Source organism: Anomaloglossus baeobatrachus, chromosome 5 (genome assembly GCF_048569485.1).
Source record: "Anomaloglossus baeobatrachus isolate aAnoBae1 chromosome 5, aAnoBae1.hap1, whole genome shotgun sequence".
NCBI lineage: Eukaryota > Metazoa > Chordata > Amphibia > Anura > Aromobatidae > Anomaloglossus > Anomaloglossus baeobatrachus.
The window spans coordinates 66,641,542-66,769,750 of NC_134357.1; the positions used below are offsets into that span (position 1 = coordinate 66,641,542).

The 128,209-nt window shown below is 48.0% G+C and overlaps 2 protein-coding genes across 4 annotated transcripts; both read left to right on the forward strand.

The window, feature by feature from the left end:
• The first annotated feature begins 30,749 nt into the window (after positions 1–30,749).
• Positions 30,750–57,659, forward strand: CEP55 (centrosomal protein 55). 3 transcript variants are annotated; one of them, XM_075352293.1, is made up of 8 exons: positions 30,750–30,816; positions 35,441–35,621; positions 38,593–38,817; positions 43,337–43,396; positions 46,551–46,710; positions 47,893–48,200; positions 49,654–49,779; positions 56,889–57,659. In XM_075352293.1, the coding sequence occupies exons 2-8, from the start codon at positions 35,457–35,459 to the stop codon at positions 57,087–57,089; spliced, it is 1,245 nt and encodes a 414-aa protein (XP_075208408.1). In that variant the 5' UTR covers positions 30,750–30,816; positions 35,441–35,456; the 3' UTR covers positions 57,090–57,659. The 3 variants fall into 3 exon arrangements, with proteins under 3 accessions (XP_075208408.1, XP_075208411.1, XP_075208409.1); XM_075352294.1 differs by lacking the exon at positions 30,750–30,816 and adding an exon at positions 30,844–30,916; XM_075352296.1 differs by lacking the exon at positions 38,593–38,817.
• Positions 57,660–73,400: 15,741 nt separating this feature from the next.
• FFAR4 (free fatty acid receptor 4) lies at positions 73,401–109,039 on the forward strand. Its single transcript, XM_075352297.1, has 3 exons — positions 73,401–74,094; positions 106,429–106,557; positions 108,621–109,039. The coding sequence occupies exons 1-3, from the start codon at positions 73,561–73,563 to the stop codon at positions 109,011–109,013; spliced, it is 1,056 nt and encodes a 351-aa protein (XP_075208412.1). The 5' UTR covers positions 73,401–73,560; the 3' UTR covers positions 109,014–109,039.
• Positions 109,040–128,209: the final 19,170 nt, after the last annotated feature.

The following is a 128,209-nucleotide window of genomic DNA, read 5'->3' on the forward strand; positions in this document are numbered from 1 at the left end:
GGAAGAACTATACTACATTTCTAATTGGAGGTATTTGCTAATATTATTATTACGCCTACTATATATTGGGATAGGATCTTGGAAATGGAATACCTCTTTAAGTAAATAAAATTTCCATTTTATGTTCTGCTTGAATATATTTATTACACTATTATGTGGTTATCTGAGAAGGGAAACATGATCATTTTCATATTACAGAGCCATGTGTGGTGTCTCATCTAAATATCTGAGATCATTTGCCTCACACGTTAGAGTTTGGGAGCAGATTGTTCCTTTCTGACGCCGTCATGTGGTCTATTAACAATGGGTGTAGATTGATAGTTTACACACAAAAAACTCCATTACCCATAACAAATATTTGATTTTTTTTTCTTGTACTTAAGTACAGACCATTTGTAAGTTATTACCACACACTCCTTATTAAGGGCCAAGTAATGTATAACTCTCAGAGAATTCTTTTCATTCCCACTTTGATCCTATTTATATTACTTAATGAAGTGGCAAACACAAGGAAGTGGGGCAGGGTACAAGATGGGACAGAATAAGGAGACGCTCAACACAAACCTTTACTGAACATCAATATATATTTCTCCATCTCCACGGGAGGGCTGAAATATTTGAGTATTACGGCAAATTACCTGGGGGCTTATGGCCATAAAGAAGTCATCAGGGGTCATGAGTTGACGTAGTTTATGTTTTTATCTTATTATCACCTCTGTTATGCAGTTGTGTGGCAAGACCCTACAGAAATAGTGACTGAGATCTGGTGAATCCTGGGCTCCCAGGGGCTGAAACACAAGGTAACCTCCAAGCAACTAAAGGCCTGTGTCACATTAGTTAATGTTAAAGGGGTCGTCCACTACTTTTACATTGATGGCCTATCCTTAGGATAGGTTAACAATGTCTCATCAACCGGGGTCCAACTTCCCGCACCCCAACCAATCAGCTGTCCTTGTCCCGGTGGTGGCTGCAGGCAGCCGGAAATGCTCAGTTCCGGCACTGCCCTGTCTTCTGATAGCGGCGGTGGCTGGGTACTGCACATCCGCCTCTTACTGATTAGAATAGAAGGCGGATGTGCAGTACCTGGCTACAGCCGCTATCAGAAGATGGAGCAGTACCGGAACTGAGCATTACTGGCTGCCTGCTGCCGCCGCTGGAACCGAGTACAGTTGATTAGTGGGGGTGCAGGGTGTTGGACCTCAGTCAATCAGACATTAATGACCTACCCTAAGGATAGGCCTTCAATGTCAAGGTAGTGGACAACCCCTTTAAGGCTGTCACAACTGTAACTGTTGACTAGAGATGAGCGAACCAGATGTTTGTGTTCGTATCATACTCAGACTTTATAAAAAAAAACAGAGTTTGAGTTTGGGTGATTTACATATGCAAACCACTCATGCGAGCATCGCTGTTCTCGGGGACGCTCTGAGCTCAGCCCAGTGCGAGCCGCTTGTGGTGTGTCATCAGTTTGCACTCATGCTAACAACAGCGTGATCAGATGTAGAGTGCACCAAACAAAAAAAAAAGGAAAAACCTCTCTCCCACCTGCCCCCGGAAGTATTCTGTTTATGACTGACTGTATGTGGGTGAGGTCCAAACTGCCCAATTAGTGACATCCACTGGGGTTCAGGTCAAGTCCAAGTTTCAAACCGAACTTTATCAAAAGACTGGCTGCACCTGCAGAACCAAACTTCAACGGGTCCGCTCATCTATATTGTTGACCCAAAAACATTGGACATCCCAAGCTCAACATTTTTCCATGTTGGCTGAAAGCTCTCAAAAACCTTTATACACTTCACTGTTTGATTGCGCACTCTGTTACTCCTTTAATTGATGCTATCAGAGAGGAAATTTCCTTTACACCACAAATATGGTTACTATCAAACCTGGACCAAAACCGGGGATGTCAATTTTTCCCACGACTGCTGATTAGTAGAGTTGAGCGGGTTCCTAACTATTTGTACTCGCTCTACTCATAAGGAGTACTGTCTAATGCTCGTGTATTCGTTCCGAATAGTGTGTGCAATGCATGTCAATGGGGAAAACTCGCAAAAAAACGAGTAACCCAAATTCCGCACTATTCATGCGAGTAGCGAATAGTGCAGAATTCCGGTTAGTCGTTACATTACGAGTATTCCCCATTGACTTGCATTGTACACGCTATTCGGAATGTATACGCGAGGCGTAGACAGTACTCGTTTTGAGCAGAGCGAGTACGAATAGTTTAGTACTCGCTCAACTCTACTGATTAGGTCACTTCAACCTGGTTGCTAAGCTTTGATAGTTGGCTTAGTCATTATGGTTCATGTTCAGGAAAGCAATCTACCATACCTCTTCTACTGCCTTTTAGCTGGATGTAATTTCGTTCCAGAAGAATTGGTGCTTGACTGACATGACTCCAATGGTCACAGACACCACATGCTTTTATCCCATGGTGCAGTAACCACTATAGCAGACTCCGCGCCCTACACCTCCAATAGATGTAAGCATGCCCTACCTGGGCATGTGACCTAATTTTCCTATGGCAGGAAGAAACCTCTCTTTATACATACAACTTAAATGGGATGTCACAAAAGAACTCAAGGTAACCTCTAAGCAACTAAAGGCCTGGCTCATATTAGGTAATGTTGAGGTTCATAAGTCAACCATCAGGAGGATATTAATGAACAATGGTTTGGATAGCAGGATTGCAAGGAGAAAGCCATTGCTCTCCAGAAAGAATATTAGGCTATGTGCCCACGTTGCTGTTTTATGGGCTTCTTTTCTGCACATAAAAAATATGTTTTGGCAGAAAAACGCAGCAGAAAAAAAAGCGCATTTTTTATAGTATTTTGTGTTTTTTTCTGCTTCTTTTGTGCTTTTTTTTAGTTATGGCGCTCCCGGGGCTTCAGGCGCTGTACCCCTGCGATCACCTCCGGGTCTCCAGCTGATGTTACAGCCGAGACCCGGCTCTCACTGCCCGGAGCAGTACCCACGCTGCTCCCGGCAGTTTAACCCCCTGAATGCTGTGATCAATGCGATTGCAGCATTCAGGAGGCAGGGAGAGGGATTGCTCACCTCTCCCTGGCAATCGGGTCCCTGTAATGTGATCACAGGGATCTGATCACTTGCATGGTAACCCTGGGTCATCACCATGATGACCCCAGGTTACTGAGCTACGGACAGCCTCTCACACCATGCATGGTGTGTGAGGCAAAGTGCTGCAATATAATCCACTGTATTGATTGCAAAGGATTATAGAAACGAAGGAAATACAGTAAGTGCAGAAACAACTGACTTGCTGCTTCTTTTTTCAGCAACAAAATCCGCAAGGAAAAAAGAAGCAGCGTGTGCACAGCAAGTCACGATGCTCATAGACTTTGCAGGGATGCTTTTTTCCTTGACTTTATTGATTAAAATAAGCAAAGAAAAAACGTTTAAAAAAAACGCAAAATAAAAAAGGCCACGTGTGCACATAGCCTTACTGCTTGTCTGCAGTTTGCTAAAGGTCACTTGTACAAGCCACAAGGCTATTGGAACAATGTTGGTCAGTGTTGGGGTGTGCCACAATTGCTGCTCTCAGTGCTGTGAGCGGTGTACTGTAATTGCTCCGGGCATGCCTGCGTGACTGAACTAGTAGCAACCTGCAGAATAACCCTATATTATCAGACATGACAGCTTCCATTTAAAGGAAAAGGATTAGAATAAAATGAAAAACCTTTGTGAAACACGGTGGTGATACTAACATGTTTTTGGCCTTTTTTGGTGCCTCTGAGCCCAGATGGCTGCCATCATTGATTGAACCATGAATTCCGATTTTTAGCAATGAATTCTAAGACATTTGTCCGTGAGCTGAATTTCAAGACAACGTGTGTAATGCAACAACACACAGTACACAAGTCGCTCTACAAAAGAATCCTTACAGAAGAATACATTTTGAATTTTTGAATGACAAACTCAAAGCCCTGACCATAATCCTTTGGAAATGTTTCAGAAGGACCTGAAGTGAGCAGTGAATGGGAAAAAATCCATCAATATAACAAAGTAAAGATATTTTGTACGGCAGCATGGGTTAAATTTTCCACAAGACGATGTGCAGGACTAATCAACAATTATCAGAAATTATCAGAAAAGTTTACATGCAGTTATTGATGCAAAAGGGATCACACCAGATAATGAAAGCAAAGGTTCACATACTTACCTACACTTACCACTCACAGACATGTGATTGTCACAAGAACATTGGGAACCAGGGCTCCTAAGCTGTCCTTCAAGCTAGAAGACCCTTAGCTATCCCTTTTCTCAGGGATACTCCTAATGGTGGAGAGGCCTGAGTCCCCGTCCTGGCCCTGCTTCTGACCAGACCTGATCTAATTCCCCCTCCCCTTCCCCATAGATGGACGGGACAGGGGTGTGTTGAAACCACAGAAAAAGACAGACAACGATAAAACCAAACCTTTTTCACACATCATGCACATACACAGGATAAGACAATAAGAGATTAACCCTAGAACGCATATGTGCCGCCCCCGTACCAGCAGCCGGTCGCTGCTCAGATCCGGACCTTCAGGGGTGGTGGCTCGAGGGTCTCCGGACCCGGGGGTCTCGCGGACACGCCGAATAAAATGGGGGACGTAGATTTACGGGATAGGCCGTAATAAGCTTGTAACGCCAACCACGGTGTGTGGTGAGGTGGGACACCACCGCTGCTGTTACGGGGCACCCAGGGGAGATGTTGTGCAGCAAGATGTTAACCCCTCTGTGGGCAGGGATGGTGGCCCCAGGACCCGATGGCTCTTGTGCAGGGGGATTGACGACCGCAGGGGGTGTTGGTGTACTCACTTTCAGTAAAACACACGAGCCTCTGGTAAACGAAGGTGGTGGTGGCCGGTGCCGCAGCCGGTTGCGTTTGGGATCCCCCACCTGGCTGATGGTCTCTATCCTTTTCCTGCACCTTATTGTGTTCAATGGACTTCCCCGGTATGAAACTCGGGAGTCCGCTCCCGGCTGGATGTGGCCTAAGGAGCCGTGCCCGCAGATGCTGGCCCATGGGATCTATGGGCCCTGGTGGTGACCTCTTAGTCCTAATCGGTGGGCTGTTGTCTTCTATGAGGGACTTTGGGAGGGACAGGACCTCTAGTCCTGGCCTCAATCGGTTAATTAACCAGTTCCAGTAGGTTCTGGCTCCTGGCTTCAGGGTCCGAGTACCCCCTGTGAGGTAAATCCGGAGATATGACGATAAATCATGATATTCAAGTTATGTCAGGAAGCCCTCTCCTGGTGTCACCCCCCCCCTTTCCTTCACACAACTCCTTCAATCAGAAAATTTACCACAGGGATAAACGGTTTGTTTAGCAGATAGGTGTCAAAGGAACTGGTCTGTGTTCCACTTACACCTCCATGGCCATCTCCTGTGATATGGAGATTAGATGATGTGGGAACAATGGACACAGGATGACTCCCTGCCGTGACCCTGTGCTATCTAATTAGCAAGCTTGGAAGTATCCAGACAGAACGACTCCAGTAAAATATGGTTCATATCTCGCAAGCCATATTTCCGATAAATATGGCAACCATAAAAATGGTGTCTCTGCATGCGGACGATGCTGGCACACCTTTTTTATGGGAGTAGGACATTGGGAAGTACCCCAGGCGTGATATCAGCCAATGGGGAACTAGTAGACAAGTCATGAGTCCTCTCGTTCTGTAGCTAAATTCATAACTGTCACAATGAGAGCGTTGGCGTCCGCCTACGACGCTCCCAGGCAAAGTTATGGCCCATATTCCATGTTGTGGATATTGTCCATAACTCCAGCCAGGGGTGGAGCAGTGCTCCCTCTGAGGTCACTAAGGTAGGAGGGGACCTGGATTTGCCCAGGTTGATAACCCTACTTCGGCCATTTTCCAGTGTTCTTTCGCTGGGGGTCACGTGTAGGAAACATCTGTGGGAAAGATCCTAGAAACCTGGTCTACAGCGCCCCCCTGTGGCCAGACGCACAAGGTAACTGCTGGAACTGTGTATGCCTGTTTGTAAACCATGCTTTATCTGTAACTGTACTCTGACATATGTATATTCTGTAGATTCCCTATTGTATATATTGTAGTTTCTAGTGTGCTTTAGGCTGATTAAATTATATAATTAATCTTGGGCTGTTCTGTTATCTCGATCTTGAATCCCACGTCTGTGTGTTCGGCTAATAGTTACCGTGAAGCGGTTGGTGGCAGCGAGTTGTGCCAAGGATTATTGTGGGGAGGCCAGTGAGATTCGGGGAGGTTTTATATATTCCGCCCGCGGAGGTCGGGGGAATATATACCCTATTCTCACCGGGGACCCTTCAATAATCGGCATAAGTAGTATAGCGGCCTCCTTGCTTATTGTCGGGCAATTCCATAATTGGCCTGACTATAAGAGGGGCGCTAGAGAGCGCGTCACGTGCTCTGTCTGTCGGTCGGGAGGTATAAAGGAGGGGTGACCCCCACTTGTTACCCCCCGATTGTGACGTACTGGTAGCCAGCGCGGGGGATTTCTGAGTGACCCCCCCGGTGGTTCGTGACATATTGGTGGCAAGCGGTGGGATCGAGATAATAGTGTGTGTGAGTGTGAGACCCATACTCCCAGACACTAAAGACTGCCTGCAGCAGCTGTGGCTGCTGGGGTCTTCAGACCAGACCAACACTAGAGTGTCAGAGTGCAGATACTGTAAGGTGTGTGGGTGCATCAGGTGTCAGTTCTGTGTCAGTGACCAAAGTCTGCAACAATGGCTGATGGCACCAGGAGCAAAGCCAAAGGAATGGCCGATGCTCAGGCCAGAGACGATGAGGAGGTTGTCCACGAGCCCTCCAAGAGCCCGACGCCAGAGAACAGCTCTGCAGAGGACATTGCACAACCTGGCACTGCTGGACAAGATGAGGAGGAGCTCGCCCAAGGGTCCTCAACGAGCCAGATGCCAGTCCTCCGCTCTGAAATGGACAGTGAATCACCTGGCTCTGCAGCGGGCCGCAGATCACCACGTGCCATTTCACCGAGCCTGGGAGGCTCGGATAGCCTTCTTCAAATGGCTATGGCCCTACTCCAGGCTGGAGACCGGGAGAGCTACAAGGAACTCATGGCAGAGCGCAGGGCAGAACGTGAAGCTGCGGAGCGCAGGGCAGCGTGTGAGGCTGAGGCTGCGGAGCGGCAGGCAGCGCGTAAAGAGCGAGAGCGCCAGGCAGAGCGTGAGGCTGCGGAGCGACAGCAACATATAGATCTGAAAATAAGGAGCGCTGATAGTGTAACACCAAAGTGATCAGTGGGGTATACCTGGAAAATATACACTCACCTGGATTAGTTGTGACAGTCACAACCACTAGTGCGCATGAGATAATGGCGTCTGCTGCAGCCCCACGTGGATGAGCATACAAGATAAGGCAGAAAAGGGGTTAATGCTGCGCATCAGCCAAATGAAGACGTATAATGTTGATGAAGATGAGTATTCTTTTATTTCATAGGTCTACGCGTTTCAAGGTGACAACCTCTTCCTCAGGACCAATGCATCAACAACAAGTCACTTGTTGTTGATGCATTGGTCCTGAGGAAGAGGTTGTCACCTTGAAACGCGTAGACCTATGAAATAAAAGAATACTCATCTTCATCAACATTATACGTCTTCATTTGGCTGATGCGCAGCATTAACCCCTTTTCTGCCTTATCTTGTATGAGCGACAGCAACAGGCAGAGCGTGACTACCAGCTGCAGCTAGCTCAGCTCCGGCCCTCATCAGCCACATGTGACCTTCAAAACACCAAACTTCCAAAGGTCCGTGTTGAGGACTTTCCCGTGCTGGAGAAGGATGGAGACTTGGACTCTTTCCTGACTGCTTTTGAACGGACTTGCCTGCAGCACCATCTGGACAAGGATCAGTGGGCCAAATACCTGACCCCCCGTCTAAGGGGTAAGGCCCTGGATATCCTTGGGGACTTGCCTGCTGAGGCAGATCAGGGCTACGACACCATCAAGCGGGCCCTGATCCAACAGTACAACCTCACTCCGGAGTCCTACCGCAAGAAGTTCCGGACCCTGCAAAAGGGACCAAAGGACTCCTGGGCTGACCACCGGCGGGCACTTGCCCGAGCTGCCGACCACTGGACCCAAGGCCTGCAGCTTTCCACCGGACCGGAGATCCTGGACTTGTTCATCACGGAGCAACTCTTGTGGAACTGCCCTGAGGATCTCCGCCAGTTCATCCGAGACCAGAAGCCAAAGGGGTCCACGGCTACAGCTGCCCTGGCCGATGACTACACCAACAATCGGGCTCCTGAGGCCAGGAGAGCAGCCACCAGCAGCACCTGGAGAGGGGGTAAGATGAATTCTACGACTGCCCCACCTGCCCCTAGACTGCAGGGGGTGTCCCCCTCAACTCCCCTCTCCAGGCCCGTGGCAGAGCCAAGACGGTGCCACCAGTGCAACCTACCTGGACACTTCAAGGCCATGTGCCCTCAGCGTCCCAAGGCCCCGGCTCCGTCCCCGTCCCAAGGGCCGCCCAAGGTGTATTGTGTGGGTGGGGGTGGTGGTAGGTCCCTGGACAGCTTCCAACCTGTCACCGTCGGCCGGTCTGTGACCATAGGACTGCGAGACAGCGCCTCGGAGGTGACTCTGGTGCGGCCTGAGATGGTGTCCCCCCAAGACTTGATACCTGGAAAAACCCTCGCTGTCTCCGGGATTGGAGGCATTGACCCGGCGCTGCCTGTTGCTGGCATTTATGTGGACTGGGGCGCAGGGCGAGGGGTGAGAGAGGTGGGGGTAACTGATCGGATCCCCGCAAACGTGCTACTTGGGACAGATTTGGGGCAGATAACCTCCCAGTTTGGGCCCCCCCCAAGGGCTGAACCTTCAGCCAGTACTGACGAGCCTCCGGACAATGTTAATGTGTTATCTATGAATGATGTAAGGGAGGGGGGAGTGAACTCTGATATTTCTGCTTGCATAGACACCATAGACACACACTCAGCTGCAGCTGTGACAGGAGGGGAGGGGGTCAGAGAAAGGTGTGACAATGCCTCTACAAGTGATCAGCCAGTGAGCTGGGATCTGTTGCCCTCTGCAGGGATAAGCAGAGAGCAGGGTGCTGCAGGGGGAGGACCAGTGTGTGGGGTGGGGGCTACCACAGCAAATGTGGGGTCCCCAGAGATTTCACAGCGGGGTTCTGTTGCTGCAGGAGGGGAACAGGCAGGTGAGATTGGGGCCGGTCCCGGAGCGGAAGTGCTCCCAGGTAAGATCTCGGTACATGGTTCCCCCACAACCGGGGTGTCAGGAAGCCAGGTAGGTCTGCCTGAACCGGCGACTTGGTCAGGAACGGAGGAGGAGCAGGCACGACCCACGGTCGCAGCGGCTGTGGCCGCTGTCACCCGCAGTGGGAGTGCTGGAAGCCAAGGGGCCTCCCGGAGGTCCGATAGCTCTTCCCCTTCTGACCAAGTGGCAGCCGAGTCAGGTGGAGGCCAGGACACAGGTCCCGGGGTACTGACCGAAGATGTGACAGTCTCGTCGATTCTGGCCACATCTAGTCAGGGGTTTCAGGCAGCGTTAGAAGCTGACGACAGCCTGAAAGCTCTAAAGGAGCAGGCGGCACAGCCTCCCTCGGACTCGGACCCGGAGCGAGTGGTCTGGGACCAAGGACGGCTGTACCGGGTCACGGTCCAGCAGGGTTCACCGGAGGCGTGGCCCAGGGACCGACAGTTAGTGGTACCCTATCCGTTCCGGACGGAGTTGTTGCGGATCGCACATGAGATTCCGATGGCCGGACACCTAGGGATCGCTAAGACCAAGGCCAGGTTAAACCAGCATTTCTACTGGCCAAAAATGGGGGCCGATGTGGTTGCCTACTGCCGTTCGTGTGAAACCTGTCAGAGAGTGGGGAAGGCGGGGCCACACCCCAAAGCCCCACTGGTATCTCTGCCAATCATCGATGAGCCTTTCAGGAGGGTGGCTGTGGATCTGGTCGGCCCGCTGGCCATCCCCAGCAGCTCCGGGAAACGCTTCATACTAACGGTAGTGGACTATGCCACCCGGTACCCAGAAGCAGTGGCCTTGTCGTCCATTCGGGCTGACAAGGTGGCCACCGCCTTGCTGGAGATTTTCTCCCGAGTGGGTTTTCCCCAGGAAATGCTCACTGACCGGGGGACCCAATTCATGTCCCAGCTGATGGAGGCCCTCTGTAAGCAAGTCCAGGTGCGACATCTGGTGGCCAGCCCGTACCATCCACAGACTAATGGCCTGTGCGAGCGGTTCAATGGCACCTTAAAGCAGATGCTTAAGATGTTGGTCGACTCCCATGGGCGTGACTGGGAGCGGTATCTCCCACACCTGTTATTTGCTTACCGGGAGGTTCCACAGGCCTCAACGGGATTCTCACCGTTTGAGCTCCTGTACGGGCGACGTGTGCGGGGCCCCCTGGCTCTGGTGAAAGAGGCTTGGGAAGGGGATTTGGCCACCCCTGGAGTGTCGGTTATCGAGTATGTCATGCGCTTCCGGGACAAAATGCAGGCCGTGACGCAACTGGTACACGACAATATGGCTCAAGCCCAGGCCGATCAGAAGCGTTGGTACGACCAGAACGCTTGTGAGAGGACCTACCAAGTGGGTCAAAAGGTGTGGGTACTGGTCCCCGTACCACAGGACAAGCTTCAGGCAGCCTGGGAAGGCCCACACCTCGTGTACCAGCAGCTCAACCCTGTGACGTACCTGGTCACCCTGGACCCTGCCCGTGGAAGGCGGAAGCCCTTCCATGTGAACATGATGAAGGCACATCATGAGCGGGAGGCATGTGCGCTCCCCGTGTGCAACCTGCCCGAGGAGGGAGAAGCGGAAACCCTCTTGGATATGCTAGCCCAGGTTAGGGCAGGCGGATCCATTGAGGATGTGGAGGTTGGCCACCAGCTCTTGGAGGACCAACGGTCCCAGCTGTGGGCCACCCTACACCCCTTCCGGGGGTTGTTTACCAACCAGCCCGGAAGGACTGACTTGGCTGTCCATCACGTGGACACTGGGGATCATCCCCCGATCCGGCGTTCAGCATATCGGGTTTCCCTGGAGGTGCAGCAACACATGCGCCAGGAGATTGACGAGATGCTGAAGCTGGGGGTGATCCAGGCATCCAACAGCGCTTGGGCCTCGCCTGTAGTCCTCGTCCCTAAGAAGGACCGAACCACTCGGTTCTGCGTGGACTACAGGGGGCTCAATGCTGTCACAGTCGCCGATGCGTACCCAATGCCACGCATCGATGACCTGCTCGATCAGTTGGCCGGGGCTCAGTACCTGACCATCATGGATCTGAGCCGGGGATATTGGCAGATCCCCCTGACTCGCAAGGCCAGGGAACGCTCTGCCTTTATTACCCCATTTGGACTGTACGAGTCCACGGTGATGCCATTCGGGATGAGGAATGCCCCTGCCACTTTCCAGCGGATGGTCAACACTCTGCTCAAGGGACTTGAAGGGTACGCGGCCGCGTACCTGGATGACATTGCCGTCTTCAGTCCCACCTGGAAAGATCACCTAGAGCATCTAGCACAGGTGCTCAGGCGGATCCACCAGGCAGGTTTGACCATCAAGCCGGGAAAGTGTCAGCTGGCCATGAGCGAGGTCCAGTACCTCGGTCACCGGGTAGGCGGGAGAACACTGAAGCCCGAGCCTGAGAAAGTGGAAGCCATCGCATCCTGGCCCACCCCCAGGACCAAGAAGCAGGTGATGTCCTTCTTGGGGACCGCTGGGTACTATAGGAGGTTTGTTCCATGCTATAGTAGCCTGGCAAAGCCCTTGACGGACCTCACCAAGAAGAAGCTGCCCTCTGCATTCGATTGGACAATGGACTGCGAGACAGCCTTCCGGGCCCTAAAGGACGCCCTGTCCAGCCCGCCCGTGCTACAGGCAGCCGACTTCACGCGGCCGTTTGTAGTACAGACCGACGCCAGTGACTTCGGCCTCGGTGCGGTGCTCAGCCAGGTGGACTCTGCGAGCCAAGAGCACCCAGTCTTGTACCTGAGCAGGAAGCTGTTACCAAGGGAAGTTGCCTATTCCACGATGGAAAAGGAGTGCCTGGCCATAGTGTGGGCCCTGCAGCGTCTGCAACCCTATCTATACGGGCGCCACTTCATCGTGGAGACGGACCACAATCCCCTCAGCTGGTTACACACTGTCTCCGGGACGAATGGCAGGTTGTTGCGATGGAGCCTGGCGCTCCAGCAATACAACTTCACCATTCGACACAAAAGGGGCTGTGACCACGGTAACGCAGACGGGCTGTCCTGACAAGGAGAGGTCGCGGACGGGCGCACGGGGGAACACCGGAGTGTGCTGCCCCCTAGCGCCCTCAAAAGGGGGGAGGTGTGAGGTAAATCCGGAGATATGACGATAAATCATGATATTCAAGTTATGTCAGGAAGCCCTCTCCTGGTGTCACCCCCCCTTTCCTTCACACAACTCCTTCAATCAGAAAATTTACCACAGGGATAAACGGTTTGTTTAGCAGATAGGTGTCAAAGGAACTGGTCTGTGTTCCACTTACACCTCCATGGCCATCTCCTGTGATATGGAGATTAGATGATGTGGGAACAATGGACACAGGATGACTCCCTGCCGTGACCCTGTGGTAGGGGCTGCTATCTAATTAGCAAGCTTGGAAGTATCCAGACAGAACGACTCCAGTAAAATATGGTTCATATCTCGCAAGCCATATTTCCGATAAATATGGCAACCATAAAAATGGTGTCTCTGCATGCGGACGATGCTGGCACACCTTTTTATGGGAGTAGGACATTGGGAAGTACCCCAGGCGTGATATCAGCCAATGGGGAACTAGTAGACAAGTCATGAGTCCTCTCGTTCTGTAGCTAAATTCATAACTGTCACAATGAGAGCGTTGGCGTCCGCCTACGACGCTCCCAGGCAAAGTTATGGCCCATATTCCATGTTGTGGATATTGTCCATAACTCCAGCCAGGGGTGGAGCAGTGCTCCCTCTGAGGTCACTAAGGTAGGAGGGGACCTGGATTTGCCCAGGTTGATAACCCTACTTCGGCCATTTTCCAGTGTTCTTTCGCTGGGGGTCACGTGTAGGAAACATCTGTGGGAAAGATCCTAGAAACCTGGTCTACAGCGCCCCCCTGTGGCCAGACGCACAAGGTAACTGCTGGAACTGTGTATGCCTGTTTGTAAACCATGCTTTATCTGTAACTGTACTCTGACATATGTATATTCTGTAGATTCCCTATTGTATATATTGTAGTTTCTAGTGTGCTTTAGGCTGATTAAATTATATAATTAATCTTGGGCTGTTCTGTTATCTCGATCTTGAATCCCACGTCTGTGTGTTCGGCTAATAGTTACCGTGAAGCGGTTGGTGGCAGCGAGTTGTGCCAAGGATTATTGTGGGGAGGCCAGTGAGATTCGGGGAGGTTTTATATATTCCGCCCGCGGAGGTCGGGGGAATATATACCCTACTCTCACCGGGGACCCTTCAATAATCGGCATAAGTAGTATAGCGGCCTCCTTGCTTATTGTCGGGCAATTCCATAATTGGCCTGACTATAAGAGGGGCGCTAGAGAGCGCGTCACGTGCTCTGTCTGTCGGTCGGGAGGTATAAAGGAGGGGTGACCCCCACTTGTTACCCCCCGATTGTGACGTACTGGTAGCCAGCGCGGGGGATTTCTGAGTGACCCCCCCGGTGGTTCGTGACACCCCCCTTTGTGCACGGTTTCCGGTCGGGTCCCCGGTGTCGGTACCGGCGGGCTACAACCCTGTCCAGGTCCACCTCGGTTCTGCCGAGCCGTCTTCCCGTCTCCTGCTGATGGAGACCACCGTCTGCCTCCTAGCCAGTGGCACCTGAGCTTCTACCCTGGTATCTGTCAGTTTGCTTCAGGCCTGACACACAGGCCTGACCTCCACTCTCACTGAACCCTGAAACAAGACTCCGCTTTTCCCGCCACGGGCAGTCTAAACCCCTGGGTAGGCATGCACCAACCTCCTGGCCACGCCCACTGGTGTGTCTATCTGTCCCTAAGGGGGGTGACTAGGGTTTAATGGTTGGCTGTGTGTTTCCTTGTGTGGGAACGGTCTAATGCGGGGGCCTGTCTGTGACTACCTGGTTTTGGCCAGGGCGTCACACATACCTGGGGCCTCGCAGGTCTGCTAGGTTACTTGTTTTCTATGGTAGATTTCTATGGTTGTGCGTTCTAGGGTTAATGAGGAAAACAAGACCAGGAAGGATGTACAAAACTCCACAACTACACCAAGCAAAAAGCACCTCTAAACAAAACTTTCACCAAAGAGTCTGGGACACCAAACCTCACAGACGAACACAGAATAAACTATAGCTGGCATGGGTAGAAGGATTCCAACATTATAAATAGGAGGGGAGCAGATGTGATAGGTCTCCCTACAACATGTGATTAAAGCAGCAAGCAGACCAGCAGAGATTAATTCTTGCTAGCCTGCGTAGGAATCAGCACACAGCAGGTCGGTGCCCGTGTCTGCCTGTGTTGATCCCAGACTCCAGAGAAACCATCAGGCAGAGTGTTAGAATGTGCAATCTGAGTCCAATACCGCCATGACAGTCGGCGAAGTTTGTGCAAAACTTCTTTTGACATTGATATTGGATAATTTTCCTCAATAAAATGATAAAGTCTAATACTTTTTGCTTGATCCTCTATCTTCTTTTAGAGATTGTGTGAAAATCTGAATTAGTTTTAGGTCAAATTTATGCAGAAATATGGCAAATTCTGAAGGGTTTACAAACTTTCAAACACCACTGTAAATGAGGCCTTTCTACATTCAGATTATTTTGTTGCTGATTTGTAAACAATTTTTAAGCGTCCCATCAAACAATCCAAAAAGTTTGGAAGTATTTTAACCTTTTTCTATTGTGTTTTTAACTATTTTGGCAAGAATTATTGTTCACGTGGATCAGAAATACTCGTATATCATTTTGTATCATGACGAATTTGAAACTGTCTTCGAAAATTCTATTTTGCTGTTGCACCTCTCCGACATAAGTAACATAGAAGGGAATAGGATCCGGCACAAATTCCTTGTTTAAGATAAAATCATCATATTCTTTATTCCAAAAGTTTTAAAATCGCATGAAGACCGAAAAACAGTATTATAACATGGAGATGCTTAAGATGCTTTAAGCATCTCCATGTTATAATACTGTTTTTCGGTCTTCATGCGATTTTAAAACTTTTGGAATAAAGAATATGATGATTTTATCTTAAACAAGGAATTTGTGCCGGATCCTATTCCCTTCTATGTTACTTATCTGCAGCTGGTTGGAACTTACCAGCGGATGCCGAGCACCCAGGATATCCAGCAGTCCGGGCAGCAGGTGAGCTGAAAAATCCTTTTTACCTCTCCGACATACTTGAAGTCAAGTCAAGACTAAAGAGATAGCTCAGCACAATTTCAGACTGGTCTCTGTCCAACAGGTAATCCTGAGAGGCAGGGCTGATAGTCTCTAGTAGAATCCACAAGGAATGAATATAACAACAATGAAATGCTGGAAAAGGAGAGTATATATAGCAACCCCCAAAATGTGATTGGGCAGAGGCAATGAGCAATAGAACACAGGGGATCTCGGCACACCATAAGAAAAGAAGCAAGTGTGGAGATAAATAAGAATTTGGCACTTGGCCAGGAACTGACCAAGGTGTGGCTGACAGTGAATCAGACTGCGAAGCAAAAGGTCAACTGATCAATCCCCAAGTCATAACAGTACCACCCTTTCTACAAGTCGCTACTGGACCCTCAGCAGACCCCACCAGCTGACGCAGGGTGAGTGCAATGAAAATCTAAACATACCCAGGAGTCATAATCTTTTTATTTAACAAGATACTAAAAATGGCGCCTGACCCGCGTGGAACTCACAACTTGCTCCACCGCGCACTGTGGACAGGAGTTCTCGTATGCTTGTGGTCGATGCACTTTTTGTACCAGCCACTAGTCAAGTGAGTAGCTGGTGGCAACGGAGATTCAGGAGCACGTCACCTGAGAATTGTCCCCAGAGCATTTCTTCACCTGGAATCTTGACAGGTTCATTAATGCTAGGAGACAATACCTCAGTTTTAATATTCTTAGATCTGGGCATCTGTAATAAAGGCAATCTAAGACTCCTGAAATATGCATTACAAGCCATAGTCTCCTCTTTTTTTTCCTCCAAAAATGTTTTAGATACAGTGGAACCTTGGATTACGAGCATAATTCATTCTGTGAGTGTGCTTGTAATCCATGTTACTCATAAAGCAAGACAACTTTTCCTATAGGAAACAATTGAAACTCAGACAATTCGTTCCACAACTTCCTTATTGTGCCATTTCACACACACACACACACACACACACACACACACACACACACACACACACACACACACACACACACATTGTTCTAACCTGTCCTCCGTTCCATCGGCGGCCTCTTCCCTGGTTCTTGCAGTCCACAGGCATGTGGACCCAGTAACGATTGCGGCCGATGCAGGAGCTGCCGCTGTCAGTGCTTCAGCAGCAGACGTCATACGCATGAGCCGATTGCTTCTGATTGGCCAGCGTGCTGACTTCATACGCATGAGCCGCTTGCCTCTGATTGGTCAGCGCGCTGCCTTTTGGAGTTGTGCAGAGAGAGCTCAGCGCCGGCAGACATGAAGCACAGCAGCAGCAGACCACAAGAAGCAGCCAAAGTGGGTCAGAGTGCGGTGAAAGTACAGAACCGGAAGTGTGTGCAGTGAATATTTGCTTGTACAGCAAAGCATTGCTCGCAAACCAAGTTACAAATTTGCAGCAAGCTTTGCTTGCATAGTGAAATGCTCCCACACCAAGTTACTCGTAAACCGAGGTTCCACTGTATTTGAAACAGTGATTTATGACATGGCAAGAATAACAAAACCGAGAGCTTGCTCCAGATTTAGTTACCCCATTGGTGTCTTTGCAAGCACCAATTTGCATCAGTTCATCAGTGTGAACTGGCAGCGAAGAGTCTGTCACCGGGATGCCTTTGAACATGTCTCTCTAAGGGGTACTTTGCACGCTGCGACATCGCAAGCCGATGCTGCGATGCCGAGCGCGATAGTACCTGCCCCCGTCGCAGCTGCGATATCATTGTGATAGCTGCCATAGCGAATATTATCACTACGGCTGCTTCACATGCACTCACCTGCCGTGCGACGTCGCTCTGGCCGGCGAACCGCCTCCTTATTAAGGGGGCGGGTCGTGTGGCGTCACTGCGACGTCACACGGCAGGCGGCCAATAGGAGCGGAGGGGCGGAGATGAGTGGGATGTAAACACCCTGCCCACCTCCTTCCTTCCGCATAGCCGACGGGAGCCGCGGTGACGCAGGTAGGAGATGTTCCTCGCTCCTGCGACTTCACACACAGCGATGTGTGCTGCCGCAGGAACGAGGAACAACATCGGACCGTCGCGTCAGCGTAATTATGGAATTCGTCAACGCTACACCGATGATACGATTACGACGCTTTTGCGCTCGTTAATCATATCATCTAGGATTTACACACTACGATGTCGAGAGTGACGCAGGAAGTGCGTCACTTTCGACATGACCCCACCGACATCGCACCTGCGATGTCGTAGTGTGCAAAGCCCGCCTAAGAGTCTATAAAGATAAACAGACAGTAACCTAGCTTCCTCGAGGAGCATATCCAGTGGCAGGCAATAACAGGATACATTGGCATTGCATTACTGCCATAAGAATATTGGAAAAAAAGAAAAAAATACATAGCTAATGTGAAAAATGAGTAAAAAGACATAAGCATTGCATTACTGCTTTGCAAATATTGACAAAAAGAGATTCTTAGCTTATGTATTGACCAATCCATGTGACCCCGATAACGTTAACAAGTTGCCCTCATTATACCAGGAACCTAACTATAAATGCAAATAAGGAATTTAGTTCAGCTCACCACTCCAAAGCAGGTATCTCCAACTTCTGGTCCGGTGCACGGAACAAGTGGTTTGGCTTCCACAGCTGAATAATCAGTCACATCAAGAGGAGGAGGGGAGGAGAGAAGTTCCTGCACCGACGTAATAAAAAAATTGTTTATTCAAAATTCATAAAAAAGGTAATTCCAACCCAGTGCAGAATATATTTATGCTTGACGCGTTTCGGAGAAAGTAGACTCCTTATTCATAAGCAACATGCTTGGATGTTTGAGGTAATATATTGGCTGTGACTTATGAATAAGGAGTCTACTTTCTCCGAAACGCGTCAAGCGTAAATATATTCTGCACTTGGTTGGAATTACCTTTTTTATGAATTTTGAATAAAGAATTTTTTATTACATCAGTGCTGGAACTTCCACCCTCCCCTCCTCCTCTTGATGTGACTAATTATAAATGCCTCTATGTGCGATTAAAAAGCTGCAAAGGAATATTAGTGAAAAAGTAATGTGACTTGTGACCCCTGTGCGCTGACTCCATAAATCTCTGAAAATTCCGAAAATTATGAAAATGCATCAGAAAGTGGATTTTGATTGTCCTTTTTTTTAAAACGTTCTTGAATTCCCCCAAGTGTCTGCATTGTCACATGTAGCACAATAACAAATAGTAAAGGTGCCACCTAGTGGCAGAAATAGATTAAGGTCATTCAGTTTGTCTCTAAGCTTGATGTGTTAATTAAAGGGAACCAGTGAGTGCACTATATAAAAAAATCCAGAACATTGACTGACACATACATTACATGCACACGCTGGCTGTCAATAAAAGTACCGGAAACTGATTACAGCCGCACTCAAAGTATACTGAGTGGGGACTTTAAAGGGCATCTGTCACTTGAAAAAATGCTATTAATCTGAAGATATGGGGTAATCTGCAGGTTAATAGCATTCTGAACATGTCCAGTGCCTGCACATTAAACCCTGCTGCCCGGAGGAAATGAACTTTAATCCTCCCGGCAGCGTTCCGGTTTCAGTCTCGGGGGCAGCGCTAGTTCAGTTACCGCTCTGTGTATGGAGAGTGTCAGCTGTAACCGTGCTCCGTGCAATGACTGACAGTCGCTCAGCATTAGAGGAAGCTGTCAGTTACAACCACAGCTCTCTATACAGTGACTGAACCCGCTCCAGCGCCGCCCCCATGCCTGAAACCAGAGCGCTGCTCAGTACAGGGACACTGAAGATGGTTGGATCCAGCCAGCTTCACAGCAGCTCTTGCACGCTCTTGCCTAGGAGAATGCCGCCTCTGATAGGCTGCAGCGGTAGCCAATATTTTAGGCAACCAGCAGAATGCTATAAAATGCAAAATATCTTTGTTTTTCAAAACAGAAAAGATTTTTAATATGTAAGCTGCAAAGCTGATTGTTTTTTAAGCACTTTGCAAGTTTAATCTAATATATATAGCTGAGTGTATGTATGTATGTATGTGCATATATATGTTTGGGTGTGTGTGTGTGTGTATGTCCGCTAAAGGAATCCGCACTGTTGCATTTACAATCATGAAATTTTGCACAGACACTCCATTTCACTCAGGGAACGTTGTGGACTATGTTTTAAGGGGAAAATTAACCCTGCACTTTACAGTTATTCGCTAAAAACCTGCTTACATTAAAGTCAATGGAGCTGGGAATGGATCTGTTGTTATAGACTCCTATTATGGACAGAGAAAGAGATATACGGAGTGTTGTCGCCATTGAGCATAGTTGCAAACAAGACTTTGTGTGTGCTCCAAATTAAAATGCTAGAGATCACGTATGTAGGTATAGGAGAAGCCGCCCCTGATATAAAGTACCAGAAGAAGCTCTCTTTGTCTCCAAAAAAGAAGTGTTTATTAAATCAGTCAGTTATATAGACAATTCTTTGGCTATATATTGCAGTCTCCTAATTGGCTTAGCTTATCTCTTACACAGTGCCTCTATTAACATAGACTGTATGTTAATATACTGATGTATATCCTATTGGCTAAATGTTAGTGCTATTTGCACACAGAGTACATTCAATAGTTTCTTACAAAGGGGCTATTGGCCCTTATCTAAAATAAACAGTTCCCGTCTCCAAAGACAGACAAGACACACTTTTACACAAAGACAAGATGGAGTCTCATACTTAGGGGTGCTTCACACACAGGGAGCTCGCTGTCGAGATCGCTGCTGAGTCACGCTTTTTGTGACGCAGCAGTGACCTCATTAGCGATCTCGCTGTGTGTGACAATGAGCAGCGATCTGGCCCCTGCTGCGAGATCGCTGCTCGTTACACACAGCCCTGGTTCGTTTTCTTCAAAGGCGCTCTCCCGCTGTGACACACAGATCGCTGTGTGTGACAGCGAGAGAGCGACAAATGAAGCGAGCAGGGAGCAGGAGCCGGCGTCTGACAGCTGAGGTAAGCTTGTAACCAAGATAAACATCGGGTAACCAAGGTGGTTACCCGATATTTACCTTAGTTACCAGCCTCCGCAGCTCTCACGCTGCCAGTGCTGCCGGCTCCGGCTCTCTGCACATGTAGCTGCTGTACACATCGGGTTAATTAAGCCGATGTGTACAGCAGCTAGGAGAGCAAGGAGCCAGCGCTAAGCAGTGTGCGCGGCTCCTGCTCCCTGCACATGTAGCTGCATTACACATCGGGTTAATTAACCCGATGTGTACTGTAGCTAGGAGAGCAAGGAGCCAGCGCTCAGTGTGCGCGGCTCCCTGCACACACAGCTAAGCGGTGTGCGCTGGTAACTAATGTAAACATCGGGTAACCATACCCGATGTTTACCTTAGTTACCAGTCTCCGCAGCTTCCAGACGGCGGCTCCGTGCAAGCGCAGCGTCGCTTGCACGTCGCTGCTGGCTGGGGGCTGGTCACTGGTCGCTGGTGAGATCTGCCTGTTTGACAGCTCACCAGCGACCATGTAGCGATGCAGCAGCGATCCTGACCAGGTCAGATCGCTGGTGGGATCGATGCTGCATCGCTAAAGTGTGAAGGTACCCTTAGTAGAATAGATCCTGCTCTCACAGAGAGACACACACACACACAAATAAGGAGACACACACCGAAAGAGACACATAGAAAGAGACACATACAGAAACAGACACACTCACAAACACACAGATTGAGACACACAGACAAAAAGAGACACATACACAGAAAGATACACACGCAAAAAGACACAATGAAAGAGATATACACAGAAAGAGACACACAGATACAGAGACACACACATAAAGAGACACACACAGAAAGAGACATACAGTGCCTACAAGTAGTATTCAACCCCCTGCAGATTTAGCAGGTTTGATAAGATGCAAATAAGTTAGAGCCTGCAAACTTCAAACAAGAGCAGGATTTATTAACAGATGCATAAATCTTACAAACCAACAAGTTATGTTGCTCAGTTGAATTTTAATACATTTTCAACATAAAAGTGTGGGTCAATTATTATTCAACCCCTAGGTTTAATATTTTGTGGAATAACCCTTGTTTGCAATTACAGCTAATAATCGTCTTTTATAAGACCTGATCAGGCCGGCACAGGTCTCTGGAGTTATCTTGGCCCACTCCTCCATGCAGATCTTCTCCAAGTTATCTAGGTTCTTTGGGTGTCTCATGTGGACTTTAATCTTGAACTCCTTCCACAAGTTTTTAATTGGGTTAAGGTCAGGAGACTGACTAGGCCACTGCAACACCTTGATTTTTTCCCTCTTGAACCAGGCCTTGGTTTTCTTGGCTGTGTGCTTTGCGTCGTTGTCTTGTTGGAAGATGAAATGAAGACCCATCTTAAGATCCTTGATGGAGGAGCGGAGGTTCTTGGCCAAAATCTCCAGGTAGGCCGTGCTATCCATCTTCCCATGGATGCGGACCAGATGGCCAGGCCTCTTGGCTGAGAAACAGCCCCACAGCATGATGCTGCCACCACCATGCTTGACTGTAGGGATGGTATTCTTGGGGTCGTATGCAGTGCCATCCAGTCTCCAAACGTCACGTGTGTGGTTGGCACCAAAGATCTCGATCTTGGTCTCATCAGACCAGAGAACCTTGAACCAGTCTGTCTCAGAGTCCTCCAAGTGATCATGAGCAAACTGTAGACGAACCTTGACATGACGCTTTGAAAGTAAAGGTACCTTACGGGCTCGTCTGGAACGGAGACCATTGCGGTGGAGTACGTTACTTATGGTATTGACTGAAACCAATGTCTGTCCCCACTGACATGAGATCTTCCCGGAGCTCCTTCCTTGTTGTCCTTGGGTTAGCCTTGACTCTTCGGACAAGCCTGGCCTCAGCATGGGTGGAAACTTTCAAAGGCTGTCCAGGCCGTGGAAGGCTAACAGTAGTTCCATAAGCCTTCCACTTCCGGATGATGCTCCCAACAGTGGAGACAGGTAGGCCCAACTCCTTGGAAAGGGTTTTGTACCCCTTGCCAGCCTTGTGACCCTCCACGATCTTGTCTCTGATGGCCTTGGAATGCTCCTTTGTCTTTCCCATGTTGACCAAGTATGAGTGCTGTTCACAAGTTTGGGGAGGGTCTTAATTAGTCAGAAAAGGTTGGAAAAAGAGATAATCCAAACATGTGAAGCTCATTGTTCTTTGTGCCTGAAATACTTCTTAATACTTTAGGGGAACCAAACAGAATTCTTGTGGTTTGAGGGGTTGAATAATAAATGACCCTCTGAATAAACTTTTCACAATTTAAAAAAAAAAAAAAATAATAAAAAAAGAAATAACATTCTTTTTTGCTGCAGTGCATTTCACACTTCCAGGCTGATCTACAGTCCAAATGTCACAATGCCAAGTTAATTCCAAATGTGTAAACCTGCTAAATCTGCAGGGGGTTGAATACTACTTGTAGGCACTGTACACAAATAAGGAGACACACACCGAAAAAGAGACACATGTGCCGCCCCTAAAAACAAAAAAGTGAGCCGGAGTATGAGATGGTATACATGGAACTTGTGAGACCATGTTCACACTGGCCATAAGACAAAGAGAAACCAAGGAAAAAAATTGTGAAAACATACCCTGCTGTAACTAAATAAAAGCATAGTGCATATAAACATAAGGTACTTAGTAAACACTGTTTTTGATCAAAAAACAGTGTTTACTAAGTACCTTATGTTTATATGCACTATGCTTTTATTTAGTTACAGCAGGGTATGTTTTCACAATTTTTTTCCTTGGTTTTTACATGTGCCGCCCCTGCAGCGGATTGAACCACTCGGATCTGTGTGATGACTTGTGGCTTGAGGGTCTCCGGACCCAGGGGCTTGGGGCCTCTTCTAAACATAAAAGGTGGGAAGTTATTTACAGGGGAGGTATAGTTCGTGATGCCACCCGTGGTGTACGGTAATGAAGGGATACCGCCGCTACCGATGGGAGTACCTGGGGTGATGGAGTGGGGCAGCAAGGTGTCGATACCCTCCACGAGTAGGGGAAGGCCCCGGGACTCAGTGGAATGCCGTAGGGTGCAGGGATCACTCAGGTACTTACTCAGTCAATAAGCAAATGCTGACAACCGGGTAAACCAAATCTCGGGGTATCGCTGCCGCTTGAGGGGAGCTCGTCCGGGTCCCGTCCCCTACAGTGTTGCCTGGTGATCCGTGAGCTGCCTCCTGGCACTAAGTTTAACTTCAATGTAGTGGCCCAGTAGTCTGAAACTTGCCGGGCCCCGCTCCCCACTGTGACTAAGTGTGGGAGCCTGCTCTCAGGGCTCACGATTGGGATTTTTTTGGACCGTTTGTTTGGAAGGTCCTATCCCCCTCGATGCGCTAGTGCCCCGATTCTGGAGCAGGTGGGAACAGATCATAAAGGCTCCGTTCTCCTCAGGTTAATTGCCGGGTTGCCTGAAGCTTCTCTCCGACCTAGGGTCCGTGTACCCAGCCGTGCCTTCGGTCCAAGACCGGTGACAGTGCCAGGCTGCTGACCATCCTCCTTGACAGGTCCAGGCACTTAGCCTCAATCCCCTGCGACCGGGGGTCCGACTGCTCTAGGTCCAGACCACCGTCTACAACCTTGACAGCTTCTCATGGGAGCCACCACTCCCAACCTCCTCTCACTCACTCTCTCACTCCTGACTACACTACTCACCTCCCCTCCCTGACCCTCCAGGTGGGCGACTCTATTCCACTCAAGCTGTCCACTGGTGTGCCTGGTGGGTATGGTGCAGTGTGTATCTAGAATTTGATTTGCTGTTGAAGGCAACACCATAAGATAGGAACCCAGAACCATGAGGGACTCGGAATACTGCACAGAAGGGCAGCTTGTGCAGTACCCTGTGACGACCTGATAGTCCAGGGGCGTCACACACACAGACAAATAGAGGCACACAGAAAGAGACACACACAGAAAGAGACACACACACACAGATTGAGACACAGACAGAAAGAGACACATACACAGCAAGAGACACAGAGAACGAGACACATACACAGAAAGATACACACACACATACAAACACATACAAAAAGACACAACAAAAGAGATATACACAGAAAGAGACACATACACAGAAAGAGACACACACATAAAGAAACACAGAAAGAGACACACACAGACACACAGAAAGACACACAGAAAGACACACAGAAAGAGACACACATAAAGAGGCATACAGAAAGAGACATACACAGAGAAAGAGAGAACACACATAGAGAGGCACACACACACACACACACACACACACACACACACACACACACCGCAAGACGCACACTCAGAGACACACATAGGAACTGTTTGGATGTTTGAGGTAATATATTGGCTGTTTTGACAGTTACCCTGTATATTTATCAGGTGGCCTATAGCAACTAATCACACATGCATCTATTTTGTTACAGGTCAAGGAGCTCTTATTGGTTGCTATAGACAACGAATAACATTCTTATTATAAGAAGCTTATGTGTCAGTTAATATGTTTTAGTGGTGAGAGGGCGAGTGGGAGATTGGGAGAGAGGAAGAATAAGGGGTACTTTACACGCTGCGACATCGCTACCGATATATCGTCGGGGTCACGTCGTTAGTGACGCACATCCGGCGCCGTTAGCGACATCGCAACGTGTGACACCAAGGAGCAACAATCGCAAAATCGTTCCAAAACGGTGATCGTTGACACGTTGTTCATTTCCTTATTATCGCTGCTGCCACCAGTACGATGTTGTTCGTCGTTCCTGCGGCACCACACATCGCTATATGTGACACCGCGGGAGCGATGAACATCTCCTTACCTGCGTCCACCAGCAATGCGGAAGGAAGGAGGTGGGTGGCATGTTCCGGCCGCCAATCTCCGCCCCTCCGCTTCTATTGGCCGGCCTCTTAGTGATGCGGCAGTGACGTCGCTATGACTCTGAACGCCCCTCCCCCTTGAGGGAGGGTTTGTTCGGCGGTCACAGAGACGTCGCTGTCAAAGTATGTGTGTGTGACGCTAGCATAGCGATAATGTTCGCTACGGCAGCGATCACCAAATGTCGCACGAACAACGGGGGCGGGTGCTATCACGCGTAACATCGCTAGCAATTGCTAGCGATGTCGCAGCGTGTAAAGTACCCCTAAGGCCTAAGACACACGGCATGAAAATCGGAGCGAGTGGAGTGCGATAAAACATCGCATTCCACTCGGACCAATATTACTCTATGGTGCAGCGCACATGAGCAATTATTTTCTCAGCCCTAATCGGACCGCGAAAACAATTGCAGCATGCTGCGGGTGCAATGCGATCATTGTTTCTCTTGCACCCATTCAAGTCTATGGGGCAAGAGAAAAATCACAAAACCACGAGTTTTAAAGGACACCATTCATTTTCCCATATACTGTAATAAAAAATATGAAAAAAAAATACACCATATTTTTTAGAGGTTTGTTTGTACATAGTTTACTTACAGTAAAAACGACATTAACTTTGTCCTACCGGTCACTGTGGATTTGATGGCAGCAAATCTATGGGTTTTTTTTTTATATTGTACTATTTAAAGTACAGGATCAGTTTTCTAGTTTTAGATTTTATTTACAGTTTGGGAAAAGGAGGAGGGGATTTACATATATATTTAAAAATATTAAATTATAAATGATATATTTCATTATATATAATGAATATTTTTTAAATTGTAAAATTACTAATATGGTATGGAAGGCCCATGGCCATCAACAATCACATTGTGACAGGCCCCCCCAATTTACAAACTCTGTCGCAATTGAGAATCAGCATCTACAGGGTTAAACTACTGCAATCTGAGCTAGTCAGACTCTTGCACCAGTTCCATACATGCAGTGTGAACAGATGTCACCAACTGAAATCTGGGCTGATTGGACCCCCAGACCCAATGATTCCCAGAAACGGGATCCCAGGCAGAGTAGACCCCCACACACTGAGGATCAGGGACAGAGCAGACCCCCCCAGACACAGCAGACCCTGGAAAGAGAAGAAACCCAAACAGAGGACCCTGGACACAGCAGACTACCACACACTGCAGACCCTGGACAGAGTAGACCCCCCCAGACACAGAGGACCCCGGACAGAGTAGACCCCCAGACACAGAGGACCCCGGACAGAGCAGACCCCCAGACACAGAGGACCCCGGACAGAGCAGACTCCCAGACACAGAGGACCCCGGACAGAGTAGACCCCCGGACACAGAGGACCCCGGACAAAGAAGACCCCCAGATACAGAGGATTCTGGACAGAGCAGACCCCCAGACACAGAGGACCCCGGACAGAGTAGATCTCCAGACACAGAGGATCCCGGACAGAGTAGATCTCCAGACACAGAGGATCCCGGACAGAGTAGATCTCCAGACACTTAGGATCCCGGACAGAGTAGATCTCCAGACACAGAAGATCCCGGAGAGAGCAGACTCCCCAGACACAGAGGATCCCGAAGAGTAGATCCCCAGACACAGAGGACCCCGGACAGAGTAGACCCCAGACACAGAGGACCCCGGACAAAGCAGGCCCCCAGACACAGAGGACCCCGGACAGAGTAGACCCCCAGACACAGAGGACCCCGGACAGAGCAGACCCCCACACACAGAGGACCCCGGACAGAGTAGATCTCCAGACACACAGGATCCCGAAGAGTAGATCCCCAGACACAGAGGACCCCGGACAGAGTAGACCCCAGACACAGAGGACCCCGGACAGAGCAGACCCCCAGACACAGAGGACCCCGGACAGAGTAGACCCCCAGACACAGAGGACCCCGGACAGAGCAGACCCCCAGACACAGAGGACTCTGCACAGAGCAGACCCCCAGACACAGAGGACCCCGGACAGAGTAGACCCCCAGATACAGAGGATTCTGGAGAGAGCAGACTCCCCAGACACAGAGGATCCCGAAGAGTAGATCCCCAGACACAGAGGACCCCGGACAGAGTACACCCCAGACACAGAGGACCCCGGACAGAGCAGACCCCCAGACACAGAGGACCCCGGACAGAGTAGACCACCAGACACAGAGGACCCCGGACAGAGCAGACCCCCAGACACAGAGGACCCCGGACAGAGTAGATCTCCAGACACACAGGATCCCGAAGAGTAGATCCCCAGACACAGAGGACCCCGGACAGAGTAGACCCCCAGACACAGAGGACCCCGGACAGAGCAGACCCCCAGACACAGAGGACCCCGGACAGAGCAGACCCCCAGACACAGAGGACTCTGCACAGAGCAGACTCCCAGACACAGAGGACCCCGGACAGAGTAGACCTCCGGACACAGATGACCCCGGACAAAGAAGACCCCCAGATACAGAGGATTCTGGACAGAGCAGACCCCCAGACACAGAGGATCCCGAAGAGTAGATCCCCAGACACAGAGGACCCCGGACAGAGTAGACCCCAGACACAGAGGACCCCGGACAGAGCAGACCCCCAGACACAGAGGACCCCGGACAGAGTAGACCCCCAGACACAGAGGACCCCGGACAGAGCAGACCCCCAGACACAGAGGACCCCGGACAGAGTAGACCCCCAGACACAGAGGACCCCGGACAGAGCAGACCCCCACACACAGAGGACCCCGGACAGAGTAGATCTCCAGACACACAGGATCCCGAAGAGTAGATCCCCAGACACAGAGGACCCCGGACAGAGTAGACCCCAGACACAGAGGACCCCGGACAGAGAAGACCCCCAGACACAGAGGACCCCGGACAGAGCACACCCCCAGGCACAGAGGACAACGGACAGAGCAGACCCCCAGACACAGAGGACCCTGGACAAAGCAGACCCCCCCCCCAGACACAGAGGACCCCGGACAGAGTAGACCCCCAGACACAGAGGATCCCGGACAGAGTAGATATCCAGACACAGAGGATCCCAGACAGAGTAGATCTCCAGACACAGAGGATCCCAGAGAGAGCAGACTCCCCAGACACAGAGGATCCCGAAGAGTAGATCCCCAGACACAGAGGACCCCGGACAGAGAAGATCCCCAGACACAGAGGACCCCGGACAGAGTAGACCCCAGACACAGAGGACCCCGGACAGAGCACACCCCCAGACACAGAGGACCCCGGACAGAGCAGACCCCCAGACACAGAGGACCCCGGACAGAGCAGACTCCCAGACACAGAGGACCCCGGACAGAGTAGATCTCCAGACACAGAGGATCCCGGAGAGAGCAGACTCCCCAGACACAGAGGACCCCGGACAGAGTAGACCCCCAGGCACAGAGGACCCCGGACAGAGTAGACCCCAGACACAGAGGACCCCGGACAGAGCAGACCCCCAGACACAGAGGACCCCGGACAGAGCAGACCCCCAGACACAGAGGACTCCGGACAGAGCAGACCCCCAGACACAGAGGACCCCGGACAGAGTAGATCTCCAGACACACAGGATCCCGAAGAGTAGATCCCCAGACACAGAGGACCCCGGATAGAGTAGACCCCCAGACACAGAGGACCCCGGACAGAGCAGACCCCCAGACACAGAGGACCCCGGACAGAGCAGACCCCCAGACACAGAGGACTCTGCACAGAGCAGACTCCCAGACACAGAGGACCCCGGACAGAGTAGACCCCCGGACACAGAGGACCCCGGACAAAGAAGACCCCCAGATACAGAGGATTCTGGACAGAGCAGACCCCCAGACACAGAGGACCCCGGACAGAGTAGATCTCCAGACACAGAGGATCCCGGACAGAGTAGATCTCCAGACACAGAGGATCCCGGACAGAGTAGATCTCCAGACACAGAGGATCCCGAAGAGTAGATCCCCAGACACAGAGGACCCCGGACAGAGTAGACCCCAGACACAGAGGACCCCGGACAGAGCAGACCCCCAGACACAGAGGACCCCGGACAGAGCAGACCCCCAGACACAGAGGACCCCGGACAGAGTAGACCACCAGACACAGAGGACCCCGGACAGAGCAGACCCCCAGACACAGAGGACCCCGGACAGAGTAGATCTCCAGACACACAGGATCCCGAAGAGTAGATCCCCAGACACAGAGGACCCCGGACAGAGTAGACCCCCAGACACAGAGGACCCCGGACAGAGCAGACCCCCAGACACAGAGGACCCCGGACAGAGCAGACCCCCAGACACAGAGGACTCTGCACAGAGCAGACTCCCAGACACAGAGGACCCCGGACAGAGTAGACCCCCGGACACAGAGGACCCCGGACAAAGAAGACCCCCAGATACAGAGGATTCTGGACAGAGCAGACCCCCAGACACAGAGGACCCCGGACAGAGTAGATCTCCAGACACAGAGGATCCCGGACAGAGTAGATCTCCAGACACAGAGGATCCCGGACAGAGTAGATCTCCAGACACAGAGGACCCCGGACAGAGTAGATCTCCAGACACAGAGGATCCCGGACAGAGTAGATCTCCAGACACAGAGGATCCCGGACAGAGTAGATCTCCAGACACAGAGGACCCCGGACAGAGTAGATCTCCAGACACAGAGGCCCCCGGACAGAGTAGACCCCAGACACAGAGGACCCCGGACAGAGTAGACCCCCAGACACAGAGGACCCCGGACAGAGTAGACCCCCAGACACAGAGGACCCCGGACAGAGTAGACCCCAGACACAGAGGACCCCGGACAGAGCAGACCCCCCAGACACAGAGGACCCCGGACAGAGCAGACCCCCAGACACAGAGGACCCCGGACAGAGCAGACCCCCAGACACAGAGGACCCCGGACAGAGCAGACCCCCAGACACAGAGGACCCCGGACAGAGCAGACCCCCCAGACACAGAGGACCCCGGACAGAGCAGACCCCCAGACACAGAGGACCCCGGACAGAGTAGACCCCCAGACACAGAGGACCCCGGACAGAGTAGATCTCCAGACACAGAGGATCCCGGACAGAGTAGATCCCCAGACACAGAGGACCCCGGACAGAGTAGATCCCCAGGCACAGAGGACCCCGGACAGAGCAGACCCCCAGACACAGAGGACCCCGGACAGAGCACACCCTCAGACACAGAGGACCCCGGACAGAGCACACCGCCAGACACAGAGGACTCCCAGTGCAATGGGGTCCCAGCACTTGCACTGGTTCACCAGGTGCTGACACTTTATTCCCTAAATCAGAAATCCTTATCACGTTCCTGGGTTATCAAGCCATATACTGATGGACAATCCCTAGGAAACTGCCTACACCCGCTGGTGATCTTATACACACAATATTATATTTTTCACAATTAATCATGTGATTAAAAAACCTTAAACAAAATAAAAAAAACAGTAAAAAACAGAGAACGAAATGTCTGTAATTGTCCCTCTTTGGAGCCCGTCCTCCCTCTGGTGTGCGTCATTTTGGAGGCGGTCCTGTCCGATGACGTCATCGCGCAGAGCGCTTTTTTTCAAATGTTCCGGAAGTGAGTGGTTATTATGGTGTGGCAGAGCTCTCGGCGCGTGTCTTTTCCGCTGCTCGTTGCCAGGTAGGTTCTGTCCGGTCCCGGTTTCGTGTGTGAGGTACGGAGGTCCCGGTGTAGCCGGTGTCTCGTAGTGTCCGCCTGCTGCCCTGTGCTATGAGCCTGTGTACGGTGACCGCACTATGTATAGTCATACAGCTGTTTATGGGGGGGGGAGGGGCCACATAGTTGTATTTTAACCCCTTCATAACGACCTTTTTTCCCTTTCATTTTCGCCTTCCCTTACAGAAACCTTAGTTATTTGAATATTATATGTGACTATTTTTCCGTTTTTATTTCGCCTTCTAATAGGAACCTTTATTATATGTGTTTATATAATGTGTATGTTTTTCCCTTACACTATTGAACAATGTCTTCCTTTCAAATGATGGGGAAAAACAATCCCCTTCTGCCATTTATTTTGGATTTTGTTTGTGCCACACGTGTGTGTGTGTATATATGTGTGTGTGTGTGTGTATGTGTGTGTGTGTGTATATGTGTGTGTGTGTGTGTGTATGTGTGTGTGTGTGTATGTGTGTGTGTGTATATATATGTATGTATGTATGTATGTATGTGTATATATTATTTTTTGCTGTACATTTTCCCTGCCCAGACTTTGCAGTGATCCAATGTATGGCTTTTTTTGAACCTGGAAAAGTGGGGCGAGTAATTTTACATACAATACTATGCAAAAGGTTTAGTTCTGTGCCTTGCATGTTGGGGGGGGGGGGGGAATTCTGTAAAGAGGCAATGCCGACAATAGAAATGTTAGGCTGAGCACACATGTCCAGTAATCTTTCATTAGAATGGATCCATTTGGAAAGTAGTTGTGCGAATGATTTTTTTTTTCATCTGTTTTTTGAATGATAGATTTTTTTTTTATTATTGCATTGTATGGAAAATTAATCTGTTAACTTGGGGAACTTGTCCTTTGCTTATTGCTATTCCCTGCCTAAACTGTCCCAGCATCTAGTTAGCATATGTAAAGATCTGTAGAAAAAGTATTTGTAAGGCTATGTTTACACAGGGCTTTTTTGTTAAGGTTTTTTTTTTTTTTTTTTTTTTTGTTCCCCCCCCCTCCCTGACTAAAAGCTGATCTTGTGGCAAGAAATCTTGAGTCATCTGCATTTTTAGTGGTGGTTTTTTTTCTAAAAAATGGGTTGTATCAATGAAAAAAGTTGCAAAAATGCTGTAAATAATTGACATGCTCATTCTTTGAAATCTGCAACAAAAATGCAGGTATTTGACAAAACTGTCAAGAAAAAAATCTGCAGGTGTGTGATTTCAGAAATCTCAGATTTTGTTGGGACTGTAAGGCTATGTGCGCACAGTGCGTTTTTTGCGGCGGTTTTGGGCTCAAAACTGCATGACTTTGCTTCCCCAGCAAAGTCTGAGTTTTCATTTTTGCTGTCCGCACAACTTTTTTTTTAAGCTGAGTTTTTGAGCTTAAAAAAAAAAAAGGCATGCCAATTTTCTTCTGCGTTTCCCCCCCATGCAATGCATTGGAAAAACGCAGAGATCAAAAACGCGGGTGTGTTTTGTGCAATTTTAGCGGCCAAAAATGCTGTGCGCGCGCACAGCCTTAAAGGGAACCTGTCATCAGAAATTTAGCTTTAAACCTAAAAGTCTCCCCCTCTGCAGCTCCTGGGCTGCATTCTAGCAAGGTTCCTGTACTTTTTGTGGCCCCTTTTAAACCAAATTAAATACTTTATAAACTTGTACCTTTTTGCTATGTAAATTTTGTAAATCGTCCATGGGGGTGGGCTCTCTGCTGACTGTCTGTTGCTGTTCCTCCAGCAGATTTACGCCGCCCCCCAACGCTGAATTTCATATCTCAGGACGCCGCCCGTGGTCCCGCGCATGCGCTGTGCGACTGTAGCGGGACTGCACTGTGTGCACGTGTGACCGCTGGTGACGTTTTGCGCAGGCACGAGGTTACGGGCGGCGCTGGGAGTGTCATCAGCAAGTGCCGCCCATAACCTCGTGTGGGTTATTTGGCCGGCGAGCGCTTGCGCAGAACGCTGGAGGCAGTGGGGAAAAGCGCGTCCACAAGATTATGGGCAGGCACTTGCGATGCAATCACAGCGCCGCCCATAATCTCGTGCTTGTGACACACGTCACCAGCGATCCTGGCGTGGGCGGCACCTCGGGTGCAGTGGGCGGCGTCCTGATGGATGAAATGGAGCGTGGGGGGACGGTGTCAATGTGCTGGAGGAACAGCAACGGTCAGCAGAGAGCCCGCCCCCATGGACGATTTACAAAATTTACATAGCAAAAGGTACAAGTTTATAAAGATTTTAATTTGGTTTAAAAGGGGCCACAAAAAGTACAGGAACCTTGCTAGAATGCAGCCCAGGAGCTGCAGAGGGGGACACTTAGGTTTAAAGCTAAATTTCTGATGACAGGTTCCCTTTAAAAGCAGCTTATTAGCATAGATTTGCATAAAACCCAACGCAAATCTGCAGCAAAAACTTACCAAAAAAACCCCTTTGTGAACATGCCCTTAAGATCCTTTATGATATGCTAATGAGGCCAGCGACTAGTCACCAGAGTTTTAGTTCCTGAGGGTGGAATACCCTCATAGCATGTTAGCACACCCTCAGTGGCGTGTGAACATGCTATTCAATGCCCAGCGTCATCAATGGTGACACGAGTGCCTGTGTCTGTCACCGCCTCAGATGCCGGGCTGGCACATGACCGGAAGTGTGGGGTATTCTGATCATCCGCTTTCACCCTAACCCTGGTGTTTGGAAGTGGTAACAACCGACATAGGTATGTGTGTCACCGCTGATGGGCATTTAATAGCCCTATGGGCATGCTAAGATGGCATGCGTTTTAACCGGTGCGTTTTTGCCGCAAGTATGTTTTTTGCGGCCAAAATTGCTGCATCTTCGTGGTCACAAAAAAGGCAACGTGCACACACAGCCTAACCCCGTCCATGCAAGATTGTACACTATGCTTTAATATGTTAACCACTGCATTGCCTCGCCTCACTGATGCTTAAAGCACCACTCCAGTGTTTTGTTTTTTTTTGTTTTTTTTTTTTTAATTTCAGCACTGTTGTGGCGCTTTAAATCTAGACTCCCCTTTCTTATACTTCTGTCGCCTTCTTCATCTTTTTCAAGCACTGCTCCAGTCCGTCTTGGGCTGTTTGTGACCTGCCGGCAGCTCCAGTGATCCATGGAGAGCACCAGAGGTTACAACTCCATGCAAGTCTGAGAGCCTTGTTCTGCTTTTCATAGTGATGCATTGGGAGCTTGTGATGTAACTTCTGACTTCCAGTCAGAAGTTAGGCTACATGCACACATTGAGTATTGGTACTAAAGTGGTGCTTTCAAGTATTGACAGTAATGAAAGTGTCCAAATAATGTTTTGTAAAGCTGTCACTACAGGGGGGGGGAAGCTGGTTTCTCAGATGCCAGTATATTCCCTGTTTGGCACATTAAATACAGAATCCATTGATTTGATATTTCAGTAGTGATGAGCGGGCACTACCGTGCACAGTACTCGTGACGAGTGGTTGGATGCTCGGATGGGTGCAACTTCATTGCCCGGCAAAATATTTGGCTTCCCCATTGACTTCAATTATACTCTGGTACACGAGTTGCACCCATCCAAGCATCCAACTGCTTGTTACAAGTACCAAGCACCCAAATGTGGTATTGCTCGCTCATCACTATTTGAGTACTGAGCATGGTAGTGCCCGCTCATTACTAGTTACGATTACTGAGCACCCGAGCATGGTAGTGCCCGCTCATCACTAGTTACGAGTACTGAGCACCCGAGCATGGTAGTGCCCGCTCATCACTAGTTACGAGTACTGAGCACCCGAGCATGGTAGTGCCCGCTCATCACTAGTTACGAGTACTGAGCACCCGAGCATGGTAGTGCCCGCTCATGACTAGTTACGAGTACTGAGCACCCGAGCATGGTAGGCTCGCTCATCACTAGTTACGAGTACTGAGCACCCGAGCATGGTAGTGTCCGCTCATCACTAGTTACGAGTACTGAGCACCCGAGCATGGTAGTGTCCGCTCATCACTAGTTACGAGTACTGAGCACCCGAGCATGGTAGTGCCCGCTCATGACTAGTTACGAGTACTGAGCACCCGAGCATGGTAGTGCCCGCTCATCACTAGTTACGAGTACTGAGCACCCGAGCATGGTAGTGCCCGCTCATCACTAGTTACGAGTACTGAGCACCCGAGCATGGTAGTGCTCGCTCATCACTAGTTACGAGTACTGAGCACCCGAGCATGGTAGTGCTCGCTCATCACTAGTTACGAGTACTGAGCACCCGAGCATGGTAGTGCCCGCTCATCACTAGTTACGAGTACTGAGCACCCGAGCATGGTAGTGCCCGCTCATCACTATTTTTTTTTTTTTTTTTTTACTGAGAATTACTTGCAAAGAATCAAAGTTTCTCGGGTTTCCCAGCAGCAGTTTAATCCTGCCCTCTTTTCATGGAAAATGTAAGAATGTGGAATTTTCTTTGTAGAACCAGAATCTTTTTTTTTTTTTTTTTTTGCATCTAAGAACAGGAAGACGTCTTACGGTAACTGCTGTAATATTCCATCCATAGTTGGCTTACTAACTGATGTATATTTGAGGTGTTGTATGATAAACTTTTTTCTTTTTTTTTCTTTTTTAGAAAATATTAAAAAAAAATGTACTGCACCCGTGGGATGACCAGGCCAAGTATCAAACCTTTTGTGCCAAAGCCAGTTGATGATTTGGCAATACTCAAGAAGGAAAATGCAATCTTGCGAAAGAAATTGGAAGAGATGTCTAAATCCAAACTGTCCGCTGCCGATAGGAACAGGCTACTGGAGGTAATGGAGCTGCTGCTGGCCGCCGGTCACCTACACTAATATTGAACATGAGCTGTACCCCCAAACCCTAAATTCCATTACTATGTTATAGGTAACAATCTAGTATATGATATAATGCAATGTACGTGTAAAGAATGAGGAACACAGTAGAACAGGTTGTATATAGTGGCTTAGTGAATGGAGTCCCATCTGAGACATTGACTTATTACATTTTTAAATTAAAAAAAAAAATCTTCTTTGTTCCCTTAAATGGCACCTGTCTAGATATACAGTGCTGGCCAAAAGTATTGGCACCCCTGCAATTCTGTCAGATAATACTCGGTTTCTTCTTGAAAATGATTGCAATCACATTCTTTGGTATTATCGTCATTTAATTTGTCTTCAATGAAAAAAAAAATTGTCAAAGCCAAATTGGATATAATTCCACACCAAACATAAAAAAAGGGGTGGACAAAAGTATTGGCACTGTTTGAAAAATCATGTGATGCTTCTCTAATTTGTGTAATAAACAGCACCTGTAACTTACCTGTGGCACCTAACAGGTGTTGGCAATAACTAAATCACACTTGCAGCCAGTTGACATGGATTAAAGTTGACTCAACCTCTGTCCTGTGTCCTTGTGTGTACCACATTGAGCATGGAGAAAAGAAAGAAGACCAAAGAACTGTCTGAGGACTTGAGAATCCAAATTGTGAGGAAGCATGAGCAATCTCAAGGCTACAAGTCCATCTCCAAAGACCTTAAAGTTCCTGTGTCTACGGTGCGCAGTGTGATCAAGAAGTGTAAAGCCCATGGCACTGTGGCTAACCTCCCTAGATGTGGACAAGAAAAATTGACGAGAGATTTCAACGCAAGATTGTGCGGATGGTGGATAAAGAACCTCGACTAACATCCAAACAAGTTCAAGCTGCCCTGCAGTCCGAGGGTACAACAGTGTCAACCCGTACTATCCGTCGGGGTCTGAATGAAAAGGGACTGTGTGGTAGGATACCCAGGAAGACCCCACTTCTTACCCCGAGACATTAAAAAGCCAGGCTGGAGTTTGCCAAAACTTACCTGAGAGCCTAAAACGTTTTGGAAGAATGTTCTCTGGTCAGATCAGACAAAAGTAGAGCTTTTTGGGAAAAGCCATCAACATAGAGTTTACAGGGAAAAAAAAGAGGCATTCAAAGAAAAGAACACGGTCCCTACAGTCAAACATGGCGGAGGTTTCCTGATGTTTTGGGGTTCCTTTGCTACCTCTGGCACTGGACTGCTTGACCGTGTACATGGCATTATGAAGTCTGAAGACTACCAACAAATTTTGCAGCATAATGTAGGGCCCAGTGTGAGAAAGCTGGGTCTTCCTCAGAGGTCATGGGTCTTCCAGCAGGACAATGACCCAAAACACACTTCAAAAAGCACTAGAAAATGGTTTGAGAGAAAGCACTGGAGACTACTAAAGTGGCCAGCAATGAGTCCAGACCTGAATCCCATAGAACACCTGTGGAGAGATCTCAAAATGGCAGTTTGGAGAAGGCCCCCTTCAAATCTCAGGGACCTGGAGCAGTTTGCCAAAGAAGAATGGTCTAAAATTCCAGCAGAGCATTGTAAGAAACTCATTGATGGTTACCGGAAGCGGTTGTTCGCAGTTATTTTGCCTAAAGGTTGTGCAATCAAGTATTAGGATAAGGCGGGCTTTGCACACTACGACATCGCCGGTGCGATGTCGGTGGGGTCAAATTGAAAATGACGCACATCCGGCATCGCATGCGACATCGTAGTGTGTAAAGGCTCGATGATACGATTAACGAGCGCAAAAGGGTCGTAATCGTATCATCGGTGCAGCATCGGCGTAATCCATGATTACGCTGATGCGACGGTCCGATGTTGTTCCTCTCTCCTGCGGCAGCACACATTGCTTTGTGTGAAGCCGCAGGAGCGAGGAACATCTACCGGCGTCACTGCGGCTTCCGTAGGATATGCGGAAGGAGATGGGCGGTATGTTTACATACCACTCATCTCCGCCCCTCAGCTCCGATTGGCCGCCTGGCGTGTGACGTCGCTAGGACACCGCACGACCCGCCCCCTTAACAAGGAGGCGGGTCGCCGTCCAGAGAGACGGTCGCAGGACAGGTGAGTCCATGTGAAGCTACCGTAGCGATAATGTTCGCTACGGCAGCTATCACAAGGAAATCGCTGCTGTGACAGGGGCGGGGACTATCGCAGCATCTGCCTGCGATGTCGCAGCGTGCAAAGTACCCCTTAGGGTGCCAATACTTTTGTCTGGCCCATTTTTGGAGTTTTGTGTGAAATGATCAATGATTTGATTGTTTCATTCTCTTTTGTGTTTTTTTTTCATTGCAAGCAAAATAAATGAAGATAATAACACCAAAGAATTTGTGATTGCAATCATTTTCAAGAAGAAATGGAGTATTATCTGACAGAATTGCAGGGGTGCCAATACTTTTGGCCAGCATTGTGTGTATGTGTAAATATATATTAATTTTTTTTTATTATACACTAAGGTGAATGTAGTACATACCTTAAGTTTCATTAAGCTCCAGCCATAGGGGTGATGCTTCTGCTTGGTTCAGTCACGATCACTCAAGTTAAGTCAATTGTTTAATTAAAAAAAATCGTGACTGATCCTAAGTGAACCAACACAAACGCCACCAATATGTCAACCTAAGGTATGTCATGTATGAATGAGCATGCGAGTATGTAAAGCCGTGTTTTTTTTTTTGTTTTTTTTTACCACAATCACATTTTGTGGATAAACAAAATAGACAAAAGAAAATGAAATGAAGCGATTGAATTTGTGCATTTTCTGTGTTGTGGAAAGTGTTAAAGGACAATTAAATGTGACAGGATGGCTTGTATATGCAGATGTAGATCTGATTATGAAAATGTTAGTGTACATTACATGATTGTTCACTTAGTAATATTTGCATTTTAAGTAATGGGTGCAAATTTTATTCCTTGGGTGCAGAAAATTCTCGACCTGGAAACGCAAAACGTAAAAGTCAGTAACGATAGGGCCAGAGAAGGTGATCTAATACAGAACTTCAGTGATGCCCTTAATGATAGGAATAATGGACAGGGCCACCTGGTAGAGAAGGAAGCCCAGAGGCTAGAAGAAGTCTCCGCAGGGATCCGGAATCTGCTCCCAGCCTGTAAGGATCAGTCTAAAGATGGCCGGTCTGCAGATGACCAGGTATTCTCCGCAGTCTCCTGTGTTGCTACTTATCTAGTTGGTGTTCTTGCAGTATAACCACTTCCTGCACTTGATGCCCCTGGATTAGTCAGGGCGTCACAGGGTACTGCACACTCTTTATTTCTTAGTGCAGGACTCAAGCCCTCTTGGTTCTGGGTTCCCAACCTATAGTACTGCCTCCATCAGCATGCAAAATCCCAATCACACCTCACACCACATCCTGTCAGGCACACCAGTAGGCTGCTGAGCTGGAATAGAGCTGCCCACCCAGGGGTCAGGCAGACTGGTGGGCGTGGGTAGAGTAGTCTGCTCCAGGGGAGCAAAGGGAGAGGAAACTGAGGGTTGGAGCTCCCAGGGAAGCTGAGTTAAAGGTTGGGTTGCAGACGGTGGTCTGGACCCGGAGGAGTTGGAGATTCGGTCACGAGGTATTGGGACTGGGTGCCTAGACCTAGTCTTGGAGGACGGTCAGCAGCTCGAGTTCAATAGCCGGTCCAGGACCGAAAACACGGCGGGGTACTGGAAACCTAGATCGGGGAGTAGCTTCAAGCAACCTGGCAATTAACCTGCGGAGGATAGTGATTTTATGGACTGTCCCCACGAAGCTGAGATCAGTGGCACTAGCGCAACGATGGGGATAGGGCTTTCCAACCCATGCAGCCCACAGAAATCCCAAGCGTCAGCCCTTTAGAGCACAGCTCCACTACAAATGGTAAGGAGCGGGGCCCGGACAGCTTTACCCCTACAGGCCACTCAACACTTCTAAATTTGTGCACGGAGATTGGCTCCGGACCATCAGGCAGTACTATAGGGGATGGCTACCCGGATGGGTTCCCCCAAGAGGGCAGCGGCACCCAGACTTGGTTCACCTTGTCAGTCTGCTTTTCATCACTGTCTGAGTGAGTACATGGTCATCCCCTGCTAGCACCTAGCCCTGCGCTCCCCTGCACCCCACTATCCAGAGTCCTGGGGCCTTCCCTACCCGTGGAGGGAAACGTCATCTGGCTGCCCCCATTCCATCTCCCCCGGGTACTCCCATCTGCAACAGTGGTACTCTCCGTTACTGCACACCACGGGTGGCGTCACAAACTCTCCCCTGTAAATATTTCCCCCCCCATTACATTTGAGTGGCCGCGAGTCCCTGGGTCCGGAGACCCTCGAGCCACAGCAGAAAACCCCGGATCCGAGCAGTTCGACCGCTGCAGGGGCGGCACACACATACAAACGTCTTGAAGCTGCACTTTCCTGTAGCCTTGTATTTATGTAGTGACCGCTCCTGTGTGCAGCCATAGAAGAGGTCAGATGTGTGGGGTCCATGTAATCTGATTGTGCCCAACGCTCCGGAGTGGCTGCTGTTTTGGTGTTATAAAAACTAGACAGTGTATGGCTACATTCACACATCCATGAGAAACAGTTTGTTTTTAACACTTAGGTTGCTTCAGTTCCATTTTTTTTTTATTTTTGTCAGTGCAAAAGTGTTTATTTCCAAGCCAAAAAATAACACCCTTTTCGGTTTACCTGTAAGTCACATATGTAATAATCGGCAGCGAATCAGAAACCTTCCAGTTCGCATCCATATTTCATGGATTCCCATTGAATTGTATGGCCAAGTCTGATCTGTATACACAGATCGAATTAGGACCTACTTAGTGTTGAGCGAGTAGTTAGCTATTCGTACTTGCTATGCTGTTAGCGAGTGCTGTCCGCTGGTCGCATATGTTACAAGTAGCGGGCGCAATGTAAGTCAATGGGAAATACTCGCTAAGTAGCGAGTAACCCGAATTCCCCCCCTTCCCCCTAATAAAACATGTTCTTACTGTGCAAAATGACTGAAAGGTAAACTTATCCAGCATATATCAACAATAAAAAATGGGACATTTAATGAAGTTAGCATATTTTAATTTAAACTGACTTCTTGGGGAATTCCAGTGTTACTGTTTGGGTTTGGCAACCCAGATTACAGAAAAGGGAGAGGAGCCAAAATGTGGATTAAAACAGGACAGTTATACTTAGTCTCCCACGTGTGGCTGGCACACTGCTTCCAGGTCCGCTCATTAAACCTCATGACTAGTCACTGCTTTCCTCCACCCACCCTGTAATTTGTTGCCCTCACACTAGCTGTCTGGGTCCCAGATGTGGAGTGTAAGTATAAATGGGGGAAAAAAAATGTGTAGTCCCCTGTATTTTGATACCCAGCGCAGAAAAAGCAGACATCTGGAAGCTGCAGCCTGTGTGCGTTATCTTGATTATGAGGGAAACATGGTTTTTTTTTTTTTTTTCTTTCTTTAAAGTTAAAAGAAATCAACAAAACACAAACCTGTGGTCCCACCCCAATTTTGATACCCAACCAAGATAAAGCAAACAGCTGGGGGCTGGTATTCTGAAGCTGGGGAGGCCCATGGTTATCATAGACCCCCTCCTAATTACTAACGTCGGCCATGATGACAGCTGTTTTTTTGGTGTTTTGTTTTTTTTTTGACAAATCAAAGCTATCATTAACCCCTTATGTTACCCCAATTGCCACTTTACCAGGGCAATCGTGATGAGCCAGGTAAGTGCATCTAATGGATACGCCAATTCTGGGGTGACTGCAGGTTGCTATCTTAAGGCTGTGGAGGGCCCAATAACTATGGGCCCCCCAGCCTGGGAATACCAGTCCCCAGCTGACTGCATTTATCTTTGGGGGGGGGGGGTGTATTAAAATCTAAGTGGAGAGGGACTGGAACCACTTTGTTTGTAAGTCCTAAGCCACACGGCGATAAAATCAGTGCGAGTGGAGTGCGATAAAACATCGCATTCCCCTTGGACAAATTCTAGCCTGTGTGACAGCGCACATGAGCAATTATTTTCTCAGCCCTAATCGGACCGAGAAAACAATAGCAGCATGCTGAGATTGTAATGTGAGACTTTCTCTCGCACCCATTCCAGTGAATGTGGCGAGAGAAAAATCGCACTGCACTCGCGGTACACCGGTGTACTGCCAGTGCAGTGCGAGAATGGCAATAGCCGGCTATGGAGGAGAGAGGGAGATAAATCCCTCCCTCCCCTCCTGAGTGCCGGCCCGCCCCCGCAGCTGAGGTCTGCTCGCACGAACGGACCCAAGTAGCAAGGACACACGCATGACACTCGGCTCTGCTGTACTGCCAGTGTGAGCCGAGTGTCATGCAAGGGGATCGCAGTAATCCCTGTGTGGCCCCAGCCTAACACAACTTAAAAATTCATATGGAGGGCTCCCTTGTATTTTAATACTGCCAAGATAATACACACCTGGGGGGTGCAGCCTCCAGTAGTATTTTATCAGTGCTGGGTAGCAAAATGGGGACTCTACACTTTTTTTTTTTTTTTTTTTTTTTAAATTATAGTTACAATCCTCCTCCAGGACCCGGACAGCTACGATGAGGGCAACTAATCGGACGCCTGCAGTTTAACTGCAATCAATCATATATGCTGTCACTGTGGGTGGGCTGGGGAAGCAGTGAATATTCATAAGATCTAGTGAGTAGACCCGGAAGCAGTGTAACAGCTGCATGTGGGAGACTCGATAAGTATAAATATCCTGCTTTAACCCCTATTTTGTATACTTCAACAGCCCCTAAATAAAACATCTGCGGGTTCAGCCATCTCTAATCCAGAGTAAAATAAAGGACCTTGGATAACAGATCATAGACATCTTTTATATATATATATATATATATATATATATTTTATATTGTATTATATCCCAAAATAGTTGTACAGTTAAAAATCTATATAGTCTTAGAATTTTCATTTTTTTTGCTATAGAAAGTTGATATCTTTTGACACAGCTGCCCCTGAGAAGCCGGTGAGCACTGTATTGCCTGTCTAGTGTAAAGAACAAATCTCCCTGGAAGTACATCACTGATTCCACCAGAGGGCGACATTTCACCACCACTCGATCTGAGGGCCGTGAAAATAGAGAATGTGTTGAGACGATGGGCACGAGGGCCAGTGATTGGGGGGGGGGTGCTAGAAATAGGTGCAGGAGGAAAGTGTTTTATTTTTTTTTTTTTTTTTTTTTTTTTTTTTCTTTCATTGGACAAGCCCAACTTATAAGACCACAGTGTCCACCTCCTCAGACACCCCCCCCCTCCCCCCCCCCAGAGCAGTTCGGCTGTAATCTGCGGAGAAACCTGGCACTAATTATTAGACATGACGCAGCGCCCGTTCACATCAGTGGAGTGCGTGTTTAGGACAGCACCTCCAGATGAATGGATTTTCTTGGTCACAGTGAAGAATTGTCACAAAGTGATGAGTATCCCATAAAGACAACGTATCCCTATCAGGATACAAGAGAAATGTCTCTTTGCATATAGTCATCTAGGCAGCAAGATTTCCTGTGGCTCAGGCTGAGCTTTGCTCTAGGCCATAGATTCCCGCTTCTCTAATACACTGCCCCGTTGTGCTTCGTGTTCACCCACCGTACACATGCCATATCAATCTGTTTTCCTGGTTGATGAGAACTTTTCTATATTTTCACTTCTTATATTATGTTTTTTTCCAGATTCTACCCAATATAGAAGAACTGACCAAGGTCCAAATCACGGAGGCACGTTTAAAAGACGTGAGTATTTAAATGTGATTTGGCCTTCATTTCATGGGTTTGGGGGGCTGCCATCATGCCAGACTTCCTGTAATAGCATCTGCTGAGACTTCTGTGGAGACAGCAGGCCCTGTCCTGCGCCCATCATTTGCCAAGGAGGCTTCGTTTTGGTCCAACAACCTCCATCAAGGCATTAGTTGAGGAGCCTTGAAAGCGGAATTGGCAAATGTGGACCAGAAGGCTCATGTGGGTATCTTTTCTAAATCTGGTAATTTATTAAACATTTTCAAAAAGAATACAATGCTGGCTTTAATATCCCTATCCTCTCATTTGTAGTGTCAAGGGAATGAAAACCCTGCCGAACGATCCATCATTTTCCCCATTGCATAATCCTATTTACACAATGTAATTGTGCTGTTGTGATGTGTCCATTAGCCGCGGCCCGTCCACCCTGTGCTCACATTTCTGCATACACACAACAGATGCTCTGTATAAACACCGCACGTCCTCGCCAAGTACCAATAATGGGAGATTACTATTCCTCATGTGATCTTTGCAGCTCATTACGGAGCTGGATTATCATAGACGGCGTATCACGGTCTCGTTTGTTCATATTCCCGGTAATATAAAGACTTGTGATAAGCCGTCCAGCTGTTGCCGGCTCAGTCCTTCCCCTGCTAATGGCTGGATAATGGTAAAGTTTGGATGCAGTGTTCACTTCTGGGATTGTAATGAATGCTGCAGGCACTGTTACACTGGAAGATACTGAAAATTGTCTGTAATGAGGGCTAATCACTTATATAGGACATCGATCGGCATTTATTTACTATCCTTTTTATATGTTGGTCTTTAGCATTTTATTTTTATCTTAAAGGGAACCGGTCACACTTGATTTTATAGTGAAAAAAAATAGTCACCTTCTGCAGCTCCTGGGCTGCATTCTATGAAGGTGCACCTCGTGCCCTGACTCCTTGCAGACCCCGAATATAACTTTATAAAACCTGATCGTTGGGTATGCTTAATGAGCTGTGGGGCTCAGATGGGTGTGCTCATTTTCATCTCCTGTCCCTCCTTGTGGCCTTCTTCACCATCCTCCTCTCATGATTGACGTGATGACACCGCCGTCATCATGCACGCTGCTTGGCCAAATCTCTCGTCTGTGCAGTCATTCCCCCAGCTCGCACAGGCGCAGTTCACCCTCACGTGAGCCGGTGCGGTGTTTTGCGCATGCGCAATATTATGGTCGGCAATGTGCATGACGTCCCCTGCGTCATCCTCGTACCTGACCATAATATTTCGCCTGTGCCTGATTTGGCCAAGCAGCGTGCATGATGACGGCGGCGTCATCACGTCAATCATGAAAGGAGGATGGCGAAGAAGGCCACAAGTAGGGACACGTATGTGTGGCGCCCTAGACAAGCCAGGTCATCACAGAACAACACCAACACACCCCACACCCCGGTTAGGCACACTTAAGTCAAACACAAAATCCTTGTTGCCTTCCTCCAGGGGCTGATGTCCACACCAGGGGGTGGGCCAGGCGGTTGGTCTCCGCCCACCGAGGAGTTCAGTCCTGGAGGCGGGAAAACAGAGGAGATGAGTTGTGGAGGAGAAAGTGAGAGGAAGGAAAGTGGCAGTGGAGCAGTCTGAAGTTGGTCCGGGTGTGTGGCCCGGACGGTACAGCAAGGTTGGCGGACGGTGATGACCGTCTGCAGGAGAGGCCGATTGGAGCAGACCGTAAGGACCGTGGACGGGCGGTGGCCCGGCGGTACCGGACCGGCGAGCAAAGAGAAGCCAGCACCATCCGGCAGGGCTTACGGACCCCGACAAAGCTAGGAGTCGCCGTGAATTTGTCAAATCCGTTAGCGAAGGGAACCTCCTGGGTTTCCCAGCAGCCAAGTCCCGATAGAAGGCAACAGTCCAACCGTTAGAGGGAAACACAGCCACCGCCAAGGCTACAGTTCCCAGGGCCAGCGCCTGCGGGCAAAAGGGGCTCCTTAAGCACATATCCAAGCTGGGGAGCGGGTTACCGGTGGGAACCAATTGGAGCCGTCTACACTACACAGGTGCAGGGAAAGGCAGTCACAATCAACCTACCGGGAGCAGAAACCACCGCAGCCGCCTGTGGGACCCGTCCATCCAGCCGTGTGTTTTACCAAGAACTGTGTCTTCATCATTGCCTGAGTACCACCGTGCAGCACAGCGCTGACCCTGCACCTCACCAAGCCCCGTAACCCGCCTGCCATCCATCCCCCACCTACAACCTAAGATTCCAATACTAAGGAAACCCTGAAAACATGCACTGTTGATGGGCCTTGAGGACTGGAGTTGGGGACCCCTGCCCTAGGGGACTATAACGGAGAAATGAATGAGCTGATCCTATCAGAGCAGCACCGCTCAGACCGGGAGACATGATCATCTCTTGTATCAAGCAGCACTCTGCTGTTTCTTACAGGATCTGAGTCATGTGAGCACAGGAGTCATCACATGACCCCGTGCTACCATGACAACCACCGGATTCACATCGTCACGTGACTTCCGGTATCTGCCTGTGAGTAAAGTTATAGCACTATTGCTATAATGGCGCTGTCACATATTCACAGCGCCATTTAAGGGGGCACGGGCGGATAGTGATTCCGCTCATGCCTGGTAGGCACACATGTCAGCTATATAAATAAGTTGAGGTGCGTGCTGATCGCTGTAGGCTGCTTGCAGCAGCCCGCGGGGATTAACACTGACCACTAGGAGGTAATATTGCTGCCCGTGGTCGTTAAGGGGTTAAAGCAATCCTCTTTTTTTCCTGGAGTTTCCTTAAACGACGTGGTGGCCGAGTATCTGAGGAATCAGTATCTAAGTAATTACTGGTCATACGAAGGGCCTGGAATGAGAGGTCTGTTCAAGCACCATATCAGAATACTTCCACTGGCCCCGATGGTCATACACTAGCCATGTGTCAACCCAGGTGAGTTGCTGGCTTTGAGCAGACCCAGATCCGCTGTGGCAGTGAGTGGTGCCCTTGCGGAGAGCTGGTTTACTTGTGAGTCCCCCAATTACAGTAAACTATGTTCTGCAGCCATCTTTTATGACCTTGGAGACATATTAGGTCAAAATGTTAGTAAACAACAAAATATATGTATAGTGGATCAGCATTTGGTAACTCTTTAATGTTTTGTAGGCCCTGGATAAGAACCGTCACTGGTTGGAATATGACCAGGAACGAGAGCATTACGTGAGCGGGATAATGTTTCGTTTACTTACTCTGGAGCATCAAATGGCCAAAGCCAAGCGAACTCAGCAAGCACCCAAGAAAGAGAGCGTCTCAGACACCTCAGAAGGTAGGAGTGTGCGTGTGTGCTTCTCTATTTTTCTCACGGGCTCCCTGTATACCATATATTGTAAATACAATCTAGGAGCCATATTTTAGCTGGATCTGTCTTTACACTGTCTGACTGGGAGCCTCCTACCTACCTTTTGCAATCATGTGGCGCTCAGGGCTCCTTTCTAGGGGATGGGGGGGGGGAGGGGGTGTCTGCTCAGGGCTCCTTTCTAGGGTATGGGGGGGGGGGAGGTGTCTGCTCAGGGCTCCTTTCCGGAAGTGGGGGTGGGGGTGGCGCAGCAGTGTTCAGGACTCCTTTCTTGGGGGAGGGGAGTGGCGCAGCGCTCGGGGCTCCTTTCTGGTGGGGGGGGTTCAGCGCACGGGGCTCCTTTCTGGGGGGAGGGGGTGGCGCAGCAGTGCTCAGGGCTTCTTTCTGGGGGGTGGCGCAGCAGTGCTCGGGGCTCCTTTCTGGGGGGAGGGGGGGAATTAGCCAGTGAGCCCCGTATTTCTGGAACTGTATGGTAGATTTACAAAAAAATCGGGGAAGGAGGAGGAATATGAACACACTACAAGTCTGTGCGCACAGTGCGTTTTTCGGGTGCGTTCTTGGGCTCAAAACTGCATGACTTTACTTCCCCAGCAAAGTCTGAGTTTTCATTTTTGCTGTCCGCACACTTTTTTTAGCTGCGATTTTGAGCTTATAAAAAAAATGGACATGTGAATTCTTTCCTGCGTTCTCCCCCCATGCAATGCATTGTAAAAACACAGATGCAAAACGCGGTAAAAACGCATGCGTTTTTACCGGTGCGTTTTTTGCATGTTTTTGTGCATTTTTAGCGGCCAAAAACGCACAAACGCAGCGTAAAAAAAAATGCAGCGTGCGCACATAGCCTTACTCTTTCTAAAGTAGTTCTTCTGACATGTCAAAGAAAAATAATGAAACATTGCAGCTGCTGTCAATCACTAGTAGCAGCGCCTACTTACTCCTAAGCTTGGAATGAGCAGGGCTGTCTGTACTTGTGTTACTAGTAATGGTCGGCTTCACTCCTGTAGTTTGGATGTTATTTTCACAGTCCCCCTTTAACTTGTAGGTGAAGATCGCCCCACTGATTATAGCCTGAAACCAAACCCCTTTATCATCCCCTTCCATTGTATCGCGCGCTCCGGCCTCCTTTAATGTATTTTATTACATTGATTTCAGCAAAAGACGATAATCAGAAATGCCACGAGCAGCTTCTCGCTGCCGAAAGGGATCTTGAAGCGGAAAGACAGTTAACGTCCCAGCTCAAGACGGATCTTTTCTCGGCGAGACTGCTGCTTGAGCAGAAGAGCAAAGACCTTGCGAAAGCATCTGCCGGCTTACAATCCATGCGAGACACTGAGCAGGAGCACTGGGAGAAAACTCACAAATGGTATAAGGAAAATGGGCTGAAGATAAGAGATAACCGTGATATGTATCGTAAGATGTATGAAGAGGAGAAGAAGAAAAACCAGAATCTCTCCTATCAGGTAGAAATGTGTATTTGGAAAATTGGGCAGTACTGTTGTCGAGGTTCAGCAATCTCACCATTCTGAAGAATTGATCATTTTATTCTTTGCTGCTCGTTCTTTAGGTGACGGCCACCTCTGTGGTCCGGTTTTGGTGGCTGAACATGAGCATTGCTTCTAAGCTTTTTACTGCAGTTCATTGTTCTGTTCCAATCCGGCGCGCTTTAGTGCCTGTGCTGTACCAGCAAATGTTACTCAAGCATAGGAGACTGCACAGATCGGGCCAGCATCATTGATGATGCTTCTGGTCCAAAGTCTGGGGAGCAGTGCGCTCCTGCAGAAGATGACAATCCTCTAACATTGCCCATAAAATATTAATCCTAGAGATCTGTGCTGTCCTTCTGTTGTTCCTCTTGGAAATGCACGGAGAAGCTGATGATGATATTTTGTCAGGTGTGTCCCTACAGTCTGACACCTTCCTATTAGTGCAGGGTAACAAAGTCCAGTTGCCAGTTCTTTCTACTGTTCCATGAATTTTTTGGCATAGCTCTAAAAAAAATTTTATTGGCAGTTCCAGGATCTCCTAAAACTGGCCTGTCCGATGAGATGACGGGGCCGTTAACACTAGAAGTTCCAGGAATTTGGAGCTGCATAGGGTTCCAATGGTAGAAATGTTAAATGACTCCTCTCTGGGACTTCTAGTGTTGACTGTCTCGATCGGTAGACGAACGTCTATAATTTCTTCTAAACTAGGCCAGAACCCCATAGCTGCGTTCCCGATTCGGCCTTTATGATGTAAATGTTAAATGGTCACAGGGCTTCTACATGTAGAAATGTATTATAGGTTTTGCAGAGGTCCTCAGGTAATATAGAGACCACCAATAAACGCGCAAATTGTACATTGCTACAACTTAATGCGCTTAAAATGGTGCGTTGTTTGGCAGTGTAAGGGTATGTGCCCTCGATGAGGCAGAGTCCTGACCGGGGAGGGAGCCGCAGGAGACCGCAACTGTCCGTACCCACGATCAGGGTTTGGTGCGCTGCGGTCTCTCGCTTGTGTTGTCCCTACGGAGGACGCATGCGATTGCGCAGCAAACAATTGACATGCTGCGGTCTGGAAAGTTGCTCCGCAGGTCAGTGTTTGCTGCAGAAAAAACAAGCACAGTGGGCATGCGATTTCTAGGAATCCCATCCACTATGCTTGAACTGTACACCGCAGCAGTTTGGACGCAGCTGACATATGCTGCGTCCAAACCGCTGTAAATACGGATCGTGGGCACGCACCCTAAAACCAGACCTCATTCTTCGGACAGAAGTGAAACGCGTCAGCCTCAGACTACCGGCCTGTAATGTTCTCTGCATAAATATAAGTCATTAAAACTATAATCGATGGGACTGGTCTTGTTCTTTGTTAAAGATAAATATCTGCAAATATGTAGTACATCTCGGTCTCACAACCTCCTTGTGTTGTCAGGTTCAGCAGTGCACAAATGACTTAAAAAATGGGAAAATCGACCAACAACATGTACAAGAGCAGCTGAACGAAGTACTCGAAGAACTAAAGAAAACCCGGGAGCAGATCTCAAAGCTGGAGCCGGCGGTGAGCTCCATTATTTGTATGTTTTGAGGATGGATTGACAGGTTTTTTTTGCAGTATATTTCATGTTCTTTAACAAATTTATTTTAGTTTGTGTTTTTTTTTTTTTTTTTTTGTAATTGGCGTTTATTCTCTTGAATCTGAGCGGAGCTTTGTTTTTCGGCAGAGGGCAAAAATATGTCTTAGATGTTGCAAAACAAAAAATTCAAGTGAAAGTGTTTATGCATTTTACAATGAAAAACACTGCAAACTTACGGTCTACAATGGGTGGCTTTGGAAGTCCTGTCCCTCTTTAGGGTAAGTTCACACACTGCGGTATTGTTTTTTTTGACGCTGCGTTTTTACAGCAAAAAACGCACCCGCGCTCCATCCAGTAATGTATGCAGGAGAGCAGACAGCAGCTGCAGAACTGCAAGGCTCAGCATCCTCCATCCAGGACTGTATGCAGGAGTTTTTTGCCCCCCAAAATAATGACGTGGGTTTCGCCATATTTTTGTATGCTAGCCAGGTACAGCAGGCAGGTATGGGCTGCCCCCAACCCCCAGCTGCCTATTTGTACCCGGCTGGGAACCAAAACTATAGGGAAGCCCTTTTTTTTTTTTTTTTTTTTTTTAATAATTATTTCATGAAATAATTTAAGGAAAAAATGATGTGGGCTTCGCCCAATTTGAGTCAAGCCAGGTACAACTAGGTAGCTGGTTATTGGAATCCGCAGTGCAGACTGCCCAAGCTTTCTGGGTACCCCTGCTGCGAATTGCAGTTTGCAGCCACCCCAGAAAATGGCGCTTTCATAGACGTGCCATCTTCTGACACTATCCAACTCTACCAGCTGCCCTGGTGACGGGTGGCTCGCTGGGTAATCATGGGGTTAGGGCTAGCTGTATATTATCAGCTGGCCCGAAGACCGAAATTCATGGTGTCACGCCAATATTAGACATTGCCACCATGAATTTCTAGTAAAGATAAAAAAAAAAACCACCAACACACAAATATTTTTATTAGAAATAAAACACAACATAATTAGTGACTCCATCTTTATTGAAATAACCCCCCCATCCCCCTCCCCAGTAATCCTGGGTCAAGGGTCCCGTGCCGTACAATCCAGGTCCAATATCCTCATCTGATCGCTTTGCCTTCTAGCAAACCGATCAGATGATGTGTCAGGTTCAAGGGCCTGAATCACGTGACACAGCAGCTGATTGTATAAACGGCTTTTATATAATCAGCTGATGCATGAGTGGGGAAATAAAACCCAAAACTAACGTCCGTGCTGACTTCCGTCCGATTGCTGCAGGAGCTGCTGGTAATCAGCTGATGTCTCCTGACTGCATCAGCTGACAGTTTAAGCCGGACGGACGGTAAAAAGCCGGCGTCACTGCGAGATTTGCGGCACCTGACGCATCAGACGATCGTATCAGGTGATCACCGCTAGGGCCTGCAGCTATCGGAAGTCTGCACACAGCCGGAGCGGTGGTATTGGGAAGAGGAGCGGAGAGCGGACATGGCACCGGGAGTCTGCAGACAGGTGACTTTTTTTTTTTTTCTACTGTTCACTTTTGATTTCGCAGCTGCTTCCACCGCCCGCCCGGCCATGGCGCCCCACGGGAGGTAGAAGCAGTGGTGATGGTATCGGGAAGATTCACGCTTCTGTGTTTACCAACAGAAGGAATCCTCTTCCTGTACATGTCACTTTCCTACCCACCCCTTGTGTTTTTTAAAGCTGCGATTTTAGTCATAGAAACGCACTAAAACGCAGCTATATTTGCAATTTGCGTTTTTCATTGCATTTTTCAACAGATCATTGAACTCAACGGGTGGAAAATGCGGTGAAAAACGCAAAAATAGACATGCTGCGTTTTTGTGGGCACCACAAAAATGCATCTAAAAAAACTGCTGTGTGCAGACAGCAAAAATGAAAACTCATAGACTTTGCTGTTTTCGCAGTTTTCTGAGGAAAAATGCCGCAAAAAAACGCACTGTGCACACATAGCCTTACAGTGGTAATCTCTGAAGCCACGTCGGTATTGTTTGTATGTGATCTCTGAAGCCAGGTCTTTAAAGGCGATGAGTCATCTGAAAAAAAAACCAACCTTCTGTCAGGTCTTTTGATTGAATGTTTCTGTAAAAATATTAAAGCAGTGTTTGTTTTTCCATACTGTAAACTGTATTTGGGGAGGTGGGAAGGCACGGTGGCTCAGTAGTTAGCACTTGTTTTACAGAGCTGGGGTCTTGGGTTCAAATCCCACCCAGGACAACATCGGCAGAGTCTATGTTCTCTCGTGGGTTTCCTCCCACACGCCAAAGATCTACTGTGAGCCCCAATGGCGACAGTGATGACTGTCTCTAAAGCACTGCAGAGTATGAATAAATAAGGAAAAACAAAACGAAATGATTGGAAATCTTCCAACTTTCCCATTGGCCACTAAAGCAATTTTAGACTTGTACTCGCAGTTCTTTCAGGAAATGCACATTAACATTAGCAGCAATCGCATCAGCAGACTACCTTTTTATTTTCTTTTTTTCTTTTTGTATTGAAGCATCTAATGAGCATGTGCATCTTTATCCTTTTGTACTGATTGTGATATGAAGAAAAAATTACCAAATTTTGTTTTAAAAAAAAAAAAAACCATAAAGCTCAAAATGTGAATCGCTCATTTTCTGATTTTTGGGAAGTTTAAATTCAAGGAGAGTGACTTCTCTGCAAATCAATGTCCCTTATTCTAGTCTGTGGCCCCTCTCTCTCCTCTTCTCACTCTCATCTGCCTCTGCCTTTTTGTGGGCACATGTGCAGAATGCCCCAGGGAGTATCAATCCCAGAAGCCTTGGGCTAGCAACCAAGGCCAGGGGCTGTCTGCGCTCTGGATACCGATGAGGGCCAGATGGGTGGCAGTAAATCTATTAAGTTGATTAACCCCTTTATGACCCGTGACATGCTATGCATTTTGCATTTGTGCGAACCCGCATCTTTTATCATTCAGCCGACATCTGCCTCTAGCAGCCGCGGGTGGAGCGGCACTCCGTTCTTGGCTGTTAACTTATCATATGCTGCTGTCAATCTGACAGCAGCATTTAACCTGTGTTGGCAGGGGGGGCGCAGTCTTGTGAGCCCTCATTGGCATGCATTCATTAGCAGTATTTTAATGAATTGTCATTTGACACACTACATTCGAAATCATTGTTTTATCCCCAGTGAGAGCCATTCAGAGGCTGTGACTGGCTTTCTGGACTGTGCCGGCACACACCATTCAGTGAAGCAAGCCTGTGCATTGTGGTCTTTCATGGATGAAGCATCCAAGCACCCCAATGCTCCCCCCCCCCCCCCCCCTTTCCTTTCTTCTCCCCAGTATGGAATGAAAAGTGTCACCTTCTGCAGCTCCTGGGCTGCATTCTATGAAGTTGCACCTTGTTCCCTGACTCCCCTTGCAGACCCCAGAAATGCCTTTTTATAAAATCTGACAGCCACGTCTGTAAATGAACCGTTCAGGTCGCATGGGCGTCCTTTTTTTCTAGGTCGCATGGGCGTCCTTTTTTCTAGGTCGCATGGGCGTCCTTTTTTCTAGGTCGCATGGGCGTCTTTTTTTTTTCTAGGTCGCATGGGCGTCCTTTTTTTTCTAGGTCGCATGGGCGTCCTTTTTTCTAGGTCGCATGGGCGTCCTTTTTTCTAGGTCGCATGGGCGTCCTTTTTTCTAGGTCGCATGGGCGTCCTTTTTTCTAGGTCGCATGGGCGTCCTTTTTTCTAGGTCGCATGGGCGTCCTTTTTTCTAGGTCGCATGGGCGTCCTTTTTTCTAGGTCGCATGGGCGTCCTTTTTTCTAGGTCCTTTCATGATTGATGTGGGTGACTCCTCCCTCATCATCAAAGTTGTTCTGCTATATCTCGTCTCTGTGCAGAGTCATTCCTTGCTCGCGTAGGTGCAGTTTGCTCTGCCGCATCATGGAGCACATAGGTGCTCCATAGGTGCACTTGCATGAGCTGGGGAGGTCTTTGCGTAGACGCAAGATTATCGCCAGTGCTGTGGATGATGTCGCCTGCGTTATCCTCGCACATGCGCAAAGACCTCACTGGCTCTTGCAAGCGCACCTGTGTTTTCAGCTCTACCTGTGATTGGGGCAGAGCAAACTGCACCTGTGCGAGCAGGGAATGACTCTGCACAGGTGATTTTGTAGAGAAACTTGGATGATGAGGGAGGCGTTACACACGTCAATCATGAAAGGAGGACGTCGAACAGCAGAAGGAGGGACAGGAGCCAAGAAACGGACGCCCATCTGACAAGAACGGTTCATTTACATACGTGGCGGCAGATTTTATAAAGTTATTTTTGGGGTCTGCAAGGAGAGTCAGGGCACAAGGTGCACCTTCATAGAATGCAGCCCCGGAGCTGCAGAAGGGGAGACTTTTGGTTTTAAATAATGAGAACTTGTGACAGGTTCCATTTAAATTAAACAAGAACTACATGTTTGGTATCTACGAAATCGCACTAACGTAGAAAATTATACGGTTGGTCAGTTTTGGGGTTAAAAAAAAAACCTGCAGAATTTCACTTTTCATCACTTTGTACCACTTTTTACAACTTATCCTGGAAAATCAAGCCCTCACATAACTAAATCGACTTAAAAAAAAAAAAAATATTTTATGACAGAGGCTGGCTTCAGATGTCCGTGTTTTAGGTACGTGTGACATCCGTTTTTAACACGATGTTACACGTATCAATGTTCTATGATGCGCCTCACACGTCCGTGTTTGTACACGGACCGTGCGACCTTTCATGACCCCGCACACGCAGGCATCTCCGGCAGCACAGGTGTCACATGGATCGCACACTGTGATCCATGTGAAATCAGTGTAAAACATACTGGAGAAAATATGGGTCTTTTTAATAAGATTTTCTATATTTACTTCTCTCCAGCAATGCTGTGTCCGGCTTTGCTGCCTCCCGCTCCTTATCGCCGCTCATTATACTCGCTGAATATTCAGTGCCCTGTGGAGCTGGAAGCGGGGACAGCGCTGGAGACTTCATTTCCCTGGACCGCATCGCTGGGTGAGTATACAGCTGTGTGTGTGTGTGGTGTGAGAACCTCGAAGCCGGAGCATCTCGGGGACTCATCAGTTCCCAATGAACTCTGAGCCCGTGAAGCTGTAGTGTGGGTGTCGAGGGGTCATCAGGATGTCATCAGAGTTCATTGGGAACTCCGATGACCTGCAGGATGTCACTGTGCTTTGTGAATACTCGCCTGTCCTCGGCGGTGCTGTACCTGCGATGCTCCGGCGTCCTGAGTGCAGTAATTAATCGATGAATATCATGAGCAGCGGGAGGCATCAGAGGCGGAGAAAGCAGGTAAATATGGAAAATCTTCTTATTTCACGGACCTGTTTTCTCCACTACCTGTCACACGCATGCAAACACGGATGTCACATGTGTGACCATAACCATGCGTGTGACTGGTACCTGATTAAACATGGATGTCTTAAACCGGCCTAAGGGAGGAAAAGAACTAAAGCTCAAACAAAAAATTGCCCTTTTTATCAAAGCATTAACCCCTTCACGACCATGGACGGATATATCAGTCATGGAGCGTGTCCCGTTAAGCCCCGCCCCCTGCCGCGGGCAGGCGGCGTGGATCTGCACACATCAGCTGTTTTCAACAGCTGACATGTGTGCCTGCTAGCCGCGGGTGGAATCGCTTCCACCCGCGGCCATTAACCCCTTAAATCCTGCTGCCAAAGTCTGGCAGCAAGATCTAAATGCGCGCGGCCATGTTTTTACTTACCGCCGCCCCCACCGGAAGTCACGTGCGTGATCACGTGACTATCTGTGGTTGCCATCGTAGCACAGGGTCATGTGATGACGCCTGCAGCTATGATGTTTCACTTTCGTTTTCCCTCGGCCGAGAGCAGAGGGAAAAACAAAGTGTATCTGCTGTTTACAGCTGTATAGCTGTGATCAGCAGATAGATAATAGCGATCGGATTGCTGATCGCTATAGCCCCCTAGGGGGACTAGTAAACTAAAAAAAAGTGAAAAAAAGTTTTAAAAAATAAAAAAAAAAAAACCTAAAAGTTCAAATCACCCCCCTTTTCCCCCATTGAAAATTAAAGGGTTAAAAAATATACACATTTGGTATCGCCGCGTTCAGAAATGCCCGATCTATCAAAATATAAAATCAATTAATCTGATTGGAATTTTTTTGCCACTACGCCGTTTACCAAACGCCAAAATTACGTTTTTTGGTCGCCTCAAGTTTTACGCAAAATGCAATAACAGGCGATCAAAATTGGTACCATTATAAACGTCAGCTCGAGACGCAAAAAATAAGCAGTCACTGAGCCATAGATCCCAAAAAATAACGCTACGTGTTTCGGAAAATGGCGCAAAATGTGCGCCACTTTTATTGGACAAACTTGCGAATTTTTTTAACCCCTTAGATACAAGTAAACCTATACATGTTTGGTGTCTACAAACTCGCACCGAACTCAGGCATCATACCCACACATCAGTTTTACCATATAGTGAACACCGTGAATAAAACATCCCACGGCTCTTGGAAGAAGGGGATCAAAAAACAAAAACGCAAAAACGGAAAGTGCCCCGGGGCTGAAGGGGTTAATGCATTTTCCAGCATCTTAATCTGTTTTCACTGTTGCTCCCATCAGTCTCCTGTGACTTGTGATCTGCCGGCAGCTCCAGTGTTTACGGAGGGCTTCAGAGGTGACCACTCGCTACAAATCTATGAGTGCTTGTGGCCAGTCAGATGTTATGGGCACAAGATTGCGCTGCAGGACTGTTGTGGCGCCACAAAATGGCGAAAATGTTGGTGGATGAGTAGAATACAGGGGGCAGCGGACTAAGATTTTAAGTGCTACTCCAGTTCTGAAAGTGTGTGTGTGTGTGTGTGTGTGTGTGTCTTGTCATAGGTACCAAAAAAATGAGATATTCTGAGCAAACAAAACATTAGATAATTCTAAGAATCTAAAAGTTTTATACAAATTGTTTAACATTTCCTTCTGCCGACCCAGTAAGTAACGATTTATAGGTACAAACTGTCTTTCTAACAGTCTAAACAGCAATAAGTCTGTTTTCTGTGCAATGCTATAACATGTTATCTTTAACCAACAGAAAAGGGACATCTATTTTGTGGATTCGTCCTGCAACTTTCCTTCTGACGGCAATGAGAAGCTGGACCTGCAAGAGGATCCAGCACCCAAAAATAAAAATCTCTTGGATGAGAGCTTCCTAGAGTGCCCCACATGTCGCGCGGTGTACCCCACCAGCCAGCATCGGGAGCTCCTGGCACACATCGATTTCTGCAGCATCTGAAAAATGCCTAATGTTGTTTATAATGGACCTGAATACATGTGGAGGAGGACTCATCCCTTTATACACTCCCCCTTTCTCCCCCACTTCTACTTTTACTAAATAAATGGGACTTTTTATTGTGTGTTACACCTGCTGTAACAATAGGTCATCTGTTTTGTACTGTTTAGTTCGTCGTCAAGATAATTCACTTATGTCTAAATGTTGCAATGGATTTTTTTTTTCTTTTAAATACACACTGGTTGACCTGTCCTGGCAAATCTGGGGTAAACTGAACTGAAAAAAGTAAGGCCCGGCTGCCATTTTGCACTGAAACCTAATTAAGCATATCGATTTTAACAGCGAGGCTCGAAAGAACAAGTTTTTCCTCCCCTGCACTGATTTGTCAATATATATATTCTTCTGTTATAATATATACATATATATCTAAGCTCTCTGCTTAGAACATTGCAATTTTTCAGTTGTGATTATTTTTTTTGCTCCTAATTACGGTGCCAGCAATATTCATTGTACTGAACTGTAAAATGAAGATTGGTGTTATGAAAAAAGTTTAAATAAAGGTTGTCTAATGTCTTTTGTTTAATGGTTAAAAATATGCAGTTTTTGCTTTTGCCACAGCCCCATTTTTCACACTCAAACATGTCCCTTTAACTCTTTAAAGAGGTATTCAAAAGGGTATTCAAAAATTTTGAAGGCTGAGAATACAGAAATAGCAGTTCAGTAGTATAAAGATCTCAATAGGAAATCTAAAAAAAAAACATGCTTGCAAAATTGGATACTGAAACCCAAATCGCCAACGACACTTAAAAAAAAATCCCCCAAAATTTTAGAAATGCATCAATGCAAAAAAGCAAATGAGGTTCATTTTCACCCTTTAAAAGATTAAAATAATTATAGGACAAAGAAAAGGCTGAGGGATTAAACAGGCACTTTTCATCCATGTTCACCAAGGAACTGGCTGTTCCAGGAATTCTTAAAGGGAAAAATCAAAGTTCACCACTTAATATAACTAATTTAATTTAACACAAGTATGCCTGCTTCTGAGCAAATCGCCCAGGCCAGACTACATTAATCTACTGATATTGAGGGAACAGAGCTCAGTAATTGAGAGACGGCTGTATCAATTTTAGACTCACTTGTAACAGGATTGGTGCCTCAGGATTGGAGGATGTCTGACCTTGTACCAATTATGTAAAGTTAAGTGGGTAGATCCAGGCAACTACCATCTGTTAAGTCTGATATCACTGGTGCAAAGTTTCTGAGGGCGTTTATAAAGAGACAACTTGCAGAACTATATTGCAGAGAATAATATAACTGACAACCAACATGGATTCACAAAAGGTGGTCTAACAAACATATTGGGTTTCTATGAGGGATAAAGTGCAAATCTGAATATTTCTAATGCAGCTGATGGGATTTTTCTGGACTTTGCAAAGGCATTTGATACTGTACTGCATAAAAGCTTTATACTGAAGCTCCAGAAGCAAGGACTTGGAGGAAATTATATGTAGATTGGTAAGGAATTTGCTAAAAGACAGGAAACTAAAGTCATTGTAAGGGTAAGTTCACACAGTGCCTTTTTCGCGGCGGTTTTGCGTGTTTTTCGGGTGAGCTTTTGGCCTCAACTGCATGAGGGTATGTGCACACGTTGCTTTTTTTTCAGCGCGGAAAAAACGCACCCTCTGGCAGAGGGGAGAATTGTAAACAATGCTTTTTTGAGAAAAAGGCATCAAAAACGCATGCTTTTTTCATGCGTTTTTTTAGGTGCGTTTTTTAAGACTTGTCCGTGTTAATAAAGTTGGTTGAACACAGACCTTTGGAAAAAAAACCTGTTTCATTTCCTTCTCCACATTCTGTTTGGATAAATGGGAGGGCTTGGAATGGAAGGAGCACCATTTGAATTTTGGAAAAGTTGAAATAAACTTCGCGCACCATGTCACATTAGCAGAGCCCCTTGGGTACCTATACGTCAGAAAACCCCCACAAGTGACCCCATTTTGGAATCTGCACCCCTCAAGGATTTTATTCAGGAGTATATTAAGCATTTTGAATCCACAGCTACTTCACCCAAAATGTTGCTGTAGCAACAATATTCTCACTTTTAACAGTGACTTTTTTCACTGGCGTGTAAAACACGCACATGTCCCTCCGTGTGCCGTGAATCACGGCACACGTAGGTTGTCTAAGTGCAATCCGGGCTCCGTTCTCCTTGGCCCGTGATTACACTTAGAGATTAACTCACCTGTGCCCGCTCCCGCTCTCCATGGTGCTGATCGCTCACGCGGTGCAGCATCCGGCTGGCGCTGACCCCCGCAGCAGCTGCTTCCGGGTCGGCTGTGTCGCACATCATGAATATGCGCGACAATAATGAGCCGGCTAAGAAGCAGCAAGCAGAACGGGCTGTAGAGGACATCGCTGGACGCCGGGAGAGTAAAAATGATTTTTATTTTAAAAGCACTTTTTTTCTGGCACGTGTTTCACGGACCACACCACTGCGTAAAAAATGGACATGTCTCCGTGCGGCTATCACGCACACGCGGGTACGCCGCACGGAGACACGTGCAGTGAAAAATCACTGATGTGTGAGCAGACCCATTCATTACAATGGGTCTGCGTATGTCAGTGATTCTGGTTTAAAAAAAAAAAAAGCACAAACGTCCCAGAATCACTGACGTGTGAAACAGGCCTAAGGCTATGTGGCCATGATCCAGCGACACAGCGTCCAGTACACAGTGTCAGCCTCCTGCAGAGATGTGAGTGTTGTCCACGGGAGAACGCAGCTGGCCATGCCCACGATTTGGGTTCAGGCTGCTGTGGAGCTCTATGCTACCTGCAGAGAACACTCATCTACGCAGCATAAATTGACATGCTGAGGCTCGGGAAGCTGCGCCACCGGTCGGTTTATGCTGCGGAGAAAAGAAACACAGTGGGCATGAGATTTCTAAAAATCCTTCCACTGTGCTTCTACTGCACAATGCAGCGTTATGGACGCAGGGAAAACAATCTGCGCCCAAAACGCTGCAAACCCTGATTGTGGGCATCCAGCCTAAAAAGCGTCAATGGAGGTCAAATATATATATACAACGTCCCACCCCCCCCCCTGCATATTCTAAGCTGGCACCTTTAGTACCTTTCATGTGGCACTAAAGGGTGCCTAGCCTATTTTTTATCACAAAAACAAAAAAAAAAAAATGGCGTAGGGTCCCCCCTATTTTTGATAGCCAGTCAGGGTAAAGCAGACAGCTGTTGCCTGCAAACCACAGCTGGCAGCTTCATCTTGTCTGGTGATCAATTTGGAGGGCTCCCCAGGTTTTTTTTTATTTATAAATAAAAATAATAAAAAAAAAATAACATGGGGTCCCCCCAAATTAGATCACCAGCCAAGGTGAAGCTGACAGCTGAGGTCTGGTATTCTCAGGGTGGGAAGAGCCATGGTTATTGGACTCTTCCCAGCCTAAAAATAGCAGGCCACAGCCGCCCCAGAAGTGGCACATCCATTAGATGCGCCAATCCTGGCGCTTCGCCCCAACTCATCCCGCGCCCTGGTGCGTTGGCTAACGGGGTAATAAATGGGGTTGATACCAGATGTGTAATGTCACCTGGCATCAAGCCCAGCAATTAGTGATGTCACGGCGTCTATCAGACACCCGACATAACTAATTGACAGTAAACAAAAGCAAAAAAAGACAACAAAAAATTTTTTATTAGAAAAAACACTCCCCAAATCATTCCCTTGTTCTCCAATTTAATAAAAAAAATGGGTCCGCAGAAATCCATTTGGATGTCCCACGTCGCCTCTGGACCTTCTAGAATATGGGGGGCACGTTCAGGGAACGTATCCCCCATTTTCTAGGAGGGCAGACCCTCCATTTGAGGAGAGTGGGTGCCAAAAATCTGCACCCACTCTCCCCGGGTCACAGATGCAGAGTGCCGAGCAGCCAGCACAGCTCACACTGAACACAGTGCTGGCTGTCAGCTGCTCTGCACATGTGACCGGCCGGCGTCTGCTGTGAAGGAGGAGGGAGCCGCGGGGGATCAGCGCTGTGACCGGACAGGTATGTATGACACCGGGGGGAATTGGGGTGAACGGGCAGGGCCTGGGTGCATTTTTCTGTCGCATGTCTCAAGGTACATGCGACAGATACATAGGAGCAGGGCGGCCGCTGCGCTACTGAGCGCGCGGCCATGTTGGATTTTCGGGAGGGGGGTCGGGGGTCGGGGCGGGCACTTTGGCGACACCGGGGGCTTTGCCAGGAAGTGAGGTCAACAGGAAACCTCTTGACCTCACTTCCAGGTAAATGCCTGCGTTCTGGCGTGCCGACAAAGCCCGCGGACCGCAACAAAAAAGCAGGTCCATGCGGTGTAGCTGCGTTATGACCCCACATCATTGATTTCAATGGGGGAGAGAACGCAGCCACAACGCACAAAAGAAGTGACATGCTGCTTTTCTTTCCGCACCGATTTTTGGCATCCAAAACGCTGCAGAAAGAAACGCAGCGTGTGCACTGATTTTTCAGCTTTCCCATACACTTTGCTGGGAAAGCTGAACGCATGCAATTTGCCACTGAAACGCTGCGGTTCAAAACGCAGCGTTTCCGCGGTAAAAAACGCAACGTGTGCACACAGCCTGACTTTGCTTCCCCAGCAAAGTATGAGTTTTCATTTTTGCTGTCCGCACACAACTTTTTTTTTTTTAAAGCTGCGTTTTTGAGCTTAAAAAAAAAATGGACATGTCAATTCTTTCCTGCATTTTTCTGAGTTTTTCCCCCATGCAATGCATTGGAAAAACGCAGAGATCAAAAACGCACCAAATTGTGGCAAAAAACGCATGCGTTTTTGTTTTTTTTTTTGTTTGTTTTTTTTTTTTTTGCTGTGCGTGAGTTTCCTTTCTCGCCTTTTCATTGGGGGGGGAACACACAGTGGGTATTGTCTCCAGGGGAGGTGTGACACTAGATTTGAAAAAGTGTTAGCTCCTCCCCCACAGCATATACCCTAGATAGGCAGGAACTAGCTCAGTTTTTTTTTTTCTAGTGTCAGCAGGGAGGCTGACATGTCTGGGCTGAGCCCCAGGCCAGCTTATTTTTTATTTATTGTTTTTTCCTATTTTTTTTTATTATGGGGCAATACCAGGGTGCCTGCCACTCTTTCACCCCCGCCTATGGGCAGAGGAAGCCTGGCGTGCACACGCCGTCAGTCTTCCCTTGCACCCAAGTGGTCTGGTCTGTGTACCCCTCCAGGTTCCCTGGAAGCACCTCACACCAAGGTAGCTCCAGAGGGCTAAGCAGAGCCGAGGACCTGCTTTAGCCGAAGATGCGTCCCTGAGATCCCCGCATCCCTGGACCGACGCATCTTCAGACGGAGCCAGGAGCAGGTAGGGAGACGACGAGTTCTGTCCCCTGAATCCAAACCGCTGCCTAATAAGGCACCGGTGGGGCGATGCAGGCCGTGATCCCGGGGAGCCTCATTAATTTAGCCCCTGGCGTCGGCCTGCATTCTAGCAACGCCCCTCTCACTGCTCTGGAAGCCGCTCCCTCAGTCAGCAAATCAACCTCTGGGGTCAGTTTCTCCCCTCCATGCTGCCAGGAACGCTGGACGCCATCTTCCACGTGGGGAGCAGACACGGGTGAGATCGCCTCCTTGGCTCTGCACTTTACAGCGCTATATAACGCTTGGCTCAGTGTTTTATCGCTGTCTCTCTAGCGGTGTGTGCCTGCTGGCTAGCAGTGTATATCAGCTGTGAGCGGTATATACTGACTGCCTGCAGGTATATGCCGACTGTTTGATAGTATATGCCATTTTGCTATCGGTATATACCGGCTCTGCATAGCAGTCACTTTATAATACTGCTAGTGGCTCCTCACTCATAGTAACAGCGGCATAACCCTACTATAGGACTGTTGCTGACATGCGTAACCGCAAGGGTGATAAAGCTTCCCAGGCGTCCTCTATGGACCTGTACTATGCCTGTACCACCTGTGGACGCTCGTTTTCTAATGGCTGAAGCTATCCACTATGCCCCTACTACCGTGTCACAACAGACCCCATTGCCGGACTAGGAGGCAGTGCAGTCTTTGGATTCTGCTCCGTCACCAGCCAGGCAGCACCCCCCTCTGATGACATTATTCTTGCATGGGCTCTTCTAATGTCTAAAAGGTTAGATGACCTTGCCGCTCAGATATCCCAGCCTTCCACAGGCTCCCACAGCTTCCCCCCGGCTCTGCTCCCTCAGAGGAGCCTGCCTGCTTCATCTGGTCTCTCTTCCTCAGAACGTTAAAAGGCTGTTTCCAAAATGCGCCATTGCAACCGCTACGCTTCATCCGACTCAGACGATGATCAGTCTGACCCAGGCTCCGTGACTTTGAGTAGTCACGATTCCCAAGACTCTGATTCAGATGTCCATTCTGAGTCTACGCATATAGAAGACACACTAATTTCGGCTGTCAATCTGTCGATTTCTGATCAGCCTCCGGACCCGACTTCTCAGTCGGCAATCAAGCGGGCCAAGAAGCCTCAAGTCCTTTGCCCAGGATCCAGTTTTTCGTCAAATCATATCTAAACTGTGGGATCACCCTGATAGGTTTAATAAAAAAAAACCCTTCACTTCATTCGCTTATCCCTTTCCATCTGAAATTAAGACCTGGTCAGTACTCCCTGTTGTGGATCCACCAGTATCCAGGCTGGCTAAACACACGGTTATGTCTCTTTCAGACAACGTGTCTCTCAAGGACTCGTCCGACCGCGCAGTTGATGCTGCGGTCAAATCTATTTTCCAGGCTTCGGGCTCCTCTCTTCGCCCCCTGTTTGCCTTGACATGGGTCGCGAGAGCTATGGGTGTGTGGAGTAGGAACCTGTGCAGGATGCTTCGCTCTTGTAATATTCCTCCGGAGGCTTTTGAGATCCTTAATTTGTTCTCTCTAGCCTCTAACTATTTTCTTCATGGCTCCTTAGATGCAGCTAGTTTGTCAGCACTAACGGCAGCCAATGCTGTCTTTGCCCGCAGAGTCCTGTGGCTGAAGATATGGAGTGTGGACAGTGCCTCCAAGAAATCCCTGTCTACACTCCCCTTCCATGGCCTTCGTCTGTTTGGAGAATCCCTGGACAAACTCATATCTGAGATGACAGGTGGTAAAAGTACCATTCTACCACAAAAGCGGCCTGTATCCAGGAATTTTAAAAAAATCTTCTTGGTGCAGGCAGTCCTTTTGGCCCCCTCCCCAAAAACCATCAGCACAAGGATCGTCCCAATGCTCAGATCGAGGATCCGGTCCCTCAAGGGGCTCTTCTTGGCGTTCCCACTCCAAGCAACCTAAACCCAAAGGACCTCGCCCTGGACCTCAGCATGACGCCAGGTATCCCTCAGATCCAACTCCTGTTGGAGGGCGGCTTTTGCTTTTTCGGGATATCTGGCTAGACCACACTCACGATGCTTGGGTTCGAGAAATCGTCACCTCAGGTTACAAGATCGATTTCCATTCCCTGCCGGCCAACAGGTTTCTGCGTTCTCGTCTTCCAAAGTCCAAAACGCAAAGCCAGGCCTTATTTCAGGCAATAGCCTCCTTACAGAAAGCAAACGTTATCATTCCAGTGCCCCTGGAACAGCATGGCAAAGGTTTCTATTCAAACCTTTTTGTTGTTCCCAAAAAAGATGGCTTTGTCCGCCCTATCTTGGACCTCAAAAGGCTGAACAGATCTGTACGGATTCGGACCTTCCGAATGGAATCATTGAGAGCAGTACTAGCCGCCATGGAACCGGGAGAATTCCTAGCCTCCATAGACATTCAAGATGCTTATTTACACATTCCCATATGTGTATCTCATCAACGGTTCCTTCGTTTTGCCGTAGGACACCGTCATTTCCAATTCAGGGCCCTCCCCTTTGGACTGGCCACTGCGCCTCGGGTCTTCACAAAGGTCATTGCGGCCATCATGTCCATTTTACACCCTAGAGGCGTCCTGGTCGTTCCCTATTTGGATGACCTACTTGTCAAGGGGAGCTCTCTTCAAGTTTGCTCAGAAAGCATGCAGATTTGCCTAGATACGCTGTCAAGGCTAGGGTGGCTTATCAACTTCAACAAGTCATCCCTCATTCCTCATCAGCGCATCACCTTTTTAGGTATTCTGATAGACACTGCTCAGTCCCGGGTTTTTCTTCCAGAAGATAAGAGGTCTTCCCTGATCCGGGCCGCCCAATCCCTCCGCTCCCGCCATTACACATCCCTTCGGAATGGGATGAGAGTGTTAGGCAAGATGGTAGCAGTCATGGAAGCCGTGTCTTTTGCCCAGTTCCATCTGCGCCCTTTACAACTGGATCTTCTATCCTCCTGGGAAAAGAATCCAGCTTTTCTAGACCGGTGAGCCCGCCTATCTCGGACTGCGCTCAGCTCCCTCGTCTGGTGGACTCAAGTCTCATCCCTATCTCAAGGGAAGTCCTTCCGCCCTGTCCACTGGCAAGTAGTCACGACAAATGCCAGCCTGATAGGCTGGGGGGCGGTGTTACTCCGCTACACTGTTCACGGACGCTGGTCTCCCTCCGAGCGCTCCCTTCACATCAACGTTCTAGAGATCAGAGCCATATTTTTGGACCTTCAGAACTTTCAGCCCTTTCTTTTGGGCCTCCCTGTTCGGAACCAGTCAGACAATGCCATGGCTGTGGCTTACATCAACCGTCAGGGAGGAACTCGCAGCAGGGCAGCGATGAAAGAAGTATCCAGGATTCTTCTTTGGGCAGAGATGTACATTCCCATTATTTCAGCTGTTCATATTCCGGGGGTAGACAACTGGGCCGCAGACTTTCTCAGTAGGCAAGGTCTAGCGGCAGGGGAATAGTCCCTCCATGACTAAGTGTTCCATCAGATCACTCTTCGTTGGGGACTCCCAGATGTGGACCTCATGGCGTCTCGGTTGAACGTCAAAATACATCCCTTCATATCCCGGTCGAGAGACCCGCTAGCGCTCGGCTCCGACGCTCTATTCTTTCCGTGGTCGCAGTTTCACCTGCCCTACATCTTCCCTCCGTTTCCTCTCATTCCGAGAGTAATCAAGAAAATCAAAGCGGAGGGAATCCCGGTGATCCTCGTGGCCCCGGACTGGCCCAGGAGAGCCTGGTACCCAGAGCTTCTCCAACTTCTCGGTGACACTCCCTGGCGTCTTCCCGACCGCCCGGATCTTCTGTCACAAGGTCCAATATTCCACCAGAATACAGCACAGCTGCATTTGACGGCGTGGCACTTGAATCCTTGATTCTAGCCAAGTCGGGTCTTTCTTCTAGGGTAGTTCATACCAAGTTTAATGCTCGGAAGCCTTCCTCCGCCAGTATTTAACACAGGACCTGGAAGACCTATCTTTCCTGGTGTCGCCCCTTACCTTTTCAATCCCTAATGTTCTTGCCTTTCTGCAGGACGGTCTGGACTCGGGACTAGCTCTCAGTACCCTTTAAAGGACAAATTTCTGCCTTGTCAATATTTTTCCAGAAGCAGCTGGCTTCTTGCCCTCAGGTCCGTACCTTTCGTCAAGGGGTAGGGTATTTGGTCCATCCTTATCGCCACCCCTTAGATCCCTGGGATCTGAATCTGGTTCTCGAAGCTCTTCAGCTTCCTCCTTTCGAACCTCTGAGAGAAATCTCTCTTCAACGACCTGTCTTGGAAAGTTGCCTTTTTAGTCGCTATTACCTCTATCAGGCGAGTGTCCGAACTGGCAGCCCTTTCCTGTTGCTCACCTTACCTGATATTCCATCATGATAAGGTGGTCTTTCGGCCTTCCCCCGCCTTTCTTCTAAAGGTCGTATCTTCTTTCCACTTAAACGAGGACATTGTGTTGCCGTCATTCTGCCCGGTCCCGGTCCACTCCTTTGAAAAAGCCCTTCACACTCTAGATCTCGTCAGGGCTCTGCGGATCTACATCTCCAGAACAGCGCCGTTGCGCAAGTCCGATGCCCTCTTCGTCCTCTCAGGAGGACACAAAAAGGGCAACCAGGCTTCTAAATCCACGATTTCTCAATGGATCAGGACTGCCAACTGTGAGGCATACAAAGCACGAGGTTTTGTTCCCCCTCAATCTGTGTGGGCCCACTTTACGCGAGCAGTGGGTGCTTCCTGGGCTATCCGCCATCAGGCTTCGGCGTCCCAACTTTGCAAGGCCGCTACCTGGTCCAGTGTGCACACGTTTACAAAATTCTACAGAGTGCATACGCATGCCTCGGCGGATGCTGCTCTTGGAAGACAAGTCCTTAGGCGGCAGTGGCCCATTTATAAGTGGCTACTGCTCTGGTTTTTTTTTTTACAGTGTTTTGATATGTGTTCACTGCAGTTGCAGTTGTTAGTCAGCTCTTAGTCTGATGTTATACACTGTTAATAGTTCAGTTCCCATCCAGGGACTGCTTTGGGACGTCCCACTGTGTGTCCCCCAATGAAAAGGCGAGAAAGGAAATTACATTTTTGTGTACTCACCGTAAAATGTCTTCCTTGGAGCCTTTCATTGGGGGACACAGCTCCCACCCTTGTGGTTTTGGTTGTCCTTCTCCTACTGCTTTTACACCAAACTGAGCTAGTTCCTGCCTAGCTAGGGTATATGCTGTGGGGGGAGGAGCTAACACTTTTTCAAATCTAGTGTCAAGCCTACCCTGGAGACACCATATAACCCACTGTCTGTGTCCCCCAATGAAAGGCTCCAAGGAAGACATTTTACGGTGAGTACACAAAAATGTCATTTTTATGCGTTTTTAGCGGCCAAAAACGCAGCGTCAAAAAAACGCAGAGTGTGCACATAGCCTAAATGGTACATTCTCTAAATGGGCTATAGTCAGCAGTGGGGACTGCAGGGATCTTGGCTAGGACAGATTCTTTTTAATCTTTTATTTATTACCTTGTGTAAAAGATTGAGAGTAGTGTTAGGGCTGGTTCACACTAAGCGACAGCGACAACGAGGTCGCTGTTACGTCACCATTTTCTGTGACGTAACAGCGACCTTGTAAGTCGCTGTTATGATCGCTACTTAGCTGTCAAACACAGCAGCCGAAGCAGCGATCATAACCGCGAGAGCAGGGAGCCGCGCACACTGCTTAGCGCTGGCTCCTTGCTCTCCTAGCTACAGTACACATCGGGTTAATTAACCCGATGTGTACTGCAGCTACATGTGCAGAGAGCAGGGAGCCGCGCACACTGCTTAGCGCTGGCTCCTTGCTCTCCTAGCTACAGTACACATCGGGTTAATTAACCCGATGTGTACTGCAGCTACATGTGCAGAGAGCCGGAGCCGGCAGCACAGGCAGCGTGAGAGCTGCGGAGGCTGGTAACTAAGGTAAATATCGGGTAACCACCTTGGTTACCCGATGTTTACCCTGGTTACAGCTTACCGCAGCTGCCAGATGCCGGCTCCTGCTCCCTGCTCGCTTCATTTCGTCGCTCTCTCACTGTCTCACACAGCGATCTGTGTGTCACAGCGCGAGAGCGCCTTTGAAGAAAACTAACCAGGGCTGTGTGTAATGAGCAGCGATCTCGCAGCAGGGGCCAGATCGCTGCTCAGTGTCACACACAGCGAGATCGCTAATGAGGTCACTGTTGCGTCACCAAAACCGTGCCGTAGCAGCGATTTCGGTAGCGATCTCGCTATGTGTGAAGCACCCCTTAGTCTTTGCTGATGACACCAAACTAGGATATTAAAAGCTGACCTTCATAGTACAAAATTACAAAACGATCTGGATAAGATGTCAGAATGGGCAGACACTTCGCAAATGAAATTTAATGTTTATCTGTAGAGTAATACACCTAGGACGGAGTAATCTTATAGCTGCGTATACATTAAATGGAAGTAAAAAAACTACAGAACAGCAGGACTTGGGGAATCTGGTTACAAGTAAGCTGAGCAGCAGCACTCAGTGTCAGGCAGCAGTTCCAAAAGCAAACAAGATTTTAGGGTATATAAAAAGAGATTAGATCCTGTGATCCCAACGTATTGTTACTAGTACCTCTATAAATCACTTGTAAGGCCACATCTACAATATGGGATCCAGATTTGGGTTCCACATTTTAAAAATAATTTTAAGACATTAGTTCAAAATTGGGCAACTAGATTATTGCAAGGAATGGAAGGCCTCCCATATGATGAGATGTTGGAAAAGTTGGGCTTTGTTTAGCTTAGAAAAAACAAATCTATCTCAGATGTATAAATACATGTGTGGTCAATACAAAGGACTGGCACATGCCGTATTCCTTCCAAAGACCATACTAAAGGCTAGGGCGCACTCACTGTGGGTGGAAGAAAGGCGATCTGGCAGCTAAATAGGAAAAGGGTTCTTTACAGTTAGAGAAGTCAGCGTGCAGAATGTCCTGCCGCAAGGGGTAGTAATGGCAGATACTATAACAGCTTTTAAAAAAGGGGCTGTATGATTTGCTCAGTACACACAACATTGTTGGATATAGATGATTTGGCAACAAAAAATGTAAAATTGGTGGAAGGTTGAACTAGATGGACCTAGGTTTGTTGTTTTGTTTTTTTTAACCAATAACTATGCATTCTCAGGTTATTACAGTGCTTTAATTATGAAAATAAACAATTGACTTTTTCTATTTGCGGTCATTCTCATATAATGAGCTTTTATCTCAGGTAGAGTACAACTGGTTTCCGTACAGCGCTAAATGAGTCTGGCCAAACCCTGGCTGAGTATATGCAGTAATCACATTTCAGGAGAGGAGTTCACTCCTAACATCCCAGCCAGCTCTCCTGCCCATTGATTTCTATATCTAAGCTGCTGATGAGCTACTCTCATTAGGTCTGTGTAATGACAATCCCCTGTACCCAGCACCAGGGCTCTCAATGTTCTGAGGTGGAACTTTAGTAATGGCAGTGTAGACTTAAGGCTGGAGTCACACTTGCGTATGACTCGTGCGAGTATCAGATCGCACTGGCTGGACCAGCCGGGGCTTTCCTGACAGGAGCAGGTCAGCGTCATAGAAATACATACAGCGGAGCCGCTCCTTGCACAAGAGAAGCCAGCCGGTCCGGGCAGTGAGATCCAATACTCCCATGAGTCACACGTGAATGTGACCCCAGCCTAAGAACAAATTACTGACCGCTGAATGTGTTACAGCAGAACTTGTGCTGAGCTTTATAGTTCTATTAATACTACAGCTCTGTTATTTACCAGAACTGTCACTCAAGGAGGAGTGCCCGCTCTGCCAGGAAGTGAGGAGGCTGCGGAGATGTGAGCTACTGACGAGACCGCATGAGAATAATGCGTTTACGCCTCCAATTCTGAGATTGTTTTATTGTCGTATATTGTACTTTGTCAGTAGTAAATTTTGTGAAAAATCGAGAAATGAAATGTTGCTAAAATTGACAATTTGCATTTTAAAAATGTTTATTTTTCTGCTTGATAGGCTGGTTTCACTTGCCTGACATTTATGGTGTCAGTATGGGACGGTTATGTCTGAGCTGGCTATGGATCTCCGGAGCGGAGCTCGAAAGCCTTATAGGCTGCAGCTGTTGAGGGGTTTCATCTTTCTATGAGTATTTTATTTTGTGTTTGAACTGGTACTTCAGTTTATAAAGTGGTATTATTTCAGACACAGTGAATTATTAATGCTGCTATGCAAAATATCAGAGGAAATAGTTTATCACCTCAATTTCAATTAGGGATATATTCTGCCATTTGACATGGATGCTAATTGCTACCGGACTCACTGCTCTGATTGCATGACAACTCCTGGGCTCACCTAACAACCACAATATAAATCAAGTATAATCTGAGTGCTCCGAATTCAGTACCACAGGTGTATGTGGACTGGCTGCCGACTTCCATCTCCTCAACCATTCCTCCATTGAGATGGGTTGCTGAGGAGCCCCTTCCTATGGATCACTGTGTTCGTATGGATCAACCTCTTTTTAAAACAGCTAAACAAAGACTATATAAGATGAATAAAGTAATATACTTGCAAAGTTGATCTGTTTAGATTAATTCCTTACAACTGTAAGGCCATGTGCACATGTTCAGAACCATATTTCGTGAGCTTTACCTCCGTATTTGTGTCCAAAACCAGGAGGGGGTAAAAAATACAGAAGTGGTGCCTGTGTTTCTATTATAGTTTTTCTCTGATTTGTTCCACTCCTGGTTTTGGCTTCCGAATAGTGAGGTAAAAAAATAGCCAAATAATCAACGCGTGCACATGCTCTAAAGCCGTTCACCGGGAAGTAGAAAACGCAAGGATTGCGAATGTTTGATTCTGTTTCTTTTATTCTGAGCAATTGAGATGCGTTTGAAGGTAGAAACTTCTTCCTCAAAGTACAATTCCTACACAATCAGAACCAATACAACACAAAAAATATTGTCCAGGTAATAAACTGTGATGTAGAGATGGACCATGGGTCTCCTGACCTGAGCTCAAAAAGGAGACCTGAAGCTTAATCGGACATCGTGTTTTGTACTCTGAGATAGTTTGACAAGTTACTTAATTTAGATAAATTAAGTGTGTTTTTGTAAATAAGCTCCTTCTTTAGACAAATCTGGTTGATCTGAGCACAATGTCTCAGTGGTTAGCACTACAGTCTTGCAGCGCTGGGATCCTGGGTTCATATCCCACCAAGGACAACATCTGCAAGGAGTTTGTATGTGCTCCGTGTGTTCTTCGGTTTCCTCCAACACTCCAAAGATGTACTGATTGGGGCTCACAATCTAAATTCCCTATGAGGACACTGTTGCTACTGATGTATGTAAAGCACTGTGGTATTGAAGGGAACCTGTCATCACTTTTTTGCCCTATAAGCTGCTATTCTAACATGCTGTATATAAGAGCACAGGCCGCTGTGAGAACATAAAAAACAATAATACCTACCTAACGGTCGCTCGGTGGGCCTAATGGGCGTCTCCGTTCTCCGCTGGCGGCGCCGCTTTTGGCCATCTTCATCCTTCTTCTGAAGCCTGTGTGCATGATGCGTCTACGTCATACACACTCGCCGATCCTGCGCAGGCGCACTACAATACTTTCATCTGCCCTGCTCAGGACCTGAATGCCGGTGAGTGTGGATGACGTTGGACGCGTCATGCACCGCGGCTAGAGAAGGAGCACAAAGATGGCCGAAAGAGCCGGCGCCGGACAACAGAGACGCCCATTAGGCCCAGCGCGCAACTGTTAGGTAAGTATTATAAAGTATTTTTTATGTTTTCACAGCGGCCTGTGCTCTTATATACAGCATGTTAGAATGCTGTATATAAGCCCGGTGGTGGTGGCCGCAGCTTATACGCCAAAAAAGTGGTGACAGGTTCCCTTTAATGGTACTATATAAGTGAATACATATTTTTTTTTATTATCATCTTTGTAATTTGTCTCAGGAAGGGGTTTATAAGCTAAAATGCAATCAATTGATCTGAATAAAATAAATCATCAATGATCTTTCTGCTGTTTGACTCTACCTGATGATCTACACTTTTTGTATCCTGCACCGCCATTTTTGCATACCACTGAGCTATAACAAGTAGATGAATGTCGGCAGTCTGCTGCCCCGTAAACTGCATCTTCATAAAACCAAACCTTCCCGAATGCTGCACATTTATCCAACTGACCTCAGTGAGCACAGCAGCTCTTATCCATCATTATCAACCACCTCTTTGCTCTGAGTATACAGTACTTTACTATGGTGCTTTCTTTTTTAAATCTCTAGTTTACATTGATTTAAAACCATATCATGTTGACCCAAAGGAGTCAACCCTACACAATTATTGAAAACTAGAACAAATAAATTCAGACATCCATGGAACATGGTGTGAGAACGAGCCGTGATGTCTGGTCCAGCTGTGGGTCTCCTGACCCGAAATCGTCAGTCTCATACGTTGAGTCAGTCTACATTGTCATTGACTTTGGGTCAGAGGACTTGGCAGGTTTGTACTCGGACCGCGTTTCACTCATCTGAATACGGTGTAAACGTTGTGCCAATCAGATTCGTATCTTGTGTATGCCTTTTTTTTTTACTAATTTTTTATTTTTTGTTTCAGAATTGGTAAAATATTATCAAAAAGCACAAACCTACAAGTGGCTGTGCCGGAGGAGTGAGCAGATGTAGATACCCTATCAGAACAGGAAACGCAGTATCTTTTTATCTTGTGAACACAAGCAATTTTTACGAGACAGTCACACTGCGTAAATTGTGCTCGTAACAGGACATTATAAACCACGGTTATTATTTGCTAATACGAGCGCAGACATCCTAGAACCACGACACCTTCATCTTTGTTTTAGATGGGTGGATATTTACAAGAATGCTGTGTAACTTCCTTGTTACAAATCACAGAGGGAAACGACCGGCTGCACCTCAGGACTATAGAAAGCTGAGCAGCTCCTCATCGCTCCACTGCTGCCTTAACCCTTAGCAATGCCTCCTGGCCATAGGAGGGTCTTCGTATCTGAGGCCTCCTGACCATCGCTGGATGTAATCCCTCTTCACGTGCAGCATTTTTTTTATTGGGGATATCATCTGCTGATCTATAATGGGCTACATGATAGTGTCATGTCAGTCTGAAGAAATTTGCAACTTCACCTTTTTTAATTTTTTCTCCGAGTTTGACAAAAGCCTGCATGTGAAGGTGTTGGAGACGATACTCCTCTCTGTGGTGTTCATGTTCTCATGCTTTGTAAATATCAGTGCAATTGCATTGCTTGTCAGAAAGAAGAAACTGGTAACTGCCAACTGCTTCGTACTAAACCTCTTCTGTTCGGACTTGCTGTTCATTAGCATGATACCGCTCATCTTGGTCATCCGATGGACGGAGGTTTGGATTTTGGGGGATTTCTTCTGCCACCTTCTTTTTTATGTCATTAGCCTCAGTGGTTGTGTTATCCTGATTTCCCTGTCTGCCGTTAGCCTGGAGAGGATGATCTGTATCATGAAGCTGTACCAGGCAACTACCTGTAATGGGAAGGTGGTGGCAGTAGGGATTGTGACCATTTGGGGCTTCTCGGCCATGACAGCCTTGCCCTTGTGTCTGTTCTTCAATGTAATTACACAGAAAGTGAATAATAGGGTAAGTCACTTTAAGTATGCTTATTCCATTTTTACAATATAAAATCTTAAAATATTTATTCTTTAAAAAAAATAAAAAAATCTCTGTTTGAAGGGGTTGTCTCATAGCGACAAAAGCGTTTACTCTATCAAGAGATATGGAATCCATAGCTGGGGTTAGCCCACTCTTGAAACCCTTTAATAGCAAAAGAGTTGCTCCAATCTCAAAAAAAGTCATATCACAAGGGACCACAATGAGTTTGAAGAATGTAGGGGATACACCTCTGGTTTTCTTACACAGCAACCCCTGGATTGTGCATCGACAAGCAACCAGCACCATTTAGTTGAATAACTCTTTGCTTCAGTTTTCCTGGTAAGTGGTTGTCTGGAAAGAAAAACTTACAGGGAATGCAGAGCTTTTATTTTAAAGATCAGAAGGGGTACAAGAGTAGGATCTCCACTGATCATAAGTAGTGATGAACGAGTACTAACATGCTCAGGTTCTCAGTGCTTGAAACGAGCAGGTCGGACGGGCAAGACTCAAGTACCAAACATAATGGAAGTCAGTAGGGAACTCAAGCATTTTTTCCAGATTTTATAGGAAAATACTTCAGATTCTCATTGACTTCCATTATGCTTGCTACTTGAGTCTTGCCAATCCGAGCATCCACCCTGCTCATTTCGAGAGCCGACCATGGTACTGCTTGCTCAACACTAATCGTTTCGCTTTGAGGCTGATTCATTGTGATCTGCCTTCAATATTTAATAGGTTTGGCATGTCAAGAAAACATGTTTAATATACTTTATTACTTTATTATCAGGTTGTTTAATTTTTATAGATTTCTTTAAAAAAAAACTGGGCATCCACTGAGTTGGCTGCCATTATATCTCTTGAGATGCCTGAATGGCAAAACCATCATCAGCTGAATCCTAACCACAGTTTCATTATGATGTGATAGTGTTTTGAAGTGTTCAAAAACAATGAAACTTTTAAGCAGAAACAGCTTTGGAAGTTTTTGTAAGAGTTTTTCATTTTTTGAAGAGTTTTTGGAATAGGTTTCTGTTTGTAAACCTTTCTTTAAACCCTTTTGATTGGACATTGCCTAAGTTTGGATGGATTCAACCATGATCTGCTTCAAAGAAGTGACTTGTATTTTTTTTTTTTTCAAAAGCTCTTCAGGAAAAAATATGAATAACAGTGGATTTCCCATAAAATGAATAGGAAGAGTTTTTTCAAGCATTTTTTTTTTAAAGCAGGTTTTGGAACAGATCCTTGAATTTATAAAAAAATAATCTATGTGGATCTATCCTTAGGCTTCATTACCATCAGGATGTCATATGCTTGTTACTTTGTCCCTAAGTGGTTATAATTCGGGATGATCGAATACTTCGTTTATTCGACTTCGCGAATATTTTCCGAATACCACGCCGTTATTCAACTATTTGCGAATATTCGATGCGCAATGTAGGTCTATGGGAAAACCGAATAACAACTATTCGGTACTATTCGGGCTTCCCATAGACTTACATTGCGCATCGAATAGTCGAATAGCGGCAAGGTATTCGAAAAATATTCGCAAAGCCGAATATTTGAGGTATTCGATCATCCCGAGTTATAATGTATATCTGAGTGCATGGTTGAAGAATTGTTGAATGCCATACTTTTTTTTTATATATTGTTGGACTTGTCAGGTTCGGACCTTTTTTTTTACTTTGATGTTGATATTTATTATTTTGCTGACCACCAGACTGTAGGATGCGGTCTTAATTTTGGGTTGAATTGTTTTTTTTTGCTACTTTGTAGCTCACATTGACATAATCTGTTTTTGACTTTTATTACAGTAATTCAGTAATGTATGATGACTTACAATGGGTTTGTCACTGTAATGTATGGTGAAAGGTTGATCTAAAGGTGGCTTTACACGCTAAAGCGATCTCGTTGTGGTCATGGAATTTGTGACGCACATCCGGCCGCTTTATCGATGTCGTTGCGTGTGACACCTATTAGCGATTTTGAATCGTTGCAAAAACGTTCAAAATCGCTAATTGGTGACATGCCCCCCTCTTCCCAATTATCGCTGCTGCTGCAGTAACGATGTTCTTCCTCGTTTCTGCGGCAGCACACATCGCTACGTGTGACACTGCAGGAAAGAGAAACCTCACCTTACCTGCGTCCCGCCAGCAATGAGGAAGGAAGGAAGGAAGGAGGTGGGTGGGATGTTCGTCCCGCTCATCGCCCCTCCGCTTTGATTGGGCGGCCGCTTAGTGACGTTGCTGTGACGCCGAACGCACCTCCCCCTTGAGGGAGGGATTGTTCAGCGGTCGCAGCGACGTCGCAGAGCAGGTATGTGCGTGTGACGCTGCCGTAGTGATAATGTTCGCTACGGCAGCGATCACCACATATCGTTACAACGACGAGGGCGGGTGCTATCGCGCTTGACATCGCTAGCAATTGCTAGCGATGTCGCAGCGTTTAAAACCCACCTTACTTATCCCATTATGTACCAATGTCCTTTTTTGGGACTCCTAATCTTTTGCTTCTAGCAACTAAGATTTTATAATTAGGTCCAATTTTTTGTGTTGTGTTTGTAAAATGAATGTTTTCAAAACAGGAAATCATGTCAGTGTCATTTTTAATTGAATATTCTTCCACCTGAGAGAGCTCTCAAAACACCTATTTTCAAGGTTTTTTTCAATTTTTTTCAAAATTTGGCAAATTATGTTTCTGATTCATTAGGGCCCAAATCATTAAAAATCTGTCATTTAATAAAAAAAATGAAAATTGCTAATTTGGCAAGTAATGGGTTATGGGACTGTTATACAATAGTAATGTAGTATCCTTTTCCACTTGCAGATCAAAAATCAATTGTTAATTTGGATACCCAACTTTATTGATTGGACTCTCACAATTAGAGATGATCGAACCCAAGGTTCGGTGTTTGGACCAAACACAGATTTTACAAAAAAAAACAGAACCCTGATTACGGGTGCTTTACGTGTGCAAACCACTTGCGCGAGCATCACTGTGCTCGGGTACGCTCGGTGCTCAGCCCAGTGCGAGCTGTTTGCAGTGTTTGAACGGCTCGCACTGGGGGTAACAATAGCGTTATCAGATGTAGTGTGCACGAAAAAACAAATTTGGAAAACCCCACCTATCTGCCTCCAGAGTGATCTGTTTATGGCTGGCTGCATGTGGGCAGAGACCCGAACTGCCCAATTAGTGACTTCCATTCGGGTTCAGGTCAAGTCTGGGTCCCAAACTGATCTTAATTTAAAGTTCAGCTGCACCTGTTGAACTGAACTTCAACAGATCCGCTCATCTCCAGTCACAATCTGTTTATTAGCAGTAATTTTGGGTATGACTTTAAATATGCAAACTTCCTCTTCAGAGAAGGAGGACCTGAACTCTAGTGCCACCTATTGGAAGCAGTAATCCTAAAAGTCAATAAAAGCCAAAACAAAATCTCTATTTGCAAACATATTTCAGGGTGTTGTCGCTCTCATTATAAAGCAAGACATCTTGTTTGGCCATACGAGAGGTCTGTAACTGGTATTTAAGGAGTAACGTCTCTCCTCATGAAGAGTGAAATGCCTGACATGCTAGTGTAAGGAAACTTGTAAGTCATACAATGCTCTTCTGGAAAATTAAATATGCAAATTGCCTTGTCAGAGAGGAAAAGAACCCATTGCCACCTATAGGAAGAAGCAATCCTACAAGTCAATATTGACCCTTTACCAAGTCTTGCCTTGGTATGACTTTAATAACTGAACCAGTGAGATAACTTGAAAAGCAGGAGTCTGCTGATGGCTTTATGTACGACTGTTGAACTACTTGACCTGCTCGACTACCCTTCTGCTAAAATAACACTCTGTCCAGTGTTGGATATGTCGCGGGCGGGGAGGGGGCCGCTGCGCTCACCACGCTCGGGTCCGGCGCTGCTGCTGCTGGCTTGCTGCTGCTCGGTGGCTCGAGCGGTGGGCCGGATCCGGGGACTCGAGCGGCGCTCCTCGCCCATGAGTGAAAGGGGATAGTTTTTGGGTTTGGGGAGTCGGTCCGTGACGCCACCCACGGTTTGTGGTGAGGTTGGGACACCACCGCTGCTCTGGACGGGGATCCCGGGAGCGATGACAGGGAGCAGCCGAGATGTTTCTCTCCCCTCCGTGGGTAGGGGCGTTGGTGGTCCCGGGGCCCGGTGAGGTGATGGAGAGATGACTGGGTTGGTGAGGTGCAGGGTCGCGGGGGCAGCGCAGTGCCAGATGGCACGGTGGTACTCACTCAGCCAATAACGTATACAGAGTCTCCGGTAAAACAAACGGCTGGATGGACGGGTCCCACAGCCGGCTGCTGTGGTCACTCCCGGACGGTTGGTGGTGGCTGCCTTTCCCTGCACCTGTAGTGTCTCTTCAGTTCCGATGGCTTCCCACCGGTAACCCGCTCCCCAGCTTGGATAGGTGCCGGAGGAGCCCCTTTTGCCTGCAGGCTCTGGCCCTGGGAATTCTAGCTCTGGCGGTAGCTGTATTTCCCTTTCTCAGTTTGGACGGTTGCCTTCACTCGGGTCTTTGCTGCTAGGAAACCCCGGAGGTTCTGGTCGCTAACACATTTGACCAGTTTAACGGCGACTCCAAGCCTGGTTGGGGTCCGTAGGCCCTGCCGGTTTGTGCTGGCTTCTCTTCGCTCCCCGGTTCGGTACCGGCGGGCCACCGCCCGACCCCAGTCCTACGGTTCCGCTTCGATCGGCCTCTCCTGCAGACGGCCACCACTGTCTGCCAACCTTGCTCTTGGTGCCCGGGCCACGTACCCAGACACGGTCAGATTACTCCTCAACTGCCACTTCGCTCTTCCTCCTTCACTTTCCCTAACTCAACTACTCTGACTTCCTTTCCCGCCTCCAGGACTGTGAACTCCTCAGTGGTTGGGGCCAACCGCCTGGCTCCACCCCACCTGGTGTGGACATCAGCCCCTGGACGGAGGCAACAAGGATTTGTGTCTGGCTGATGTGCCTAACTCGGGGTGTGGGGTGTGTTGTTGCAGTACCTGTGACGACCTGGCTTGTCCAGGGCGCCACAGATACTCCTTGGGAAAGGCAAATCTGCTGTTGTTGGCTTGAAGGATCCCCTTACACACCCAACACACAGACCTTCCCAGATTTTACATTGGCTGTAGCTTCTTATAATTCTTTTATCTGAGATGTCCACATGGATCTGCACTAGACATTATTCCTAGACTATCCCAAGCAAGCATAGGTTGTGATTAGTTGATTCTTCTTCATCCTTCTAGTTTCATGGACCTAGGATAGACATAGCACCAACATTTACCATAAATTTAGGCCAACTGCATGTATGCAAAGGTCTTGTATCCAGGGTAGATTAGACCTCATCCAGGCTTGAGGCTCAAAAATGGTGCATTTTGTGAAAAAGGTTGATAAATAAAATTGTTGTGGATGTAATGATTTGGATTTAAATTTTATGTGCATGTTACCAGTATTTACTTCGAGGTGGTGGGATTTGGGATTTCCATTGACAAGAACCTATTAGCACATTGGTTATTTAGAGCTCGTCTTCTAAGTTTGCATTTTGGTGAGAGGTCTACTCGCTCGTCCAGGCCAATATGTAAAAAGCTGCTTGCTACATACAAATCTGGTTCTACTCTAAGACAAAAATTATTTATATTTGCATACAAATCAATGTCCCTGACATGTACAATGCAACAGGAATGAAGGTTTATAACAAAAAATGATTTTTATGTTTCATATGTGAATTTAGATTTAGAATATGATGTGGAGTCCGCAAGAAATTTGTCCCCTACTGTGGGGCGATTAGGATTTGCCTCATGGGGGTTTTTTCTTCCTATGGGTCATCATGGTAGGATATAGGTTGAATTTGATGGACTTGTATCTTCTTTATACTCTATATAATTGTAGATGTGTGCAAATTAATACAACTTCCCCATGTAAATGCCATCCTGCTTATTTTTTGTGTCTTGAGCTGACGTTTTTAATTACACCATTTTTGCATAAATGTGATATTTTGATCGCCCGTTATTGCATTTTAATGCAATATTGCGGCGACCCAAAAAAATGCAATTTTGGCTTTTTGGAATTTTTTTTCCGCAACGCCCTTTACTGATCAGATTGTGATTTTATATTTTAATAGATCGGGCTTTTCTGAGTGCGGCAATACAAAATGGGTTGTTTTATATATTTATTTTTTTTCTTCAATTGGTCACATTTGCACTTTTTCGCTTTTTTTAACTTTTTAAAATTATTTTTTTTTACATTTTTTTTTATTAATTTTATTAGTCCCCCTAAAGGACTTTATGCCTGCAGTGTCCAATTGCTTGTGCTGATCAGAGCGATGTTTCAGCATCCCCCTTCATCAGCAGAAATGCGGTGCTCCTGCGAATGCTGCTGCTCTGCCAGCATTCACAGGAAGTGAGTCATGACAGCGATAGGGGGTCAATATCTGACCACGCGCTGTCATGGCAGCACACTGTCACCCGTTTTTGGGCCGCTGGTGGTGGGAACAGTGCAATCCCCGCTGGAGTAAGTTAGATTGCCCTGAAAACGCAATCTAAGTGGTAAGCAGGCGCTGGTGGATCTCTGATCCACCCATGCCTGTTAGCCGCATATATCTGCTGATCAGATCAGCAGACACATACTGGGAAGACAGCGAGTTCGCCTCACAGGGTGACTTAACAGGAGGCGACCTAGGACGTATATATACACATCCTAGGTTGTGAAGGGGTTAAACTGAAAAGCTATATAGACAAGATGCATAGCCAAATCAGAGGGAGTCACGCCGCTGTGTGCAAAATAAAGTACAAAAACTAAAGCAAAAACAAAGACATATCTGCATTGTGCTATGAATATTACATCTACATGAACCAGAATGACTAAAGGGTACTTTACACGCTGCGATATTGGTACCGATATCGCTAGTGAGCGTACCCGCCCCCGTCGGTTGTGTGTCATGGGTAAATCGCTGCCCGTGGTGCACAACATCGCTAACACCCGTCACACGGACTTACCTTCCCTACAAACGTCGCTGTGGCAGGCGACCCTCCTCCTTTCTAAGGGGGCGGTTCGTGTGGCATCACAGCGATGTCACACGGCAGCTGTCCAATAGCAGAGGAGGGGCGGAGATAAGCGGCCGGAACATGCCGCCCACCTCCTTCCTTCCTCATAGCCGGTGGACGCAGGTAAGGAGATGTTCGTCGTTCCTGCGGTGTCACACGTAGCGATGTATGCTGCCGCAAGAACGACGAACAACATCGTACCTGCAGCAGCAACGATATTAAGAAAATGAACGACGTGTCAACGAGCAACGATTTTTCACGTTTTTGCGCTCGTTGATCGTCACTCATTGGTGTCACATGCTGCAATGTCGCTAAAGCGGGCGGATGTGCGTCAATAACGACGTGACCCCGACGATATATCGCTAGCGATGTCGCAGCGTGTAAACCACCCTTAAGGATCACAAGGAATCCAGGTGTATCTTATAGACTGGTGCAGAGCTGCATGTAGATTACTAGACAGATTGATGCACAGAAGTAAATGGACGTTGAAGAGTTTTTACAGGGCAACTGACCACAAACTTTCATAGTAAAATGATGCAGGGAACAGAACATGCACCAAAATGATTTCAAGAGATGTATGCGTGACACCTGACCGAGGAGCAAACAAATACAAGGTCAGATTAATGCAGATACCCTGCACATACTCTGCACTGCTCATTGCAGATGACCAGTGTATTAATCCATAGAAAACCAGTATTCTTTCCTGCCTAGATTATCTAGCTGAGTTTGTAACATACGTCACACCCGGGTAGTAGGTGCAGGAGACACTGTTAGGCCCAGATGTAGGTGCTGAGCGGTGGTGTGGCTTTTCTGCGGTGTTGAGCAGTTTGGGGTGTCACGGTGCACCTACTTGGTTCCTGGCGCTCCAAACCTATTCCCAGGGTACATATTTATGAGGTAGGTAGGAATAAGGCAGACCGGACTTTGGTATGAACAGTTCAAACGCTTTACTGGGTAACACTGATGGTGGTCACGTCTTCTAGAGCATGTAGCTGCGACACTGGATTTCCACACAGGCTATGGTTGGATGGCAACTGGATTGGTGCTCTGTAATGGCAAATCTATACCTGCGGTTGGGCCTTGCTACGATGGGCTCTGAAAATACTGTCTGAAGGGATGCAGGACATTAGCCACCCTAGAAAACTGCTCATCACCTCTTACCATAGTGACCAGGCTATAGAGGATATTGCGCAATCATCATCTATTACGGTCCCTTGCCAACACATACACCACCTGCTGGTCTCCAGTGGTATTGCGGAGCAACAACTTACAGTAGATTTTACAGAATGACACCAGACAATACAGTAAACCATACATTATTCTACAAACTCCTATGAATGCCAAAACTTTTCTACAAGTAAAATATATCTTTGTACCGTGTTAGGCAGTAGAGATAAAAAATTGTTTAAAAGAACTATCAAAACTTTTCTAATGGCTCCTTCTGGCTCATTACAAGTTTACCTGCACTGTCAGCATTCTTATCTTCCTTCTTAATAGTGAAAACTGCAGCCATTTTTGATGTAAAACTGAAATCCTATTAATAATATGGGTTAAGGAGGAAGATGAACCTGATAAAAAATAAAATTAGGTCGTCCGCATACATACCTAATCTTATAATACCAGTGCAAAGTGGATCTTGTCTAACACAGAGCTCATCCTTCTATAGCTAATACAAACAATAAAGGGGATAGGGGGCCTTGTTGTGGAACAAATGGGGAATATCTGGGAGTACATACTGTTAAGAAAAGTTTATCCTTGGGCACCTGCACCATCAAGCTCCTCTTTGCAAGTCTCTTTCAATTATATAAACTGCATTTCATTCATCACTTGATCCCTGATACTTTAAGGTCATCTCACTTGTTCAAAGATATTATGATCCATGTTGGTCTGCAAGCTTGTGTTTGCATTTGCATCTTATTGCCTCCCGCTTGCTTAAGTTAGTTGATTTTTAACGAGTTAAATTAGACCTAGATTTAAGCACAAACTTTCCTATATATTTAGATAGAGCTAAGAATTTGACCTCTTCTGACTTTGCAAAAACTCTTACTGTTGCTCTGATTCATTCTCGTCTGGACTATTGCAACTATCTACTCATCGATATCCCTCTTACTAAACTCTCCTCTATCCACTCCATTCTGAAAGTAGCAGCCAGGATCATATTCCTTTCAAACCACTACACTGATGCCTCTATCCTGTGCCAGCCATTGCACTGGTCGCCTCTATCCTGTGCCAGCTATTGCACTGGTGGCCCATCTACTATAGAGTTCAATAAAAACGTCTCTCTTCCCCATAGTGTTCTTCACAGTTCTGCACTGCTCTTCATCTCCTTCCAAATCTCTGATTATCACCCTACCCACACCCTCTGTTCCGCTAATGACCTAACGCTGACATCCTCTGTAATCCGAATCTCACACTCCCGAGCTGTGCAAATCTCTGGAACGCACTACCCAGGACAATTTAATTAATTCCCAGTACTCACAGTTTTAAGCATGCCCTAAAATGTATTTCTTTAGACTGGCCTATCATCTCACCTCACTTATCTAACTCCAAAGGAGAAAAAAAGTCGCACTCCAGAGGATCACCATATCACTCCGTCTTTATTGCAGGGGAAACATGAGGGTACAAGCGGTGGGGAGGGTGAGACAAGCCATACAACGCCGGACGACGGCGTGCCGTTTCGCTAGAACTTAGCTTCCACGGGTCCAGTGCCAAAAGCTAAGTTCTAGCGAAACGGCACGCCGTCGTCCGGCGTTGTATGGCTTGTACCCTCATGTTTCCCCTGCAATAAAGACGGAGTGATATGGTGATCATCTGGAGTGCGACTTTCTTTCTCCTTTGGATTTATCTTGGTCTTCACCGCAAGTCTGCACCATGATCCCCTCCATGGCTCAGCAGGGCTCAAGTAGCTGAACGTGTAGTAACACGCGGAGTAGGTGGTGCACCGGGACTCTTACCTCTTTCGTTCACTTATCTAACTATTCTCGTTTTGCCTTTAAATAATTTTCTCCCATACCATAGCCATGTCTCTTACCTCATGTGCAGGGCATTGCAGCCTAGGTATCCATGGGTACGACCGCGATCAACTAACTATATGAGAGGTAATCGTAACCATGGATTCCTAAACTACAATGCCCTGCACACGAGGTAAGAGACATGGCTATATCAGGAGAACTACACTATATTTCTAATTGGAGGTATTTGCTTTTATAATTATTATTGCATCTGTTACATATTGGGATAGGAACTTGGAGATGGGAATACCCCTTTAAATTCTGAGTTCAACATCTGTTGTTTAAATACAAGTCAAGTGATATCTTCTTATTCCTGATACCTTTCAACTATCAATCTTGGTTGCATATGGCCACAGCTACAGGATACCCTACTTCTTCTGCCCTACAGCCATCATATGGAGGCAAAATTGGGTGGTTTGTTGTCTATGACGTTGTCGTAGAGGGATTTTGGATTGCCAAGAAAGGTTACCTTTAGAGTTGAGCGAGTACCTAACTATTCGTACTCCCTATACTCATAACGAACACTGTCTAATACTCGCGTATTCGTTCCGAATAGCGTGTGTAATGCAAATCAATGGGGAATACTCGCAAAGTAATGAGTAACCCAAATGCCGTACTATTCGTTTGAGTAGAAAATAGTGCAGAATTCCGGTTACTTGTTAAATTACGAGTATTTCCCATTGATTTGCTCAACTCTAGTTACCTTTCATCACTGACGGACACAAACAGAAAATGACCCCTGTCCAAGAACAATTTGTCGGCCCTTTTCAGTCCAATAACTCATCAAAATGGATAATTCCACCTGTTTTGGAGGTGGTAATGGACCCCTTAACCTCTTGGGCCTCTGAGCGGCTGCACAGGTTGCACCAATGATATGTCCGCCCCTGCCTTTCATGTGTCGCACATGTCCATATCTCTATTCATCTCTTTACAAATAAAAAAATAAAATATGGTATTATTCATACATAATTTATACAAAATAGAGATGTTACAGTAGATGTTTTTTGGCCATTTTCTTTTGCACAGTTTCCTGATGTGGACCATAAACTTTTTGAAATTCCTCAAAGAGTTAAGTTCTGGAGCTCTTGATGCCACTTGGATTATGTGCATGTCAGATATCGGGAAACAAGACGTAGCCACTGACACTGACACGCACTAAACTCTGTCATGGTGCCAAGTCACACACAGCTTCGGGGTTCTCTTTTTCATAACGTCTATTTACTTAGTAAGAAGTTTCACTCCTGGTACATATACAAGACATATAAATCCATTTACTGATCCACATGCTCCCAGTCATGACTCATAACGATTGGGTTTACTTTAGCTTTATTTTTCATACACATTTGTCACTCCGATCTTTAGATTTCACAATGGTAGATATTACCGACCTGCCGGAAGGGTTGGACGGTAGTCAAGCTCCCGTTGTATCTTCTAATCAGTTCTCTTTTACATAGCATGATAAAATCCTCTATATAAATCAATTGAAAGGTTAATCACATGGGAAAAGCTCATAAATTGAAAGAATAAACACTTCCCTTTTACATAAATTGTTATATTTTCTTATGTAGACATTACATTGCCAGAGGTCACACAAGGTAGGTGGTGAGGGACAGTGGTAAGGGCAATGGATGACCTGAAAGAGAAGCTGCAGAAAATCTCCGGTAAATGGAGCATACACTGAACAAGCAAAAGGGTAACAATTAGAGATGAGTGAATAGTAAAATATTTGGGTTTGGATAATTTGAGCCGGATCATTTCAACTATTCGTGTATTAGTCACGAATAACAAACCCTATGCAAGTGAATGGGAAACTCAAATAATCTTCGAGAAGACCTTGAATGTAAGTCTGGGAGGGCTGTAAAAATGCTGAAATGGATGGAAAAGTCCTGAAACTGAATGGGAACAGCATGGGGAAGATGCCTAGATGCATTTCTGACTCATATTTAGTTTGGGGGGAATAATATTGTCTGAATACTACTAGGATTAAAATAAGAGAATTATACTTACTGAGTTTCCCTGCAGCTGTCACAATACTTACGGGTCCGCTCATTAGATCTCATGAATATTCACTTCTTTCCCCGCCCACCCTCTGTGGCGATGTCTGTAATTGGTTGCCCTCACACTAGCTGTCTGGGTCAGAAAGCAGAGTGTAAAAATAAATTGAAAAAATGACGTAGGGTTTCCTGTATATTGATCTTGAGCGCAGATAAAGCAGATGGCTACAGGCTGGAGTCCCCAGCTGTTTGCCTTATTTTGGCTATGTATCAAAATACAAGAGACCCCATACAGCTTTTATTTTATTTTTAATTATTTAAATACATAATTAAAAGATCCAGTGTGCGGTCCACTTTCAATTTTGATATCCAGCCAGCCAAGATTTGGCGCATCTATTAGATGCGCTAATCCTGGCAATTTTCCCAGCTCATCCCAGTTGCGATGGGGGGTGGCAATCGGGGTAATAAAAGGGGGTAATGACAGCTGTTGTTTGTAAAAACTGACAGATACCAACACACCCTCTTTCACCAGTTAATTAACCCCAAAAACAACCCCACAGAGCCGATGTAATCCACACAACGTCCCACGACGATCCCAAATTGCACAACTTTTTGGAGAAATGGCCATATCATAGGTTCCACAACCAAATTAATGTAACACCAAGCTGTTAGTTACCTGGAATGAAGACTAGAAGGGTCTGGCTACCATACATTATGCCACCCTACACCATAATCCTGGGGGCAGAACCTGTGTTACGTCCCCACATAAAGGTTTCTTAATGGTGTTGCGCCAAGTGGACTCATCAGATTTGAAGAATGGTGCATAGTGATCAGCAAGTCAAATTAGACATCACATATTAAAGGGAACCTGTCAGCTGAAATTTCGCCCACAAGCTAAAAGATTCCCCCTCTGCAGCTCCTAGGCTGCATTCTAGAAAGGTCCGTGTTATTAGTGTGCCCCCTTTCTGACCAAAATAAAGACTTTATAAAGTGGTACCTTTTTGTATTCAGATTCTGTAAATGTGACACGGGGGCGGGCTGCCTGATGGCCGTTAGTCTGTCTCCTGCCGCTTTAGGCCGTCCCCCATCGCTGATTTCCATAGCTGTGGACGCCGCCCAGTGCTCCACAGGTCCCCGCGCATGCCCAGTGCCTATCTCTCGTGGATGAGCACTGTGCCCAGTGTTACCGCTGGTGACGTGCGCGCAGGATTTAGATTATGGGCGGTGCTGTGATGTTTATTACCATACCAAGCAACCGCCCATAATCGCGGGACCGCGCTTTCCCCCTCGGCCTCCTTCGTTCTGCGCAAGCACGGTGCTGCTGACCTCACGTCACTTCCTTCCCATCTTGCCCTGAGGCAGGAAATAGATGGGAAGGAGGTGACGTGGGGTCAGCAGCACCGCGCTTGCGCAGAACGAAGGACGCTGAGGGGGAAAGCGCGGTCCCGCGATTATGGGCGGTTGCTTGGTAATAAACATCACAGCACCGCCCATAATCTAAAGCCTGTGCGCACGTCACCAGCGGTGACACTGGGTACAGTGCTCATCCACGAGAGATAGGCACTGGGCATGCGCGGGGACCTGTAGAGCACTGGGCGGCATCCACAGCTATGGAAATCAGCGATGGGGGACGGCCTAAAGCAGCAGGAGGCAGAATAACGGTCATCAGGCAGCCCGCCCCCGTGTCACATTTACAGAATCTGAATACAAAAAGGTACCACTTTATAAAGTCTTTATTTTGGTCAGAAAGGGGGCACAATAATAACAGGGACCTTTCTAGAATGCAGCCCAGGAGCTGCAGAGGGGGAATCTTTTAGGTTTTGGGCGAAATATCTGCTGACAGGTTCCCTTTAAGTCTAAGACATCAAAAAGTGTCTACAAAAACCATTAGAAGGCGTTTGCACAATGTTGGTCTATGAGACAAACATCCAGCTACAGGTGTTCCACTGGCCTCACTACAACTACCTCAATGGCTTTCATAGTGCAGGACAAGATGGCAAAGGAGGCTGGACTGGAGGTCTATTCTCTTTAACGATGAGTCCCGATTTTGTCTTGGATACAATGATAACTGGAGATTGGTCTGGAGACCACATTCAAGCCTTCATGATAGAATGTTAAAGTGTCTCAGGAACCATTTTTCAACACGGCAACCTCAGGCTGTTTATTGCTAGCTCTACTGTGAGCAGCATGGCCTAATTTACTATATTGGCCTTCAGCATCTTCAGACTTGTCTCCCATCGAGCACATCTTGGTCAACAAGGTTTCATGGGTATGTCACGGGTGATAGACAGTCTTGTGGTGTCCGGCTATAAAAGGTCATAGTGTTTGGCTGCACAAACTGCTACTTGAACTCCTATTATTTCTGATTGGTTTTCATCCCTTTCCCTTTAGGACCCTGTGGAATTACTCAGCCTTTCAACTGTTTTTCAGCAGCACTTCCCTTGGTGTCTTTATATACATTCATTTTCCCTTACTCTGTACTGGTGATACCTCTAATACTCTGAACAAGTCTTCAGTGCAAGCAGTTGGCTTGTATACATGTGGAGAAACCTTGTTTTTGTTGCAGTTCCTCTCCCAGAGTCATCTGGAGATAAGTTATTTGTTCACTTTCCCCTGTTTGTTATCCCTGTGTCTTCTTTAGAGCTTAGTGGAGTTTACTAAGTGCTTATCCCATCCGCTCCCTACCTAGGGCCTACGTCAGGGTCAGGTATTTGCCTCAGTGCATAGGTGCGGTATCTAGCTAGGGTGGTGAGGGAAGCCAGGGCCCAATGATAGGTTTGGTCAGAGGTCACCATCTCCCCCTTCCCTAGATACAGGTTTCCCTTCCCTTTTGCCATTCGCTTGGTACTTCCCCGTACCTAGCGTGACAAGGGTCAACAATTGCAAAGGGAGCTGCCAACAGTGGATCTTGATGATTTCTGTGCAGAACTGCATTCAGCACAGCAGAACATTGCTCAATTAACCATTAATACCTTATTTGAAAGCAATCAAGGTGATTAAGTGCAGAAATTTCTGTAAAGTGCGCTCATACTAAATATTGAATAAATCGAGATGTTTTTTAAATTGAGTTTCTACTTTTTCATCATTTGTATATCATTAACATGTCTAAGCATCCTATGATTTCCATAGCTCCACAACTTTTTCTTTTTGGTGTTGCAATTTCAGTGTTGAGAAGTGTAATTATTCTATACCTGGGTAAAAATAGCAAAAACAGAATTAGTCATTGACCTAGGTCTAGTTCAGAGTTCCCTAAAACTAGATCACTTTGCAGAGATTCGCTTTTGTTTTGACATTAATAAGTGTTTTTTTCCCTGTTGCTCCTTGTTAACATTTCTTTATGAAATTGCCATATTTATATGTGTTCAAAAAGTTGCAGAAAAAAAGCTGCATGCAACTTTTTGCAATTTTACATCACTTTTCAAAATTTTTGAAAAGTGGATACAATCTGGGGGGATGCAAATTTTTAAAATATGTCACAAAAACTCACCGACACAATTACAGACAAAAAAACTCATTTACTTGTGGCCAAACATTTCTGTACTTCAGGACACAACATAAACCACATGAAAGTCGTCATATTAAAAGGCAACTTCAGATCACAAAATCATCGAAGGGTCTGGGAATACAAATTCATTAAAATGTTTAACTCTGTGTACACAGGACTCAACCTGTCAGGAGGATTTATGAACCACTACAAAATCTGAGGAGTCTGTTCCAGAGACTTCTAGGGCACCATGCCTCTGATCCTCAATGGATATTGGGACAATAAAACTTTCACACCACTAATCAAAGCTAATTAAGGATTCCCTCTCTAAGCTTAGTGTTTGTATATTTAAATGTCCTTTTATTATACCATCCCTCTGCTCTGTTTGTGCATATATTTGTGTTTCTTCAGATATTTTGTCATAGCATGCCTGAAGAAGGGACCTGAGATGTCTCGAAAGCTTGCTTTGTAACACCATTTTATTTTATTTTGCCATTAAAAGGTATCACAACTACAAAACTATAATTTTGTTTCTCTCACTGAGAGCAATCAATTATTTTTCAACTGGCTAACAGGGTACCAAAACTTTTTCTCTTGTAACTAAAAAATGTCACAGACTCACTCTAGTTCGGGGTGGATTTACAAGTGGAAAATCAGCCCGAGACTGAATTGTTATATATTGAGGTGAAAAAAATTAAACAAGCATTGTGCAACACAATTTAAAGTAAGTAACAATAGCGCAGCCAAAAGCAAAATGGACTGCAAAAACAGCCCAATAAAGGAATACATATATAACTTTTTTTTTACTAAGAGCCTATAGCATATTGGTTGTTATATATATACAGTCATATGAAAAAGTTTGGGCACCCCTATTAATGTTAACCTTTTTTCTTTATAACAATTTGGGTTTTTGCAACAGCTATTTCAGTTTCATATATCTAATAACTGATGGACTGAGTAATATTTCTGAATTTAAATGAGGTTTATTGTACTAACAGAAAATGTGCAATCTGCATTTAAACTAAATTTGACAGGTGCATAAGTATGGGCACCTCAACATAAAAGTGACATTAATTTTTTGTAGATCCTCCTTTTGCAAAAATAACAGCCTCTAGTCGCTTCCTGTAGCTTTAAATGAGTTCCTGGATGAAGATATTTTTCACCATTCCTGTTTACAAAACAATTCCAGTTCAGTTAAGTTTGATGGTCGCCGAGCATGGACAGCCGCTTCAAATCATCCCACAGATGTTCAATGATATTCAGGTCTGGGGACTGGGATGGCCATTCCAGAACATTGTAATTGTTCCTCTGTATGAATGCCTGAGTAGATTTGGAGCGGTGTTTTGGATCATTGTCTTGCTGAAATATCCATCCCCTGCGTAACTTCAACTTCGTCACTGATTCTTGCACATTATTGTCAAGAATCTGCTGATACTGAGTTGAATCCATGCGAACCTCAACTTTAACAAGATTCCCGGTGCCGGCATTGGCCACACAGCCCCAAAGCATGATGGAACCTCCACCAAATTTTACTGTGGGTAGCAAGTGCTTTTCTTGGAATGCCGTGTTTTTTTGCCTCCATGCATAACGCCTTTTTGTATGACAAAACAACTCAATCTTTGTTTCATCAGTCCACAGGACCTTCGTCCAAAATTTAACTGGCTAATCCAAATGTGCTTTTGCATACCTCAGGCGACTCTGTTTGTGGCGTGCTTGCAGAAACGGCTTCTTTCGCATCACTCTCCCATACAGCTTCTCCTTGCTCAAAATGCGCTGTATTGTTGACCGATGCACATTGACACCATCTGCAGCAAGATGAAGCTGCAGGTCTTTGGAGGTGGTCTGTGGATTGTCCTTGACTGTTCTCAACATTCTTCTTCTCTGCCTTTCTGATATTTTTCTTGGCCTGCCACTTCTGGGCTGAACAAGTACTGTACCTGTGTTCTTCCATTTCCTTACTATGTTCCTCACAGTGGAAACTGACAGTTTAAATCTCTGAGACAACTTTTTATATCCTTCCCCGGAACAACTCTGTTGAATAATCTTTGTTTCCAGATCATTTGAGAGTTGTTTTGAGGAGCCCATGATGACACTCTTCATAGGAGATTCAAATAGGAGAACTACTTGCAAGTGGCCACCTTAAATACCTTTTCTCATGATTGGATACACCTGCCTATGAAGTTCAAAGCTCAATGAGGTTACAAAACCAATTTAGTGCTTCAGTAAAGCGGGCCTTACACGCTACGAGATCGCTACAGCGATCTCGTTGGGGTCACGAATTTTGTGACGCACATCCAGCCGCTGTAGCGATGCCGTTGCGTGTGACACCTATGAGCGATTTTGCATTGTCACAAAAACGTGCAAAATCGCTCATCGGTGACATGGGGGTCCACTCTCAAATATCGTTACTGCAGCAGTAACGAAGTTGTTCCTCGTTCCTGCGACAGCACACATCGCTCCGTGTGACACCGCAGGAACGAGGAAGCTCTCCTTACCTGCCTCCCGGCCACAATGCGGAAGGAAGAAGGTGAGCTGATGTTCGTCCCGCTCATCTCCGCCCCTCCGCTTCTATTGGGCGGCGGTTCAGTGACGCTGCTGTAACATCGCTGTGATGCTGAACGAACTGCCCCCTTAGAAAGGAGGCGGTTCGCCGGTCACAGCGACGTCGCAGGGAAGGTAAATAGTGTGACAGGTCCGGGCGATGTTGTGCGACACGGGCAGAGATTTGCCCGTGTCGCACAACCGATGGGGGTGGGTACGCACGCTGGCGATATTGGTACCGATATCGCAGTGTGTAAAGCGGCCTTAAGTCAGTAAAAAGTAGTTAGGAGTGTTCAAAACAAGAAATTGATAAGGGTGCCCATACTTATGCACCGGTCAAATTTAGTTTAAATGCAGATTGCACATTTTCTGTTATTACAATAAACCTCATTTCAATTCAGAAATATTAATATTAAAATATGTAAATGAGTCCATCATTTATTAGATATATGAAACTGAAAAAGCTGTTGCGAAAACCAAAATTGTTATAAAGAAAAAAGGTTAACATTAATAGGGGTGCCCAAACTTTTACATATGACTGTATATATATATATATATATATATATATATATAAATTGCCCTATTCTGTCTGTCTGTCTGTCTTGCTCCAAAATGCTCCAAAATTGTGTCCTTACAGTGACAACCGTCGGATTGGCCGCTGGGCTCGGCCTGGCCCCCCCCCCACGGATTGGCCGCTTGGCCTGGCCCCGCCCCCCACATGGATTAACCGTTTGGCCAGGCCCGCCCGCCGCACGCGATGCACGCCCCCCGCACGCAATGCCCGCTAGGCCACGTCCCCCGCACCCGATTTTCGCTAGGCCACGCCCCCGCACACGATGACCGCTAGCCCACGCCCCCCACACGCGATGCCCGCTAGGCCACGCCCCCGCACGCGATGCCCACTAGGCCACGCCCCATATGTGATGCCCGCTAGGCCACGCCCCCCACACGCGATGCCCGCTAGGCCACACGCCCGCACGCGATGCCCGCTAGGCCACACCCCCGCACACGATGCCTGCTAGGCCACGCCCCCTGCACGCAATGCCCGCTAGGCCACGCCCCCCGCACACAATGCCCGCTAGGCCACGCCCCCGCACGCGATGCACGCTAGGCCACGCCCCCGCACACGATTTTTGCTAGGCCATGTCCCCCACACGCGATGCCCGCTAGGCCACGCCCCCCGCACGCGATGCCCACTAGGCCACGCCCCCCGCACGCGATGCCCGCTAGGCCATGCCCCCCGCACGCGATGCCTGCTAGGCCACGACCCCCGCACGCGATGTCTGCTAGGCCACGCCCCGCACGCGATGCCCGCTAGGCCACGCCCCCCGCACGCGATGCCCATTCAGCCACGCCCCCTCACACGATGCCCATTCAGAATGGGGGGATGAAACACGATGGGGGGCGTGCAGCATGGGGGATGGAGCACGATGGGGGGTGCAGCTTGGGGGTTGGACCACGATGGGGGTGCCCAGAATGGGGGGATGAAACACGATGGGGGGTGTGCAGCATGGGGGATGGAGCACAATGGGGGGTGCAGCATGGGGGATGGAGCACGATAGGGGGTTCACAGCATGGGGGATGGAACACGATGGGGAGTGCAGCATGGGGGATGGAGCACGATGGGGGGTGCAGCATGGGGGATGGAGCACGATGGGGGGTGCCCAGAATGGTGGGATGAAACACGATGGGGGGTGCGCAGCATGGGGGATGGAGCATGATGGGGGGTGCGCAGCATGGGGCATGGAGCACGATGGGGAGTGCGCAGCATGGGGGATGGAGCACGATGGGGGGTGCGCAGCATGGGGGATGGAGCACGATGGGGGTGCGCAGCATGGGGGATGGAGCACGATGGGGTGCGCGCAGCATGGGGGATGGAGCATGATGGGGGGTGCGCAGCATGGGGGATGGAGCACGATGAGGGGTGCAGCATGGGGGGTGGACCACGATGGGGGGTGCACACCTCCCCCCAAAACACACACACACCGCCACACACGCACCGCACAACACACCACACACACACTGGGAACGACAAACACTGCCCTACACAGACACCCACACATACACAGACAACGCCGCACACACACAACACCCAACACACAAACACCGCGGCACACACAAATATACGCACATACCGCGCAACACACACATTGCACAAAACATACCTCCCCCCAAAACACACACACGCACCCCACATCCACACCCACAGAAACCGCGCAACACACACATCACCACACACACACAACGCTACAGACACACAGCGCTCCACACACAACGCAACACACAAACAACACCGCTCTCACCCCTCCCACCCCGCACACCCAGAACATGTACAGCGCCCTACACAAACACTTGGCAACTACACACAACAACATCTATATATATATAAGAAAAATCATACATTAACTACACAATACGTAAATTCTAGAATATCCGATGCGTAGAATCGGGCCACCTTCTATTATATATATATTTGTTTATTTTCTGGGTAAATGTGTGGTTATTGTTAAATGTGTAACCAGCACATGTTCATTTGCTGTGTCCTTTTCTGAAAGGAAATGCATTGTCAAGTCTTGTCTTTTGTTAGCTTTAGGGTGTGATCACACTGGCATGTGGTATCCGATGTGAGAGCTATAGACACCCGGCTCAAACCACTGTGGTTTGATTCGCTTGCACGCGAGAACCGGATCACAGGTGCGGAGATGATAAAGAGATAAATTTCTCCATCTTCTACCTTGCCTGTCTCTGCGTATATTGGACTATACTGATGACATCCGAGTGCAGTCCGATGTTGTTTAGACTTGTATGGGTGCATGTGATCCCAGATATGCTGCCAATTCACAACGTGCTGACATTTTTTTTTTAAATCCGATTAGAGCCGAGGAAAAATTTGCATATCTGACCTGCAACACTCACTAACATTCATTCAGGTGAAATGCAATATTTTTTTGCATTACACTTGTCCATTTTATACCATCATGGTCTTTCCACTGTTGGACTGCACAATCTTTTAGGCCTCATGCACACATTGAGTATTTGGTTAGTTTTTACCTCAGTATTTGTAAGCCAAAACCTGGCACATACTGTCAATGGAGGGAGAGTGCATTATTTATTTTTTTCTCTAAAACAATTGTACCTGCTGATACCAGGTCTTTCTCTAGCTCTCCACAGGTGATCCTTGGCTCTTGGTCAACTTTTCTGATAATTATTTTCACTCCTCTGTCTGAAATCTTGTGCTCACTGGGACTTCCAGTAGTTTAGAAATTCTTCTGTAAGCAATGCCATCAGTATGCTTTGCAACAATAAGATTACAAAGATTTTGAGACAGCTCACTGCTTTTACTCATCATGAGGTGTTTCTTGTGTGGCACCTTGGTCTTTCGCTAGCTCTCCACAGGTGGTTCTTGCCTCTTAGATAACTCTTCTGATAATTCTCTTACTCCTCATTCTGAAATCTTGCGGGAAGCACTTGGTCGTGGCCAGTTTATGTTGAAATGATGTTCTTTTCTTTTCCAGATTATGGCCCCAACAGGGCTCACTGAAACTTTCAGTAGGTTAGAAATTCTTCTGTAACCAATGCCATCAGTATGCTTTAATAATAAGATTGTGAGTATTTTGAGACAGCTCACTGGTTTTACCCATTTTGAGGTGTTTCTTGTGTGTTACCTTGGTATTAAGACACCTTTTTTTTTTACAGTTCATCAGTTTGAACAGCTGACATTTTTCATTAAGTGTCTGGATTGCTTTCTAATTACTGATAGATTTCAGCTAGTTTTATGACTTTCCGTGGCTTTTTGCACCTCTCTTTTTTATGTGTTCAATAATTTTTCCCTGTATCATTTTTCATTATTACACATAACTTAATTTATGGACATATTGTTTGAGTTCTTTGCCTGTGTGGAATGGATGGGTTGTTACGGACATCTGGTGAGAAATTCATGTCAATAACACCTTTAGCCCCCTTCACATGTCAGTAGAAAAACAAGTGTGTGTGGCACAGTCCTTTTTGACCATACATGTTAATTTTTATCACCCATCTGTGTGTACGTTTTTAAAATTGTATGTGATTTGTATGCCATCTGTGTGCCATCGTGTTTTTTTGGTATGGATATAGAAAATGAAATTACAAAACCTGTCCTATACTTTAAATATTAAAAATATAACACACAGACAGCACATGGATGGCACACAATTCCACCTGTGTGCTGTACTTGTTTTTCAAAAACCCATAGACTTGTATTGGCAGTTTCATCTGTGCTGCCGGAAAAAAATAGACACGTACGAAGCATCATAGGTTATAATGGGTACTGTGATGGGGTGCTTCTCCCATATCACACAATCAACAGAGCGAGAGATGAGTGAGCAATTCAAAGCATATTTATTCCATGCAATACAGAATGTCCATCAAATAATCCACCACAGAGAGGGTAAAATATTCCAATAATGGCATAAATGTCCCGGGGATGAGTCACAATCCTCCAGCAGTCCTTTTACAGGCAAATCGGGGTGTCTCAGTCTCTCTGGGGTGTCAGCCTCTACTCAGAGGATAAATCTTCGTCCTTCTCTCTTCTCCTGCTCAGCCAGACTGACAAATCCCTCAGGTAAGCAGAGAGTTTTCAGTAGGTGGATCCCAGGTCCCCTCCCCCAGACTTAGGGACAGGAACACTACAGGGGGTAATTACCTACAGACAATACAATGTACACACAAGCAATACAAATAATGGACAGTGAACCAAGCGTAAAATATGAACTTACAAAGCATGATACACAGTACACCATATCCCACCATCACAGGTACGTATGGCATTCGTGAAAAAAAAACCAAACAGCGGATACCACACGTACTGGAAACACAACATGTGACGGGGCCTTAGAAAATAGTGACATGTTCAATACTTATCTTACCTGGTGTAAATGACCAGCCCGGTAGCTTTCAGAGGACGTCTCCTAATTGTGGCTTCTCTCTGCTCTCAGTATCTGGAGCTGTGTGCTGGCTCAAATGCCTTGTTATTTCTATACGTGCTCGTACAGTAATCGCTCCTTTGGCTGACCACTATTCCTCTAGACTTGTACACTCTGTGGGATTGAGCTTACATGAGTCTTCAATACAGAGACAGGAGTACTGCACTGTTAGACACCTCTGCTAGAGGCTAATTTTTCTTGAGATCAAATAGATTAGGTGTTGAAGTTTAACATACCCAAACCTTCTTTCCCCTTGACCACTGGCGTAACTAGAGTTTGATGGTCCCCGATGCAAAGTTTGGACTTGGGCCCAACCAACTGTACACCTACACTCGAGGTATGGGATAATGACCCCGACACTCGGGGTATGGGATAATGACGCCGATACTTGGGGTACAGGATAGTGTCGCTGACACTTGGCTCTTTCGCTCAGCACTCATGTTTCCCATGTTCTAAAATCCCTCTATCAGCACCCAGTATACCTATGTTCTGATATCCTTCTTGTCCTCAGCTCGCACCTTCCTCATGCTCCGCTATACATTTTTCCCTCAGCTGGGTGCTGAGGGAAAGAGCCTCTTTCCAGCAGCACAAAAGTTTCCCATCCCATGCCTTTATCTTTGTCCCCCCTAGTATATGTGGCGCCGGCTTCAGTCGCCACTGGGTACTGAATCTCACCAGAGATCTCACCGGGTAAGGAGGAGGTCGGTGCCAGTTCACAACATCCACAATCACACATAAGCCAGTTGCCCTCTCACCAGGACGGGGTTAGGGTAGGGTCATTTAGGATGCTCACCATATCGTCTGGGGCCTCCCACCCACTAACTCTGGGGCTTGAGTGGGCGGGGCGACTGATCTGGGGAGTAGGAGCCACAGACACACACAAGAGAGATTCGACACCACCGGGAACCAAGTGAGACGCAGGAGAATACGGTCGCTGAGGGGAGAGCTAATAACTCCCTCAGGACCGGTGCACATCTCAGGGTGCGGAGCCCTAGGCTGGTGGGCACTTCATGGCTTGCCAGCAGAATCTACTGGGCAGAGGATTTAAAGTCTTCTGGCCCACAACAGCGCCCAAGGCAAAGCAGCATATAGAGCCAGGAGCCATAACCATAGGCGGCCCATCAACGGACTTGCGCTGCCTGCTATACGAGACGGGAAACATAACCACCCCAAGGACTCGGGTCCCTGTGTAGCTTCAAGTCGCAGGGACTTGCACAACAGAGTATCCCTCCGGTACCGGCCCCCGAACTATCCAGGATCGTCTAGAGCCCAACACAGCGGAATCTGGCAGTCCATCGGCAGGAGTAACTAAGTGAGGAAACACCTTATAACTGCAACCGCTGTGTCACCTGATCATTCCCGTGCCCCGCGCTTCCCACACTGGGGTGGACAGCTACTCTCAACATCCTCCCTGGGGCCTAGCTCTTCCTGTGGAGAGCTGCAACAGCTGAGCTGCGTTACCATCCGCCCCAGCAGTGAGAGACCCCATAGCGGCCAGGTGATCAGCTGTAACAGTGCAGCTCCTCTCTCACAGAGAGGAGCTGGCTGCTTCTTTGCAGGGCGGGTATCGGGCCCCTAACCCTGCTAGGCCCAGTCGCAGTCACAATCTCTGCGACCGCTATCGTTACACCCCTTCCCTTGACCCAATCTGACTTAGGAGAGCTAGTAAGGTAGCACACAGTGCCAACCTAATTTTGCCAGGAACGTCCTGGGTACAGGGTCACAAATGATACAGGACTTTGTAAAACCATGTCCAAAATTAACAATTGTGAGTGTCCCCATTTGGGTTGGGTGTGTTCCCAGATGTTCCTTGTGGTGGGTCTAAAAGGGTGGCTATCACCAGAAAATGACCCATTATATAATTCAGTTTTTTTTTATTCTTCAATACAAAAGCTCTGGTCTGTTAATTTTTACTGTTGTGGATTTCCAAAAATATTAGGAAGTTAGAGTCTAAAAAAGCCCCAGCGGTCAGTGTTTATAAAAAAATAGACATTTTGCAATTTTTAATATTGATTGTGATTTTTTTTTGCCAACATTAGTAAGTATGGAAACACATTGCTCTAATGTGCACAGGGACCTTTAATGTGGATAAAGTAGCTAAAGGCCGGGGATACGTTTTCAGAACCGCTTTTAACTTCAAGAATCATTTTAATAATAGAAATGAGGAAAGTCGCCAGTACTAGGTACTTTTTTGGGGGAACCTTGAAATGACTCAGACGTCTTATATTTTTGGTAGGTAAATGTAATGACTAGAGGTCTGTGGACATTGTGGGTTGATTATCGTAGAGTAAGAAGTACAGCCGCAGTCCACAGTGAGCACACGTCTCAGTGTTCGCACAGCTCCGGGTAATCAGGCTGCTATTCAGCTCTGGTTTCCTGTAAACTCATTATCGGCTTTGTGATTCTCCTCTTATAGGTCTCCGGCCCCGCAGTGACCAGTGTAACATAATCACAGATAAATATTAGGTTTTGTTCACTGTGAAGAACAGATCTTTTGTCACGTAACCAATAAAAACTTTCAATCACTTTTTTTATTCTAAAATAAGTCTGAAATCTTTGACCTATATTCGACCTTCATCCATCAAAATGGTGAATTAGAAAGTTAGTTCACAATGTGACCCATATGGGGCACCCACAGATTTGTATATCACAGCTGTGGCTGATAATATGGTGTCTTGGTGCTGCACTGTATTCTTCTCAAATTGCAATGCTTCTTCAACCTTAAGCGGGCTTTACACGAGACGATAGATTGTGCGATATGTCATTGGGGTCACGGTTTTCGTGACGCACATCCGGCATAGCGCACGACGTGGTTTCGTGTGACACCTCCTAGCGACGCAGTATCGCTCACAAATCGTGAGTCGTGTACTCGTCGCTAGGTTTCATAAAATTGTTTAATTAAAATGGCGGCGGTTGTTCATCGTTTCCGTGGCATCACACGTTGCTCCGTGTGACACCACGGGAACGATGAACAGCAGCTTTACCTGCCTCCCGCGGCACCCGACGGCTTAATGGAAGGAAGGAGGTGGGCGGGATGTTTACATCCCGCTCATCTCCGCCCCTCCGCTTCTATTGGCCGCCTGCCGTGTGACGTCGCTGTGACGCCGAACGTCCCGCCCACTCCAGGAAGTGGACGTTCGTCGCCCACAGCGAGGTCGTCCGGAAGGTAAGTATGTGTGACGGGGGTTCAACGAGTTTGTGCGCCATGGGCAACTAATTGCCCGTGACGCAAAAACGACGGGGGCGGGTACGATCGATTGTGCTATCGCACAATCTATCGTCTCGTGTAAAGCAGGCTTTAGAGGTTAGTTATTCACATATCAGTCAAATGCCAAAAATTACACAGGTATGCAAAATTGGGGTTATGAAAATATTTTCAAATCCAATAACTTTTGTTATGCCCTGATTAAAAAAAAACAAAACAAAAAAAAACTACTTCTGTTTTTAACTATCACATATGGATTTTGCACAAAACGAGCATGAAATTACATACTACAAGAAAATTTTTTATTGTAGCCAAAAATGTACATAATATAACTAAAACTTTAGTGAACATTCATTCTGCAACTTTATTGGAAATTAATTCTTGCGCCTTTCCTTTTCTCTTCAAAGCATCTTGTGATATCTTTTCTCTTATAGCAAGCCTGCGGATCTTCTCTGTGAAGCATCCAGCAGTCGTTCCCCATCAAGTTCCCATTACCGTATATCTCCATTGGCATTGACGTTCCGTTCCATCTCCTTGACATCCTGATGAAATCTTTCTTCTTTCTTTTCGCTAACAGCACCAAGGTTTACAGGAAAGTAGTCCAAATGGGAATGTAAAAAATGTAACTTCAAATTCATCACACAACTCAAGGGTTTGAAATGTTTAGGCATGTTCTCCATGATGGACTTTCTTCATGATATCTTTAAAAGAATCCCAAGCCCTTTTCTCAACACATTTCATTTTTGTTGCCAACATGTCGTCCTTCATGGGTTGCTGAATATTTGGACCCACAAAAATGCCTTCCTTCAGTTTTGCTCCGAACAGTCCCTGAAACTTGCTACCCAGGTACTTAAAAGTTTCTCCTTCTTTCGGTAGAGCTTTCACAAACTGCCACATCAGTCTAAGCTTAGTGTGCAGTGATGGCATGAGAACTTTAGTGATATCATCAAAACTTTCTGCAAGTAAGTCCTTGAGATCAGGTTGCAAAGATGTTCTTGTTGGCTAAAGGCCCCGTCACACGCAGAGACGTATCTAACGATATAGCGCCAGGGTCACGGATTCCGCAACGCACATCCGGCATCGTTAGTGACGTCGTTGCGTGTGACACGCACGAACGACCACTAAAGATGGAAAATACTCACCAAATCGTCCATCGTTGACACGTCGTTCCTTTTTAAAAAATCGTTGATTGTTGAGCACGCAGGTTGTTCGTCGTTCCCGAGGCAGCACACATCGCCACGTGTGACACCTCGGGAACGACGAACTGCAGCTTACCTGCGGCCGCCGGCAATGCGGAAGGAAGGAGGTGGGCGGGATGTTACGTTCCGCTCATCTCCGCCCCTCCGCTTCTATTAGGTGGCCGCTAAGTGACGCCGCTGTGACGCCGCACGAACCGCCCCCCTTAGAAAGGAGGCAGTTCGCCTGCAACAGCGATGTCGCTAGGCAGGTAAGTCCGTGTGACGGCTCCTAATGATATTGTGCGCCACGGGCAGCGATTTGCCTGTGACGCACAAACGACGGGGGCGGGTGCTGCGTGTAACACCCCCTTAACTTTATAGACTCCAGTGATGAGTCTTATCCGGCTGTCCCATTCACACAAAAAGCATGTGTACTTTGTGTATCCTCCTTTTTGCTCAAGTTGCAAAGAGAGAACTTTCAGAACACCATATATTGACCATCCTTGAATGCTGTCAGCGCTGACACAGCTGATAGGCCTGAGCTGTCCAATCAGCTGACAGGAGAGCTGGATCTGTATAGTTACAGCACTCGTACTTGGATGGTCCCTCTGCATCACAGCTGATTGGACAGCTCAGTCCGATCAGAGTTCACAGATCTGCTTGCACCCCCTAGTCCAGCTCTGCCTTTCACTTACACAGTGCAATGGCAGCCATAGATAGGCTACTGTGCAGGTGCTGAATCGCTTCTAGTGCTTGTACAGTGGAGGGAGGCAGGCCTGTTGGGGTCTGGGCATGATGTCCAGTTTATAACATTACAACCAGACTCCAGACAGGAAAACACTAATGTCAGGAGAGAGCTTCTCACACCACCAGGTTTTGTATCTAGGCAACCATGCAGAATGATTACAGGGAGTAAATTACAAACTGTCAGCATTCTGCCGCCTAGGTCCAAACACAAATTATAAAAAAAGCCTGGACAACCCCTTTAAGTTACTTGATAATAAAGTTTAAATTCTCATAGCTTTCCTTCAAGCGCAATTGCCCTACAAACTGTGAAGCATACTCGTTGCCATTGCGCATTAGCAGTTTTCATGCTTTTTTGGGATTAATCTGTGGCGCCCTGGACAAGCCAGGTCGTCACAGAACAACACCAACACACCCCACACTCCCGGTCAGGCACACCGAAGTCAGACAAAAACCCTTGTTGCCTTCCTCCAGGGGCTGATGTTCACACCAGGGGGTGGGCCAGGCGGTTGGCCCCACCCACCGAGGAGTTCACAGTCCTGGAGGCGGGAAAAGTAAGGAGTTCAGTTTTGGAAGTAAAAGTGGAAGGAGGGAAGTAGCAGTTGAGCAGACTGAAGTTGGTCCGGGTGTGTGGCCCGGACGGATCAGCAAGGTTGGCAGACGGTGGTGACCGTCTGCAGGAGTGGCCTATTGGAGCTAGCCGTAAGGACCGTGGACAGGTGGTGGCCCGGCGGTACCGGACCGGTACGCAAAGAGAAGCCAGCACCATTCGGCAGGGACTTACGGACCCCGGCAAGGCTAGGAGTCGCCGTGAATTTGCCAAATCCGTTAGCGAAGGGAACCTCCTGGGTTTCCCAGCAGCCAAGTCCCAACAGAAGGCAACAGTCCAACCGAGAGAGGGAAACACAGTCACCGCCAAGGCTAAAGTTCCCAGGGCCAGAGCCTGAGGGCAAAAAGGGCTCCTTCAGCAACCTTCAAGCTGGGGAGCGGGTTACCGGTGGGAACCTATTGGAACCGTACACACTACACAGGTGTAGGGAAAGGCAGTCACCATCAACCTGCCGGGAGGAGAAACACCGCAGCCGTCTGTGGGACCCGTCCATCCAGCCGTTTGTTTTACCGGAGACTCTGTGTACATCATTGGCTGAGTGAGTACCACAGTGCCGTGCGGCACAGCGCTGCCCCCGTGACCCTGCACCTCGCCAGGCCCCGTAACCCGCCTGCAATCCATCCCTACCCCATCACCGGGCCCCGGGACAACCAACCCCCTACCCACGGAGGGGAGAACTAACAACAAAGCTGCTCCCTGTCACCGCTCCCGGGATCCCCATCTAGAGCAGCAGTGGTGTCACCATTATCACCACAATCGTGGCTGGCGTCACGGACAATACCAAACCCCCACAATCAAATCTCCCTTTTCACTCACGGGCGAGGAACGCCGCTCGAGTCCCCGGGATCCGGCCCACCACTCGAGCCACCACCAAGCAGCGGCAGCAGCAGCCGGACCCGAGCAGTGGGAGAGCACAGCGTCCTCTCCTCCGCCCGCGACAAATCCATGAAGAGTCTCCACTCGCTCACCTTGTACTCAATGTTAAATTTTTCCTTCAGCCCTGGAACATCATTGCAATGCACTAGAGCGCTGTCATGATAAAAGTTTGGAAGGAATTCCTTTTCACTGATTCGGTACCATGAAAACCAGGTACCAGGAGCTGGCAGGTTCTTTTGCTTTAGTCTTGAGCCTAAAAGTTCTGCAGAAGTTTAGGAAGCACCAAGTTGCTGACTAAATCATTTAATTCGAGCTGTGGAAAAAGTTGTTGCCCATTGGGTCTATGGAGTCAGCGTATGTGAAAAAAAACTGTACGTGATGACATTTTTTTCATATTTTTACTGAGCTCAGTGATCAAAAGGATCTAAAAATCACCTATTACTTTTCAAACAATTTTACCCTAGCAGAGTGCCACGCTAGGTATGGGTAAGAACCAAACAAGCAGAGAAAGGGAAGGGAAACCCTGTGTCTAGGGAAAGGCAAGATAGTGACCCCTGACCAAGCCTACTGCTGATCCCTGGGGTCCCTCACTACCATAGCGCCGAGCCGGATACCTGACCCTAGATATCCCTAGTACTGGGCCCTAAATAGGGAATGGATGGAATGAGCTCATCATCAACCCCACTAAAATCTATAGACGACATGAGGAGGATACACAGAGGGAAACTGCATGAACTACCTATCTACACATGACACAGGTAGAAGTTCAGCAAAGTTTTAAGCAACGGTGCCACAGAGGATTACAAGCCATCTGCTTGCAACTAAGGCTTGAATGAACTGAAAATATCACCAGCACCAGTCCAAAGAAAGGTAGGAGTATTAAGTGCCAAGATAATGCTGATGATCAGCAGCTGGGTGGAAGGCGAGCGCCTGCTGGGTCCAAAAGGGGGGGAAATGAACTCAACACAAAGTTACCTATACCAATGAATACTGACAACATGAACAATGGAAAGTCAGGGAGCATTCTGCGCAGCCAAACGCTGTGACCTTCTATGGCCAGAAACCACATGACTGTATGTCACACGTCACACACCTGTCACACAGAGGTGTGTCATTTAAGGTATTTTTTGACTCCATCTTTCTGCATTAGAAATAATCAAATCAGCCAGTGTGGAAACTTCCTACATTCAGTGCTGCATCTCTGCCTCTGTATAAAATTAGAGTATGGCATGGACCCATGGCAGTCATTTGGCATCGTTTTATGGTTTTTGTACATCATGGATCAGTACTACCATCTTGTACATGAGGCCTGGGTGTCTTGACTATGTTCATTGCTTTCTAATGGCTTATGAATGTAGAAGATGACATGCAAGGACATTAATGGGAAGGCTACTAATTTTGGCCATACATTCAAAAAGGATCAGAATGTGACCCCACATCTAGACCCTTAATTCAGTTTAATTGAATATTTGTTCTCATAGATATATAGTTTCTGGTACGATATGTTCTTTACGTAAAAGGTAAACTTGAATTAGTCAAACTAGCCCCCATAGTGTTGTTGGAGGGACATCTTGGTATCCCAACTACTTTCTCATACAAATGAATGGAGAAAACCACTGCGAACCATATTGTTCGGTGTATCACAGAATAGGCAATGAACGATCTGCAATCATATCCATTGTGCATGAGTTTTACACTTTCCAAATCCCATTCTGATTCTCATAGGATATCTAGAAACTAGCTGGTTAGGGTATCGTCTCACTAAAAGACGTACCAGCGATTCCGACCACGATACGACCTGGTCAGGATTTCTGCTGCGTCACTACATGGTCGCTGGTGAGCTGTCAATCAGGCAGATCTCACCAGCGACCAGTTACCAGCCACCATCCACCAGCGACTCTGTGCTTGGTAACCAGGGTAAATAACGGGTAACTAATCATAGCGCTTTGCTTGGTTACCTGATATTTACCCTGGTTACCAGCGTACACCGCTTAGCGCTGGCTCCCTGCACACGTAGCCAGGGTACACATCGGGTTACTAAGCAAAGCGCTTTGCTTAGTTACCCGATATTTATCCTGGCTACGTGTGCAGGGAACCAGCGCTAAGCGGTGTACGCTGGTAACCAGGGTAAATATCAGGTGACCAAGCAAAGTGCTTTGCTTAATAACCTGATGTGTACCCTGGCTACGTGTGCAGGGAGCCAGCGCTAAGCGGTTCACGCTGGTAACCAGGGTAAGTATCGGGTAACCAAGCAAAGCGCTTTGCTTAGTTACCCGATATTTACCCTGGTTACCAGCATAGGCTGCTTACACAGAGTTGGTGCTCGTTGGTCTCCCGCCGTCAAACACGCAGATGTGTTCTGCACAGCTGGAGACCAACGAGCAAAAAATGAACCAGAACAGTGTGTAACGATCAGCGATCTCACAGCAGGGGCCAGGTCGCTGCTTAGTGTTACACACAGCGAGATCGCTGATGAGGTCACTGGTGCGTCACAAAACCTGTGACTCCGCAGCGATCTCACTATGTGAGAAGTACCCCTTACAGGTTGGCCAACACTCATGTAACCAAGTCTACCATTATTACCAAACCTTTGTATTTTCATTACTTTCTCTTGTACATCCTAATGAGAATGGTACTTGATCTGCAATGCTTTCATATTCTCATTTGTGCCCGGCAGGACGTCCAGGTCTGTACTCTTATTTGGCCGACGGTTGCAGAAGAAATTGCATGGGATATTTCATTCATACTTTTGGATTTCTTGATACCAGGATTAAGTATTATCATCAGTTACACCAAGATCTTCAAGGTAATTAAATTGTTAATCTTTTGGTTTATAATTAATTTTAGAAATCTAATCTAATACATAAATGCTATGAAAGTGGGCAATTTTATCTTCCGAAAGCACAACTGCAACTGCACTGGTTATTTTGGAAACTAGATGTTGTCTATAGATTCCAAAGCAATTAAAAGGATTCTGTCAGCAGGATTTTACATCCCAAACTATCTATATGTGCATGTAGCACTTTCATAGACAAATTCAGCAATACCTTTACATGACCAGACTGTTCCTCCTTTAATGAGAAATCAGCAATTGAATTGATAAACAAATGAAATTGAAGAATTATTTGTAGTACTGAATCCTCTACCACTCCAGCTCTATTCTCCGCCGAGTGATGGCTCCTTTGCTTGGTGTCACACAGCATAAATGTTGTGCTAAATCTGTATAGTCACTAGAGATAGGCAAACCTGAACTGTAAAGTTTGGGGTCCATATCGGACACCTAATGTCTGTGCATAGACCCCAAATACAGACTTCTCCAAGATGTCCGTGTTATTGAGGAAGCAGTGAATATTCATGAGTTTTAATGAGCGGACCTGGAAACAGTGTGACAGCCAGGCAGAAGCTCGGAAAGTATAATTTTCCTGCCTTAATCCCCATTTTGCTTCCTTTTACAGCCCCCTAGCCCTTACTACCACCATTTTATAGGACTTACATTTGGGTCCTTTAGACTTATACAGGGTTTGGCGTCTGTCGTCTGAGGAGTTTTTTCTTTTAAGCCCATCTGGACACGGTGAACCTGAACATCTGCAGGTTCGCCCATCTCTAATAGTCACCCTATCTGGTGTCCTCCCTTTGCCTCCAAATAACACCAGTGTTCCAGTACTCGCCAAAATAGCTACAGCAGCCAAGAATGGAGAATAGTGGAAAGCCTAACTAGAGTTGGGCGAATAGTAACTATTCGTGTTCAGAGTACTATTGCAGTATTTGTCAGGGCAGGAAAATTCTCCAGCTCCCCATTGACTTGCATTAGGTTCGTTATTCGTGATGAATACCAGAATAGTACTTTGGGATTCCTTATGAATAATCTGAACCCAAATAGTTGCTATTTGCCCATCTCTAAGCTTGACCCTTGCCTCCTCTGCCTTTTCTGTGCTATGGAGGCAAGATTTAGCCTCACCTGCTCCTTAAAGGGAACCTGTCACCACTTTTTTGGCCTATAAGCTGTGGCCACCACCACCGGGCTCTTATATACAGCATTCTAACATGCTGTATATAAGAGCCCGGCCAAGGAGTATAACATAAAAAACACTTTATAATACTTACCTAACAGTCGCGCGGTGGGCCTAATGGGCGTCTCCGTTCTCCGGTGCTGGCGCCTCCTCTTTCGGCCATCTTCATCCTCTTTCTGAAGCCTGTGTGCATGACGTGGCTACGTCATACAAACTCGCCGGTCCTGCGCAGGCGCACTACAATACTTTGATCTGCGCCTGCTCAGGACCTGAATGCCGGCGAGTGTGTATGATGTCGGATCTGTCATGCACTGCGGCTAGAGAAAGAGATCAAAGATGGCCAAAAGATGTGGCGCTGGGAATCGGACAACAGAGACGCCCATTAGGCCCACCGCGCGACCGTTAGGTAAGCATTATAAAGTGTTTTTTATGTTATACTCCCGGCCCGGGCTCTTATATACAGCATGTTAGAATGCTATATATAGGATCTCGGTGGTGGTGGCCGCAGCTTATAGGCCAAAAAAGTGGTGACAGGTTCCCTTTAAGCCACTGCATGGGCCATCATGGAGGTAGGAGGACTGAAACACGGTACCAGGGGAGGAGGCAAACTGAGGTTCAATGACAAATATATAGTCACTTTTCTGTGCCAAGCTGGAGAGTTGGATTTAGGATATTAGAGGATGGTAAGTTGGACTGTAGCAACCAATGCCAGGCAGCTGCTATAAAGGCAAATAAGAAAATGTTGATGAATAAAATGGGGAATAGATTTACTTATTAAAAACATAAATGTTCTGCCACGGTGCTGTATATATTTAAACTGCTATTAACAAATTGATATATTTTGTATTGTTTTTTAAAGATCACGAAGGAGATCAGGGAGCGGATGATCAGCAGTACGGCTTATTCTGAAGTCCACCAGTACCGCGTGTCTCAGCGAGACTACAGACTGTTCAGAACCCTCTTCATTCTTATGATCTCTTTTTTTATCATGTGGACGCCCGTTTTTATAATTGTCCTTTTGCTTCTTCTTCATAACCTGACAAAGACGTTCGTCTTATCGGAGACGGTTTTCTTCTGGATTCTGGTGTTTACATTTTGCAACTCAATAGTAAATCCGATCCTGTACAACATCAATTTACTCAAACAGAAATGGTGGAGGGTCATATTTTGCGGAAACTCTGAGGAAAATGCAGACACAGATACCACCAATAAACGGAACGGCAATCAAAATGGTACACTGGATAGCAAATAAATCTACTCCGGAAAATGAGAATATTGCATCCGATTCTTGCTCTTCCATTATATTTTTTTGTGCTTTAAGTCTAGATGGATACGTTGGCAAAATAAGACCCTCCTCCCCCAAATGTTACATTGCTGACATATTACCCCTCAGGAATACAGTACCTTATATATATATTGAACATAGACTAGTCGTCGTTGTATATATACACTGTATATAGTTGGGCTAAACTTCAGTTTTTGTTGCCTCTGCTGAGATAATTTCCGGTAGCATATTCTTCTGTAGGACAAAAAACATCTTCTCTTTGGCTGTTCCAAAAAGCTTCACTTTCCATAACTTAGGGTACGCTCACATGAGCGTGAAAATCGGACGAGAGTGTCGCGGGCGGAGGAGGGGACGCTCCGCTCTTCCACTGCTCGGGTCCGGCTGCCGCGGCTGCTGCGGCCTGCTGCTGCTCGGTGGCTCGAGCGATGGGCCGGATCCCGGGGACTCGAGCGGCGCTCCTCGCCCGTGAGTGAAAGGGGTTTGGTTTTTGGGATAGTTTATTGTCCGTGACGCCACCCACGGTTGTGGTGATTGTATGGACACCACCGCTGCTCTGTATGGGGATCCCGGGAGCGGTGACAGGGAGCAGCAAAGTTGTTAGTTCTCCCCTCCATGGGTAGGGGGGTGGTTGTCCCGGGGCCCAGTGATGAGGTGGGGGATGCTGGATGGCAGGGCCGGTGCAGGGCTTGGTGGGGTGCAGGGACGCGGGGGCAGCGTTGTGCCTCACGGCACTGTGGTACTTACTCAGCCTGAGACGGTGACACAGTTCTCGGTAAAACACACGGTTGGAAAGACGGTTCCCACGGACGGCTGCAGTTGCTTTTCCCCAGTAGTTGACGGTGACGGTCCCTTTTCCTGCACCTGAGATGATGATGGTAGCGATGGGTTCCCACCGGTAACCCGCTCCTCGACTTGGTTATGGGCCGGAGGAGCCCTACATTGCCCGCAGGCGCTGGCCCTGAGAAACTGGTGCCCTGGCGGTGGCGGTGTCTCTCTCTAACGGTCGGACTGTTGCCTTCAATCGGGACTTGGTTGTTGGGAGACCCAGAGGTCCCCTTCACTGATGGATTTGGCAAATTCACGGCGACTCCTAGCCTTGCCGGGATCCGAAAGGCCCCTGCCAATGGTGCTGACTGCTCTTCGTATACCGCTCCGGTACCGCCGGGCCACCACCCGTCCACGGTCCTTCCGGCAACCTCCAAGCAGCCTCTCCTGTAGACGGTCACCGCTGTCTGCTGACCTTGCTGTCTCAGTCCGGGGCACACACCCGGACCAACTTCAGGCTTTCTCAACTGTTAATTCCACTCCTCTCTCTAGCTCTTCTACCACTTCCTTCTCCTTCACTCCCCTAACTGTTCTGCCTAGTTCTCCCGCCTCCAGGGCTGTGAACTCCTCGGTGGGCGGAGCCAACCGCCTAGCCCACCCCCTGGTGTGGACATCAGCCCCTGGAGGAAGGCAACAAGGATTTTTGTGTAGCTTTGGTGTACCTATCTGGGGTGTAGGGTGTGGTGGTGTCATGACCTGTGACCCCCTGGCTTGCCCAGGGCATCACAAGAGCAATGCGAGAAATTCTCGCATTACATTCGGACCAATGTTATTCTATGAGTGCGAGCTGTTGGTCAGCTTATCTCGCATCCAGATTCTGGTTGCGAGAAAAGCGGCAGCATGCTGCGTATTCATACGTAAAACGTCTCTGACTCGCCAATACAAGTCTATGGGTGCGAGAAAAAAACGGACAGAACACAGACGGCACACGGACCATCCTAGTGACATCCGTTTTTATGAATACAATTCTATCATGTAGCATAGAACACTGTAAATGTTCATGTTATTGACTGTAAATGACTAATAGCTGCTGAGAAAAAAACGGATTGCACACGGACAGCATACTGACAGCACACTTAGAGCACCCTGATGACAAGTGAGAAAAATTCGTCCGACTCTCACAAACGAGAATGGGAACGTTTTTTAATACGTTCGTGTGAGTCCAGCCTTAATGTTTCACTTTTCTCCTGTTTGATCTGCTGATTCCTGTTGGTCTAGTAATTTTCTGCCATCTTACACCATTCACACCGGGGACTTGCAAGCAGAAGATTTTTAAATCAATAGTTACATCAGACTGTGTTCACACAGAACCACTTCAAAAACACATGGAAAACTCTTCCAACTCATTTCTATAGGAAAACAATGTTGCTTTTCTTATGATTTTTTTTTAGCTTTTTTTTCCCTGAAGAGGTGCCTGATGGAGAAAACAAAAAACAGATCCTGAAAGAAACTTCTCCAAATTAGACACTGTCAAATCAAAAGCTGCAATGAACACTTCAGACATTAAAACTCTTCCAAAACCATTAGGCCTTGTTCGCACGTACCTGCTGAATATTCTGCAGCGATTTGACAGCTCATGTGCACTTCAAATCGCTGCAGAAACACTGCATAATGGATGCAGTTTTTCTGTAGAAAAAAGCCGATTTCATGCGCTGTGGCTGCTGCCCCCACCATAGACAGAGCGGGAGCTGCATCCAAAGCGCACAAATTAATTGACATGCTGCTTTTATAAACACACAGATTTGGGTCAAAATTTTAGCATCCAAATCGCTGCGTTCAAAAAAGCAACGTGTGCACGGATTATGCACAATGTACATAGATTGAGCTGGGGACGTAGGATGCATGCATTTACACTGCAGTGGAATATGCAGCGTAAATGCATGCAATTACGCAATGTGCGCATGAGCCCTTACAGAAAAGAAAGACTCGCTCAAAAACTAAACAAAATGGAGCGTTTCCTGAAGCGGTTTCCTCCCTAAAATCTTGGGGGTTTTGAATGCCTTGTTCATTTAAATTAAGTTCTGGAGACAGATTCTTAGGGGGATCTATGTCTCTCCCATAGATCTTAGCAGCATATTTACATACAAGTAAAACCTGGATTTTTCTGGAATAAGACATTGAATCACAGCTATTAAGGCATCATTTTATTCAGCTTCCTATGACTTGCTATCACGGGTGTATCATGCTTCACAGACAGTCTTGTAGGTTCCGGCTGTAGAAGCTCCCAGCTGCTCTCTGACTTTCCTTTTTTCTCTGCTTGGGATTTATCCCTTTCTCTTTAAGGCCCTGTAGATTTCCTCACCTTTTCAGCTGTTAGGCCATGAGCGCACGCGTTCGTTTTGCATACGTTTACGCAGCGCTTTGCACTGCAGCATAAACGCATGCGTTCTGCGTCCCCAGCAAAGTCTATGTAACTTGTGCAAATTCCATACACACGTTGCGTTTTAGAACGCAGCGATTTGCTTGCTGAAATTTGTGGCCGAATCGCGATGTTCAAAAAAGCAACATGTCACTTCTTTTGTGCGTTTTGGATGCTTTTCCCACTCTGTCTATGGCAGAACAAGCATTCAGAACGCATGAATTCTGCATCCATTCTGCCCTCAAAATACATGCAGTGACAAAATGCTGCAGAATATTTGTGACGGCAGAACACAACGTGCGCACATGGCCTTAATCTTCAGTACTCCCTTTGTATTTTTAAATACCCTCATTCCCCCTTACTCTGTGCTGATTATAGGTGTAATACCCTTAACAAGTCTTCAGGTCAAGCAGTCGGCTTGAATTTATCTGAAGAAACTTTGTTGTTGTTACAGTTCCTCTCCCTGAGTCATCTGGAGATAAGTTATTATTTACTTCACCCTGTGTATATTCCCTATGTGTTCTTTAGAGATTAGTGGGGTTGACTAAAGCTGGTGTCACACACAGCGACAACGACAACGACGTCGCTGCTACGTCACCATTTTCTGTGACGTTGCAGCGACGTCCCGTCGCTGTCGCTGTGTGTGACATCCAGCAACGACCTGGCCCCTGCTGTGAGGTCGCCGGTCGTTGCTGAATGTCCAGCTTCATTTTTTGGTCGTCACTCTCCCGCTGTGACACACACATCGCTGTGTGTGACAGCGAGAGAGCGACGAAATGAAGCGAGCAGGGAGCAGGAGCCGGCACTGGCAGCTGCGGTAAGCTGTAACCAGCGTAAACATCGGGTAACCAAGGGAAGACCTTTCCCTGGTTACCCGATATTTACCTTAGTTACCAGCCTCCGCTCTTGCTGCCAGTGCCGGCTCCTGCTGTCTGCACATGTGGCTGCAGTACACATCAGGTAATTAACCCGATGTATACTGTAGCAAGGAGAGCAAGGAGCCAGCGCTAAGCAGTGCGCGCGGCTCCCTGCTCTCTGCACTGTGACATGTAGCTGCAGCACACATCGGGTTAATTAACCCGATGTGTACTGTACCTAGGAGAGCAAGGAGCCAGCGCTAAGCGCGGCTCCCTGCTCTCTGCACTGTGACATGTAGCTGCAGCACACATCGGGTTAATTAACCCGATGTGTACTGTACCTAGGAGAGCAAGGAGCCAGCGCTAAGCGCAGCTCCTTGCTCTCTGCACATGTAGCGACGTTATGATCGCTGCTGCGTCGCTGTGTTTGACAGCTAAGCAGCGATCATAACACCGACTTACAAGGTCGCTGTTACGTCACCGAAAATGGTGACGTAACAGCAACGTCGTTGTCGCTGTCGCTTAGTGTGAACCCAGCTTAAGCGCTCATCCCATCCGCTCCATACCTAGGGCCTACTTCAGGGTCAGCCAGGGTTAGGTATCCGGCTCAGTGCATATGTTTGGAACCTATCTAGGGTGGTGAGGGAAGCCAGGGGCCAGCGGAAGGTTTGGTCAGGGGTCACCATCTCCTACTTCCCTAGACACAGGGTTTCTCTTTCCTACTGTTTGTTCGGAACTTCCGTGTGCCTAGCGTGACACCTGCATGCCCATATAAACGGCTTAGGAGGGCTGATCCTACTGACATATTCCCTTTAAATGACTTGTCCAATTATGAAATAATAAATTGCACTGTTAGATCAAGCAAGGAATTTTTAAGTAGGATAATAAAAAAAAAATGTCCTCATGTCCAGCTAAGGAGGCATATAGTTGGATCATCAGTGCCAGTGAACACATATGCCCAGTATCTCAGTGTCACCCCCTGATTCCTCTAGAGCATGGGTTGTACAAGCAGCTAAAAAAGAATCCGGTTACTAGTGGCTGTTTTCTCAATAGCACAGGACATATTAGGTGGCCAATCAAAATATCAGGGGTGAAACAAAAACAATAGCGCCTTTAGTTTTTTTTATTAATTATTTCATAACAATATAATATTTTATTGTGGGACCAACCCTCTAAATTCCATTGTAGGAGAGAAGGATCTGACATTTTATTTGGAGAAGTCATTGTAACTCTGCTAACTACAAATGCCATGATGTCTTACCCAGGCATAGTCAAGATAGTTAGGGCCAGATTACAGCTACTAGGCGTTATATCAAAGATATGTGTATTATATGGGGAGAAGGGAGTTGGCAAGCTAGGCCAAAGGACATTTAACTCTAAATGCCGCTTTACACAAAACGACATCGCTAATGCGATGTCGTTGGGGGTCACGGAATTCGTGACACACATCCGTTCTCGTTAGCGACGTCGTTGCGTGTGACATGTACGAGCGACCGCTAACAATCAAAAATACTCAACTTACCGTTGATCGTTGCCAAGCTGTCCAGTTCCCAAATATCGTTGCTGTTACAGGACGCAGGTTGTTCGTCGTTCCTGCGGCAGCACACATCGCATCGTGTGACACCGCAGGAACGAGGAACCACATTGTACCTGCGGCCTGTCACGCCCCCTTAGAAAGGAGGCGGTTCGCCGGTCACAGCGACGTCGCTAGGCAGGTGAGTATTGTGACGGGTCCGAGCGATGTTGTTCGCCACGGGCAGCGATTTGCCCGTGAAGCACAACCGACGGGGGCGGGTACGCACGCTAGCGATATCGGTAACGATCTTGCAGTGTGTAAAGCGACCTTAAGTTAATGGGGTTGTCCAGGATTGGCACAAAAGTCTGTAATCACTCTTTGTGACTGCAAACTTGGGAATCCTAACAGTGTGCCCAGTGTGTGATATCAGGGTTCTTCGGTGCCAGTGGAGAGAAGGAGTAGTTATGTGACGGCTAGTATGTGATATCCATACTTCTGGCCACATTCTGACTAGACCTGCACAGCCTGGCTCCATTCACCTCATTGAGGGAGGCCGTAAAGGTCTAGTTGGAATGTGGTCCCATGGCTGCCCAGTCTCGCTGCCAGTATTGAAGAATCCTGAAATCAAGTGTGCCGCCCCCGTGTCAGCAGCCTGCCGCTGCTCGGATCCGGATCCGCGGTGGCTCGAGGGGTCTCCGGACCCAGGGGTCGGGGTTGCGCGGCCACTCGGAATTAAAGGGGGTTTATTTACAGGGGATGGTATGGACAGTTCGTGATATGGGCAGTTCGATGGTATGGGCAGCCAGGTGTTTAACTCCTCTACGGGTAGGGGGAATGCCCCGGGACTCGGTATTGGTGACAGGGAGGTGCTGTGGGGACGGTAAGGGATCTCTTATGTACTCACTCAGTCCAATAACGCTGACCCCGACAACTGTGGTAAACCAAAGTTCTTGATACCACTGCAGCAGGGAGGGGGCACGCCTGGATCTCGTGCCCGTTGATGTTGCCTGTTAGTCTGTGACCTTTTCCTTGTCCACATCCTACCAGTTCCAGACCAACGTCTGCCACCTAGTATACGAGGAGCCCAGCTCCTGACCTCTCCTCTTGAGAGTCACTGCTCAACTGACCTCCCCTTAACCAACCCCTCAAGTGGGCGACCCTATTCCCTTCAGGTCAGCCACTGGTGTGTCTGGTGGGTGTGGTGCAGAGTGTTCCTAGGATTTTGATTAGCTTGTTCTTGGCAACACCAAATTCAGGGACCCGTAACCAAGGAGAAGATGGTTATTGTACAGGAGGGCAGATTGCACAATACCCTGTGACGACCTGATAGGCCAGGGCGTCACACAAGCACTGGGTGCACTGGGATGATTCACAAGTCTGCAGTCACATAGAGTTAATGACTTCAAACTTTCGTCACAAATCTAGACGGCCCCTTTAAAGGGGCAGTAAAGTTGTTTAGAACTTGTTAGATGCTGTGAATGGTCAGGTCTGCCCTGTATCATCAAGAAACTCCCATAAGTGGGATTATTGTGTCAGAACTGGGATATGTCGCGAGCGGAGGGGACGCGCTCGCCACGCTCAGGTCCGGGGCTGCTGCTGCTGCTGCTCGGTGGCTCGAGCGGTGGGCCGGACCCGGGGACTCGAGCAGCGCTCCTCACCCGTGAGTGAAAAGGGGTGGTTTGTTTAGGGAGATTGTACGTGACGCCACCCACGGGACGTGGTGATAAGGGCATCACCGCTGCTGATAACGAGGATCCCGGGAGAAATGGTAGGGTGCAGCTAAGATGTTGTCCCCTCCGTGGGTAGGGGGGTTGGTGATCCCGGGGCCCGGTTGGTGTAACGGGGAGGTTGGATGGCTGGGATGCAGTGTTGCAGGGGCAGCGCGGCGCGGTGCCGGACGGCACTGGTGTACTCACTCAGACAATCACTGACAGAGTCGCTGGTAAACCAAAACGGCCGGATAGACGGGTCCCGCAGCCGGCTACAGTGTTGTTGTTGTGCTCTCCCCGGACGGCTGATGGTGGCTGTCTTTCCCTGCACCTGTTCCCTGCACCTGTTAGAAAGTTCTTGACTCCTGTGGTTGCCCACCGGTAGTCCGCTCCCCGGTCCAGTACCGGCGGGCCGGCGCCCGACCCCGGTCCTTATGGCTTCGAAGAGTTCCACCAACTCCTGCAGACGGCCACCACCGTCTGCCAACCTTGCTGTCAGTGCCTGGGCTACTAACCAGACACCTGCAGTGTTTGCTCCTCAAACTCCAAAACTAAACTGACACTTTTCCCGCCTCCAGGCCTGTAAACTCCTCGGTGGGTGGGGCCAACCGCCTGGCTCCGCCCCACCTGGTGTGGACATCAGACCCTGGAGGGAGACAACAAGGATTTTTGGTTGACTGGTCTAACTGTCTAGGGTGGGGGTGTGTGTTGTTATGTCTGTGACTACCTGGCTAGTCCAGGGCGTCACATTCCCCCTTGGTAAAATGCAGACTGTCCGCGGGCTGCCCGTCCATCACCGGTTTTATTTTTCAAACTGTAAAAAGATAAATAACATATTAAAACATCCAACATACACATTTTTCAAGTATTCCCTTACGGGAGGTATTGTGCTTTAACGTTGCAAACATTTTTATTAAATGGACGGGTTCGTGGTCATCCGCTCTCCCACCCAAATAACCTCAACCTTGATGCTGCCCCTAAAAAACGGGCAGCACCCCTCTTCCCCAGTCCTAGTCCAGGTTACCCGAGCGGGAACGGGTACGGTATCTCGCACCCGGCTGTCACTTCAGGGGACCCCACGTCCAGGACCCCTGACCAAGACCGGTGGCCGGGCCCCAGCCTGCTCCGTTGCGGGCCCTTCCTCCAATCTGCCTTTCCGGAGGCGGCACGGACGGAAAACCAACCCACGAATTATTTACAAACCCACAAGTTCGTAGGAGGCCTGCAAGTTCTCGGCCATGTTCATGAGCAGTTTCTCATGTGGGTGGTGAAACACATAGAATCCCTCCAGGGACAACTTGCCGGCAACGGCCGGAGTAATCACTGACGACAATCAGGTGAAAACTCTGTTGATTGGTATTCATTCAAAGTGCTGAGGGTCCTAACGGGGACAACTTGGTTGCAACGGAGGACCGCTGCCTTTACTGGAAGTCACCGTCGCCACTTACTTCCTCCGGATCCGCCTTGGGGCTGTACGGCGGAGGAGGTGACCGGGGCTGCTCGAGGTCATCATGGCTCACCCTTCTCTGGACATCCAGGACGAACCAGCCTCTCTCTCCCAGGTGGCAGGTGTAGGTGACCAACTCACCCGCACAGAGGTCACGCTCCGGATGACCTAGGGGCAGCTGGCTGTGCACATCTCGCCTGGAGAAGAACGCTTCGACCCCCACGCTTGGCTCATGAATAAACCCCCATCCACGCCGGGGGTAGAACTGCCGGACTTGACCTTCAAAGATCGGGCCCCGAGCTTCGGGAGAGGCTCTCTGGAGAGAGTCCTTTGCCTCTACAGTGCGGGCCAGGATAGCAGCCTTCTCTTTCTCCCGGGCCTCTGTCTCTCGGCCCATCAGGTTTGGCTGCCGCTCCCAACATAGCGGCTCCTCTAACGCGGGGGTTGGGCCCAGCAGGTACCCCCCGATGCGGGCCACGACCGGCACCTTCTGGGTAGGGGGGCACCGCTGTGTCGCGGCCTGCTTTGCTGCCTTGCAGCGGCAACCCTCCGCAGCCTCAGCCGAGGCCTGGAGCTTGGGAGCGGTCAGCGTCACTTTCCGGGCTTGAGGCGGGCTATCTTCCACCTCTGTACTGGCCGGGCGGACTGCCGGGGCCTCTTCGGGTGCGGCCGCTTCCGGGATGGATGGCTCCCTTTGGGGAGCGGGCACCCTCCAGGGGAGCAGGGTCGATGCTGGCCGGGCAAGCTGTCGTCCGCGGGCAGCGCCTGCAGGTGGAACTTCGCAGGCGGGAGTGATGTCATCTGTTGCCGGGTTCGGGAGCAGCGGGCCGACCGGCGGGGTGGCACCGACCAATACGGGCAGCGGGGAACGCAGAAGGCTGAGCGACGGCAGACCGAGCCCCTCGGCCGCAGCGACCAGTCCTTCTGGGACACAGGGGCATGGGTCACTCACCCGCTCCTCCGACTCTGCTTTCGCCTCACGGGCCTGCACGGTCATCACCACTTCCATCCTTCCAGCCTCCCATTCTTGCACCAGGACATGGAGCCGGGTCTGCAGCCTGCGGCTTAACTGTGCCACCCGAGCCTCCACCCACGCCGCTGTTCTTGGCGTGGGCCTGCTGTACGGAACGGACATCCTGCTTGCTCGGCCTCCAGGAATGGGATATGTTGCAGAGTCCTGGCATTCCCGCTTTTTATGCCCTCGGCTACATTAGGCAGACTTTCACCCGCCCCCCCTTGGTTCTTTTTAGCACTTCTGCTTGTTGGGGGCGGGGCTTCGCTTTCACGCCTTCCCTGCTCGGGGAAGACGCTTGAGCGGGAAATCTTCGCGCCAAAGATGGCGGCGCTTCAAATTTTTCGGCCGGACACCGCCGTCGGGGACTGCAAGGCGCACTTCTACCGGTAGGTAGATCGGTTCTATCCTGTTCGTGACGCCAAGTTGTTGCGGGCGGAGGGGGATGCGCTCACCACGCTCGGGTCCGGGGCTGCTGCTGCTCGGTGGCTCGAGCGGTGGGCCGGACCCGGGGACTCGAGCAGCGCTCCTCACCCGTGAGTGAAAAGGGGTGGTTTGTTTAGGGAGATTGTTCGTGATGCCACCCATGGGACGTGGTGATAAGGGCACCACCGCTGCTGATAACGGGGATCCCGGGAGAGATGGTAGGGTGCAGGGGGGTTGGTGATCCCGGGGCCCGGTTGGTGTAACGGGGAGGTTGGATGGCTGGGATGCAGGGTTGCAGGGGCAGCGCGGCGCGGTGCCGGACGGCACTGGTGTACTCACTCAGACAATCACTGACAGAGTCGCTGGTAAACCAAAACGGCCGGATGGACGGGTTCCACAGCCGGCTGCAGTGTTGTTGTTGTGCTCTCCCCGGACGGCTGATGGTGGCTGTCTTTCCCTGCACCTGTTAGAAAGTTCTTGACTCCTGTGGTTGACCACCGGTAGTCCGCTCCCCGGTCCGGTACCGGTGGGCCGTTGCCCGACCCCGGTTCTTACGGCTTTGCAGAGTTCCACCAACTCCTGCAGACAGCCACCACCGTCTGCCAACCTTGCTGTCAGTGCCTGGGCTCGTACCCAGACACCTGCAGTGTTTGCTCCTCAAACTCCAAAACTAAACTGACACTTTTCCCGCCTCCAGGCCTGTGAACTCCTCGGTGGGTGGGGCCAACCGCCTGGCTCCGCCCCACCTGGTGTGGACATCAGACCCTGGAAGGAGGCAACAAGGATTTTTGGTTGACTGGTCTAACTGTCTAGGGTGGGGGTGTGTGTGTTGTTATGTCTGTGACTACCTGGCTAGTCCATGGCGTCACAGATACACATGGGCTTTTACTACATTTAGTTTATTTCTAATAATGTTTTACTGTTGTGACCATGCGGCCACTTGTACAGGACCACTGAATACTTCCATTCTATGCCAAAAGCTGCTGGCCCACCAGTGCTCCTTGATATCACTTAAAGGCGTATCGTGAAGCCCCAATGAAAAATGTGTAACAGAACCCCCATGTGCTACTTGCTGATTAATGCTGGTATTTTCTTTTGTTCTATACGGACCTTCGAGACCCCTTGGGCACCAGAGCCTAGCTATGAAGGCTTCATCGGCATCCCCTTTAATAGGTCCCATATTCCCTGTATCTATCTTACCCCGCTTATTTAATACAAAAAAAAATTCCCAATTCCATTATGATCTAGTTTACTGGGATTCTGCAATACGGATGAGCGTGCTCACGGTGTCTGACGTTATGTACTAGATGTTGCACTATATTGTTACAGTAACAATTAAATCTATATAGGTTTACATTCTTCTTGACCAATGTAAGAAACGTGTACAAAATTTAACATTTCAGTAAAAAAGTCAAAAATGTTTATATACTGGAAAGTTATTTCTGAGCTCATTTCTGTGTCCCAATATTTTCGTGGATTTAGTTTACATATTCCAGAATATTCATGTTTCCTTTAGACACACTGTAATATTACCAGCGCTGCTGCAGATGCCTGGTAGGAGTGAGGCATCAATACCAGGCAGAAGTGAGCCATCAATGTGAGGCAGGAATGAAGCATCTGTGGCGCCCCTGATGCTTCCGTCGCCACAGGAATATTGCACCCCATCCAGCGGTGTGATGTCCCATCCTGGGTAAGGAAAGGGGTGAACGCCGGTCCACAGGCAAATTTGTACTACACCATTGTTAGGTACACACAGGGACCAGGGACAGTGGCAGCAACCCTCCCATGCTGCATGCTGGGAGGGGCCGTAAGACCCATCCCTGCTCCCATAGGGTGGTAGCTTAGCAACTGGGGGGTAGGAGGAGCCACCCGAGAGCAGAGTAGAAAGGAAGGTCAAGTGTAGTCAGTGAGAGTTTGGAGTTGAAGGGAGTGAGAAGTTTGGGGGAGGCAGAGGAGACAGAGAGAGAATTGAGTAGAGAGAAGAGAGAGAAGGAAGGAGTGTGAGGAAGTCTGCAGAAGGTAGAGGAGAAGGAGAGACAGTAGGAAAGAGCTCTAGTCAGTCAGGAGCAAGAAGAAGAAAGCGATGCTTCCTGGTGAAGACCCTGGGACCCAGTAGGTCCAGGTGACACCAAGTAGAACAGAAGGGATTCCAGGGCCACAGACAGCTTTCAGGCTAGTGGCCTGTTCCACAGAGATATCAGGTGGAGAGATCAGGCCGCATACAGGGGACGGTCCCTAGAAGCTGGAGGATGCAAAATCAGATCCAAAGGCAAAAACCGAGGCCCAGGGCAGCTGCACGCGCCCAGGGCTACAGCCCACAGCAGAACCTCTGGAAAGGGAGTAGAATACCAACTAGAAGAGCCCCCGGCCGGGAGGCTGTAGTGGAGGCCAAGCCAGGTCCATCCATAAAAGGCGAGGCTTAGAAGACGACCGAGAAAAGAGACACGTTAGAGGGGTGCACCGGCTTTTGCCCCCAGATCTACCCAGGATCGGCGGAGGTCCCTGACAGTGGGTCTCAGCAGTCCAGAGGCACCAGTGTGCACCAACCAGGAACTGTGAATAAACACCTTGAAATTGCACCCTCTGGAGTTGCCTCAGTTATTTCGCCTGCATAGACTTCCATCACTGTATAGACACTTAAAAGCATCAACTGTGCCCCAGGGTACCGCTCCACCTGTGGGGAGCAGGACCATCCAAGCTGCCATTCCACCAGCCCCGGAAGCCTCATACAGCAGCGGCGGCTTAATAGCCGCAAACCACAGGTGGCGTCACGAATATTATAAACTTTAATCACCCCCAACACTGAAGTCATATTAATTGACTCCCGCCAGGGTCACGGAGTCGGGCCCTGCCACCACTGACGACCCCCGGACTAGTCCGGCCCGGCACCGGGTGTCCCATAGCCCTGGGGTGGGCGAGTCACATCGATGCCAGGCAGGAGTGAGGCATCAATGCCAGGCAAGAGTGAGGCATTAGTGCCAGGCAGGCCTGAAGTATCAATGCCAGGCAAGACTGTGGTATCATTGCAAGGCAGGAATGAAGCATTAATGCCAGGCAGGACTGACACATCAATGCCAGGCTGCACTGAGGTATCAATGCCAGGCAGGAATGAAGCATCAATGGCAGACAGGACTGGGGCATCAATGCCAGGCAGGAGTGAAGCATCAATGCCAGGCAGGAGTGAAGCATCAATGCCAGGCAGGAGTGAAGCATCAATGCCAGGCAGGAGTGAAGCATCAATGCCAGGCAAGTATAAGCATCAATACCAGGCAGGATTGAGCCATCAATGTGAGGCAGGACTGAGGCATTGATGCCAGACAGGACTGAGGCAGCAAAGCCAGGCAGGAGTGAGATACCAATGCCAGCAAGGAGTAAGATATCAATGCCAAACAGAAGTGAGACATCAATGCCAGGCATGAGGGAGGCAGCAAAGCCAGGCAGGAGTGAGACATCAATGTCAGGCAGGACTGAGGCATCAATGAGAGGCAGAACAGAAGTGAGGCATCAATGCCAGCCAGGAGTGAGACATCAATGCCAGGCCAGAGTCCAGAGTGAGGCATCTGACTCGCCCACCCCAGGGCCTTAGGTGACTCGGTGTCAGGCCGGACTAGTCCAGGGTAGTCAGCGGTGGCGGGGCCCGACTCCGTGACCCTGGTGGAGTCAATTCAAAATGTGGCGGTATTGGGGTGATGATGATAATAAAGTTTATGAAAGGTTTGTGACGCCACCTGTGGTAATTTGCAGCTATGGAGCTGCAGCTGCTGGAAGGGACCTCCGGGGCTGATGTTATGGCAGCAGAGGTGTTTCTTGCTCTCCACAGGTAGAGCGGGTACCCCGGGGCAACCTTTGGTGCTTGGTAAAGTCTATGGTGTTTAGTGATGCAGTGCAGGATAAAGCAGACGACACAGGGCTTGCAGTGAAGATGTTTACTCACTGTTCAGTTTTCGGTGCTGCAGCTAACCGGTTAACCCGCGGTATGCCAGGATCCGCTGTCAGGGACCTCCGCCGATCCCGGATAGGTCAAGGGTCAGTACCCGGTGTACCCCTTTTGTGTGTGACCTTTTCTGACTGATTTCCTAGCCTTCGACTGTTTTAGCTGGTCTCGGGCCTCCACCACAGGGCCTGTACAAAGGGGGCTGACCACAGTCAGGTCTTGCTCCCTTCACCGGGGATCTGTGGCGGGTTGGTGGCCCTGGGCGCCTGCAATGATCTCCCAGGCCTTCGGTGTTACTTTTGAGGAATTGTCTTTCTTCCCTCTGTCTAGGGACCGTCCCTGAATGCAGCCAGATCCCTCCACCCGATGTTGTCAGTGGAACAGGTCACGGGACAATTGCCCTTCCGTGGCCCTGGAATCCTTTCCTTCTTTGGGTGTCACCTGGGCCCAACAAGACCCCAGGATCTCCACCAGAAACCTCCTTCTGTCTCTGTCTCTGCTGTCCTTCTCCTGACAGCCCACCTCCTCACCCACTGTCTCTGACAGACTGCTTAACTCTCACCTTGAACGGAAGTTCCCTTTGTCTACTCACACTTGCTGACTCCTCCCACACACCCACTGCCTAGGCCCCACCCACACCATTGGGACCAGAAATGGGACTTACGGCCCCATGAGCTACATATCTATGGGGGTTACTGCCACTATCCCTGACCCGGTGTTTGCCTACCAATTGATGTGTGCGATTTTTGTCTGTGCACCGGTAGTTGACCTATTCCTAACCAGGTCAGGATACCACACCTCTGGCTGAGGTGCAACATCTCTGTGGCGACGGAAGCCTCAGGGGCGCCACACATCAATGCCAGGCAGGAGTGAGGCATCAATGCCAGGCAGGAGTGAGACATCAATGCCAGGCAGGAGTGAGACATCAATGCCAGGCAGGAGTGAGGCATCAATGCCAGGCAGGAGTGAGGCATCAATGCCAGGCAGGAGTGAGGCATCAATGCCAGGCAGGAATGAAGCATCAATGCCAGGCAGGAATGAAGCATCAATGCCAGGCAGGAATGAAGCATCAATGCCAGGCAGGAATGAAGCATCAATGCCAGGCAAGAATGAAGCATCAATGCCAGGCAAGAATGAAGCATCAATGCCAGGCAAGAATGAAGCATCAATGCCAAGCAGGACTGAAGCATCAATGCCAAGCAGGACTGAAGCATCAATGCCAAGCAGGACTAAGGCAACAATGACAGGCAGGAGTGAGACATCAATGCCAGGCAGGTATAAGCATCAATACCAGGCAGGTATAAGCATCAATACCAGGCAGGAGTGAGCCATCAATGCGAGGCAGGAGTGAGGCATTGATGCCAGGCAGGACTGAAGCATCGATGCCAGGCAGGACTGAGGCAGCAAAGCCTGGCAGGAGTGAGACATCAATGCTGTAACGTCCTGGAGGTGGATTCACTAGGCCGTACACCGGACTCCCCCAGTGAGGCAACCAGGAGCTAACCCATATACAGGGACTGTCTGGTCACCCCACCAGAGGGCCTAGATGCATGGTAGCCGGAACACTAGGGGTACGGGGTTTGAGTCCTTCAAAGATCTGCACACGGAAAGTCTATTGGTCCACAGGGATCTGTAGACAGGACGGATGTTCGGAACCAGGTTCAGGTGCTGAGAAGAAACAGCCGACGGGGTCCGGATCCAGCGAGAATAGCAGGCTGAGGTTACCAGGTGGATCGGGGACTGGTGACAGGATCAGGCTGAGGGAAGATGGTGGGATCCACATCAGACAGTTACTGGGACGCTTCCTGGGGGATCAGCAATCTGGACCAGGTCAGGACGGCAGATGGGCTCTGCGGAAGAGACAGTGTTATACGGGAGCCAAAACACAGAAAGACCTGAACACCTAGCTATGGAAACACGTTGAACAGGCACCACCCATAGGTAACAGGAAGTCTTTTATACCCTGCACCTGCAATCAGCCACATCCTGTTCCAGGGATGCTGGCCCTATAAGACCAGGTGACTGAGTGCGCCCGCGCCCTAACGCGCATGCGTGAAGCCCAGGAGCCAGAGGCAAGCACAGAAGTCCGGCGACAGGGCGCAGAGGAACCGGGGACACAGAGACCGGATCAGTGGGTACGGAGCGATGCCAGGACACAGAGACCGGATCAGTGGGTACGGAGCGGTCTCGGGACACAGAGACCAGATCGGTGGGTACGGAGCGGTCTTGGGACATAGAGACCGGATCAGTGGGTACGGAGCGGTTCCGGGACACCGAGACCGGATCAGTGGGTACGGAGCGGTGCCGGGACACCGGAAGCGTGACAAATGCCAGACAGAAGTGAGACATCAATGCCAGGCAGGAGTGAGGCATGTGTACCGCCCCTGCAGTAGTCGGACTGCTCGGATCCGGGGTTGCTGTGGTTCGAGGGTCTCCGGACTCGGGGGCTCGCGGCCACTCGAAAATAAAAAGGGGAACTATTTACAGGGGATTAGTGTTTGTGACGCCACCCGTGGTTCGCGGTAAGGTGAGTACCGCCGCTGCCGATGAGAGTACCCGGGGGAGATGGACTGGGGCAGCCGGATGACGTTCCCTCCACGGGTAGGGTAGGCCCCAGGACTCTGGATGGTGGAGGTGTGGGGAAGCGTAGTGCAGACCATGCAGCCGGCAGGAGGCAGAGGGGGAGCAGCGTACTCACTCAGGCCGTGTGGATGTTAGTGCAACCATTAAGTAGACTCTGACACAGAAGTAAACCAAGTCTCTGGGTGCCGCTGCCACTCTTGGGAGCTCATCCGGGAATCCGTTCCCACTGGTATTGCTGATGGTCCTGACTAGAGATGAGCGAACCGGTCGCGGTTCGGCTCGAGGCCGGTTCGCCGAACGGAGGTCCCGTTCGAGTTCGGTTCGTCGAACGTTCGACGAACCGAACTCGAACCAATAGGCTATAATGGGAGGCAATCACAAAGACATAAAAATGCATTATAAATGTACACATACAGTTAATAAACATTGCCATAACACTTACCGGTCCCCGCGATCCACTCCTGCACTGATCGCTGAATCCTCCCGGTGACCAGCACTGCCAGCAGAGATGCAGGACCTATCGTGACGTCAAAATAGCCATGTGACCAGTCACGTGGCTATTATCTCATTGGCTACAGACTGGTCACATGACTATGACGCGTCATGTAGGACCTGCGAGTGCATCTCTCCGGTACACGGTGCACATTTGTGTATTGCCGTGTACCGGCGACATGCTGTAGCACACGGTCGACTCCCCGTTCCGTTAGGGACCGGCTGACACAGCCGGTCATTAACGGAGATCACCGTTGCCATAGCAACGCAGTTAGCGGTGACGTCACCGCTAACCGCGGCTCCGGGAATCACATGATCGGAGCCCTGTTGCTATGGTAACGCGTCTGTCACCGCCAGCAGCCAGCAGCACTGATCTCTCACTCCGTGAAGGCTGCAAGCTGCTTTCCGTGCAGCCATCACGGAGTGATTTCTGCACGGGAAGCAGCGTCTTCCCCCATTCAGCAGTGATGGAGTAGAGCTGCATTTGTTGAACGAGAAAGAGAGGGGAGCCAGCACGATCTGAAATTGGCATGCATCATATAAAAAGTGAAAATTCACAGATTTATTCCAACTGTACTACAATAAAAAAATGAGATTTTTAGCAAATAATTGATCAATTTTTTGAGCCACCCCTGCCAACGTCACGGCAAATCTCAATAGGGGGGTCCTACTCTACATTCTGTATTTCATGTGCCATGCGGCCTCCTAGATAAAGTTAAAAGCAGAACCATAATAATAATAATAATAATAATAATTTTATTCATTTATATAGCGCTATTAATTCCATAGCGCTTTACACATATTGGCATAATAGAGCACACATACCTGTAACCTGTATATAACCGCTTCTATGTTGCAAAAAACGAGAAAGACAGAAGACCATGGATCGTGGAGGGCTGACAGGGGGTAATAAAGATGGAGTCTCTAATGTGTCTGTGTATTTATTTCTATTAACGTATTTTTTCTCTGTGTGATGTCTTTTTTTTAACCCTTTATTGGAGATTCTTAATGGCTGGGTCAAACGTGCCTGACATTAAGAATCTCTGGCTTAATACTAGCTAGTAAAACAAAGCCAGTATTAACTCATGATTACCAACAAGCCACCCGGCTTCAGGGCTGTTGGAAGAGTTGGATACAGCGCCAGATGATGGCGCTTCTATGAAAGCGCCATTTTCTGGGGCGGCTGCGGACTGCAATTCGCAGCAGAGGCGCCCAGAAACCTCGGGCTAACCTGTGCTGCGGATTCCAATCCCCAGCTGCCTAGTTGTACCCGGCTGGACACAAAAATGGAGCGAAGCTCACGTCGTTTTTTTTTAATTATTTCATGAAATAAGTGAAATAATTAAAAAAAAACGGGCTTCCCTATAGTTTTTGGTTCCCAGCCGGGTACAAATAGGCAACTGGGGGTTGGAGGCAGCCCGTGGCTGCCTGCTGTACCTGGCTAGCATACAAAAATATGGCGAAGCCAACGTCATTTTTTTGGTGGGCAAAAAACTTCTGCATACAGTCCTGGATGAAGTATGCTGAGCCTTGTAGTTCTTCAGCTGCTGTCTGCTCTTCTCCATACAGACAGACAGCAGCTGCAGAACTACAAGGCTCAGCATACTCCATCCAGGACTGTATGCAAATGTTTTTTGCCCCCTGAAAAAATTATGTGGGCTTCGCCATATTTTTGTATGCTAGCCAGGTACAGCAGGCAGGTACGGCTGCCCCCAACCCCCAGTTGCCTATTTGTACCCGGCTGGGAACCAAAAATAAAGGGAAGCCCTTTTTTTATTATTTCATGAATTTCATGAAATAATTAGAAAACAAATGACGTAGGCTTCGCCCCATTTTTGTGTCCAGCCAGGTACAACTAGGCAGCTGGGGATTGGAATCCGCAGCACAGGTTGGCCTGAGCTTTCTGGGCCCCACTGCTGCGAATTGCAGTCTGCAGCCGCATCAGAAAATGGCCCTTTCATAGAAGGCGCTGTATCCAACTCTTCCAGCACCTGCCTGCTATA

Bases quoted from the DNA above. Each gene is read 5' to 3' on its own strand.
- CEP55 (XM_075352293.1), top strand. From the start codon at position 35,457: ATGTACTGCACCCGTGGGATGACCAGGCCAAGTATCAAACCTTTTGTG. The intron at 38,818-43,336 runs GTATTCTCCGCA...GTTTTTTTCCAG, and splicing joins GCCGGTCTGCAGATGACCAG to ATTCTACCCAATATAGAAGA. The intron at 48,201-49,653 runs GTAGAAATGTGT...TTGTGTTGTCAG, and splicing joins ACCAGAATCTCTCCTATCAG to GTTCAGCAGTGCACAAATGA.
- FFAR4 (XM_075352297.1), top strand. From the start codon at position 73,561: ATGGGCTACATGATAGTGTCATGTCAGTCTGAAGAAATTTGCAACTTC. The intron at 74,095-106,428 runs GTAAGTCACTTT...TGTGCCCGGCAG, and splicing joins CACAGAAAGTGAATAATAGG to GACGTCCAGGTCTGTACTCT. The intron at 106,558-108,620 runs GTAATTAAATTG...TGTTTTTTAAAG, and splicing joins GTTACACCAAGATCTTCAAG to ATCACGAAGGAGATCAGGGA.